Source organism: Bos javanicus, chromosome 18 (genome assembly GCF_032452875.1).
Source record: "Bos javanicus breed banteng chromosome 18, ARS-OSU_banteng_1.0, whole genome shotgun sequence".
Lineage (NCBI taxonomy): Eukaryota > Metazoa > Chordata > Mammalia > Artiodactyla > Bovidae > Bos > Bos javanicus.
Window position 1 is genome coordinate 46,680,507 of NC_083885.1, and position 135,697 is coordinate 46,816,203.

General features: G+C 50.6%; 8 protein-coding genes and 1 non-coding gene across 17 annotated transcripts; 5 read left to right on the top strand and 4 right to left on the bottom strand.

Moving 5' to 3' along the window:
* Nucleotides 1-858: 858 nt before the first annotated feature.
* On the bottom strand, nt 859-23,666 carry NPHS1 (NPHS1 adhesion molecule, nephrin). Its single transcript, XM_061388075.1, has 29 exons — nt 19,948-23,666; nt 19,625-19,840; nt 19,426-19,548; nt 19,128-19,256; nt 18,549-18,630; nt 18,065-18,168; nt 17,761-17,888; nt 17,502-17,673; nt 17,157-17,314; nt 16,764-16,908; nt 16,539-16,663; nt 14,831-15,017; nt 14,504-14,633; nt 14,180-14,352; nt 13,589-13,729; nt 13,351-13,491; nt 12,738-12,859; nt 11,596-11,767; nt 11,344-11,500; nt 11,097-11,248; nt 9,477-9,588; nt 9,212-9,393; nt 7,399-7,455; nt 5,056-5,175; nt 4,893-4,917; nt 4,709-4,784; nt 4,459-4,552; nt 4,240-4,355; nt 859-1,484 (listed from the first exon to the last, which is right to left on the bottom strand). Exons 1-29 carry the CDS (start codon nt 20,003-20,005, stop codon nt 1,353-1,355), a joined length of 3,729 nt encoding a protein of 1,242 aa, XP_061244059.1. The 5' UTR covers nt 20,006-23,666; the 3' UTR covers nt 859-1,352.
* LOC133231226 (U6 spliceosomal RNA) lies at nt 1,823-1,925 on the bottom strand. The gene has a single exon (XR_009731101.1). It is a non-coding gene; the product is annotated as a U6 spliceosomal RNA (small nuclear RNA).
* Nucleotides 23,667-23,836: 170 nt separating the features above from the next.
* On the top strand, nt 23,837-34,126 carry KIRREL2 (kirre like nephrin family adhesion molecule 2). The gene is made up of 15 exons (XM_061388078.1): nt 23,837-24,179; nt 24,405-24,554; nt 25,142-25,291; nt 25,462-25,622; nt 26,525-26,675; nt 26,946-27,051; nt 27,172-27,320; nt 27,638-27,765; nt 27,858-27,990; nt 28,281-28,381; nt 28,540-28,759; nt 29,235-29,339; nt 29,659-29,759; nt 30,097-30,162; nt 32,112-34,126. Exons 1-15 carry the CDS (start codon nt 24,128-24,130, stop codon nt 32,445-32,447), a joined length of 2,109 nt encoding a protein of 702 aa, XP_061244062.1. The 5' UTR covers nt 23,837-24,127; the 3' UTR covers nt 32,448-34,126.
* Nucleotides 34,127-34,226: 100 nt separating this feature from the next.
* APLP1 (amyloid beta precursor like protein 1) lies at nt 34,227-44,023 on the top strand. Of its 2 annotated transcripts, none has more exons than XM_061388076.1 (17): nt 34,227-34,502; nt 35,359-35,502; nt 36,317-36,449; nt 36,681-36,793; nt 37,027-37,160; nt 37,273-37,454; nt 37,913-38,043; nt 38,419-38,493; nt 39,372-39,530; nt 39,614-39,742; nt 41,231-41,330; nt 42,250-42,357; nt 42,614-42,640; nt 42,839-42,900; nt 43,132-43,194; nt 43,327-43,470; nt 43,572-44,023. In XM_061388076.1, exons 1-17 carry the CDS (start codon nt 34,374-34,376, stop codon nt 43,668-43,670), a joined length of 1,932 nt encoding a protein of 643 aa, XP_061244060.1. In that variant the 5' UTR covers nt 34,227-34,373; the 3' UTR covers nt 43,671-44,023. The 2 variants fall into 2 exon arrangements, with proteins under 2 accessions (XP_061244060.1, XP_061244061.1); XM_061388077.1 differs by having other exon boundaries at nt 34,237-34,502; nt 42,617-42,640.
* A 3,548-nt stretch (nt 44,024-47,571) lies between these two features.
* NFKBID (NFKB inhibitor delta) lies at nt 47,572-55,766 on the bottom strand. Of its 4 annotated transcripts, none has more exons than XM_061388080.1 (10): nt 54,274-55,766; nt 54,034-54,094; nt 53,003-53,193; nt 52,816-52,921; nt 52,551-52,697; nt 52,385-52,436; nt 52,144-52,292; nt 49,394-49,510; nt 48,937-49,101; nt 47,572-48,225 (listed from the first exon to the last, which is right to left on the bottom strand). In XM_061388080.1, exons 2-10 carry the CDS (start codon nt 54,046-54,048, stop codon nt 48,172-48,174), a joined length of 996 nt encoding a protein of 331 aa, XP_061244064.1. In that variant the 5' UTR covers nt 54,049-54,094; nt 54,274-55,766; the 3' UTR covers nt 47,572-48,171. The 4 variants fall into 4 exon arrangements, with proteins under 4 accessions (XP_061244064.1, XP_061244067.1, XP_061244066.1 ...); XM_061388083.1 differs by lacking the exon at nt 54,034-54,094 and adding an exon at nt 53,448-53,665 and having other exon boundaries at nt 54,274-54,357; XM_061388082.1 differs by lacking the exon at nt 54,274-55,766 and adding an exon at nt 53,448-53,665 and having other exon boundaries at nt 54,034-54,115.
* Nucleotides 55,767-55,934: 168 nt separating this feature from the next.
* On the top strand, nt 55,935-58,667 carry HCST (hematopoietic cell signal transducer). Its single transcript, XM_061388086.1, has 4 exons — nt 55,935-57,330; nt 57,721-57,744; nt 58,159-58,290; nt 58,518-58,667. The coding sequence occupies exons 1-4, from the start codon at nt 57,288-57,290 to the stop codon at nt 58,556-58,558; spliced, it is 240 nt and encodes a 79-aa protein (XP_061244070.1). The 5' UTR covers nt 55,935-57,287; the 3' UTR covers nt 58,559-58,667.
* A 118-nt stretch (nt 58,668-58,785) lies between these two features.
* TYROBP (transmembrane immune signaling adaptor TYROBP) lies at nt 58,786-61,769 on the bottom strand. Of its 2 annotated transcripts, none has more exons than XM_061388085.1 (5): nt 61,553-61,769; nt 61,147-61,173; nt 60,850-60,984; nt 60,649-60,692; nt 58,786-59,021 (listed from the first exon to the last, which is right to left on the bottom strand). In XM_061388085.1, exons 1-5 carry the CDS (start codon nt 61,752-61,754, stop codon nt 58,956-58,958), a joined length of 474 nt encoding a protein of 157 aa, XP_061244069.1. In that variant the 5' UTR covers nt 61,755-61,769; the 3' UTR covers nt 58,786-58,955. The 2 variants fall into 2 exon arrangements, with proteins under 2 accessions (XP_061244069.1, XP_061244068.1); XM_061388084.1 differs by having other exon boundaries at nt 60,649-60,695.
* Nucleotides 61,770-62,884: 1,115 nt separating this feature from the next.
* Nucleotides 62,885-80,151, top strand: LOC133229425 (ubiquinol-cytochrome c reductase complex assembly factor 2-like). The gene is made up of 2 exons (XM_061385798.1): nt 62,885-62,906; nt 79,674-80,151. The coding sequence occupies exons 1-2, from the start codon at nt 62,885-62,887 to the stop codon at nt 80,027-80,029; spliced, it is 378 nt and encodes a 125-aa protein (XP_061241782.1). The 3' UTR covers nt 80,030-80,151.
* Nucleotides 80,152-96,999: 16,848 nt separating this feature from the next.
* Nucleotides 97,000-104,585, top strand: LRFN3 (leucine rich repeat and fibronectin type III domain containing 3). 4 transcript variants are annotated; one of them, XM_061388087.1, is made up of 4 exons: nt 97,000-98,122; nt 98,234-98,335; nt 99,591-101,030; nt 103,952-104,585. In XM_061388087.1, exons 2-4 carry the CDS (start codon nt 98,241-98,243, stop codon nt 104,415-104,417), a joined length of 2,001 nt encoding a protein of 666 aa, XP_061244071.1. In that variant the 5' UTR covers nt 97,000-98,122; nt 98,234-98,240; the 3' UTR covers nt 104,418-104,585. The 4 variants fall into 4 exon arrangements, with proteins under 4 accessions (XP_061244071.1, XP_061244073.1, XP_061244075.1 ...); XM_061388089.1 differs by having other exon boundaries at nt 99,594-101,030; XM_061388091.1 differs by lacking the exon at nt 98,234-98,335 and having other exon boundaries at nt 97,001-98,122; nt 99,594-101,030.
* Nucleotides 104,586-135,697: the final 31,112 nt, after the last annotated feature.

Below are 135,697 nucleotides of genomic sequence, written 5' to 3' on the forward strand. Positions count from 1 at the left end.
AAGTAAATAACAGGGAGGGAACACAGCTCCACCCATCAATAGAAAATTGGATTAAAGATTTACTGAACATAGTCCCACCCATCAGAACAAGGCCCAGTTTCCCCCTCAGTCAGTCTCTCCCATCAGAAAGCTTCCACAAGCCTCTTATCCTTCTCCATCAGAGGGCAGACTGAAAACCACAATCACAGAAAACTAACCAGACCAGTCTAATCACAGGGACCACACCCTTGTCTAACTCAATGAAACTACGAGCCATGCCGTGTAGGGCCACCCAAGACAGACGGGTCATGGTGGAGACTTCTGACAAATTTGGTCCACTGGAGAAGGGAATGGTAAACCACTTCAGTATTCCTGCCTTGAGAACCCCATGAACAGTATGAACAGTATGAAAAGGCTTTATTATAGTGCCTTTTAAAAAGTATTTATTTATTGACTGCACCAGGTCTGGGACATAGAATTTTCGATCTTCACTGCAGCATATGGGATCTTTAACTGTGGCCTTGTGGAGTCTTGTTCCATGACCAGGGATTGAACCCAGGCCCCCTGCATTGGGAGCACGGAGTCTTAGCCACTGAACCACCAGGAAAGACCCTATGGTGCCTGTTTTTAAGGTCACTTTTGTTTAGGTAAATTTATGTACCATAAAATGCACCCATCTTAAGCATAGAGTTCAGTGAGTTTTGACCACCACAGTCATCACATAGAAAATTATTATCACCCTCTTAGAAGTTTTCTCATATGTTTTGTAGTCAGTTCCTTCTCATGGCCCCAGGCAACCACTAATTGCTCTGTCCCTGTAGATTAGCTTTGCCGGTTCTAGAATTTCTACAGTACAGTGTTCATTCTTTTGAGTACAGCTTTTTCAATAAAGTCTGTTTATTTTCTATAGAGTCTATTTATGTATACATATGTGTCATAGTTTATACATTGTGTTGTAGATAACTGTGGAAAAGCATAAAACAAGTAGGATATAACAATGGCTCATAAATTCCACTTATTAGCTATTTCAGATTTAGTTGAACTCGAACTGAGTTTTTAGTATGTTTTTTCCCCACTTCTAAAATTTTTACTTTAAAAAGCATAAAGACACTTTTCTTTATTGAGATGTCTTTTACAATCCACTGTGTCCCTACAGAGAACTCTAAAACCAAGCCTCGGAGGAGCCTTGTTGATACTTGGACCAGCTTGAACCATCTGTCACTTACACACACCCCTCCACTTCTCCTCCTGAAAAAGCCCCGTCTCTTTGTGTCCAATGGAGCTCACTTAACAGGCTCAGCCTAGCTCAGAATAAAAAGGACAGTGGGCATGTTGTGTCTTGCAGGTGTAGGAAAAGGGTGTTGAGGAGGTTCTCACACCAGATGTCCCCTCAGCTCAAAGGGTATAGCATCGGGTTCCACAGGGTCCAGATCTCCCGCCACCTGATCATAAATTCCTCTTGCATCCTCATATCTGTCTCCAGGCCAGCGGAAATCACAGGAGTCCTGACAAGCAAAGGTGGAGTTAGAACCATAGAGAGATGCTATGGGTGAGTCATGTTTGCAGCTCTGGGGGATACACCTTCCTGCTCTACTTCACAGGAAAGAAAAATGTTTTAACTTCTAATTATAAAGGCAATTCCAACATATACAAAGAGGATAGTGATTATAATAAACCCCTGTGAACCTATCACCTAATTTCAACCTTTGGTCAATCTTGATTTATCTTTATCTCTATCATCCCTTGCTGCCACTAACTGGAATTCTTTTAAAGCAAATCCAAGATAACTCATAATTTCATGTCAAAAAGCAATTTAAATGTCATACATGTGAAACTTTTCTTTTTGAATATGGAACACATCACAAATTTGCATGTCATCCTCACACAGGGGCCATGCTAATCTTCTCTATATCATTCCAGTTTTAGTATACGTGCTGCTGAAGCAGGTATGTGAAACTTTTAATTAGCCCACGATATCATCCTAAAGGAAATCAACACTAAATATTCACTGGAAGGACTGATGCTGGGGCTGAAGCTCCAATACACTGGCCACCTGATGTGAAGAGCCAACTCATTGGAAAAGACCCTGATGCTGGGAAATATTGAAAGCAAGAGGAGAAGACAGAGAGGATGAGATGGTTGAATGGCATCATCAACTCAATGGACATGAGTTTGAGCAAACTCTGGGAGATGGTGAAGGACAGGGAAGCCCAATGTGCTGCAGTCCATGGGGTCTCAAAGAGTCAGACACAACTTAGCAACAGAACAACAACATCAGTTAGGGAATTGTGGCATGTGAGTCTTGATTCTGTTGGTTTTATGAATGTCCAAAACACTACCTCATCAAAATAGAAGAGATTAAAGGCCATATAGGGTGGTCGTTGGAGAAGGCAATGGCACCCCACTCCAGTACTTTTGTCTGGAAAATCCCATGGACAGAGGAACCTGGTAGGCTGCAGTCCATGGGATCGCTAGAGTCGGAGACGACTGAGCGACTTCACTTTCCCTTTTCACTTTCATGCATTGGAGAAGGAAATGACAACCCACTCCAGTGTTCTTGCGCACTGGTCGTTGGAGAAGGCAATGGCACCCCACTCCAGTACTTTTGCCTGGAGAATCCCAGGGACGGCAGAGCCTGGTGGGCTGCCGTCTCTGGGGTCGCACAGAGTCGGACACGACTGAAGCAATGCAGCAAGCAGCAGCAGCAGCAGCAGGGTGGTCCTTACCGAGGATGTGCTTTGCCTTAGATTTTGGGAGAAAATGGTTGTTTTTGATCAGCAAACTTTAGAGCAAGCAGCCAAATATGGCTCGTTGCATGTTTTTGTATTGCCCAAGAATATTTTTTATATTTTTTAATTGCTGAGAAATATTTGTTAAAAAACAGTGATACTCGTGACATGTGAGAACTATATGAAGTTCAAGTTTCAGTGTCCAAAAATAAAAGTTTTATTGGAAGTTAGTCATAATTATTTATGTATTCTCTATGGCTATTTTTATGGCAGAGTTGAGTAGTTTTTAGGAAGACACTATATCCTGCAAAGCCCAAAATATTTACTGTCTAGCCCTTTACAGGAAAAGTGTGCAGGCTCTATCTGTGCTTTTAGAGGGCATGTGTGTTCAGCACCATGGACAGCATCGCGTTCTTTCCACAGTGGTGGGGAGACCGGTGCCCCATTGGGAACAAAGTTACAGAGGGAAGTCTTTGGCCCACAGGTGCCAGAGCATTAGTCAAGGCCACACAGAAAGTCAGGGGTTCTGCCCCATCTCTTTCTGTGAGCCAGTAGGTGGGGCTTAGTTGGTGGTCAAGGTGCTTGTTTGTGGTTTGTGCCTGCCCAACCACCATCTTCACTTCCCTCTGGGTTCTGCATCTCTCTCCCACTCTCAGTTCAGTGGATTGAGTGGGGCTGGCCTCTAATCCCAGATGCCATGTGTGGACACTGCCCCAGATTTGTCCAACTAGTATATATTCTATCTCCTGCCTCAGTGAACCAGCAACATTCAGCAACAACTATGGGAACCCAGCTAAACCACTAAGAGTCCGAGTTGGGGCTTTGGAGCGATTGGATAAGAGGCATTCTCTTTCTCTCAAGGTTTATAATCTAATAGGATAGAAACCTGGATTTGCTAGGGATTGTCTTTAGAGAGAAAATTCTGGGTAGGCCTGAAGACAATTCTGTCTCTTGACTTTTCCATTGAGTGGGTCCAAAAAGTATTTCTATCTCTCTGCTGTAACCAGTATAGTGGAGATGGCTAGTTATCCAACCAAATACACACCTTCCTTCTTCCACAGTAACAGAATCCTAGTAGGGCACAGAGCTGCCAAGTAGACTGCATTTCTCAGCCTCCTTTGCAGTTAAGGTGTGGCCATGTCCATATTCTCACCAGTGGAATAAGAGCAGTGTGTACATTTCTGGGCCTGGACCATAAGTCAGGGTCGTGCCTCTATCATGCTCTCTTTTTCCCTTTCCCACAAGCTGAAACCCCCAGTGAACTGGCCCATCCATGTAAACTTGTTCAACTCACTAGGGGATGGCAGAGGAACACAATGGAAAGAGCATGGGTTGCAGAATAACCATGTGCAGCACAGCCACTCCCCTCTGACTGCTACTCGAGAAAGAAATAGGCTGTCTTGTTTAGGCCACTGGATTATGGCCAGGCTTCTTTGCTACAGCAGCTAGCTTACCTGAACTAATACAGGCAGTAGGAGGGGGATCTCCGGCACTAACTAGGAAATATTTCTGTGGATATAAATCTCCTCACCATTTGTACTTCATCGTAGAGGGGTCCCCAGGCCCGAGATGGAGCATACACTCTTTCCACCTCATCATACAGGTGCCCAGGAAAGGCCATATTCTCCTCCTCAAGAGCCCTGAGACCTGGAATTGGAGTGGGGAGGGGGAGTGATGATCAGACAGCTAGGTCTAGATGTCAGGAGTATCAAAGGTGGGGAGAGGATGTTCCACTGTGCACACCACTCACCTAGGGGATAAGACACCTCCTCCATCGTGGGGGGAAGCTGGGGGCTGAAGTCCCTCATGGAGTGGTAATATGGCTCTACATCTGTTGTGCTAACCTGTCCACAACCCCCCCACCAATAAAAAAAATAAGTGTTTTCCATCCTCTGACTCCATCATTCCTGGAAAGGACAATGATTAACCTAAAGCTAATGGTGGGATTTTAGTCACAGTCAATTCCCTGTCAGTGGGGTGTCAGGACCACCCCCACTTACCGTGGAGCTTCGAGTGTCCCGATCTCCAGTCCACTGGCTCTCCTCATATTCATTCCTGACTCGGTCTTCCTCCGACCTTCCAGGATGGAGGCATGGGGAGGCAGTTGGGCACTGACCCTTTGACAGCTGTCACCCTCAAATCTCCTCCCCAGAGTCTTCCTTACAGACAGATATCCCCACTTACCCTGTCTCTGTCTTCTCGGAAATGCCTGAGGGAAGTAGGGGAAAAGGGGTCAGAGATACACCCCTTGAGCCCACTTGGCCCTGGGAGACCTTCAGTATGCAGCAAACCCAGAGTTCCCATCACCCTTGGACTCTGTCCCAGCAGGAGAAGGGTCTCTTCTCACCCTCAGCAAGACGCTTCAGTCTCCGCTGCCAGAGGAATCCCCCAACACAGGAGGCATTCGAAAGCAGCAAAAGACCTCCAACAGCAAGCAGCACAGGCAGCAAGGGCATCTCCGAGGGTCCTGTGGGGTGGAAGTCACCCCTCGATGAGCCCAAACAATTGGTTTCAGACTTCAATTGAGGTTCTCTGAAAAAGCCTGTCCCTGACCAAGCAAAGCCCTCCTCCTAGGTCAGGGAAGCAGATGGGCAGGGGTTTCTATGTCCACTCCTGTTTTTAAAAATGTCTTGGCTGCACCACAGGGAATGTGGGATCATAGTTCCCTGACCAGGGATTGAACCCACACCCCTTGCATTGGAAGCACAGTCTTAACCACTGGGCCACCATGAAGACCCCATGTTCACTCCTCTTGCCACCCGAGAGCAGGTGGCTCCTTTCTCAAATCAAGGCATTAGCAGTGCTACTGCTAATGCTACCTTTGTCCAAGCCCCATGTATGGACTCAAGGAGGAACTTCAGGTCCTTAGCTGGGCATTCAAGATCTTCTATGATCGGGCCTCTTCCCACATCTTCACTCTTGCCCACCAATTATTGACCCTCCAGCCGCACAAAACTAACCGCTGACTGTTTCCAGAATCATTGAGGCAAACCCACACATCTAAGCCTTTAAATAGTAGAGTGTCTGTCTTTAAATGTCCTTTCATCTCAAGCAAGCTTCTATTCTTTCAAACTTCATCTCAAATGACTTCCTCTTTGCACAAACTTCCATCTCAGACAACATCAGAATCCTCTGCTATATCCCCGAGGATAAGACTGAGTCCCTCTCAGCAGCCATCTGCTCAGCACCCATTTCCCCACCTCCTGCTAACAGGACTCATTTTCCTTTGCCAGTAATTACTCCCTGCTCTCAGTCTGGTTGGCTCCATAGGACTCCATGGAAGACACATGGCCTGACTTGGCCGTTAAGAGTTCCCATCCCCATTCCCACAGTGATCAGTTCAGAGACTGGCATCTGACCCAAGGTAGATTTTTGGCAGAACACCTAGGACACGCTTCGGCTAGTTGCTAAGAAGTGAAATAAAAGTTGAAGGTGTGGGAGGACTTCTCTGCCTTCTTAAGAGAAAAATCTGAGAAAGAAGTCATCAGAGTTGAAGGCAAAGTTGAGAGAGTGGGAAACTGATTCTTGGTGAACATTTTGAGTACCTGAATCCAGCCACAATTGGAGTTTCAATTTCATGAGCCAAGCCATTCTTTGTATTGTCAACAACAACTGAATTTCTGTCATTTACAACCTTCTCAGACTCTAAAGGGGACTGATTATTTGCAAAATGGTCATGATTGTCTCACTATATGCATAGTCTGAGAGCTTTCCTGGTGGGTCAGGTGATAAAGAATCTGCCTGCAAAAAAAGAGACCTGGGTTCAATCTCTGGGTGAGGAAGATCCCCTGGAGAAGGCAATGGTTACCTACCCCAATATTCTTGCCTGGAGAATCCCATGGACAAAGGAGCCTGACGATGTACTGTCCATGGGGGTCACAAATAGTTGGACATAACTGAGCAACTAACATGCATACTCTTAAGACTTCCCCCTACACTAACTCTGAGTTGAGCCATGCCACTTGCTTCAGCCAGTAAGATACAATGAGAAGCTCAAAGGGAAATCCCTCATGGTCCAGTGGTTAAGACTCCACACTTGAAATGCAGAGGATGTGGGTTCAATCCCTGACTGAGGAGCTAAGATCTCACATGCCTCACGTCCTGGCCCAAAATTTTTTAAATAATTAATATTTAACAATTAAAATAAAAAATAATCCGAAGCTTGAAAAGTGCCTGTAAATTGGAACTTGCGCTCTCGTTGCTTTTAGGACTCTAGTGACCACCTCCATGTGAACGAGCCAAGGAGACACTTGTGACCTGGTGATCTCCAATGTCCCAATTACAAGTCAGATTGCCAGACGAGTGAGGAGAGGCTATCCTAGATCAACAGGTCCCAGCAGAGCTGCCAGCTGACCATAACCCAGAGCACAACTGTTCAGCCACTCACAGAATCATGAGAAATCATGTTTGTTGCTATAAGTGCCCATGTTTGGGATAGTTCGTTATGCAGCAAAAGCCAACTGACACAGGCTCTGCACAGGGAAGAGAGAAATTTTATCACATGCAGGTAAATTAGGAAAAAAGAAAATTTATCACACTCAAGTAAGAGGAAGAGCTAAGGATATGAGTGAGGGCCTGTGGGTCTGACTTAAGTCTTAAGGGATGATAGTCATAAGGCAGAGGGGGTGGGATTAGAGACCAGAAAGTTGTTTTCAAGAGGCAGAGGGCTATTTGGGGATTGAAGACTTACCTGCAGGCTGCTCTGTGGGTAGCTGGTAGTCGGGTTCTCGAGAAGGTTGGTCTAGACCTGGGAGGTGGAGATAGAGAATGAAAATTAACATCAACAAACTGAGATAAACCTTAAATATTTCTATGTCTCCTATTAAGCTTTGCAACCCAGTTTTGAGACTTATAGGAATTAATTTCTGACTTTAGGAATATTTCAAAGAGAACTGGAAATTGCTGATGATAATGATGATACTATTAATAGCCATTCTAAACCTAATGCTAATAATAAAATAATATATTGTTGATGAGTGCTTTATGGTGTAGAAGGCTCCTTTAACCTTAATTGTCAATTTGGGGGATTAATTTTTAAAAATTCAGGGTTCTCTGGATGCCTTAATATAGGTATAAGTTTTAGAGCAAGGGAGGTGAATATAGTACTACTTTATGCTTTAGTGCTTAAAGGGAAAACTGGAACAGGGAAAGAGGAGGCAACATTGTAGGGATGGGAAAGAGTCCTTACTTCCATGAGGAAAAAGTCTGCCCTATCAGAAAGGAAAAGGGGGAAAAAAGCAGGAGGAAAAGGGGACAACAGAGGTTGAGATGGTTGGATGGCATCACTGACTCGATGGACATGAGTTTGAGCAAGCTCCAGGAGTTGGTGATGGACAGGGATGCCTGGTGTGCTGCAGTCCATGGGGTTGCAAAGAGTTGGACACGACTAAGCGACTGAACTAAACTGATCAGAAAGGAAAAGATAGAAAAAGGGAACTTTCATGGGGCAAAGTAAACAAAAAGTGAGTGGGGGCATTTCTTTAAATTAGCATCTACATAGCGCTAGCTTTGTACAGGGCCCTGTTCTAAGAGCTTTAGATATATTAATTTATATATTTCTTACAGTTGTCTAAGATAGACCTTACTTTCAGAAACTGAGGTACAGAGACTGGAGACACACTTTATCTTTACAGACTGAGGCTCAAAGGTTATACTGAGTCTTCAGTACTTGCCTAAGGTCTCACACCTAGGAAGTTGCAGGCCTGGGACTTGAAACCAGGTTTGTTGGAACCAGGCTCTGTGTGATTGGCCACTGCGCTGTAGTAGTCTACCAGAGTCCACATGTTCTCGTTCGTATTCAAGGAATTAATCTGTGTCATCAAAGTTGCTGAATTTATTGACATAAAGTTGTTTGTAATACCTCCTAATTTCCCCTTAATGTCTGTAGGATCAGTAGTAATGTTCCCTTTTTCATCCCTTATATTGGTTAAGAGTGGTGTCTTCTTTCTTTTTTCATCTTGATTAGCTCTATAAACATTGCTCTTTTCAAAGAATCAGCTTTTGATTTCATTATTTTCTTTTATTGTTTTTCAATTTCCTAATTCATTAATTTCTGTTCTTTATTATTTCCTTCCTCTTGTCTACTTTGGGTTTAATTTGCCCTTCTTTTCCTAGTCTTTTTAGGATGGAAACTTAGTCAATTTGAAGACTTAAAAAAATCTGAGAACTTAATGCTATAAATTTCTTGCTAAGCACTGCTTTAGCTGCCCCTCACAATTTTAATTTGTTTTCATTTTCATTCAATTCAAATTCTCTTTGAATTTCCCTTGTGTCACTAATCACATTCAGACAGTATAGTCTAGTGGCAAAAACTAGTCTCTGGAGTTCATCTGCCTGAGTTTAAATTTCATCTGTAGCTCCTTCTACCTGTGTGAGTTTTGACAAGTTGATTAACCTCTCTGGACCTCAGTTTCTCCAGCAGCAAAAAGGGAATAATAGTATCGACTCCACCCTATAAGTCCTCTGAGTAATTCTGCAAATTGTGCAAGAATGTCCCTTCCCACCTGGGGTGGTGATCGAGATCTGGGACGCTTTGTCAGCTAGTCCGCTGTCACCCAGGGCATTGCTGGCCAGCAACCAGACCCTGTATCGTGTAGAAGGCTGCAGCCCGGTCAGTGTGAAGGTGGTGGCCTGGGGTGGTAGGACATCCATGTAGAGGAACCCTGGAGTCTCCAGAGCCTCATACCTGCATAAAAGGGAGGGCAGTCAATCAGGAAGGTACCGCAGCCCTATTGGCTACAACCCTTTCCTTTCATGATAGAGACCTACCTGATTTGGAACCTCTGTGGCAAGCCCCCATCAAAGCCAGGCTTCCACTCCAGGCCCACTGAATATGGGGTCATGCTCACAGCCTTCAGTCCCAATGGCGGATCAGGGCGGCCTTTGAGGTGAGGGATGGGGGACATAGAGGATTCAGAAGGATTCTGGAAGATTCCTTCCAGATTCTTGCTAAGAATGATTTAAAATATGTAGTTGAGTCTCATTATTCATGGTGGTTATGTTCTCTAAAGTCAATGGGAACATTCAATTAGCAAATACCAAGCCATTGCTTCCAAGGGAAATGCAGGCTTAGACTCCCACGAGCCTCCAGTCACAACATTTTCATCAACCAATTAATGCATGATATTGTATTATGCATGTTTCTGCTTAAAGATATCTTATTTAATATACCTGTTGATTCATTAACATTGAATGAATTGCTGGAACTCAAACCTGTTCAAAGCTTACCAAACACACGTATTTTCTCCAAATGGCGCATCTCAGCCTTCCTGAGCTTAGGAACACCAGACAGCACTTTAGTGCTGTGCTTGAGGGCCATTTTATGTAGCAAAACGATTAACAAAAAGCACAAAGGTGCAAAAAGCGAGAGCTGTAAGAAGGCAGAGTGTCGTCTTGTTCCACCTCTGCTGAGAGTGTACTCATTGCGTGACTCAAATTTTTCATCCCCTCTTTACAGTCCCCTGAATGTCTGGGAAAGCAGAATGAGTATTGATTTGGGATTTATGAATAAGTTCTAACAAGTAGGCAAAACTGTAAATACAGACTCTGCCAATGATGAAGATTGACTGTATGACACGTTTCTTGTAGTGGACTTTTGTGTCTATCTCATATCCATTCCCCTCATTTCTTCTGGTTACAGAACACTGAATACCCATTGGAGAGTCACTCGCCCACATTCTCAGGCCACGTGCATCTGATGGAAGTGACTCCCCTCCTTGTAGGATGGACACATGACTGGGTCTGGCCAACAAGAACAACAATCAGGTTGTCTTCCTTTCACCACCTGATTGGTCAGGAATGGGCTGGGAGTCAAGGGGAGCCAGTGGATCTTAATTGTAGTACTTTCATGCCACTGTTAGGAAGCCTTACAAGATAGCCAACACAGAGAAAAGTAGTCCAGAGAGATGGAGAGTTCTTGATGACAGCTGAACCTAGATCCAGCGACTCCTGAAAATCTACTTTTCAGTTGCATTGCATTCAGTCACTCAGTCATGACTCTTTGTGACCCCGTGGACTGTAGCATGACAGGCTCTTCTGTCCATGGGGTTCTCCAGGCAAGAAAACTGGAGTGGGTTGTCATTTCCTTCTCCAGGGGATCTTCCCAGAACAGGGATCGAACCTGTGTCTCCTGCACTGGCAGGTGGGTTCTTTCCACTGAGCCACCAGGCTTGGGGCAATAAGAAACCCCTTCCATTTTTTCCTTTGTTGTCAGTTTCCGTAAAAAAATCCAGTCTCTAATGGGACTTTTGGAGCAGGCAAAAACTCCATCCTCATTCATAAACACTTCTCAGGTTTCAGGAACACTGTCATTCTGGGACCAACCAGAGACCGGGGGATTGACTTAGGGGATTACCCTCCCAGCAGCCTCCCAGCCCTCTCCCACCATACTGATGCTGACGAGTTGAATGTTGGTGTGGTCCGAGCCGAGGGGGTTGGTGGCTATGCATGTGAAGAGGGCATAGTCCTGGGCTGCAGACACGTTGGCAATGGTCAGAAGGCTACTGTGGACGCCACCCTGGTGGTATGTGTGCTCTGTGTACCTGGAGCGGAGATGCAGCAGGGACTCAGGGAGGGTGACTGGGGCTGGGGGATCGAAGTTAGGGCTGGAGTGCTACCTGGTTCGGCCTGGACTCACCTTGGATCCTGGAGATCCAGAGGGACCCCGTTTTTGGTCCAAGTGAAGACGATGTTGGGGACGCCTCGGGCACGACAGTGAAGGGTGGCAGAACTAGTGCTGTCCCCAGCTGCAGCCACTTTCGTTAGGGGAGCGGGATGCTCCACATGGGGGGCAACTGGAGGGGTTGGAGCTCAACATGAGGTGTATGGAAGGACATGATATGTGAATTTAGTGGCAGGCCTTGAAGTTAGGGCTTTGGTTGTTACTCACATCTGACAACAAGACGGACCAGCCCTCGGGCTGGAGGTGCCACCCCATTGTCCACAATGCATTGGTAAGCACCAGCCTGGGTCAGCTTGGCATGGTGAATACGAAGACGCCCTGTGGATCCCTTTGACATCTTCTCCATGTCATCCAGATTCTGGTCCTCCCCTTCTTCTCCCTAGAGGTCCAAGACTTGGGAGATTGTCCCCAGGTCCAGCCCCAGCTCCATTAGCCCTCAAACTGAGTCCCCATCTGCAGCCTCTATCTCCCAGCCACAATCACTCTTCCTAGCAAAGAAAAAAATTTCCCTGTCATTCCACCCAATCATTCATTTATTTATCCAACCATTCATGCATGGATCCATCCGTTCAGCCACCAATCCAGTCAACTACTCATCCATCCATTTACTCAACCATTCTTGCTTGGAACCTTCTATTCACCCATCCATCAATGTATTTAACCATCCACCTATATGTCAATTCATTCATTTATCCATACATCCATCAATCTTCCCTTCCATTCATTCATCCATTCACCCATCATTCATCTAACCATTTGGTTCCTTCTACCCATCCATTCACCCTTCTATCTACTTATCCACTCCATCTATTCACTCAAACACATGCACATCAATACATCCATGCATCTGTTCATCAATTTATCTAGCTGCCTATTTATCCATCTCTCCATTGGCCTGTGCACCCACCCATCTATCCATCCATTTATCCATTTTCCTTCCATAGACATCTTTTCCACCGATGGTGTATCTACCCATCCATCTACTCTCTAGTCTAATCAATCTTCTCATTTCTCTCATTCAATCATCTAATTGCCTAATTTATTGATCCATTTATCCACTCACTCACTTGCTTATTTGTCTATCTGTTCTTCCATCCACTCATTCATCTATCTACTAACTCATCCACCCACCACGTATCCATCCATATATCCAACCATGTACCCCCCACCCACCTGATTATCTATTCACTTATGCACTTATCCATCTACCATTCAACAGTTAGTTCTTCGAGCATGTCCTGACAACTACAGTTATATAGGGTCATAAAGCCCCTCCTCTCGAGGAGCTTACAGTCAAGAAATCACATCTCCCAGCCCACACCTCTATTTACCAAAGGTTAGATCCTCACCAGCCTCTCCCAGTTGAACATCTCAGGAAGGATGGGATTGGCATCCACAGTGCAGACTATGTCCACAGAATCCCCAACATTCACCTCAGTGGGGTCTTGGAGAGCTCGGATGGTGGGAGCATCTAGGGAAGGCAGGAGCTTGGGGAAGGCATTTGGGCCCAGACAGGCCATGGTGGAAGAGGGCTCCAAGGTGGGAGGGGTGTCTTAGAGGTGCCCAGGAAAGTTACGAGTGTGATCAAGTCTGCCTTTAGAATAAAGTTCTCCGTGTTAGTGAGGTTGTCCCCACCGTCTACTATGCTACTGTAGTGACAAGAGTAGGTCCGATGGACTTCCAGAATTGCGTGGATTGGCTTGGCTTCCTGACCGGAGTAGATGGGCAGAGATTCTACAAAGGGTCTCTCTAATGGGCACGTTTCCCAAAGTGGGCGTGGCTCCGTCACAGTAGGGTCTCCCAGAATGGGGAGGTTTCCAGGATGGGTATATCCCTTGGGTGGGCGGAGTTTCCATAAAGAGGAAACTCCACAGCGGGCAAGACTCCCTGGGTGGGCGGGGCTTCCGTGATGGGCGGGGCTCCAAGAGCTCCTTAGTTTCCTACGGTGATGAGGGGTCTCACATTGTACATCCAGTCTCACGAGAGCTTCCGCCGTGCCCTCCGAGTTCTGACAGTGCAACTGGTAAAGGCCATCGTCAGCGCGGGTCACATTCCATAGCTGCAGCGCTCCACCAGACAGGATACGATGCCGAGGGCCGCCAGCTGTGGGAAGTAAAGGTGAGGAGCTTGCTAAATCCGCCCTCAACCCCGTCCGGGAGTCCTGGAGACCTGCGCCCCTCTCCATGCCCCCTCCGTGCACCTGGGCTGAGTCGGTAGCCGCGGAAGGTCCAGTTGAAGGCCTCCGGGGCGGGGTTGGCAGACACGGAGACGGGCAGCAGTGCCTCGCCCTGCTCCACCGCGGTCACCACAAGCACCTGCTCCCCCAGGAACTCTGGAGGGTCTGCGAACGAGGAGGCCCCGCGGGGAGTCAAGATTGTTAAGGTTCGGGCCCGGGGATGGATTTGAGATCAGGTGCAGGTATAAAGGGTTAAAGTCGAGGTCTCGCCGAGATTTTAAGCTTGTGGACAAGGGAGCAATTAAGTTCAGAGCTGAGATGGGGGGTTAGGTTCAGAGAGACCAGAGTCAGACTGAAGGATGGAAACAGGGTTCGGGATACGGGTCAAGGTCAGGGGTTAGGATACAGGACAAAAAAGGAAGATGGGGGATGGGCAGGATAGGAATCGGTGCAGGTCGAGTGTCAGGATAAAGAGCAGGAAAGTTTCTGAAGTTAAGAATGAAAGTCAAAGACAGTATCCAAGTATTGTACTATATTGAATTGTATATTGTAACCCAAGTATTGTAGTATAGGGTCAGATAGGTATCAAGAGGGATGCCAGGCCTGCGCACGTACACAGCACGTTGAGGCGGTAGAAGGCGCTCACGGTTTCCCGCAGCTCGGTGCTGTGGGCGCTACAGGTCACGCGGTGGCCGTGGTCACGGGATGAGAGTCTCAGAAGGACGCTCCTAGCGGCGGCGGAACCTTTGAATGGAGCCCGGCGGGGCTGGGCGGCCACACCTTCCAGCCTGCAGACCGGGCCGGGAGCGGGACCAGAGCTAGAGTCTGGGTACTGGGTGCCGGGTACCAGGCAGGACGGCAAGTCGGGCGGGGGCAGGTTTCTGACTGTAAAGGAATGTGATCAGAACCGGGGAGGGACGGGGGTTGTCGCACACTTACCTCTCCCCCTCCTTGTCCCACGACAAGTTGACTGGAGGGTTGCTGCTAACGCTGACGCACGTCAAGTTTAAGGCATCCCCGGGGCGTAGCGTCGACGCGTTGGCCAGGATCGTCACATTTGTCGGGGGGACTTCGGGAACAGGTGGGAGGAGCGAGGCTCAGAGGTGAAGAGGAGAGACTCAGGCCCCGCCCAGCCGCGAGTGCGTCCTGGGCTCTTCAGCATCCACCCCTCCCCCAGCCGCCTCCACTCCCCCACCCCACCAGCCAAGGCTCCCTCTCAGTTCCCCGCCGCAGCAGCCCTCCCAGCCCCGCAGTGCGCCCCCTCACACTGCACCACGAGCTGCGTGGACGCGCTGAGCTGGCCGGCTTTGCACGTGAACTTGGCCTGGTTGTCCGACGGACCCGTGATCAGCACCAGCTCTCGGGAGAAGATGCTCCCCGACTTCTCCACACTTCCCAGCTGCACCCGCCGTGGTTCCTGGGGCGGCCGCGGTTCGGTCACGGTGCGCGAGTCCTAAGGGCCGAGACTGACTGAGGGACCAAGGGGAGCCCTGCCATCCCCGCCTCCCGAGACGTCCCCATTAGGTGGGCTGCCTCCAGCCCAGATAAATAAAGCCGTTGTGTGGTGAGGAAAAGGCGCCCCCTTCGGTGAGCATCGGCTAAGGCAGAGGAATGGGGACTAGAATTGAGCAGACCCCACCCGGCATCTCTCCCGTCTACTGGGTCCCTGGAGCCCCGAGATTTTGCAGTCTGAACCTGCCTCCAGTCCCACGCTTCACCCCCCACTCCCGCCCCGCTCCTCTGCTCTCTGGAGGCCTGCAACTGTCGGTGCCCTCGGCCGACCCTCAGCCCCACTCCTCGAAATTCATTCCAGCTATATTTACCAAACCTCCTACACCGGGAAACTCCCTTGGAATTCCCAAACCTTTCCCAGAATTTCTTCATTTTTGCCTCTCCTTAACTCTTTTTCTTAAAATCCAAAGCTTCCTCAAAGATTTCGTTTGATCTTTCCTTTAATTTCATTCCCTGGTCACAGATTTCTGAATCCACTAATGGCTTCTTATTATCCTAGTCCTTTACTTGAATCCTTTGTGTTGCCCTAATTCTTGGCATTTCCCCATCCAATTAAACGAGAGTCCCTTGGACAGAGATCAAACCAGTCAATCCTAAAGGAAATCAACCTTGAATGTTCAGTGGAAGGACTGATGCTGAAGCTCCATATTTTGGCCACCTGATGCAAACAGCCAGCTCATTGGAAAAGACCCTGATAATGGGAAAGATTAGGGCAGGAGGAGAAGGGGGTGACAAAGGATGAGGTGGTTGGACAGCATCACCGATTCAATGGACATGAGTTTTTGCAAACTCTGGGAGATAATGAAGGACAGGGAAGCCTGGTGTGCTGCCGTCCGTGGAGTTGCAAAGAGTCGGACACAGCTGAGCAACTGAACAACAACAAAATGAAATTTAATTTAATTCCTAGAATTCCTAGTCTTTCCCCCAGAATTTCCACTAGATTCCTAGTTTCCCAAGATTCTCCAAGAATTTAGTCAGAATTCTTAAATTTTAATGAAATTTCATTTTCTTACTCCCAATCCCAAGAATTCGACTTAATATTAAAATTAGTGATTTTTCAAATGTTCTATAGAATTACTAGTCTTTCCCCCTTATCCACCTTTGTCTTTGTTTCTGGAATTCTTACTCTTTCCCTAAAATTCTAGCCATTTTACCTGTATTCCAAGGTTTCATCAGAATCTCCTTTAGTTGTAATGAAATTTATTCCCTTTTCTCTAGAATTCCCATTCCTGATCCAGAATTCTTTAATTCTAGAATTCTTACTATTTTCCCAGAATTTCCTCAGTTTTCCTAAGATTGGATTTAATTCTCACGGCGTTTGTCTTTTCAGTTCCCTGCTGAAACTCAAAATCTCCGGTATTTTTCAAGAAACTCAGGTTGCCCTAGACTCTGGAGGAGAGAAAGAGCTTCATCTTTCCCCATGTTCCTGGCCACCCCACAACCCTTCTTGCTGGGCACCAACCTTGTACCAGGTGAGGGAAGGGTCTGGGTTGCCTCCAATGGCCAAACACACCAGCCTCACCCGGTTCCCAGCCCGGAGGCGCTGCCCCTCTGGAGGGCCTTCAATCCACAGCTTCTGGGCAGGATCTGTGGGGAAAGCTAGGTAGAGTGACTTCTCTCTGGGCTGGGGCCTGAGGTTGAGGGTCTTGAAGGATTGGGGTACCCCCGGGCAAGGGTGGAGGCTCACATTTCACATTTAGGGTAAGCGACTTCTTGAAGGTTTCTTTGGTGAAAGCCTCGCTAAAGGCCTCACACGTGAGGGTCAGACCGTTGTCCTCCCGTCGCGCCAGGAATGTCAGGTTAGACATGGAGATGTGGCCACCATGCAGGCCCTGGTAGGGATCGGGCTTCAGATTTGGGGACTAGGGAACCCCCATCCATGATACCAGCCCAGGTCACAACAGGGACCCATGAATCATCTCCACTGACTCATTTGTTAGACCCAGGGGGCCCTGGACGCCAGTCCAGGCTCCCCAGGGATCAAGGCTTCCCAGATTCCAGACCCCTCCTCTCCCGGATCCAGGAGATGTGCCCTCAGCTCCCTCCACCCTTGGACCCAGGAGCCTGACCCCCGCCTCACGTCCATGACCGTCTCCTCGCTGGGCTGCAGTTGCCGCCAGCCCAGCCACCATCGCAGGAGGACCCGTGGGCGACTGGACTTGGTGATGCAGGAGAGTGTCACGTTCTTGTTCTCAGACTGGGACGCAGATCCCAAGATAGTAATGGCGCTGGGGGGGACTGCAGGGATGAACGGAGGAGAGACACTAAGCTGGGCTGGAAAGCTCACAGATCAGCCCAGACAGACAGGAGACTGGGGACAGATGATGAGGTCTTTGGCATCCGACCGGCATGGTTTGGGGGCACAAACAGATGGTTCCCTGGGGCATAGACTGACAACAGATGGGCAGCTGGCACCAGGACTCACAGGTGACCTGCAGCGTGACCCCACGTTCCTGGATCCCTGAAGATACACTGTTGTAGGCCTCGCAGCTGAGCCTCGCCCCATGGTCTTCCGGCCTCACGATCATCACTAAGAGGCTGCGCGCCACCGCCTGAGCATGTTCTGTGCCCCATGCTGTGGACACGGGCTGGCCATTCTGGAGACACGGACAGGCCTGGGCCAGCTCGGAGCCAGCACCTGGCCCCCACCCTTCCCCCCACCTCCATGCCGCCTCTGCCCTCACCTTCAGCCACTGCAGTGTGGCTAGCGGATTCCCCCCTCGGGCCGTGCACAACAGCTCCAGGCTCTGCCCTGCCCGCACCTGCCCCTCATCCAGGCCTGGCCATTCTATGACGGGCGGCCCTGGGGGGACTGGGGAGCAACTGTCACTCAGTGGGCCTGGGGAGTCCATCCATTCTTTTCAAGTCCCACAACCTGCTGCTGAACCCCCATGTTTCCCCCTTGAGAACCTGAGCCTTCCATAATCCCTGTGCTCCCCGGGCCCCCCATTTCCTGTTCCCCAACAGCTGACTCAGTTCTCCACTTACACAGAACATTCATGGTGAATGAAGCCTTGATAGGGGTATCCAAAGCTGGGCTGGATCCTTCACAGACCAGTAACTGCCCATTATCCGAGCTCTGGGGTGTCACCCTAGGGTGGGAAATTGGGGTTCTTAAGTCAGTTATCATCTGAAATTTGGGTAGTCAAGGTAGAGAGGTGGGGATCCCAGGTCCCTACACCTAGTTTAAGTCTCTATGGTGATTTCCTTTAGGATCTAGAGCTCCGTGGAAGAGAGCTGAGGGTCAGCAGTGAGAATGGAGGTCCCAGAGGCCCACACCTGGCCAAAACCTTTGTACTTGATACTCTGGAACTAGGGTTCCTACAAAGAAGTTTTAGAGCATCCAGGTGGGGAATTGGGTCCCAGATGTACCTACCTGACCCAAGTTCCCATGCATGAGTCCCTAGGATATGGGGTTTTCATGGAGAAACTTGGAGGATCAGGCTGAGCGGGGGCATCCCAGTTTCCATACCTGGCTGTGGCCTCCGTGGTGAAGAGTTTCTGCTGGGACCCCTCATTCACATTAGCAGAGATACCGGAAATTGTTTGTCCACCTTGGGGTTAACAAGAAGGCTAGACGAGTGGCAGGTTTCCCCCAGGGTAGATCCTGGAGGCCTGGCCTGAAAGCCTTCAGGATGAACATACAGCCCCCTCCCTCCTGGTTCTGGAGGCGAAACACCAGCTTCATTCTCTCTGCACATTCTGGCTTCCTTGAATCCCGGAGGCCCCAGGACTGGGTCCTGGGCCTCTCCTGTCCCCTCCCCTCCTTGCCAGGTTGTATCACCCACCCCTAGCTTCTCGTGTCTGCACCAAAAAGACACACATATCTCTGTTCGGAGCCTCAGCCTCTTCCCTGAGTCCTGGTCCAGCAATTATGAAAATCCTCAGTCCTTTCCCTGGATGTCCTCTCCCACTCACTGGGGCCCACACCACCCTCAGCATCTCCCCATGCCTGCTCTTTCATCCCATCTCAGGAGGGCCCTGATCACAGATACACCCCCTCCCCACTCCAGGGGCTTCACACTGCCCCCACCAGTTCACCCACACTCACTCAAGAGAAAGGTGATGTCAGGTGCTGGCTTGGCGTCCCCAGACACACAGCTGACCGTGTACTCCTGCCCAGCTACCCATGTGACTGTGCTCCCTGCTTCAGGGGTCAGCTGAAGCACCTTGGGGGGCACTGGTGAGAAACGGTCTGGGGTGAGCTGGAACTGCCCAGAGGGATATAAGGGTTTGGGCTTTGAGTCTGAGGAAGCGGGGGCGGGGCTGGAGGCTTGGACTCCCCAACTCTGGAGATGGTGAGGGCGGAAGTCCAGACTCATGGGTCCTGGGGGGTCTCTCATTCATACCCAGGATGGAGAGGATCACTCTGGGAGACACGAGCTCAGGGCCTGTCTCTGAGCGGCCGACCTGGCACTCATACTCTGCATCATCGCTGAGGTCACACGCTTCAATATGCAGGTGGAATTCACCTGCAGGTAGGACCCAAGGTCAGGGCCGAGGTCAGCCTTGGCTGGTGGCTCAGGATCTCAGGGTCTGGCCCCTTACCTTTAGCAGGGTCTCCCTCCAGGCGATACCGCGGGAAGCTGGGGATCCTAGGATCGGGGCCGAGGAGCAGCCCGTCTTTGGCCCATTGCACCGCGCTGCCAGGGGTGCGGACCCCGCACCGCAGTTCAGCAACAGCCCCCTCCACCACTGTCAAGTTTTCGGGCAGAGCCCAGAAGCCTCGGGGGGCTGAGGCCAGGATTGGCACCTGGGTCAGGCCTGGGGACACAGAGGTGTCAGTAGGAGAGGGCAGAGAGTCTGTCTGGAGAAGGGGCCACGGGAATGAGGGCCACCTGGCTCTGGTCACAGCCCAGGCTCCCACTCACCTGTCATCAGAAGCCCCAGGAGCAGTAGTGCAGCCTTGAAGTGGGTGCTCAGGGCCATCCCAGGTCCTCTGTCTTTGGTGTCTGCCGTATCCACGCCCACCTCCTGTGTCTGCCTGCCTTTCTCTGGGTCCCTCTTTATGTCTGCCCCTTACTTTTCTCTTTGTTTCTCTTTTTCTGTCTCCTTCTTTCTTTCTCTATTTCTCTCTTCCTGCCCTTTCTCTATTTCTGCTGTCCCTCCTGTATTCTATCTCATGCTCCTTCCTGCTCTAAGGTTCTCTTTCTCTCTCTCAGTCTCTATCTCCTTTCCCAAAGTCAGTCTCTGTTGCTCTTTTTTCTCTCATGCCGCTCCCACCCCTGGTCTCCACTCACAGCCCCTCAGGGAGGACCCACCGCTGAACCCGGCAGGCCCCGTGAGCCCAGGAGAGCGAAGATGCAGTCAGTGGCAGAACTGGGCCTGTTCTCAGTCGATCTCGTCCTCACACTGCTCATCCTCACCTCCCCCAGGCACCCTCTTGAGTCTCCAGCTTCAGGCCTCTGCCGGAGGGCTCCTCCCAGCACAGCTGGAGCAAGAAATCCCCTGTCAGCACATGCCAGGCACATCCCTCGGTCCCTCCCTAGCCCCCATGACCCCAGGGGCCTGTCTTGCCCAGGGGTAAATGGGAGCAGGTCAGTCCCAGGAGGTCCCAACACAGCATGGGGAGCAGAGAGCTGGGCCTAGCCTGGGGGTAAGACTCCCCCACTTTTCCTACCCTGGTACCTGACCTTCAAGTCCCTTCCTTACTTTTTTTTTATTAAAAACTTTAAAAAAATAATTTTATTTGTATATTTTTTGGCTGTGCTGGGTCTTCGTTACTGGACAGTTTTAGTCTAGTTGCAGACAGTGGGGGTTACTCTGTAGTCATGGTGCACAGGCTTCTCATTATGGTGGCTTCTCGTGTTGCGGGGCACAGGCACTAGGGCATTCGGGCTTCAGTAGTTGTGGCATGCGGGCTCGGTAGTCGCCTCTCCCGGGCTCTAGAGCACAGGCTCAGTAGTTGTGGTGCAGAGGCTTAGTTGCTCCGAAGTATGTGGGATATTCCCGGATCAGGGATCAAAGCTGTGTCTCCTGCATCGGCAGGTGGATTCTTTACCACTGAGTCACCGGGGAAGCCCCTCTTCCTTCCTTGAGTAGACACCTCCCTCTCGATGAGATTATGAATCTCTGCTGAGGAGTGTGCAAGTATGTGTGAGAGACTGGGAGAGTGCATTTAGCTGTGCACACACATGTGAAATGCACATAAGTGAACATGCCTGGGGAAGTTGATAGTGAACTGTGATCTGTGAAAACTTGTGCAGTGTTTGTGTGTGTTTGTAAATGTCTCAGGTGTAAACGTGCTGGGCAATCAGAGTGGGTGGGAATGAAAGGTAGGGTCCGAGGCCACCAGCACTGAGCCCAATGTGCAAACGCTTTGGCACGGGTCTTGTGAGTTCTAGTTCACGTAGCTTCCCTCGGTCTCTTTCTGTCTCTTCTTTCCTTCTGGATGTCTCTGTCTCTCTCCCTCCCTCAGTTCATCTTGATTTATTTTCTTTTCTCCACCACTTTGAGACTGTCTCTCTCTGACCCGGTGTCTTTCTCCCCATCTCTCTCCGTTAGGTGGTTACCTCTCAGTCAGCCTTTAACTCCGTCACTGTCTGTGCCTGTACACGTCTCTGTTTTACTCTTAAATATTAATTTATTTGGCTGTACTGGGTCTTAGCTGTGGTGTACAGGATCTTTAGTTGTGGCATATAAGCTCTAGTTCCCTGACCAGGAATCAAACCCAGGCCCCTGCATTGGGAGCAAAGAGTCTTAGTCGCTGGACCACCAGGGAAGTCCCATTGTTTTTCTCTTTCTGTTCTCATCTCTACCTCTTTCCCACCCGACGCTCTGTCTCTTACACACACCAGGAGCTCAATAAATATTTGTTCTCAGTCAGCCTTGGACTACGCCTCTTTCTTTTATTCGTTTCTCTGTCTTTGAGTCTTCCTGTCACATATTTGAATTTTATAACCATATGCTGGTTGGCCTGCCCTCCCCACCCCAGTGTGCGCCTATACACCCACACGGGATAAGCTTCTTCTGCCTGCTGATCTCCTGCAGGAATTGGAACTGCTCGCTTTCTCTCTCTCTCCCCTCCATGACCCCCATCTGGTCCTTCTCCCTACACAAGATGAGGCATCTAGGCTGAGCCCCCACAGCTCCATCCTTGACTCTAGTCTAGTCTGTCTTCTTCCCTCCCATTATTAACTCCTTGCCCTCCTCCCACGTTTCCTCTCCCAACTGGCCTCATGCCTCCTGGGGAATGGGCTGGGTGCACAGCTGGAGGTTCTGTCACCAGATGGTGTCCCTCAGGGCCCGGGCATAGGGCTGTCCATTGCTGGGACCTTTAATTAGCACGAACCTTCCACCCTCCACCTTGGATATTTTCCTTCTCTAGATGCTCCTGGGACCTCAAACTCTCCATCTTTCCATGCCTGTGGCCCCCAGAGAGCCAGGAGGGGGAAGTGATGTCAGGTGCCTGGAAAAACAGCCTTTCTACCTGACTTCCACCCCCATGACTCAGGAGCCCTGGCCACAAGCCCAGCCTATTTCAAAATCCAAGGGCTGAATCCCCAAAACAGAAGCCACTCAGACTCCAGAGTCCAGGTCACTCCTTCCCAAGGACCTGGGGGTTCAGGCCTGCAGTCCTTCCCCCCTAACCCCATACACACACACACACACACACACACACACACACACACACACAGGACTTAGGGCAGATGTTCACTGTCGGCTGATTTTCAAATCCTTCTGGGCCTGTGAGGGGGTGGGAGAGAGATTGGTGGTTAAATCCACTGACTCTAAGACTTAAGAGCAGATTTTCTGACCTCAGGTCATCCTTTCCCACTGCACTCTGCTTCAGGCAGGGGCCCTAGTTGAGTCCCCAACGCCTCAGAAACTCGGGGTTCAGGCCATTAACTTCTCGCTCATGAGAGGTCTGAATCCCTAGTCTTAGCATCCTGAGTGGGGGTGGTGTCCATGTCCCTGCTATTTAGAGACACAAGAATCTGAGCTCAGAACAACGGAGTGTAGATCCCCAATCCCTACAGGTTTAAGAATGTCATACCCAGAGTCCCAGGCCCCTAGTTCCCCTTCTGTCGGCTTCGGGTTCCACCCACCTGCCCCGCCAGCTGCGCAGCGCACCGCCGGCCTGCAGCGTGGGAACGCCCCAGCTGGGCGACATGCAGCCGTCAGGACAAGCTGCGCGGTTCCCAGCCTCCCTGCCTGACTCAGCCCGGGCACCGCCGCCTCCCAGCCGTCGCCCGGCAACCACTGCTGAGTGGGGCGAGGGGGTGGTCCAGAACTGCAGGGTCCTGGGAAAGGAGGGGCGGGGGTTGGGGGCCTGGATTCCTGGATCTTAGGACGAGCTGTGATTTGCAGCGGTAAAAAGGCAGGCATTGAAGGCCTTTTGAGGTGGGGAGAATTGAACCCTCTCTTCTCGGGGGTCCCAGCAGCCCCCCAGGCAAACATGGTGCCCTCTTCTTGACCCACAGGCCCAGAGGAGCCCCGGGCCCCGCCTCCCCAGGGCGCGGAAACTAGCGAGTCCCCAAGGGTTCCCATTTATAGCTGCGTTTCCACTCAGCGCGGTCCCTCCAGTACCCGGGTTGAGCAAGTTTCTTCCACTCCCTCCCCTCCCTCCTCCTCACCCCCAGCCATCCCCCAACCCCGGCAAGATGCAGGTGTCCAAACCAGACGGTACCCCCGCCTTCGACCCAGGTGTTCCAGCTCCCAGACCTTAAGGGGGCTGGAGTGTCCACCCGCTGGGGGGGACGCCGCTCTGAGTGCCCCCATTCATCCGCGTCGGGCCGCGGGAGTTTCTCAATGGGAAGAGGGCGGGTCTCCCAGGGGGCGGGCCGGGGCGGGGCGAGTGGAAACCAGCCCTCCAGGGTCTCTCCGAGACCTGGCGCGCCGAACTGGCAGGCGTTTCAGAGCGGCGGAGCCTGCGGCGGAGCAGACGAGGGGGCCTCCAGGTCAGAGAGAGGGGAGCTTCTAGCCTGGGGCGAAGAGTCAAGAGCGGAGGGGACTCCAGGCCAGAGTGGTGGGAAGTGTGCTCCGAGGAAGGAACTGGCAGGGAAGCCAGTGCAACAGCAAGTCTGCTGGATCTTGGGGGACACACTTAGGATGCTCGTGCCCGTACTCCTCGTCCTCTCCTTCTGCCTCAGGGGGCGTGCAGGTACCGCGAGGGCCCGGCGCAGATACATACAGGAGAGGGTCGTTTGCCAGCTGTCGCTTTGCTGGGATAGATGGGGCTGAGGGTCCAGACTCCTGGGTCTGACGGAAGAGAACTCTGGGAGCCTGGGCTTCTGGGTCTGAGGGCAGAGCGGATTGGGGACTGGATTCCATTGGGAGCGCCTGAATATGCTAAGCTCAGCTCTGCTCCCTCGCCCCACTCTCCTAGGCCTGGCACCCCACTTTCTGCAACAGCCAGAGGACCAGGTAGTTCTGTTGGGAGACGAGGCCCGGCTGCCCTGTGCCCTGGGCGACTACCGGGGACTGGTTCAGTGGACTAAGGACGGGCTGGCTCTAGGGGGCGAAAGGGACCTTCCAGGTGAGGCTTTACTATCTCTTCAGGGAGGGGCTGGCTCCAGGGTGAGGATGCTGGGCTTGAGCTACAACTGAAATTTCTAGTTTGACATTTTCAAGTTTAGGAAATTAATGGGCTCCGGGAAACATTTGGGTGTCTTGAATTTTCAGGATCTTCTTTGGAGCTGACCCATGGGGTTTGGAAATTTTTATTTTGATTGTAAAATAATGCGTCAGTGCCAAATAGCACATAAAACATAAGTGGAAGATTTGTCAAATAATTCTAAAATAGATATCCGTGTAACGACTACCCAGCCCCGTTGCTAGCTCCCCAGAAGCCCTCCTTATTCCCTTCTCTCGTAGCTCACTCCCTCCCTACTACCTACAGGTAGTATCTACTCTGATTTTTATGGCAATTGTTCTCTTGCTTTTTCTCCCCCTGAATTTATCAACCCCTTAAGTTTGTAGCGACACTGGACTGGAAAGGATTAGTGTCTCTCTGGTCCAGCCCCCACTTTTGGTAGTGTCTTTCCGGTGTGAGATGCCTGGGGATGGAGGCCTGGGACCAGGAACTCAGAACCACAGTGTGACTGTCTCTGTCCCTGACTCCAGGCTGGTCCCGGTACTGGATATCAGGGAATGCAGCAAGTGGCCAGCATGACCTCCACATTAGACCCGTGGAGCTAGAGGATCAAGCATCGTATGAATGTCAAGCGACACAAGCCGGCCTCCGCTCTCGACCAGCCCAACTGCATGTGCTGGGTGAGGACTCAGCCCACTTATCCCTGGGGAGCCCCAGGGAGGGAAGGTCACCACCCTGGGGAGCCAGGAATATCAGAGTCTGGGGAGAATGAAGGAGAGGGCAATTAGAGCTGGGAAGATCAGGGTCTTTAGGACCCGGATCCAGCTCTGACCCCAGCTCCACTCTACAGTGCCTCCAGACCCCCCCCAGGTGCTGGGCGGCCCCTCTGTGTCTCTGGTTGCTGGGGTTCCTGCGAATCTGACCTGTCGGAGCCGTGGTGATGCCCACCCTACCCCTGAGCTGCTGTGGTTTCGAGATGGGGTCCGGCTGGATGGGGCCATCTTCCGCCAGGTTAGGTCCAAGTCTCTGTGCCAGCCCTTCCTTGCTCATTCAGGGAAATTCAGGGGTCCACTCAGACCACAGGCTCATGCAGAGGAGAAGGGCATGAGAAGGCAGAGATTCAAGGCTTGGGATCCTTGGTATGTACATAAGCATAGGGACTCTAAGGCTAGACTGTGCGTGCAAGCTAAGTCACTTCAGTCATTTCCGACTCTTTGTGACCCCGTGGTCTGCCAGGTTCCTCTGTCCATGGGATTCTCCAGGCAAGAATACTGGAGTGGGTTGCTATGCCCTCCTCCAGCGGATCTTTCTGACCCAGAAATTGAATCTGCATCTCTTATGTCTCTTGCATTGGCAGGCAGGTTCTTTACCACCAGTGCCACCTGGGAAGCCCCCATAGGGCTAGACTACCTGGGTTAAAATCCTGGCTCAGTCACTTGTTAGTTGATTGATCTTAACCTCTCTGCCCCTCAGTTTACTTATGTATACAGTGGAGTTAATAGTAGTATGCACGTCTAGGATTACTGGAAGATTAAATAAAGGAATAATTATAAATGCCTGGAAGAGTGACTGACATTAAGTACTACCTAAAGGTAGATGATGGAGAAGGCAATGGCACCCCACTCCAGTACTCTTGCCTGGAAAATCCCATGGACGGAGGAGTCTGGTAGGCTGCAGTCCCTGGGGTCGCTAAGAGTCGGACACGACTGAGCGACTTCACTTTCACTTTCCACTTTCATACACTGGAGAAGGAAATGGCAACCCACTCCAGTGTTCTTGCCTGGAGAATCCCAGGGATGGGGGAGCCTGGCTGGCTGCCGTCTATGGGGTTGCAAAGAGTCGGATACGACTGAAGCGACTTAGCAGCAGCAGCAAAAGTAGATGAAATCATCATTATTATTCACAACCTACAGACTCCTTTGAAGGAAGGAACCATCGGGTCAGTGGAGAGCATCTTGTCTTTGACCCCTTCCAGCCATGATGATGGAGCCACCTTGGTTTGCCGGGCCCGGAGCCAGGCCCTGCCTGCAGGGAAGGACACAGCTGTAACACTAAGCCTGCAGTGTGAGTGCACTCAGACACTGGGCTTTGAGCTTGAGGTCCTTGGAGAAAGAAGAACCTGGGATCTGGATTTCAGGGCATGAGAAAGGAGGGGGCTGTGTACCTCGGTTCCCTGGGGGGATTGGGAACTGGAAGCGTAGACTGCTAGCTGAAAGGGAGGAGGGACTGGGGATCAGACTCCTGGGGTGGAGGAGCTGAGAACTGGACTCCTAGGTCATCAGTGGAGGTGTTCCATGTCCTTGCCCACTACTGCCCATTGACTTACCTCTACAGACCCCCCAGTGGTGACTCTGTCTGCAGAACCACAGACAGTGCAGGAGGGAGAGAAGGTCACTTTCCTATGCCAGGCCACAGCCCAGCCTCCTGTCACCGGCTATAGGTGAGGACCCAGGTCATTTCTCCCCAGCCTGGAGGACCAGCTTGGGGAGGACTGGGGCTAGGACCTGAGTAGGTGTGCCTGAAGAGCCAGGACAACACTAACACCCCCCCATCTTCGCAGATGGGCAAAGGGGGGCTCCCCGGTGCTCGGGGCCCGTGGGCCAATGCTGGAGATAGTGGCTGACGCTTCATTCCTGACTGCGCCGGTGTCCTGCGAGGTCAGCAATGCAGTGGGTAGCGCCAACCGCAGCACAGCGCTGGACGTGCAGTGTGAGCCGGGGCGGGGCCGTGGGTGTGGCCAAAGTGGGGTGAGCAGAATGGGACAGGGGCTACAATGAGGCGTGGCTACGCTGGGGATGGTGGGCCAGATGTAGGATTTAGGCAGGATTTGGCTGTGCTGGATCAGTGCCAAAGTGGAGCAGGGGCGGGGCGAGAGTGGGGCTGAGGCTTGTGGGCCGGACTTGCGCGCCGAGTTAACTGGGGGCTTCAACCCAATGCGCCCTGTGGGTGTCGTTTCTGAGTGTCTGCTCTGGAGTCAAAAGTTGCATCCCTCCCTGGTCATGTGGCCCCTCTTCGGTCTCCTCCAGTTGGGCCGATTCTGCAGGCAAAGCCGAAACCCTTGTCGGTGGACGTAGGAGAAGACGCCTCCTTCAGCTGTGTCTGGCGCGGGAATCCGCTCCCACGGGTAACCTGGACCCGCCGCGGGGACGCACAGGTGAGGCCAGATCTGGGGCTTGTGGCCGAGGCTGGCGTAGGGGAGGGACTTCCTCCCAAGATCGTGCCCTTGACGCCCCTTCCCTTTCTCAGGTGCTGGCCTCCGGGCCCACGCTGCGTCTTCCCGCTGTGGGGCCCGAGGATGCAGGCGACTACGTGTGCAGGGCCGAGCCGGGGCTCTCAGGCCGGGGCGGTGGCTCTGCGGAAGCTAGGCTGACTGTGAACGGTGAGAAAGAGGTGCTCCCTAGTGGACCCGGTGGGTTCTGGGATAAGAAGTGGGCAGAGGGGATGAGGTCTAATGGGAGTGGGAGTGGCCATGAGAAGGGGTTGGGGGTGCCTGGGGATTGCAGCTGGACCTACAAACAGCTAGCCTCAGTAGGGTTCACGTTTGTTGAGAGGAGTGGGATGGTAGGTTGAGGTTAATGGGAAGAGCTGAGGCCTGACCCCACCAGCTTGAGAATGGGCTTTGGGGAGGGCGAGGCCTTTCCTCTGACTGGCCCGCAATCTCCAAACCAGCTCCCCCAGTAGTGACCGCTCTGCACTCTGCGCCTGCCTTCCTGAGGGGCCCCGCCCGCCTCCAGTGTCTAGTCTTCGCTTCCCCCACCCCAGAAGCAGTGGTAAGGAAAGTCCCCGTTCTCATGACCCATCCGGCCACCCGGACCTCCTAGACAGACTCCCCAAACCGCTGTGGTTACCTCTGACTTTTCCCAGACCCTGCCCACACCTTCCGGCCCTCCTGAGTCTCCTCAGGGACCTTCCTCTTTTGTGCTCCCAGGTCTGGTCTTGGGATGAGGGCTTCCTGACGGCGGGGTCACGGGGTCGGTTCCTGGTGGAGACCTTCCCAGCCCCAGAGGGCCTCAAGGGACAGGGTCCAGGCTTGATCTCCGTGCTACACATTTCGGGGACCCAGGAGTCCGACTTTCACCGGGGCTTCAACTGCACTGCCCGGAACCGATTGGGTGAGGGAGGCACCCAGGTCAGCCTGGGCCGTAGAGGTGAGATTCTGGGCCTGAAGACCCCAAATCTGAGGTTTTCAAACCCTCAAAATGCCACAGTTTCCAAATGGAAGACCCTCAAAGGCAGAGCCTTCAAACCTTGGGAGCCTCAAAACTAGGAGTCCCTTGAATCCTGAGATCTGCCCCCCTCAACAATAATTTAAATACAGAATCCTAAACTGAAAGACCTCTCACACTTAGGGGCTCCAAAGAAGGCAACCTCCAAATATAGAGAATTGCAAAGTAAAATACCTTCAAACTTTATGGCTTATTAAAGTCAAGGAATCTAAACTTATGAAACCCCAAGTTCATGTGCTCTTAAACCCAGAGACGCCAAGCTAGGGGACTACTAAACTTGGGAATCCCCAAACTTGCTGACCTTTGACCAGAGGTTCCCTTCTCAAGCCCTGTTCCCCAGTTCCTGCTTAGTCATCTGCTCAGCCTCCTCAGGAACCCCCTCCCCTTCTTCCCACAGATTTGCTGCCCACTGTGCGGATTGTGGCCGGAGTGGCCGCCATGGCCATGACTCTCCTTATGATCATCACTGGGGTGGCCCTCTGCTGCTGGCGCCATGGCAGGGGTCAGTGTCTGAGCCCCACCCCAGACCCCCACCCAGGCCCTGTACACTGGCTGCTCTAGCCTTGGGGCTTGTCCCAGTCCTGCCTCTCCAGACCCATTTTGGGCTTGGCTCGCATTCAAAGCCTGGTTCCCAGCTCAAGCTCTAACTCCATCTCCTCAGGGTCACACCCCTTACCCTCCTCGGTCAGTGGTCTCTTTGATTCCCAGCCTTCCAGCCTGATTTGCCCCAGTCCTCTCTCCTCCTGCTCACTGGTCTCCACAAACCGTGACCCAGCCCCATCACTTACCTTTGCCACCGCCTCCAATGTCCCTGGCCTCAGCCTCTTTCTCCAAGCAAAAGAACCTGGTGCGAATCCCAGGGAGCAGTGATGGCTCCAGTTCCAGGGGCCCCGAGGAGGAGACAGGCATCAGCAAAGACCAGGTAGGATGTGAGGGTCCCCAGACCTGAAGGTACCTCAAAACCCAAATAATAACCCAGTCCCAGTTGTGATCCCCATCCCAATCAGGCCCCCAAAACTCAGAGCCCTAGTCCCAACAGTGACCCCTAGATCCAAATGTCCCCCAAATCCAAGAATGCCCCATCCCAGTTATTCCCTAGCCCTGTCCCTAGGGCTCCTTGTTGTCCTATGTCCAGACCCCAGCTCCCAGGTGCCCTTCGCCCTTCCTCCCTGGCCTCAGATGTTCAACCGAGGGTCTCTGGGGTCTGGCATCCCCTGCAGTGTAGTCTACACTCCCTCTCACTAAGCACTATATCCTAGGGCCCCATCGTGCACACGGACCACAGTGACCTGGTTCTGGATGAGGAGGGGGCTCTGGAGACCAAGGTGAGTGCTGGGAAAACAGGGGCTCCCTTCACTGTGTCTCCAGCTCTCTCTCCACTTCTGTTCCCTCCTTTTTCATTCTGGCCCCTAGGTCCCTCTATCCACTTCTTATTTTTTTAATATTATCTATTTATTTGGTTGTGTTGGGTCTTAGTTGTGGCACGCAGGATCTTCGATCTTTGCTGCCTTATGCAGGATGTTTTTTTAGTTGCGACATGTGAAATCTAGTTCCCTGATCAGGGATCTAACTCTGAACTGAAACTCTGCCTTGGCCTTCTGCATCGGGAACAGGGAATCTTAGCCCCTGGACCAGCAGGGAAGTCCCCCTCCACCCATTTCTTGCTGCCTCCTGGGCTGTCTCACCCACCTCCACAGTCTCAGTTGGTTTGTCTGCTGACTATGCCCACATATCTGCCCCGGCTTGGCCTGCATCTTGAGCCCCAGGTCAAGGATATACCCTGCCTGTGCTTTCCCCCTCAGAGGCCCACATCCCACGTGTGGCCTCCTAGATGCCTCTCCCTGGTTGCTTCACCCAGGCCCCTTCTGCCTACCAGGTTCCACACTAGCTTTACATTTCCCCAAACTTGTCCCTCCTTTGGGGCCCCATTTTTGGGGGGCCCCAGTGACCCCAGTTCCCAGCACAGAGCCCTTCTCTCTCTCTCTACCTAGCAGATGCTAGTCTCTTGGCCTGAAACACTCCTGTCTTCAGGTGTGCACGTGTGCTAAGTCTTTTCAGTCCTGTCTGACTCCTTGCGACCCTATGGACTGCAGCCTGCCAGGCTGCTCTGTCCATGGGATTCTCCAGGCAAGAATACTGAAATGGATTGCCATGCCTTCCTCCAAGGGATCTTCCTGACCCGGGGATCAAACCCACATCTCTTATGTCTCCTGCATTGGCAGGCAGGTTCTTTACCTCTAGCGCCACTTGGGAAGCCCCCTTTCTTCACATACCTACCTAATTCTCTCCATTATTCCTCTGGTGTCAGTTCAAACATTTCTTCTTCTTCGTTGGTTTTTAAGATTTATTTATTTATTTATTGGCTGTGGTGGGCCTTTTGTTGCTTCCTGCAGGCTTTTCTCTAGTTGCAGAGAGCGGAGGCTACTCTCTAGTTGCGGTGTGTGGGCTTCCCATCTTGGTGGCTTCTTATATTGCAAAGTTCGAGCTCTAGGGCACGTTGCAACACATGTGTCCAGTAGTTGTGAAGCATAGGCTTGGTTGCTTCATGACACATGGGATCTTCCTGGACCAGGGATCAAACCAGTGTCCCTTGCACTGACTGGTGGACTCTTAACCACTGGACCACCAGGAAAGCCCTCAAACATTTTTTGTGCTGGAAAACTTTTGCTTCTCTCCTCCTATCCCAATCATTCTGTTTCACCTGTCACAGCCATGACCACCATGGTCTAGGCTCCCCCACCACAATCTGAAGGTTCTCCCATCACTGTTCCAGTCACTCTGCCTGAATTTCCTCCATTGCATCCCTGACCCTTCCTGGTTCTGTCTGGTGACTCATCATTTCTCCTTTGACCTGCGATCTCCATGAAGATGGGACCAGGTCTATCCTAGAGACAGATGTTCCCCAGCAGCAGCACAGGGCATGACACAGAATCAGAGCCTCGGGGCTGTTGGGCAAATGCATGAATGGATGTCTTGATCTCCATTTCTCTCTCTTATTCCCTCTGCATCTCCTTCCATACCACCATCCCTTGGCAGACCTCTGTCTCTGCCTTTCTCTGTCCATCTCTTTCTGTTCTTTCATCTCTTGTTACTGTTTTTCTGTCTCACTTTGCCCTTCTACCAGTCTATATGTCTCTGGATTCTCTGCCTGCTCCTCCTTCCATCTTTTTGTCTCTCCCTAGGTCTGGTTCTATCTCAGTGTCTCTCTCTATTCACTTACCCTCACCCCTGTATACCCTCACATACCTTACCAAGTCCCATTTTGTCCCCTCAGGACCCAACCAATGGTTACTACAAGGTCCGAGGAGTCAGTGTGAGCCTGAGCCTTGGAGAAGCCCCCGGAGGAGGTCTCTTCCTACCACCCTCCTCCCCTCTTGGACCTCCAGGAACCCCTACCTTCTATGACTTCAATCCACATCTTGGCATGGTCCCCTCCTGCAGACTATATAGATCCCGGGCAGGCTATCTCACCACACCCCATCCTCGAGCTTTTACCAGCTACATCAAACCCACATCCTTTGGACCCCCAGATCTGGCCCCCAGCACTCCCCCCTTCCCATATGCTGCCTTCCCCACACCCAGCCACCCACGTCTCCAGACTCATGTGTGACATCTCTCCAGCTGAAGAGTCCTGGGATCTTCAACTTGCACAATGGATTGTCCTGATTTCTGAGTAACCAGAACAAACTGGCAACCCTACCCTTCCAAAATTGAACCTTGAGGGGAGGGAAAGATCATTGCAGTTGCCCGGGTCATTGCGAGAAAGCCACTGGGCTTGCCTCTTCCTCTGTATAAAAGAGATTCAAGAGGGCAGATGGGCCCTTTGCAGAGGGATGGGGACAGGGGTTATGGGAGTTAGGGACAGAGAAGGAAATTGCTTCCAAACATTGAAAGAAGAGATTTCAAGATGGCCACCCACATTAAGAAGAAAGGCAACATAAAGCAGATCAAGATACAGGACCTGTCCTTGCTATCCCTGAGGGGTACTTTGTTTCACCCATGGAATTGCTGCCAAAATGGCCATTCATTCTCTGGGAATCCAAGATGGCCACCATCTTGATTCATTCTACCTTCCTTAAAGGCCCTGGAAGAACCGGACCCAAGGAGTAAGGACAGGGTGAGAGCTGTTGTGGTGGTGGGAAGGGGGGAAGGAGTGGTGTTGGAATCTGGGAATGAGAATATTTATGTTCAATTAAAAAAAAAAAAGTTGCAAAGTGAATATCTTAGAAATACCCTGGCATTATTACTGTCTATCAAGGAAGGGGTCCATCAAACCTGCCCCAAGGCCCTTCCTCTTACCCTAGACTACAAAGTGGCTGTAGAAAAAAAACATGAGCCACCCCGCAGCCCTTTACTATCCACTGAGCACTGCAGTCCAGCACGTAAAGAGTCGGACACGACTGAGTGACTGAACTGAACTGAACTGATCTGAGCACTCTAAACTCTTCTAAGATACATCTAGACAAACAAACATATGCAGATGCACACACATGACAGGACTGCCCCGGTCTGCTTGGGGAAGACAATTCTACACTGTATTTTGAGAAGAGAAGGAAGTGAACCCTGAAGGGGAGGCAGCAAAGGAGAGGCTAGGGGTGGGAAAAGAGAACTATCCTGATCCTCAGAGCAAGAATGGGGATTGACCCTCATCTTGAGGTGATGGGTACCTGACTCAGCTCATCCTTAAAGAAAGGGTCTGGGGGCTTTGGTTCATGCATCCTTGATCTAGGAATTAAAGGTCTATGTGACTAGGGCTCCTGGAAAGCAGAGCAGAGAAGACTCGTTGATCTTAGGGAGAAAGGGTCGAGGGCTTGGTCTCTGGTTCAGAGAGAGAAGGTACCTGGGACCCAGGCTCTTGGATCTGAGGGAGAAGAGGACTGGGTGTCAACTGCTGTGGGGTTTTGTTTGATTGTTTTTTTTTTTTTAATCAAGCCATTTTATTGAAGGGTTTTGGAGGAGGGTCGAAAGGCTGGGAGAACAATGAGATCTGATCTTTTCCTGGCCAGAATCTCCCCAGCTTCACAGTCGTTTAAAGTTCAATTGCTGTGTTCTTGATTGAGGAAATTTTGGAGGCCTATGACCTCAAGAGGGGACCTCAAGAGGATTTGGGGGTGGGGTCGGGGCTCCTGTGCTGGCGTCCCTGGAAGAGAAGGAAGACGTTTAGTGAGGGTCTGGGTCCGTGGGAGGAGAAAACTGGAGGTGACGGTCTTGGGGAACTCAAAATCCACAACTACGAAGCCTGTGACCCAGACTCCCCGGTAGGCCCTTCCATAGGCGGGACGCCTGGAGTCTCAAGGGGGCGGGGGCCTGGCGCAGGCTCCCACCCGGGGGTTCCAGGCTGCTCAGCTGTGCGCAAAGCTGCCATGCTATTGTCCTGGCCGGGAAGGCGGGGCCGGCGCGGGGCGGGGCTGGCGGCGCCGGCGCAGCTCGGGGGCGTCGGCGGAGGAGGCGGCGGCCGTGGCGCTGGGAGCTCCTGTCACCGCTGGGGCCCGGCCGGGCGGGAGTGCTGGAGACGTGAGGGCTCGAGGGCCCGGACATGGGGCCCGCCAGCCCCGCCACTCGTGGTCTGGGCCCGCTGCTGCGGTTGCTGCCACTGTTAATGCTGCTTCTTCGCATGCAGCTCGCCGAAGGGAACCTGGCCGGTGGGAGCCCCAGCGCGGCCGAGGTGAGGCCCGGCCGGGCCCTAGGGGGTGGGGGAAGGGGCGGGACCGGGCCTCTGGACCCCTGGGCGGGTAGGTCCGGAGCAGAAAGCGCAGTCTTTTCAGCCAGGTGGCCACCCCCCAGGCGCCCCTAATAGCACTAGGCATTCAGAAACCCGTAAGTCCAGGCCCCAGCGTCGTCCCGAAGTCTAGCCCCTTCAGACCCTCTCGACCTAGGTGACTCAGCCCCAGCCCCTGCCCATCTGAATAGGACCCGCCGGGCAGCAAGGCACCTAGAGCCAAGAATCTGGGCCCTTTTTATCCTCGGGACCCATATGAAGGCTCCCGCAAGGCTCCCAGAACCCAGGAGGCTAGACCCCCAGTCACCGCCCCCGCCCCAACCCAAGATGTAGCTCTGCATCCCCCAAGGACTTAGTGTCCAGGCCTGCAGGGCCCTGAAGCCAGGCCTTGTGGTCTTTCCACTCGAGAATGCGAGCGTAAGCTAGGGGCGGAGGGAGGAGGGGCCAGAACCCAGAACGCCTGGGTTCTGGCCCCTTCTCCCCCGCCATTCAAGTTTAACCCCTTCGAGCTCCAGTGCGGCTGCGCTGGGATGAGGGCGGGGCTTGTCTCCGCGGCAACAAGGCCGTGAGAATCCCGGGAGACCCCGAGTTGCCATAGCAACGGCAGAGCTGGGGCGGCCCCCGGCCCAGTGGGAGCTGTTTCCCAGGGAACCGAACCTCCACAGAGGCGGGGGCGCGGTGCTTGATGGAGGGGGCTGGTGCTGGGGGTGTGACCATCTGGGTCCTAGGGAGCAAAGGACCGGGGGGACTCACATGTCAGCGTCCCCCGTTCCCTCGCTGATCCCTCCGCCTCCACCCCCAGGCCCCAGGGTCTGCCCAGGTGGCTGGACTATGCGGGCGCCCAACCCTTCACCGGGACCTGCGCACCGGCCGCTGGGAACCAGACCCACAGCTCTCACGACGGTGTCTCCGGGACCCGCAGCGCGTGCTGGAGTACTGCAGACAGGTAGGCGGGACCGACTGAGAGGGGCGTGGCCAGCAAAAAAAAAAACGGGTCCAAGTTGGGACCAGGTTGCCCTTAAGAAGCTAGCCGTGCAAAGGCAAGGTCCGAGGAAATGAGGGGTTCAAGAAGGCATGGGAAACTAGGGGACATGGCCAACAAAGAGGCAAAGTAAGGATAGGACAGGACCTGTTTTTGAGAAACTAGGTCAAGAAAAGAGAAGAACTGTGCAAACACGGCCAGCTGAGGACAGTGTCCAGTGATGAGATGGAATTTAACAATGTGGTAGACACTTTAAAGAGCAGGTGTAGGTGGGCATGGCAAATAAGAGGCGGGGCTAAGACATAAAGACTTCGTGGACTCGAGTGGGAAAGGGGTGGAACCCAATGGGAGAGTGGAAAGCTAGGAGGTGTGGCTATGAAAAAGCAGGTCTGACGCAAAGAGAAAAGATCCTGAGAGACCAGAGGCGAGGCTTAAAGAAGGGTGGAATCTATGGGGAGATGAACTTGATTGGAGGAAGGGGCAGAAGCGACTAGAAAAGAGGTGGGCTTAGAAGGACAGCTTTGGGGTAATGGAGGGACCTTCATAAAGAAACCCGACAGGCAAAGGGGCGGAGCCTAAGGATGGAAGGGAGAGGTACTTAGGGGCGTGGCCAATGGTTTGTAGGACTTCGATATCCAAGTCCTGTTCTACAGAGAAGCAGGGCCTAGGGAAGAGTGGATCTTTCGAATACTAGAGCCTTTAAAGGGACACGCCAGCGCAGGGGCGCACGTGGTAGGGGCGGGACAGAGGGCTAATCGCCCCTACTCGGTGCCCCTAGATGTACCCGGAGCTGCAGATTGCCCGTGTGGAGCAGGCGACGCAGGCCATCCCCATGGAACAATGGTGCGGGGGTACCCGGGGTGGCCACTGTGCCCACCCCCACCACCAAGTTGTGCCTTTCCACTGCCTGCGTGAGTCACAGGCTGAGGGGTTGGAGAACGGAAGGTGGGGGGTTGGGTGGTAGTCTCCAAGGGGTGAGAGTCTGGCCCTGGTCTCAGGCTCACATTAGGGAGCTAGGTGCCTGAGTCCACAGTGGGACAGAAGCCTCTGAGGATAAAAGATCTGGATTATGGGGTGGGGGGGTGGGGGGTAGGGCTAGTGGCTGTGGGAGTGTTTCACACCGATGCCGCCCCATTTTCCAGCCGGCGAATTCGTGAGCGAGGCCCTGCTGGTGCCTGAAGGCTGCAGGTTCTTGCACCAGGAACGCATGGACCAGTGCGAGAGTTCAGCCCGGAGGCAACAGGAAGCGCAGGAAGTAAGGACCCAGCCCCTCATCCTCCCACCCCTCCCTGAGAACCCAGGATTCCAATCCCCTAACACCCTCCTCCTCCACAACCCGAGTCTGAGCCTCAGCCTCCTCTTCCCAGTGGGACAGAACCAGGAATCCAGGCTCCAAGCCCCATCAGCTCCTAAGACTCAGGCATCCAGGCTCCCCCTCCACCCTTCCTTACCCCCCAGTCCTGGTATCTATGCCCACTCTTCTCACAGGCCTGCAGCTCCCAGGGCCTCATCCTGCATGGCTCAGGCATGCTTTTGCCCTGTGGCGCGGATCGGTTCCGAGGTGTGGAATATGTGTGCTGCCCACCTCCAGCGACCCCCAACCCATCTGGGACAGCAGTCGGGTGAGTGAGAGGGCACCCTCCAGGCCCAACCCTCCAGGCTCCTGAGGCAGGAGATGGAAGCCTGGGGACCTGGGCCCAGGTGCTTATGTCCTTGGGTCTTCTGCTCCCTCAGTGACCCCTCCACCCGGTCCTGGCCCCCGGGAGGCAGAGTTGAGAGGGGTGATGATGAGGAAGAGGAGGAATCCTTCCTGCAGCCAGTAGATGATTACTTTGTGGAGCCCCCACGAGCTGACGAGGAGGAGGAGGACAGAGTCCCACCCTCAAGCTCCCAGACCCCTGCAGGGGTCAGCAAAGGTGAAGCCATCTCTAAACCCCATCCTCTCCACCCTAGAAGGAGGATGATTTAAGAGAGCTTTGGTGTAGGGGCATTTGAGAAGGGACCTGCTGGGGAAAAGCCCTGTGGGGGGAAATGGGAGGGATGGGAATGGCTTTGGATAAAGTAGAGGTGGAAGGGCCACCCTGTGAGGAATGCAAAGGGTAAGGGTGGTTTGGGAGTACCCAGAAGTGGAGGAGCCATTTGGTATGTCTGAAGGATTATTTGGAGGAGAGCTTGGAGGATAGTGTGATAGATTCCTAAACTTTGCAAGAACGGGTCCAATTCAGAACCACATCTCCTGTGATGCCAGGCAGCAGCTATGGTTGAAGTGAACACACGGGGGTCTCCACTGCGCTCTAGGAAATGCAGTTCTCTGGGAAGGGAAGCTGACCTGGAGCTGGGCTTCAGGCTGACTCCTGGATTCCCGGCCTTGCAGTGACTCCCACCCCAAGACCCACAGATGGCGTGGACGTGTACTTTGGCATGCCTGGAGAAATCAGTGAGCATGAAGGCTTCCTGAGGGCCAAGATGGACCTGGAGGAGCGCAGGATGCGCCAGATTAATGAGGTGATGGTACTGCGGGCCCCAGGATCCCCCATAACACAGAGCTCCCTAATTACCAGGAAATTGCTCAGGGACATGTTGAGACTACCTCTCAAGGTTCCCCCAGCCTCTATCATCCCCCAGCCCTCCACCCACTCCTAAGATGACCAAGGATCCCCAAGCCACCTAGAGTCCCATTGAGACATTACCAGATTCCATGGAAACTCTGATGCATGGTACTCTTCCACTTTAAATTCCTTTTGAATCCTCTCTCTCTTGGTGATCCAAGAGGCCGTGGGACTTAAGGGATCTGGAGACTCTGAAGAAGGATGGGATGTGGGGACTTAACTGGGTACGGCAGAGTGGCTTCTAGGATCCTGAAGCTCCCCTTGTCCCCAGGTGATGCGTGAGTGGGCCATGGCTGACAACCAGTCCAAGAACCTGCCTAAAGCCGACAGACAGGCCCTGAATGAGGTAGGACAGCCTCCAGAGTGTCCTACTTGGGTACTTGGGCCTGTCCACTACCTGGGGCATAATGAGCTTCAGCCTGGCTCAGGCTTTTTCTGGCCTCATCCAGCTTCACCCCTTCCTACTGATATGGGCTTCTCCTGGCCCCACCCCTACACTTGACTCCGCCCCTCTCAGCCTACATCCAATCTGACTTTGCTTTCCTCTTCCTCCTCCCACTGGCCATATCTTACCCTGTCTTAACTTGATCCTAACCTCTGAGGGCTGGCTCTGGAGACCTCTCCCAAGCTGGGGCCCTGCAGACACAGCCAAGTCCTTTTCAGCCTCTCTTTGATGCTCAGCCCTGCCCCCCTACCCCGACTCTGGTCCTGCCCCTCTCATTTCTCTTTTACCCAATCCCTCCTCAGTAGACCCAGCCTCCTCACTCTCCCACCCACCTCTCTCAGCCTCACCTTGGCACAGCCCTACCCTGTGTAGACCCGGCTCAGCTTAGCCCCATTCCCTGACTCCTGCTCCTGCTCCACTCAGGCTTATTTAGTTACAGCCTGTCTCCAGGGGGCCCTGCCCAGGCCTAAGCCCCACCTTTCCTGCAATACTTGGTCCCTTTCAGCTTCACACAGGCCAGCTCTCTTCCTACACTCTTCCTACCCATACAGGGGGCTTCACTCGGGCTCCCAGTAGAGCTGGTTCTGCCCCTACTCTACCTGGTGCCTCCAGCCAGTCTCCTGTCTTCCAGTCCCACCCCAGGTCGACTCTGCCCAGGCCTGGATCCACGGCACGCCACCCCACTTATGGTCCAATAGCCCTCCCTTTCCAGACTCCCTTTGACCTGGGTTTCATCCAGCTGTGCCTCTCACCTGACCCTGTGCCCACCCCATCACCAGCACTTCCAGTCCATCCTGCAGACCCTGGAGGAACAGGTATCCGGTGAGCGACAGCGCCTGGTGGAGACCCATGCCACCCGAGTCATTGCCCTGATCAATGACCAGCGCCGGGCCGCCTTGGAAGGTTTCCTGGCGGCGCTGCAGGGGGATCCGCCTCAGGTATGGGAGCCGTGGGGGGTGGGCGGAGGGTAGAGGGTGGAGAGGGCTGGGACGGGCCTGGGCAGCCTCCATCCCTTCCACAGCCAGAGCGGGTCCTGCTGGCCCTGCGGCGCTACCTGAGAGCTGAGCAGAAGGAGCAGAGGCACACGCTGAGGCACTACCAGCACGTGGCTGCCGTGGACCCCGAGAAGGCCCAGCAGATGCGCTTCCAGGTGCTCAGCTCTTCCAGCTCCCAACTCTGCCATCCCTCGGACTTTGGTGTCTTGGACCCCATCCCTCAGACGCTTCCCTTGCCCCTCAGATCCTCTTTCTTTTTTAGCAGTTCATTTATTTATCTATTTCTTTGGGGCTGAGCTGGGTCTTTGTTGCTGTGCAAGGGCTTTCTCTAGTTGTGGCAAGTGGGGGCTACTCTTCCTTGTGGTGCTCGGGCGTCTCACGGCAGCGGTTTCTCTTGTTGTGGAGCACAGGTTCTAGGCGTGCGGGCTTCAGTAATTATAGCCTGGGGGTTCAGTAGTTGTGGTGCACCAGCCCAGTTGCCTCATGGCATGTGGGATCTTCCCGGACCAGGGATCGAACCTGCGTCCCCTGCGTGGGCAGGTGGATTCTTAACCACTGGACTACCAGGAAGTCCCTCAGACCCTCTATCTGCCCCTTGGACCTCCTTCCTCTCCCTGGATCCCCGCCTTCTGTGCCTGGGACCCATTCTAATCCCTCAGATCCCTACTTCCTGACCCTGAAACACTGCCTCCACCACCCCCTGTGCCTCTGACCCTTTTCTTGTTTTTGAATTCCCACTTCCTGTCCTTTAGATTCTTGTTTCCTGTCCTAGAATCCGCCTCCTGTACCTAGAACCCTGTTCCTGTCCCTCAACGCTCCTTCTTCCCTAACTCTGCTTGTTTCTCCCTAAAACCCTTGTTCAGTGCCTTTAGATCCTAATTCTTATTTTTTGGATACTCTCTTCCTGTCCAAGAATACTGATTCCATGCTCTTGAGCTCCAAGCCTTGCCCTTGAACCATATCATCTCTAAATTTTTAACAAATTATATTTATTTTTAATTATAACATTATAATTTATTTTTAAATTTTATGTATTTACTTTAATTATAGCAAATTATAATTTGTTTAAATATAAACAAATTATATTTATTTAATTTTTGGCCACACCCTGTAGTACATGGGGTCTTAGTTTCCTAACCAAGGATAGAATCTACATCTCCTGCATTGGAAGACACAGTTTAACCACTGGACCACCAGGGAAGTGCCCACATGACTCTCCAATTCTACTTCCTTCTCCAGAACCCCCTCGAACCTTGCTTCCTACTCCCCAGACCCTACTTTCTACCTCTCCCCCAACTCATCTCCACTTCCTGTTTTCTATATCATAGTTGTACCCTAGACTTACTGCCTCCTGTGCCCAACTTTTCCTAGCAGCTACTCCTTTTCCTTCTTCCTTACTTTCCTTCCCAAGACTCTCACATCCTATCTCCCGTACATCTTTTCCTTTTCATTGTATTTTGCTTCTCCCCATCCAGTTTCCTGCCCTCCATGGCCCAATTCCTGGCCTCTGTACCCTCCTTCCTGTCCACTGTTAGGTGCTACTATTCCTGGGACCCTCCTGACCTTCCTCCTTCACCCTGCCTCAGTCTCCCCTTCTGTAGCCCACACGGCTCAGTTCATCCCTCACACTCACTCCCCAACAGGTGCAGGCCCACCTTCAAGTAATTGAGGAAAGGATGAATCAGAGCCTGGGGCTGCTTGACCAGAACCCCCGCCTGGCTCAGGAGTTGCGGCCCCAGATCCGTGAGTGCCTGACCATGACCCCCCAACCTTTGACTCCCCTGCCATTTCAGTTATCTGTTTCTATGTAACAACCCCCCCCCCCAACCCCGACACACACATACAAACTTAGTGGCTTGAATCAGTCATTTTCGCTGCTCATGATTCTGCCATCTGGGTTGTGCTGGGTGCTGCTTCCGTGGGTCTTGTCGGTAGATAAGCATGTCGCTGGCTTGGGCTAGCAGGTCAGCTAGGAGCTAGGACTCTGGCATGAATGAGCATCTCTCTCTCAAGAGAGGCCTCTCTTCTCCATGGAACCCCTTCATGTGGTCTCTCCAGCAAGGCACGTGGACTTCCGAGGTGGTTCAAGCTCCCCAAAGCACCGAAGTAGAAACTGTCAGGTCTTCTTAAGACCTGGGCCCACTTGGTTAAAGCAAGTCACAAACCCAACCCAGGTTTACACTGTGGGATCTATTCAAAAGCATGAATACCAGGAAGTGCAACCCCCCAGAGCCCCTAGATCTATTGTAACTTCCTCCTGGATGTCCCTAATTCTCCTGCTCTGTAAGGAGGCCATTCTCTGTTTACTTGGCTACACCCTGTCTTTGTTGTGGCATGCAGGATCTTTAGTTACGGCATGTGGGCTCTTAGTTGCAGCATGTGGATTCTAGTTCTCTGACCAGGGATTGAAACTGGGCCCCTACACTGGGAGTGTAGAGTCTTAGCCACCGAACCACCAGGGAAGTCCTGAGGAGGCCGTTCTCTTGAACTTCAACCTCGCTTCTCCAACATTCAGCTCCCTACTTTCCCACATCTCATGTATGGCTCCCCCCAATCATGCTGTTGTTAGGGTGCCATTCATTCACCCTAACAGGCAAAACAGATCCTGTTTTGTGGATCCCCGTGTTCATGAAATCACCCCCTCTCTGCATGTTCCACTCAGAGGAACTCCTCCACTCTGAACACCTGGGCCCCAATGAGCTGGAAGCCCCTGCCCCAGGGGGCAGCAGTGAGGACAAGAGTGGGCTACAGCCCCTGGATCCCAAGGGTGGTGAGTTAACCCAAATGCACATAACCCCAGACTTTGGGGGACAGGCCCTCAACCTCAGTTCTCATCCCCTAAAGTCTGGAGGTGTCTTAGCCACCGGGTGAGCAGTAGAGGGTGGAAAGGAATGTCTGGGGTTGTGGAGGCCTCTGGAAGGTCCTAGATCCTTCTTCCTCGGCCCCCGGGGAGTGTCCCCACACTTTCTTCAGTGATGCTCTCCTCTCTTCACGGTTCCACCTGTCTTGTCTCCTCTGGCTGCCAGCAGATACCCCCATGGCCCTTCCCAAAGGTGAGTAGCTCACAGAGTAGCCCCTGGTCACCACATCCCTCTGAGTCCTGGAGCCCAAAGTGGAAAAGGGCCCACATACTGGCAACCCCAGGCCTCCTGGGGTGGGGTCTGGTGCCCCTCCAACCCCTTCCTCAGGCAGGGGTATCACCATTCTGGACTCTCAGGAATGAGATAGGATTTGGGGGTTAGGGTCCACAGAACAAGATGCCACGTCCTCTGGGAAAGACAAGATGACTCCCCTGGAGCAGTACGAACGGAAGGTAAGCCAGACAGACCTGTGGGCACCTGAGGCAGGGCGGGAGAGGGGCCTGGATTCTTAGGTCTTCAGTAGGAGTGCGCGGGGGGCTTGAATTCCTTGGCATTGGAGGGAGGAAGGGACTGAGGACATGGACTTCAGGGTCCTAGGGGAGAAGAGGGCGGGGGGATGCCCTCCTGGGCCCAGGGGAGGAGGGGGCTGGAGCCCAGACTCCTGACACCTCCTAATCCCCCAGGTGAATATGTCCATTCCAAGGGGCTTTCCTTTCCACTCATCGGAGATTCAGAGGGACGAGCTGGTAAGAGGAGGAAATATTCAGGGTACTTGGGGGGAGAGGTCAAGAGTCAGTGGCTAGACTGTGACTCCCAAAGCCACACAGGGCCCTGGTCAGCCTCAAAGATGACCCCGGTGCCCTCTCCTCCCACTGCAGGCCCCAGCTGGCACAGGCGTGTCCCGAGAGGCCGTGTCTGGTCTGCTGATCATGGGAGCTGGCGGGGGCTCCCTCATCGTCCTCTCCCTGCTGCTCTTGCGCCGGAAGAAGCCCTACGGGGCCATCAGCCATGGAGTGGTGGAGGTAAGGGGCACAAAGACCTGGAGTGGGGAGGAGCCCCAGAGCCCGGGAGATCTGTGGTTGGGTCCCTACAACCCACTCTCCCACCCCTGCCCCCACTGCAGGTGGACCCCATGCTGACCCTGGAGGAGCAGCAGCTCCGTGAACTGCAGCGTCATGGCTATGAGAACCCCACCTACCGCTTCCTGGAGGAACGACCCTGAACCAACCCCCCTTCACCCCTTCAGATGAGCCCAGACCTTCCCTCTTCCTGGAACCCCTGAACCCTCCCAGCCTGGGGGAGAGGGTGAAAAAGTTCATTTCAGACCCTTTGTGAGGGGGCTGGAAATTCTTATTTCCCCTTTCCAATTCCAAATTCCATCCCTAAGAAATCCCTGGGTATTCCCAGCTGCCCTCCCCACCTCCTTGAGACCTCCTCACTTTAATTTATTTTGTATGTTAATTTATTGTCCTTAAGGTGACCAGCAGCTTGGTCCCAGTGTCTGTTGTTCCCTGGAACTCATCCTCCCATGTGTCCTCCACTAATATCCCAATAAAGTCCTCTTCCCTACCAGGCCATCCTTTGTCTGTCTGGGGGAATCAGGGTGTAATCAGTCCTGGACATTGGTGTGCAACCCCGCCCAGACCTTCACATTTTTAAACTGTGTGTGCTCAGTCGCTCAGTTGTGTTGGACTCTTTGCAACCCCATGGACTGTAGCCTGCCAGGCTCCTGTATCCATGGATTTTTTAGTCAAGAATAGTGGAGTGGGTAGCTATTTCCTCCTCCAGAGGATCTTCCCAACCCAGGCATGGAACCTGCCTCTCCTGCGTCTCCTGCATTGGCAGGCAGATTCATTACCAACCGGGTAGATCTTTAAATTTGGGCGGGACCTTGGAAGGGGGCGGGGTCCAGAATCTAGGATAGGCTCTCCCGCCCACCCAGGAGCTTTCCGTGGTACTGAACGGACTGCCCCTTCTAGGCCAGTATCAGCTAGGTTTCAGGCTGGACTCCAAGGAGACTTTGCAAATTTCACCTGCCTTCTACTCATACACAGTCACATACAACATCCATCCCTGACCTGTGAGCTCAGTGAGGGACAGGGAATCTTGAACTGTACTTCCCATTCCTGAGTCTTCATCCCTTCTTGGGGAGGCGATAGGAATCCCCCTGGAGTGTGGAAATTCAACCACGTGTCCCAGTAAGACTCATGCGTTGTCTGCGAGTGCATCCCATTTTGTGACATGCCAGAGCTATCCCTCTATACATTACTTGTTTCAAGAGGGTTGTTATGAGGATTAAAAGGAGTAATGTTTGTTGAGACACTGGAATTGTGCCTAGCATTTTGTAAGTTATTTGTTGAATAAATTCTAAAATGACATGGGAGCACACTCATAGCACCCTGTGGCAGGCACGGATCCAAGGGCTTCACATGCACTGGCACACTTAATCACCGCATGAAGTAGGCACTAGAGCTATCCTCATTAATAGATTAGGAAATGGAGGCAAAGAGACATTTCATCACATTTTCAAGGTCGCCATCTAGGAAGCGCTGGAGCTAGAAATTCAAGCCAGAAACCTGGCTCCAGTGCCCACACTCTTGGCCATTGTGCTAACCTCCTGGCTAACAATCCATGTATGTCCCGTATGGTGTTCAGGTTGCTCACTGCAAAATTTCAAGCGGTACCATTCATCTCCTAGACATTGCAGATCGCATTTTTACCACAGCTTCCCAGCAGATGGCAGTAATATGTTGTGTCCCAACATCAGGATAGCACAGTTTTCTGACAGACCTAAGGGAGGGAACAGTATTTCTATTTTTCCCAAAGGACCAATGAGCTCACGGTGGTGAGCTCTACATAATATATACATATAAATATAGGTCATGTATATTAAATATAGACGTGAAAAGTATTGGGAGAAAGATGTCTACATGATGCAAGCTGGACACAATGTTACAGTTTATTAAGAAGCAGTTTCTGGGGCTTCCCTGGCGGCCCAGTAGTTAAGACACTGTGCTTCCACTTCAACAGGCACGGGTTCAATCCCCGGTTGAAGAACTAAGATCCCACATTCCTCATAGTGCGGTCAAAAAAAAAAAAAAAAAAGAACCCAGTTGGAAACATCATTCTGATCTGGTTTTAACATCAGGTCAGAAATCTATAACTAGCGCTACAATCAGGGGAAAACCTGCCTTTCTGTTTTCACAGCCAACAGTGATTAACAGGCTAACAATGGGTAAGGAGCTCTGAGCAGGTGGCATAGAAAATCAAAGGCCATTTTGCTCAATATGCTCAGTGCATAATTCCTTAAGAATATTTGCATTTTAATGGATATACTTAAGAGTAATTAGTTTAAACAGTTTTATTGAAATTCCAGCAGGAAAAATAACTTTACTATTGCTGATTTGTTGCTCTTGTATCCCTAAGCCACTCTTATTTTCCCATTTAAAGCAATTTAATTCTTCTTCTAGTGAAGCAGTTTTCTTAGAGATATGTTGGGCTTCCCAGGTGGCTCAGTGGTAAAGAATCTGCCTGCCAATGCAGGAGACTCAAGAGGTGGGTTCAATCCTTGGGTCAGAAAGATTCTCTAGAGAAGAAAATGGCAACCCACTCCATATCCTTGCCTAGAAAATTCCACGGATGGAGGAACCTGGTGGGCCAGAGTCCATAGGTTCGCAGAGTCAGACACAACAGAGCACACACAAACACATACAAACATGTTATCGTTAGTGGTGTCTGTGTGTGTGAATGTGTGTTTTGAAACATGTTGGGATACATATATGTCAACAGAATCTAAGATACTATCAAAAATAATACCATTATTTTGTGTACCACAAAGGAAAAATATGCTGACATTAAACTAGGTCACATAATTGACTGTAAGATGAATTCCTATTAAGTTCTCCCTAGAACTGATGAAATGTGACATATTTCTATGAATTTTTCACAGGTCAGCTGCGAGTATGTGAGTACACACAGAGGCGCACACGTGCTGGTCCAAAGCAGCTCATGTGGGAGACTTGCGCTGGCACCGCCAATGACCCCACCTCCCAGTCTTCTTGTCTGTGGGTAGTACCCTCCTCCCCACAGATTCTGGGCTTGGCCACATGACGGACTTTGAGCAGTGTGGTGTCAGCAAGCATGATGTGAGCAGAGGCTTGTTCTCTTGGAGCTATCATGTGAAGGGATCCTGCTACCCTCCTGGAGGGACCAGAGAGAGATGCTCGGTTCACTCTCAGGGGTTTCAGCCATCTTGATCGAACTCTCAGACATGTGAGTGCCACTGTCCAGTCCAAGCAGGCCTCCAGCTGACTGCAGCCACATGAGTGACCAAAGCAAGACAGCAGAACTGCCCAGCCCAGCCCAGCCCAGACTGCAAAATCATGGCCATAAAAAGCGGTGGCTGTTTTAAGCCTTAGGTCTTAGGGTAGAGACACTGGGCCACACCCTCGAGTGTGCTTGGTTTGCTGTCCGAGAGAGGCTCCAAGCAGTGGGGGCTAACGTGGGTCAGAGGGCTCTCTGAAGGGATGAGATTGGAATGGAGGCCAGAGCAGAGGCTGTGGGGCAGATATGAGAAGAGGGCATTGTGGAGGCCTTCTGTCTTTAGTTAAGGTTTCTCCAGAAGCAGAGGCTGAGGTAAGGATTTGAGGACATGATTACCTGGAAGGGGTGAAAAACACTGGTGGGGGAAGGAGGAAGTGACACAGAAAAGGAAAAAGCTGCCACGAAAGGGCATGTTAGCAAGCCAGAACCACTGGGTAGAGAACTGGAGGTTCATCCCGTCAGGGAACTTTGAGAGCCCGTGTAGAACACACACAGTCATCCCCACTGATGCAGTGGGCCTGGAGCATTTACATACCATCTCCCTTCAGTCAGTCACTGGTTGAGGGCTACTGGAGTGGGAAGAGGCAAAGTGGGCACCAGTGGTCTGAGAAGGCCCACAGGCAAAGACTCGAGTGCTGGCCCTGGCGGTCAGACCACCAGGCGTTGAGCGGGGAGGGCGACAGGACGTGGACTTGGCCCCCCCACGGTGTTTGCTACAACACCCCACCCAGACACACTCACCCAAACACAGCTCCTCAGTCACTTCCCTGCACCCATGATGAGCGATTAGACAGTAACGGTTCCAATCCAGGTTGAGTTTAATCGGGAGCTTCAGAGAGGGGAGGGGATTCACTGGAAATACCGACATCTGAGACAGGGGCCTGGTTGAGTTCCGACTTTAAAAGACCTAGGGGAACCTAACTTAGGAGAGTCCTTCCTATGTCAGGGACCTGAAGGGGCTGGGTCCCGGGGAGTTCACTGGGTCATCTTGGAGCTCTACTGGGATGGTACCAGAAGCTATTTTGGGGGATACTCCAAGTAACATGTAAGGGAGTTATATCTGGGGTTCCAGATGTAAAGAGCTGAGTTAGCAGAGGGGACCCCAAAAGATCCTGCTGGGGAAAGGGGGGGGTCTAGGGTGTTTCACAGAAACAATCAAGGGGCCTCGATTTCACAGAAATCATCAAGCGGGCTCCTTGTGGGTGGGAGAGGGGTATCATATACTGCCCCAAATATTGGGGACTGTTTACCCCTAGCAGCCATTTTGGGGTTTTAATGTAAGACCCCAAAGACTGGACATTGTCTACATACATTATCACGGATTTGCAACATTAGCATACGCTGGTTGTCCCACAGGACGGTGGGGACTGGAAAATCAGTCCAGGTTCTAGGTTTGCGTCCTAAGAGGACAGGCCTGGGGGTGCCACTCGGCTCCTCTTCAATAGCTGCCGGAGCTGTGGACAAAACAAGATGGGGAAGAAGTTTGAGAGGCTGCGGGAGAGATGGGGCAGGCGCACCCTGTGAAGTTGGAGGTTAGAGAGAAGTGAGTCGAGTCAGATGGGTTTGAAGGTCAAATGTGTGGGAATGGGGGTGAAGCCTCGTGCACACAATGAATCAAGGCTCCTGAGCAAAGGTGTTGCTGGCTGGGAGTTCCCACCTTGTGATTAGCATTGAGGACTGGGAGTCCAAGGGGAGAAGCTAGGAGTCAGAGTCACATTTGAGGGTCAGAAGTCCCACTCTGAAGTCAGGACTAAAAGTCAGGGGGCTAGAGGTTATCCTGGGGATCAAAGGTCACGCTTTAAGGTCAGGATTCAGGGTTAAAAGTAGAGGTCATACTCTGAGGTCAGGGTTTAAATAGATATCAGGAGGGGTCACCTTATCAGGCAAGGGAGCAGACACTGAGGTCCAAGATCACTTTTGTTTTGGCTGTGCTGCATGGCATGTGGGACCTTAGTTCCCAGACCAGGAATCAAACCCAATCCCCTTGCAGTAGTAGTGGGAAGTCTTAACCACTGGACTGCCAGGGAAGTCCCTCAAGGTCACATTTTGAAGTCGGGGTCGGAGAAGGGTCAAGGTCACCTTCTGAGACCACAAATCACCCTCTAAAGGCAGAAATGGATGGGGTCAGAGGTTCACCCTGCAGTAGGGGCTGGCTCAGTGCTCACCCCCTCGGGGCCCGGCCCAGGCCGTAGCAGGTGGACAGGCTGCTCATTCTCCAGGTTGCGCAGTGTTGGATCCGCTCCAGCTGCCAGCAGGCACCGCACAATGGCCTCCTGGGCCGGCCCAGGGGGCAGGGCGGCTGCCATGTGGAGGGCGGTGTTCCCATGGGCCTGGAGACAGTGAGGGGAGGACTGCTAAGGATGCACTCAGCTGGCTTGGGCTCTCGACCTAACACTCTCTATATTGCCACGTTCACGTCCCACATGTCCCCTCTCACGTCCCAGAGCCCTGCTCCACACCACATTCCACACAGCCCTCTGTCTATGTCCAACGTGTGCCTCTGGTCTAGGTCCACATGCTATACATCGTCCCCTCCACAGCCACAGCCCACAGGACCCCCAGCATCCAGCTGCCCGTCTCTCACATCTCACCCAGTCTGCACATTCCAGCCCAGGCCCCTACCTTCATGTTGACAAAGGCCCTCGGGTCTCCCCGTGGCAGTGCCAGTAGCAGCTGAACCAGGGTCGGGTTGGCAGCCTGCACAGCCAAGTGCAGAACAGTCTTGTTGCTCTTGATTTCCTGTGGGGAGGGAAATGGCAGAGGTCAGGCCAGTCCTCATACCCAGGCCTCCAGCCATGGAACCCAAGAGCCTTTAGAGACTCTGTTCCTCTTTTGCAAGCACCCATATGTACATCGGAGAAGGCAATGGCACCCCACTCCAGTACTCTGGAAAATCCCACAGACAGAGGAGCCTGGTAGGCTGCAGTCCACAGGGTCACTAAGAGTCGGACACGACTGAACAACTTCACTTTCACTTTTCACTTTCATGCATTGGAGAAGGAAATGGCAACCCACTCTAATGTTCTTGTCTGGAGAATCCCAGGGACAGCGGAGCCTGGTGGGCTGCCGTCTATGGGGTCACACAGAGTGGGATACGACTGAAGCGACTCAGCAGCAGCAGCATATGTGCATTATACAGTTGTATGCACTGTGCGCTCTACAAGAATACCAGATTTAAGGGGGTGCCACTCAGATCATGGAGCAGTGGTAAAGACTTTGCCTGCCAATGCAGGAGACACAAGAGACATGGTTTTGATCCCTGGGTTGGGAAGATCCCCTGGAGGGGGAAATCGCAACCCACTCCAGTATTCTTGCCGGGAAAATCCCACGGACAGAGGAGCCTTGTGGGCTACAGTCCATGGGCTTGTAAAGAGTTGGACACAACTGAGCAATTGAGCGAACACAAGCACACATTCAGATCATAAGCACCACTGAACTGTATATTCATTAAGACAGTTTTCCAGCTCAGGTATCATTGAGAAAAAGACTCCTTTTCTAGTCCTCCAAAGGAGCTCTCTGGATCTCTGGACTAGCAGCTGCCCTGGCCAGCCCACATTCTACTGAACACCATAAAATGCACCCACATCCCACATGGACTATTTTATCTACAAGGATGACAGCTGAGAAGCATTTATCAGTGGACTATCTAAGCCTATATCTACTTCCATATTGAGTAGCTCTCTTCATATTTTGAAGCAAATAAAGACATTTTCCACAATGAAACTTTATTATGTGCCTTCAAAGAATCCCTAATGATAATAAACATGAAAAACTATGTGTTTAGACATAGAAAACATACTTACTAAAGGGAAACAGGGTGGGGGAGGATAAATTAGGAGTACTCTTGCCTGCAAAATCCCATGGATGGAGGAGCCTGGTGGGCTGCGGTCCATGGGGTTGCTAAGGGTCGGACATGACTGAGCAACTTCACTTTCATGCATTGGAGAAGGAAATGGCAACCCACTCCAGTGTTCTTGCCTGGAGAATCCCAGGGACGGGGCACCCTGGTGGGCTGCCGTCTATGGGGTCGCAGAGTCGGACACGACTGAAGCGACTTAGCAGCAGCAGCAGAAACAAACTACTACATATAAAATAGACAAACAAGGTCCTACTGTGTAGCACAGGGAACTAGACTTAACATCGTGTAATAGACCATAATGGAAAAGAATATGAAATAGAATATGCATATATTATACAAATAAATCACTTTGCTGTATACCTGAAACTAACACAACATTGTAAATCAACTATACTTCAATAAAAATTTTTTTAAAAAGGAAAAAAAAAAGACATATCATTGCAATGTGTGGGCTTTATTTGGATCATAGTTTTTTTGGTTTTTTAATGAAAAAAATAAATGTATGTTACTGTGCTTGCATGCTCAGTCACTAAGTTGTGTCAGAATCTTTGTGATCCCATGGACTACAGCCTGCCAGGCTCCTTTGTCCATGGGATTTTCCAGGCAAGAATACTGGAGTGGGTTGCTATTTCCTTCTTGAGGGGATCTTTCCAACCCAGGGATCGAACCCTCGTCTCCTGCTTGGCAGGCGGATTCTCTACTGCTATGCCACCTGAGAAGCCCATATGTTACTTTAGAGCCGAACAAAAATTTGAACACAAGATATTTGATATTATGAGACTGTTAATTTTTTTAAGGTGGAATAATGGTACTGAGGTTAAAAAAAATCCTTATCTTTTAAGACAAATATTTATGGGTATAATTTTACCCATAAAACTATAAGCTTGGATTTACTTAAAAATAATACAGGGAAGTGGAGAAGTGAATGGAATAGGACTAGCTTTGAGTTGCTGGTTATTTATGTTGGGTAGGTGGAGTTTATTATATCAATATAATTTTCTGTACTTTATCTGTGTTCAAAGTTCTTTAAAACAAAAAAAATCCAAAATAACGAGTGGATGTGTAATTCTTTCAGCCAGCCTTTGAAGGAGCTACTGTCAGGAAGGAGGAGAATATATGTAGTAAGAGCTGGATTATAGGGTCAGGCCACCTGGGCTTGGATTCCCTCTCTGACACTTACAAGGTACAAGATTTTTGAGTCCTTGAGCCTCAGTTTCATTATCATTAAAATGGACAAGGCAATAATAGCACACACATCAAAGCATGTTTGTGAGGATTCAATTAGCTAATCGGTGAAACTCAGTGTTTAATAATTGTTAAGTGCTTGATAAATATAAGCTAAAATCATTAATATTATTCCCAGTTGACAACTGGGACACAGAGAAGTGAAGTAACATGTTTAAGTTCACGCCACTGACAAGGGGCAAGTCAGCATTTATTTAGCTTTCTTGGACATTCAAGAGCTCCCATCTCACATGCCCTCTGGGGGCTAGCTGTCCACTGCCCAGCTCACCTGGCTGGTGTGATCCGCACCCATGTGCAGCAACATCTTGACGCAAGCCAGCCTGTCCTGGGCCTGGGTACTCAGTACTGGGGGATATAGGTCAGGTGGGTGCATAGCCACGTTGAGGGCCAGGATGGCTGTGTGGAGTGGGGTGAGGCCTGCAGAGCAGAGACAGTGAGGACTCTATATCTGGAGCACTCCCCTGACCCAGCCCCACCTGCCACAACACCCTGCCCACCATTCAACTTACCCTCAAAGTCTCTGGCTTCTATGTCAACTCGAACCCCTGAGTTAATTACAGCCTGGAGGAGAAGGCAGAGAGCTGGCTTAGAGTCTCTCCAGGCCATGTAGCCCTGAAACTCAGGATCTAGGCAATCTAGCCCATCCCATTCATCCCATCTGCCAAACAGACATACCGAGAGGACTCTTGGGAGCCCATACGTAGCGGCCACGTGTAAGACAGAACGTCCTTGATGGTCAGTGGCGTTGGGTTCCGCTCCCAGGTTCAGTAGATCCTCCACAATCAGGGGTTGGTTGGCAGCAGCAGCCACCAGAAGAGGGGTCTGCAGGTGTCAGGAAAGGTCAGTCTGGGCCCCCCATCCTCTACCCTCTGGAAACCAGGGACCCAGGCCCTCAGCCCTTTTGTCCTCAGATCCAGGAGACCACGCCTCCAGCCCTCACCTTGCCCTTATGCTCACGAATGTCTAGATGTCTGTATGCTTGGAGCATCTCAGCTGCGGCGTATGCTGCCCAGCGCAACCCCCGCGCAGCAAACAGGTGCAGGAGCCTAGGGACAGGTGGGGGGCAGCAATGAGCACAGCACCCCAACTAAGCAGGGAGCCCGCAGACTCCACTCCCCTGTACTCACGTGTCTCCCTCCTCATCCTGCGCCAGCAGCTTTTGGGGCCCTAGAGCCAGCATGTGAGCACGGGCGGTGTCCAGGGATGGTCCAGTGACCACAGGAGGCAACTGTGGAGGTCCTGAGGGGAGCCCAGAAGCCCTCCAGGATCCTGCCTGTGGCAGGGAAGGGTCTGCATAGAGCCGAGTGTCCAGGGGGTCCTGAAGGGTACAGAGGGTGGGGAGAGCCAGTCAGCTGAGAATTCCCTCTTTCCACCACACACATATACATACAGAGTGCTAGGCAGAGTGGCTGGATGTTCCATCTGCGGCCAGTAACCCTGGACCTTTGGGCCTCGGTTTTGCCCATCTGAGGAATGGGCTCCTGACCCAGACATCTCAGAATGCTGTGCTGCATAAGGGCAACTGGGCATCTCAGGGACCCTTCAGCATCCAGTTCCCATTGTCAGTCTCACCTCCATCCCTAGGGGAAATGAACACGGCCGCCCTGGGTCCGAGGGTGAGTAGAAGTCAGGAGTCAGAAAACTTTCAGCAGCAGAAGCAGGATAAGAGTAGAGGCTGTCCGTGTAGGCAGCATGCTTGTTGGGGTCCCAGTCTACAAAGCCAGTGGGGGGTGCCAGGCTGCCAAGTCCAGAACCCACAGTCTCCTGGTGTGCTGGGAAGTGAGTATGGCCTGTGTGTGAGAGGAGGAGGAGAGGCAGGCCTGGTTACCAGAGCCAGGGAAGTAGCAGCCCAGACAGGAGCTGTATGGGGGCCCAGCGTCCCCAGGATACAGAAAGCTAGTACTTCTGGGGCACCAAAGGGCTGGAGGTTTGGACTGTGGGAGCCTAAATGCCTGAACACTGAATGAGGGCCTAGACTCCAGGCTGGGAGCCTGGACTCCAGGACTACGTGCATAAACTACTGAGCTCCAGAGAATCTGGGAGATGAAACTTCTACCAGGTCTCAGCAAGAATGAGGGCCTAACACCTAAGTTCTGGAAAGTTCTAAGAGCAGGGATGTTTGAGTCCCTGGGGGAACCAAGTGAGTTTCCAGACTTACCAGCTTCACCCTCATTCACAGATGAAGTCAGGGGCTGGGCCAAGGGAGGTGGGAACTGTCCCTGCAGAGGCCGAAACGAAAAGAAACAAGGGGGAATTTATCCAGCAGACTTTTCGGTACCCATTCCCCACCTACAAGGCATCTAAGTCAGGACTACATCTCTCGTCAGCCCTGAGGGCCCTTGCCCACCAGGACATGACCTCATGGGAGTTGTAGTTTATAGGGCGTCCTGGGGCTCACCGGTAGCGCACAGGCGTCTGGCTGCTGCTGGCGGCGCCTCTGTTCTTCTAGCAGCTTCTTCACCGTCTGTGACGGGCAATGGCTGCGCTCATTCCGGCTCACTGAGGGGTGAGGAGGGAGGGAAGTTATCAGGGGTCTTTAAGTCACCCAAGGGCGCGGGGGAGTGGATCTGAACATCCTCCTCGCCCTCCCGCGCGGAAAAAACTGGCACACTGCTGTCGCCTGAGAACTCCAAAGCCAATCTAAGATTTCGGGTGCAGCGCCGCAGCCGCCTCCGCCGTTTCCTTCCTTTTGCTCCGCACTTTCCCCTCTGACCCAACTTTCCACCAGCGTCGTGGAAACTAAGGAAGGGGGTGGAGGGCGCCCTCTGCAGCCCCCCTCCCTCTGACCGCCACTTCCGTGAAAAATCCCACCGCACCCCACCCCCAGATCTCTCAGTCCTGAGGAATTCGGGGGGATGCCGGGCTTCCCTTCACAGAGACGCACATGCAGGTTCCCAAATCTCTCTGCCCTAGAAGCTGCCCTGATACTTTTCCTCGGGAAACCAGATATCCGAGTCCCCAGCCTCTCTCCCTGAGGAACCACGAAGTCGACAGCCCCTTGGCTCTTCAGGGATCCAAAAGTTGGGACCTTGCCCCCTTCTTCAGACGCAGGTGTCTAAACCCCACCCCACAGGAGTCTGGGAGACTCTCAACTGCTACCCCAGGACCCACGAGTCCGGGCCTCAGCCTACTCCCCTCTAGGACCTGGGAGTCCCAGTTTCCAGACTCCTTGTTCACGCGACCCCAGAAGCCTGGGCCCTCGGCCCTCACCCGGCTCGGGCGGAAAAAGGGTTAAGCGCGGGAGGGCGGACTCGGAAACAGCCCAGACGCGACGCGCTGACGTCACGGCGCACACGCAAGGGAATCTTCCACCTCCCGCTTCCTCTCTACCCCATACACCAGGTGTCCGGCTCCGAAACGCAATGCGTGGCCAAGCGTGGCGCTCGTAGAATCCCCGCACATGGGGAATTCCTGCTCAGCCCAGGGACCCGGGCCGGGTGGCGATTCGGGAAATCCCAGGGTGGGAGCAGGGTCACGGGCCGAGAGCATCCCTGCAGCCAAGCCTCGGACCTTGCCTATCCAGACCTTGGCCAATTTCAAACGCCCCCAAGGACTCAATCCAGCCTCTTCTAGAGTATGGCGGCTGGGTCGCCAGCCCCTCCTTCTAGGACCCAGGCAGGGCTCGGGGTTCCCAGCACTTTCACTCCCAGAACCTAAGATTCCGGATCCCCAGTCCTTTAGCTCTCCAGACACGGAACCCAGAATCCCAGCCGCTCCGGCATCACGACCCAGGACTCTGCACCCTCTGCCCCCTGCACACGTTGGGTTCTCACTCTCAGCTTGATGCTAGACCCTTCACTCTTGATGTCCATCTCCGTCCCTCAGAACCTCAGGAGTCCGTTCCCCAGCCCCTCTCTTAGGGGCCGAGCGTACTTCACCTCCCCGCCCCCCAGTTACCTCGGGGATTCCGTGGTGCTGATTGCGGGCCCCCAGGGCCCCGGCCTCGGCGCTGCGCCAGCCTCGCTGCTTCCCCGCGGAGCCGCCGCCGGGTCCCCGATCTTGGGCCGGGTCCCCCCGCGAGTTTTTAAACGGAGGTTCTGGCCCCGCCCAGTCCTGGGCAGGGCCCCTCCCACAAGGCCGGGAGTCCCCGCGGTGCGCTCGAGCGAATCTGGTGTCTGAATGGGCGGGCTCATTTGAAGGCCCGACTCCGAAGTCAACTGGGAAAGAGGAATTGGGAACCCTATCTTTGGTCTGAGGGAGAAGGTTCCTGGGGTGGCGGACTCCTGAAGGAGGAGGGAACTGGGGACCCGAATTCCTGGATCTTTGTCCAAGTGGATGTTGGAGGCCTTGACTTCAAGGCCCTGGGCTGGTGGAGGGTTGGAGGACGCTGCCAGTAATACCAGGTCCAGGGAGAAGGGGGCTGGGGTTCTGGACTCCTTGGTCTCAAGGGAGGAAAGGTCTATAGGTAGAGTGATATAGGTGGACTCAAATTTCCCCTCTTCCCCACATCACCTTCTTTTTCAGAGGCCAGTTCTCATTTGTTCATTCGTCGTTAAAAAGAATTTTTTTGTGCAAGGGAGGCACTTTGCTGGGTGCTGTGGTGTAGCTGTGAACCAAGCAGGCAGGAATTCCCAGCCCTAGAGCAGACTGTCATTCCAGTGGGAGGCTCGTTTCTCAGTTCCCATCTTGGTGACCATGTAAATCACATTTCTCCCCTGCGTTCAAGACTGTGCTCTCCTAATTCTCCTCCCTCACTTGCTGCTCCTTCCGTTTTCCTGCCTGTTTACTCCTCTTCACCCTTTCTTGGTGCTGGGGGAGGTAGTGTTGCTCCTCTGTCTCTACTCACTTCCTTGATGATCTCATCCAGTCTTATGGCTTTAAATACCATCCATGAGCCATCAGTCCCCAAATTTACATCTCCAGACCAGACATCCGTGAACTCAAAAGAGGCCGCTGTGGTCATTCAGCTTCTCCACAGGGAGCTCTATCAGGCATTTCCAACTCAGTTTGCCAAACCTGGGCACTTTTTCATCTAAACCTGCTTCCCCTCCTTCTCCATCCTGTCAAAGGATTCTCTGTCCTTCTTAGTTGCTCAGACCAGAATCTTCGGTCATCCTGGATCCCTCTCTCTCATACACACTCATATCCACTCCATCAGCAAGTTTTGTCGTCTCTACTTTAAAAATCTTGCCAGAATCTCCCCAGTGCCCACACCCTGGTCTACCTGTCACGTCTCACCTGGACAATCATAGCAGCCTCACTGGTCTCTCTGACCCTCCCCCTGGTTTGTCCCTGAAGGCAGTCAGAGGGATCCATCACCTCTCCCCCTCCCACACAGACACACAGGAAGCAGGTGGCCTTGTCACCAGCAGGGTGACATCCGCTATTGCTGCCTCTCCACTCCCCCATTGTTCCTCAGGACTTCTCTGGACCTAAGCCCTTTGAGAGGTCCCTTCCAGCCCCCAGCCCACCATGGTCCCGCCAGGCAACATCCTGTTCCTGCTTTTGCTCCCAGGTGATGCCAGTGGTTACGGGGGCTGGAGGAGGTGGTGTTAGAGTTTTGTGAACAGGACAGTTTGGGGTGGCATCTGAAGGGAGGGGTGCTGAGGGCGGGTCCTTCTCTCAGTGCCCTGTCCTTTCCAGAAATAAACTTCTGGGCCGCTTCTTTGGGAAGGGAAGCTGAATTTGGATGGCTGCCTGTCCACCCCCTTCTATTGCTGGGTCTCTGCCTCTACTTCTGATTTCCTGTCTCTCTCTGGGTCTCTGGGCGCTCCCCTCCCACTTGGCCCCTCTTCTCATTTGATCTCTCTGGAGTGGAGGTGATTTCTCAGGGCATCTCCTTTCCCTGCACCCTGTTTTGAGAACCACCTCTGCCCACTGATGTGCCTTCCCTCTCCTTTCACAGTGGCTACAGCTCAGATGACCCCAGGTGAGAAATCAATACCCCCTCCCCTTCACGGCATCACTTCAGGTCCTCCTTCCATTCCTAAAGTGTGGCCTGTGAGTCCGGAATCTCACTTCTCATCCTCTAGTTGGAGCCGCCAGAGGATCTGCAGCCCTCTCTGGGTCCCCACTTCACCATCCTCATTACCAAACTGAAGGCCCAACAATGAGCCAACCCCCCGACCTGTCTTCAGGGGTACTCACTGTGCCCAAAGCACAGTCCTGGGAGCCCTAGGACATCCCCAGCTTCTCTCTGAATCTCCATTGCCCCTCTCCTTCCCCAGGAATTCTGGGACATCCACCCCCAAAGGGATTTCCTTTGTATCGTATGCCTGAAGCCCAGCCTTGAGTGTCTGGAACCCCCCTCAGCCGCCTTCTTGTCTTGGTCCCCACCCTTCAGGTTCCTGTTCCGGATGTGGGCCCCTCTCTCTGCCACTCCTGGCAGGCCTTGTGGCTGCGGATGCTGTTGTGTCACTGCTAATTGTGGTGGTGGTGTTTGTGTGTGCGCGCCTACGCAGCAGGCCCACCCAAGGTGAGAGTAGGGACAGGGCTGGGCCTAAAGGGACAAGATGTCCCCAGGGAGGGGGTCCCCAGGGTGGGGCCCCCCTTGGGCAAGCCCTCGAGGTTCCGGGGAAACCCTGGGGGCGGTGCTTGGGGGAACTCCTGAGAAAACCCCTGAGGCTGGGGGTCCCCAAGGGGGTGGAAGTGTGGGTGGGAGGTGGGTGGTCAGGCCTCGTGTTTGCTCTCCCCCACCCCCAGAAGATGACAAAATCTACATCAACATGCCTGGCAGGGGTTGACTTCCCTGTAACTGCGAGTTTTGACTTCTGACCCTCTCATCCTGCATGTGGGTGGCAGCACAAGAAAATCCACCCTGCTTTGGGGCTGGAATAAAGCCATTGAAATACGTCTTGTTCTAATTCTTTCTCAAAGGCTCCTTCTCATTTACCTGTTTTCTGGGTCCTTGATCCCCCAGGACTCCATATATCCCTATCCCATCAGCCCAGGGATCTGGAATAACTCAGCATTGTTTGTGTCCTCCAGTGTTTATTTGGGGGCAGTAGTGGGGAGAGGTCTGACATCTCATGGAGGCCACTCTGTGGATCTGTGTCTTGATGGGATTAGGAGTAGAGTGCTGCGCATGCATCAGGAATGACTGGATCCAGGCCTCAGGTCGTTGACTGCCCTGCTTTGGACTCATTTGTAATACGCCCTCTGTGTGTTGAGGTCGCTGTAGACATCTGTCCTCTGGCCTTGGAGCTCCTAAGGGATGGACAGGGTGTGGACCATCAGTGAAAGGGCCACCAGGGTATGGACCAAATAAACTGAAAATCTAGCTTTCTTCCAGGGGCTGGCAAGGCCCTGGCAGCTTTTTCAACTTTGTAGCCATGAAAGAGATCTGGGATTTTATTCAAGGGCATTCAGTGTTCCCCTCTTCCCTGTGCCTCACCATTACGCCCCAGGCAAGGGGCCTTTGGGTGTGCTCTTCTCTCTGCCTGGAACACCAGTTCCCCAGATATTCCCATGGGAGGTTCCTTCTCCCCCCTTCTAGTCTCAGCTCATGGAATTTTCTCAGAGAGGCATTTCTTTTTTCCTTTGACCACATGGCATGTGGAACAGAGATCAAACCTGGGCCCCCTGCATTGGAAGCACAGAGTCTTAACCACTGGACCACCAGGGAATTCCCTGAGAGGCATTTCTTGGTTTCCTCGTCTCTAGTTTCTCCTCCTCACACCCCAGTCATTGTCACATCAATCTGCTTTATTTTCTTCACACTGCCTCCCCAAGTGATCTTGTTAGTTTGCTTCAAGACTGTCTCTCCAGCTAGGATGTAAGCTCGCCAGCATCTAGCCTAAACAAGCCCTCAACAAATTTCACCAAAGAAATAATAAATTGGGGCTTTGCCCTAAAATGTCACTGCCTCCCAGTAACTGGGAATTCCCTTGAGTCTTCTGGTCCTCATGGAGCCAAACTTGAGATTCTTATACTTTACAGAGAGACTTTCAAGCCACAAGTGGGACAAACCAGAGCTGGTTGCAGACAAGTAAAACAGACTTCACAGAGCAGGGTTCACAGTGGGGGTGAGGTAAGGGTCTGTGGCCCCAAGATGCCGGCCTCAGATAGAATCCCTAAAATCACATACAAATGCCTGGTCTGGGAGTTCATCTTTCTGGAGAGGGTCTGTTTGTCTTCCATTAGATTCTCAGAGGAACTCATGACCCCGTAAAGGGTTAAGAATAACACTGACACGGTGTGGGAGATGGAAAGATGACATTTGCATCATGGTTCTTATTTGCGGCCTGTGGGATCTAGTTCCCTAACCAGGGATTGAACCTGAGCTCCCTGCCTTGGGAGCGCGGAGTCTTAGCCATTGGACCACCAGGGAAGTCCCTGTATCACAGCTCTTAAGGAGGGTTTCAGGGATACTTGCACTGCCCATAGATTATATACACAGTTTTACATTTTTAGTATGGATTTTTCAAAGGATTTTCTCTGGCTTTTGTCAGTTTCTCAAAAGGAGACAAGATCTGCTCCCTGCCCCCCACTATTAATTCTAAAACTCCTCATTTTAAAGTTACCAAATTGGGTTGAATTGTATCCTCTGCTCTTCGGAGGACTTCTCTGAGAAATCAGCATGTCTTGGCTGGGCTTTTCCTGCCTTCTGGCTGAGGCAAACCATCCCTGAATTTCCCCTCTGTACATTTTAAACTGAGCCTAAGGTCATGACTGATCACTGAAAGCAGTTTTGGACGCTTCATCTTCAATGTTTGAGGAGCTCCTGAGAAAGTGGCTTCAGGGTCTGGGTTCTGCGGGGACTGCGGGAGGGCCATTTCGGACAGACAACCACAGGGCTGGAGTGAGAGATGAAGCAAGAACTTGGTTTCCTTACCTGATAAGGCGACTCTGTCTCCGGGATGTGCTGTTTCCGGGTCACTGCTTGGGGGTGGGGTGAGAATTGGGACTATTTTCTTGTTCCAAAGTCAGTCCCTCCATCACCTCTCTTTGGGTGGTTGTGACTTGGGAGCTTACCCTTCCCTTGCCAGGCAAGTCCTCAGAGGGTCCCAGGCCATCCCCAGCCAGCCCCACTCACCCTCCGTAGCCCCTCGCCCCCGAGGGACCAGCCGACCCAGGTAGTACACAGCCAGAGCGATGAGGAGGGTCAGCATCAGGTCCCCCAACACGATCCCTGCCAGCACGCCCGGGCTCACCGAGGAGCAGTTGCATTCTGGGAATGGATGTGGTACAGGAGTCAGGGGAGACCACTGGGAGTGGGAATTGGGAGGAGGTGTCAGTCATCGGAGGGGGATGTGTGGAGAGACTGGGGAAGGGTCCAGAGGTGGAGTGATCTTTGGGAGGTAGGGCGGGGGATTGCAGGGTCTAGACCTACCACTCTGGGCCTGGACGAGGCTGAGACCTGAGGAGAGGAAACGAAGGTAAACTGAGACACGAGGCTGTGACTGCGGAGTAGGCATAGAAGCTGGGGAGGGTGTCTCCTGATCCCCGGTGGGCACGAGAGGGACCTGGGGGCTGTCCTCAAGGCCTCTGGACTGTGTTCCTTCTACATCGACTTGTCCTTTCGCAACACTCTTAGAGTCCCCTCCCTCTGCTTCTCCCCGAGGCTAAATCTTGGGGTGGGTAGGGGCGCAGGCTCTGGGAGAGACTCATAGGGTTTGGGGGGCTGGGGATCTGCTGCAGTTCCAACACTCCCCCGCCCCACTTCGATTCTCTCTTTCCGCCCAGCTCCATGCCCTGCCCTGTGCTGAGCCCAGAAGCTGCAGAAGCCCCCAACTCACCACCCACAGTCAGAAGGAGAGATAGGAGCCTGTCGGAGGGTCTAAGGCCCTCCATGATGCAGGCAACGCTGCTGGACACCACAGTCCAAGGCGGGTGGGATGTGGCGTAGTGTCCAACCCAGTAAAGGAGGAAGTCTGAGGTGGGTGGTGGCAGGAGGGAGGAGGGGACAATGGGGGCGGAGGAACAGAGACAGGCAGACATCACCAAAGAGAATCAGGCCCAGACACCCCAGGCTGCAGCCTCCAGTGGTTAGAATGAAGGGCAATGGGCGCATGTGTCCATTCAACCTTCACCCCCAGACAGAGGTCTGCCATCGTTGTCACAGGAGGGGCTCTGGCTGACCGTGATTGGAGCTAATCTCTGCCTCTTCCTGGCTGGACAACCTTGAGCAAGTCACTCAACCTCTCTGGGCCTCAGTTTCCTCACCTGTAAAACAAGGAGTAAAATAGTACCTACTTTGAAGGGTGTTGTGGGGTCTAATGAATTTGTATCTCTAGAACAGGGTCTGACCCGTGTCAGCTTTTTATAAGCACCAGTTATATTTATGTGACAATCAGAACCTTGTAATGTTCATAGGATATTAAAAGAGACCACCAGGATATGGGTTTTAGTAACGCACAGGCACCCTGTCCAAGTGTTAATGCATTTAAACCCAAGCACACCATTCTAAGGTGGCTTCCCTGGTAGCTCAGTTGGTAAAGAATCCACCTGTAATTCAGGAGACCCTGGTTTGATTCCTGGGCTAGAAGATCACCTGGAGAAGGGATAGGCTACCCACTCTAGTATTCTTGGGTTTCCCTGGTGGCTCAGATGGTAAAGAATCCACCTGGAATGTGGGAGACCTGGGTTCTATCCCTGGGTTGGGAAGATCCCCTGGAGGAGGGATAGGCTACCCACTCCAGTATTCTTGCCTGGAGAATCCCCATGGACAGAGGTGCCTGGTGGGCTACAGTCCATGGGGTCCCGAAGAGTCGGACATGACTAAACAATGAAACACAGCACACCCTTCTGAGGAGGTAGATGCTTTTATTCCATTTTAGAGAAGGATAAAGACACTCACCCAAAGTGACACAGCAAATAAAGGTGGACATAGAACCCAGGACCCAAAGACAGATATCTGGCCCTTAAAGAAAAAGAGAAAAGAGCCAAGATGGAGGCGAGGGAAGGAGAAAGTGCTGACCAGGCGGAGAAAGTGCTGACCAGGCAGAGAAAGAGGGAGAAGACTAGGCAGTCACACAGATCCACACAGCACAGACACAGGCCTAGGGCTTTGGGGTGAGGCAGGTGGGGGCAAGGGGTGACACTCAGCCAGGCTGGGCTGCCCCCGCCAAATGAGGAAGTGGCTGGAAGCCCGTACTGAGGGAGGCCACCCAGGAGATGACAAGGACTTTTAGCCCCAACAGGAGAGGAGCCACAGCTAGGGAAGGAGGAACCTGAGGTTAGGGGCTATAGGGGGATGGGCCAGCAGCAGGAAGCCCCGTCCAGGCAGCACACCCACAGCTCCCCGGGCCTGGGCTCAGGAGAGAAAAAGGGGAAACTGAATGCCAGTCATGGGACAGAGTCTGAGTGACCTGTTGGAGTCGGGGGTGAGTATTTGGAGTCCGGAAGAGGGTCACAGCCGAGCCCCAGGCGGCACTGGCTATTAAACACTGCCACTGCCCAGGCCTGGCCGAGTCCTGTCACAGAAGAATCAACACGCCACTACCACCACCAGGTCTGGAGTGAGCAGAGCCTGCCTGCTCAGGCGTCTCAACGTGGCTGAAGCGCAGTGAGCCAGGGGCAATCAGGGACCAGAGGAAGTTCTGAGCCAGGAGGGCCCTGATCTGACTCAGGAGTCAACAGTCTTCCTCTGGCTGGGCGTGGGGACCTGACTATTGGGGGCAGGGGTGGGAGCAGGGGGCCAGGATGTGGCAGCAGTGGTCCAGTTTCTTGTGAGGATTTTGTGAGGTCCGTGAGAATCAGGCCTGCCTAGCACACAGTAAATGCTCAGTGAATGTTAATCATTATCAATATCATTGTTGTTATTGTTACTAGCAATTCAAGGCTTCCCAGGTGACTCAGTGGTAAAGCATCTGCAGACATGGGTTCAATCCTTGGGACAGGAAGATCTCCTGGAGAAGCAAATGGCAACCCACTCCAATATTCTTGCCTAGAGAACCCCAAGGACAGAGGAGACTGGCGGGCTATAGTCCATGGAGTCACAAAAGAGTCGGACACACCATAGTGACTAAACAATTCATGTCTCCAGTTCTGGGCTCCCCTTCAGAAAAAAATCCTCCTTCTACCTCTCAGTCTCAGCCTCCTGATCTGATTCTTCCAATTCCAGCCAGGCCCAGGCTGTCCCCAGTCTAACAGCCCCACAACCCAGGCACCATCCAATCAGATGTGGCTGCAGGGCTGGGTCGGAGTCTTGGGGTCCCCCTTTGGCTGCTGATATGTGGGGAAGTCCGAGGTGTTCCAAGGGAATGGGCTGAGGTGGTGGCAGTGTGAAGCATTCCAATATTTTAACCACAGGTACAGCTGTACTCCCCAGAAATGGAAATGGCAGCCCACTCCAGTGTTCTTGCCTGGAGAATTCCATGAACGGAAGAGCCTGGTGGGCTGCAGTCCATACAGCCCATGGGGTCGCAAAGAGTTGGACACAACTGAGTGACTAAGCACAAACATAGCTGTACTGGAATAGACCCTAATATGCCAGTTGGTCTCCAGCCCAGGGTCTCCATCCCACTGGGGAAAGGAAGAGACAGAGATGGAGGGCAGACCCCTCCCCACAGTGCCCAACTCCAGGAAGCAGGGCTGCCCTGAACCCCACGAGATCTGTAAAGTGTCTCAGACTCTCTTGGCAGCAGCCCAAGTGTTGGGGTTGTTGACTTTCCCAGAAAACAAGCCATGGGTTGAGTCTGTGACAAGCTCGCCTCTGTGGAAGCTACAGTCCCTTCCCCGACTCCCTGCTTCCATTCTCCCCACCCCCACCAGCGTCCACCCTCCCCCCAGCAGCCAAGGGAAGCTTTCTGAAAAGTGAGGCAAATCACTTACTTTTTTAAATGGCTGAAGGATTTGAACAGACACGTCACCAAAGAAGAGATGTGACTAGCCGAATAACACGTGAAAAAGCGTTCAACATCATTAGTCATGAGGGAAATACAAGCTAAAACCACAGTGAAACACCACTACACGCCCACTAGAGTGACGAAAATTAAAAAGACAGACCCTGTCAAGTGTCAGCAGACATGAGGAGCAGTTGGAAATGTGGAATAGAACCACCACCTTGGAAAAGAGCTTGGTAGTTTCTTATAAATTTAAATAGTCACAGGGACTTCTATGGAGGTCCGGTGGTTACGAATCTGCCCTGCAGTGCAAGGGGCATGTGTTCAATCCCTGATTGGGGACCTAGAATTCCACATGCCTTGCATGCCTAAGCTGCTGCAACACCACAATGGAATATCCTGAGTGTTGTAACTAAGACCTGACACTGCCCCCAAAATAAATACATATATTTAAAAATTTTAAATAGTCACCTACACATCAGATCAGATCAGATCAGATCAGTCGCTCAGTCGTGTCCGACTCTTTGCGACCCCATGAATCGCAGCACACCATCCAGCAATTCCACAAAGGAAGGCGTTTACTGCAGAGAACTGCAAACACATATTCAGGGACTTGCCTGGTGGTCCAGCAGATAGCACTCAGCACTCTCAGTGCAACCAGGCTGGTAGGGATGGGGCACCCGCGTTCAATCCCTGGTCCGGGAACCCACAACTAAGCCTACAAGCGTCAACTAAAGAACCCTGCACGCCCCAACTAAGGGCCCACGTGCCTCGGTGAGCACCCAGTGCAGCCAAAATAAATAATTAAATTTTTTTAATTAAAAAAAGAAAACATAAGTTTATATAAAGACCTGTCCATCTCTCTGTCCTCCCCTCTTTCCTCTCTTCCCCTTACTTCCCCTACTGGAGCTACACTGGCCTTCTTGCTGTTTCTCCAGTAAGTCAAGCTCATTCTCACCTCAGGGCCTTTATACCTGCTGTCCCCCATGCAGAATTTTCCTCTGGGCCTCTGGCCACTAGACTAAAGACTGTATCTCCTGGCTTCATTTGCATTTAAAAGGCCATATGACTTCACTCTGGCTGATGGGCCATGTTGGAAGTGAATGAGCAATGTATAGGCCATGGCTTTCATGGAAGGGTAGACTCCATCCTTCTTCAACTTTCTCATTTGCTGGAATTTCAATGAGGGAGTGATCACATTAAAACAAGTGGACAAGGGCAACATAATAAGGACAAAAGAGCAACAGGATAGAAGGAACCTCTGTACCCATCACATTGGAGGAGCCCTGGACTCATGAGAGGGAGAAACTTCTACCTCATTTAAGCCACCCATGGTAGGTAGTCTCCAAAAACAGTCACCAAGATTTTCTTCATCTCAATATGCACATACTATCCCTCTCATCAAGAATTACAGAGGGCAAACTTCTCTGGTGGTCCAGTGGTTGGGACTCCACACACTTCCATTGCAGGGATAGTGAGGGGCACAGGTTTGATCCCTGGTCAGGGAACTAAGATCTCACATGCCATGTGGCATGGCCAAAAACAAATACATTTTTTTTTTAAATTTCAATAAAACTTTATTTTAAAAAAATAGGATCACAAAACGGTCCATCCTGCCAAGTGGCAAAGGCTAGGGCTTACATAAGGGTTTGGACTTAAGTATCTAAATGCACACACTGGTCTAGACCCCACAGTGACATGTTTCGTAGACAAAGAAGATTGTGTGAAGCCCTGAGCTGTGAAACATGAACTCTGGGGAACCCCAGTGTGAATGAATGATCTTGCAGCCACATCTTTATGATTATAAGGAAGATTTATAGATGTTAAGCAGCATAGGTCACCCAGTACACAGTCTCCTACATCTCAGACATGTGCATATGTAACTTAATAACTCTCATCATAAGACCTGATACTGGGTTGCTCACAGCTCGTTTCAGTTCACTTTAGTTGCTCAGTCATGTCTGACTCTCTGGTACCCCAAGGACTGCAGAACACCAGGCTTCCTTGTCCATAATCAATTCCCCAAGCCTGCTCAAACTCATGGCCATCGACTGGTGATGCCATTCAACCATCTCATCCTTTATTGAACCCTTCTCCTCCCACCTTCAATCTTTCCCAGAATCAGGGTCTTTTCAAATAAGTCAGTTCTTCGCATTAGATGGCCAAAGTATTGGAGTTTCAGCTTCAGCATCAGTCCTTCCAATGAATATTTAGGACCAATTTCCTTTAGGATGGCCTGGTTGGATGTCCTTGCAGTCCAAGGAACTCTCAAGAGTCTTCTTCAACACCACAGTTCAAAATCATCAATTCTTTGGCAGTCAGCTTTCTTTACAGTCCAATCCTCACATCCATACATGACTAATGATTCTTGTCTTGAAATTCAACAATACTGACGCAGGGACTGTCTTGGTGGTCCAGCGGTTAAGACTCCACCTTCTAAATCACAGGATGTTGGGTTCCTTGCACGGTCGGAGAACCAAGATCATGGGTGGCCTGGAGCAACTAAGAGCTCCTCAGCTGCAAGCCTCGGGGAGGAAACTGAGGTGTCCTGGTCACAGGGAAATCCCAGAGGACACAGCGTGTCCAGTGAGCAATCCCGGGAGGGCCGAGGTGCAGAGCTGCAAACTGAGCAAAGGTCTCCGCTCTAGCCATCTCAACAAATACATTTTTAAAAACTTCCCTGGTGGCGAACTCAAACCAGGGTTCTGTGACAATCTAGAAGGGTGGGATGGGGAGGGAGGCAGCAGGAAGTTTCAAGAGAGAGGGGATATATATACACCTATGGCTGATTCATGTTGATGTATGGCAGAAATCAACATAATATTGTAAGGCAATTATTATTCAATTAAAAATAAATAAATTAAAAAAAAACCCTACCATGGTGGTCTAGTGACTAAGTCTCCATGCTCCCAACACAGGGGGCCCAGGTTTGATCACTGGCCAGGGAACTACATCCCACATGACACAGCTGAAAGATCCTTTGGGCCACAACTAAGACAAACATATATATATATTTAAGTTACAGAGCCCATTTCCCTTCCCCTTGAATCTGAGCCAAATTCATGACTTGCTTGGATTTAGATCACAGTGAAAGTGCTGCTGTGCCAGTTCTGAGCCTGGGCTGTAGGAAACCTTACCGCTTTTGCTCTTACTCTCCTGGAATCCAGCTGCCATGCTGTAAGGAAGTCCAAGCTCCCTTCCTGGAGAGTGAAGTCATACAAAGAGGCCCTAGAGGATGAGATATTCTGAGGAGAGAAAGGCCACAAGGATAAGACCCAAGGCACCCGGCAGACAGGAAGTGCCCAGGGCTCCAAAAGATGCAGTCATCTTGGATCTTCTGTGCCCTTCCAGCCACCAGCTAAATGCAGAGCCCCTTGAGTGACCCCCAGGCAATACCACATGAAGCAGAAGAATCATCCCATCAGCTCACAGTATAGAATCATGAGAAACAATGTTGTTTTAAGCCACTACATGTTGGGATGGTCTGTTACAAAGCAGACAATGGAAACAGCCCTGGTACTTTGGGGGACCTTGTGCGTGTGTGTGCATTAAGTCCCTTCACTTGTGTCCGATTCTGTGACCCCACAGACTGTAGCCTGCCAGGCTCCCCGGTCCATGGGATTCTCCAGGTGAGAATACTGGAGTGGGTTGCCATGCCCTCCTCCAGGGAATCTTCCCTACCCAGGAATCAAACCAGCGTCTCTTATGTCTCTGGCATTGGCAGGAGAGTTCTTTACCACAAGAGCCACCTAGGAAGCCCTAGAGGGCAGGGAACCTTGCAACTACAACCAACTCTGTAGTTTCAAATGCCCTGCTTGAACTAGCTGAGTTTACAGGGTGAAGTTTGTGAAGATTTGGAGATTAGTGCACACGTGATCAAAGAGGAAAGCCGAGCACCCAAATATCAGAGGGAAGGAAATGATGGAATTTTGGATGAATCTGAATGGACACACACCCGTACCACAGCTGCAAGGAAAAGTGGGAAAATGGATTTCTGAGGAGGTTGAATTCATAAGGTAAGAAATTCCTAAAAAGTAGAAGACAGCCAAAAAAAAAAAAAAAAAAACCTGAGATGATGTTCAGAGGGCTCTGGACGTCTGGGATAGAAGGCATGAGAATTGTCCAAAATACCAGGGGAACCAATCCATCCAGCCTGCCTTATCCTTCCTAGGTAGGATAATAGTTTGATTCTTTGGTTAAAACAAAAAGAAAAACCACAGTGAGATACCACTCCACATCTATTAGAATGGCAAACAACAGCAATAAATGGACAATATCTAGAGCTGCCAAGGATGTGAACAGTTGGAACTCTCATGCATTGTTGACAGGAGTGCAAAATAGTACAGATACTTTAGATAACAGTTCAGTTGTTTCTTATAAAGTTAAACATATTCTTACTGTATGATCCAACAATACCATTCCTAGGTATTTACCGAAGAGAAATGAAAACTTAAATTCACATAAAAAGCAGTTTGCCATATGAATAGTGGCTTTAGTCATAATGTCCAAACTAGAAACAACCCAAGTGTTCTTCAGCAGATGAATGGACAACCTGTGGTATATCCATACAATGGAATCCTGTTTGGGATGCATGTTAAATTGCTTCAGTGGTGTCTGACTCTCTGTGAGTTGGACACAACTTAGCAACTGAAAAGTAACAGTGTATTTGTCAAACCCATAGAACAGTACACTAAAAAGGATGAATTTTACCCTATATTAGTTCTATGTGCATTCATGCTTGGTTGCTCAGTTGTGTCTGACTCTTTGAGACCCCTTGGACTGTAGCCCCACCAGGCTCTGCTGTCCATGGGATTTCCCAGGCAAGAATACTGGAATGAGTTACCATTCCCTCCTCCAGGGGATCTTCCCGACCAGGGATCGAATTTGAGTCTCCTGCATCGGCAGGCGGATTCTTTACTACTGAGCCACCAGGGAAGCAAGGTTGAATGCCTCATCAGCAGATATTGTTCTTTTCCCCTTCTACTGGAATAGCATTTGGAATCAGACATCTGGTCCCCTGGCCAAGACTATGTTTCTCAGTCTCTTTGGAGCCAGGTGAGGCCTCATAACTGTCTTCTGGAGGATAGAATGAGGCAAGAAACAAAGCAGGCAACGTCAGGTTGTGTTTCTAAAGGCAAAAGTGGGACTCTCCCTGTCTCTGCCCTTCCTCTTGGCTGGAGTGTGGCCCTGACGCTGGCAGTAGGCATGCATCTTAGACCACAGTGGCTGAGTTTTCATTCATAAAATGAAGGTCTTTTAAATATAATTAAGGTAATGCTTGATGGATTTACCAATTGTGGTTCACCCATATCATCAATGCAGTCATTACGAATGAATTAGAACTCTACAAGCTGATTTGAAGGGATTTTAACTGAGAAAAGCTAGATGCAGAGAAGTGATTCTATTGGTGGTACGAGTGCAGTGATTAAAATGAATCCCTTATAAATATATATGTATATATATGTTTGCATATTTGAGTGACAGTGGGGAAAACTACCTTAGGATACACTCAGGCTGTTAACGTTGGCAACACTGGTGACCTCGGTCAGGATAGGAGATGGGGAAGGGTAAACACAAAATAGGGTTGAATGTAAAGGAACTACGTGAAAACAACAGTGTGTATAACATGATGCCGTTTATATAAAATGATGTATGTAAAACTGTGCATATCTGAATAGAAAGAAGTATGAATGTGTAGTCAAGTAAATGTCAACAGTGGTATCTCTGGGCAATGGGATTTAGATCATTTAGATTTTCTTATTTTTAAAAACTTGGTTGTCTTTTTTTTTTACAGGGGATTTTTTAGTACATATAATTGGGGGGAAAGATATTTTAATTTCAGAAAGCATAACAAATTCAATTTTGCAGAAGAAAAAATAATAGGACTTTTTCTGCCAGGAATGGTGTTCTAAATAAACCAAAAACCATCTCCATTGGAGAACAGACAAAAATGCAGGATGAAATCTATGGGGGAAAAAATTATTAAAAGCAGCAAAACACTAGTTAGAGGGAGGGCTTCCCAGGAGGTGCAGTGGTAAAGAATCCATCTGCCAATACAGGAGACTCGAGAGATGCGGGTTTGACACTTATGTTGGGAAGACCCCCTGGAGAAGGAGATGGCAACTCACTCCAGTATTCTTGCCTGCGAAATCCCATGGACAGAGGAGCCTGGCGGGTTACAGTCCATGGGGTCTCAAAGAGTTGGACATGACTGAGCACACACACCAATAAGAGGGTAAGGAAATAGTATTGAAAACTCTGAATAAAACAAGAGTGGAGTTCAAAACTCAAATGCCTTTGGGACAAATGCCTTCTTCCATGCAAAAGATGGTTTGAGCAAAAGTAAAGGCCCAGATCCACCCAGACTGGACAGTCTGAACCTCAGCTCTTCCTTTTAAGCTGAGACCTGAGGTCATCAAGGTAAGAATGAACCAGGAGGGACTTCCCTGGTGGTCCAGTGGCTAAGACTCTGCACTCCCAATGCCCAGGGCCTGGATTCAATTCCTGGTCAGGAAACTAGATCCTACGTGCCACAACTAAGAGTTCGTATGCTGCAGCTAAAGATCCTACATGACAAAACCAAGGCAGATGAGCCCAAGTGTCACAACCAAGACCAGGTGCAGCCAAATAAATATTTCAAAAAACCTTCTGATGAAGAGCACTACCAAAAACCTACAGCAAGCATCATTTATGGTTAAGTATTAAAATATTGGGGCTTACCAGGTAGCACCAGTGGTAAAGAACCTGCCTGCCAATGCAAGAGACTTAAGAGACGCAGGTTTGAGATGTGGGTTTGATCCCTGGGTTGGGAAGATCCTCTGGCTGAGGGCATGGTAACCCACTCCAGTATTCTTGCCTGGAGAATCCCATGGACAGAGGAGCATGGCGGGCTATAGTCCGTAGGGTCACAAAGAGTCAGACATGACTGAAGTGACTTAGCACACATGCATTTAAATATTTAATGGTTAAATATTAAAAGTTTTCCTTCTAAGTGTGGAATAAGACAAAGAAAGATGTCTGTTGTTATTGCTTCTTTTCAACTTTGTCCTGGAAACCTTAACTCTGAAGTAAAGCAGGAAAATAAATAAAAAGTTATTGGCATCATTATTAATAGATTATGTGATTCTGGCTAAAGAATGTTCAGAAGACTCTACAGACTAATTTATTAAAATTCATAACAGAACTTAGCTAGGTAACTGGATATAAAATCAATGTATAAAAATCAATTTTATTGCCACATACCAGTCATAAACCAAACAAAGGTGGAGAAAAGTAGCCATCTATATTAGCGTAAATGATCAAGTGACTGGTAATAAATCCAACAAACTGTATGAAAAGCCTCTATAAGGGAACTTTGTAAAAGACTTTTTAAAAAATCTAGATAATGGTTTGATATACCATGTTATTGGATTTGGATAGCAGTTTCCCTTGAATTTACCTATATGTTCTATCCATTCATAATCTAGATTTTAAAAGCTTTTTTCTGTGCATCTTGCAGGTGGATTCTAAATTTTATACTAAAATCAAAGAGCCAATTATAACAAAGATACTCTTAGTGAAAAAACAAGGAGATAGTTTCCACCCTAGCTGATATCAAAACTTTTTATAAAGCCAGACTTCTCTGGTGGTCCAGTGGCTAAGACTCCATGCTCCCAATGCAGGGGCTAGGGTTTGATCCTTGGCCAGGGAACAAGATCCCAAATGCTACAACTAAAGATGCCACTGCTGCAACTGAGACTCAGTGCAATCAAATGAATAAATAAAAATAAATATTTTTAAAAAGACTTGTAAAGCAATGGAAATTAATTCAATGATTGGTGAACTAGAGTAGAGATTCTAGAAGTATACCTATGTACATATGGCCCCCTGACTTGTGATAGAGGTTTTTACTGCAAAAAAAGAGAAAAAGATGATCTTTTCAATAAATATACTGAGTTTGCTATCTAATTGGATGAAAATTACATTAGACTCCTACCTCATACTAAGCACAATAATCAACTTTAGGTAGATCACAGACCCAAATTGAAAAATAAAATGAAAAAGTTTTAAAAGATAATGTAGCATAACTGCAAGGAAGAGAAAAGATTTCTCCTTTTTTAATTTTTAAAAATTGAAGTATAGTTGTTTTAAAATGTGTTAATTTCTGCTGCACAGTTAAGTGATTCAGTTATACATAGACATATTATATACATACTTTTAAAATCTTCTTTTCCATTGTGGTTTAACACAAGATATTAAATACAGTTCCCCATGCTATACAGTAGGACCTTGTTGTTTATCCATTCCATATATAATAGCTAACATCTGCTAAGATTTCTTTTTTTTTTTAATTTTTTTAAAATTTTATTTTATTTTTAAACTTTACATAATTGTGCTAAGATTTCTTAACCAAGACTCAAAAAGCACTAACTACAAAAGACAAGATTGTTACATTTGGCTAATCAATGTTAATAATTTGTATTCATCAAAAGATGTCTTAGAGTGATATGGTTATATATTTATATTTTAAAAGGTCTTTATTGCTTAGAGATACTTACTAAATTTTCTTTGATAAAATAATAAGACTTTTAGAATTTGCATAAAATAACCCAAGGGGGAAGAAGTGTAGGTAGAGAGGAAATGAGATTGGCTATATACTGACAGGCTTCTCTGGTGGCTCAGTTGGAAAGAATCTGCCTGCCAATACAGAGGCGTAAGTTCGATCCCTGGATCGGAAAGATCCTGGGAGAAGGAAATGGCAACTCACTCCAGCATTCTTGTCTGGGTAATCCCATGGACAGAGGAGCCTGGCAGGCTACAGTTCATGGGGTCACAGAAAAGTCAGACATCACTCAGCGACTAAACAACAAATACACTGACAATTGTTGAAGCTGCTAATAAGCCTATGGGAATTCATTACACTGTTCTCTCCACTTTGGTGTATGTTTTGAGATTTTCCATTAAAAAGATACCATTACCAAATGGTCAGAGTGGGAGAAGATATTTCCAACATATGATGTAGACTAAGGATTTGAGTAGGGGATATAAAAGTAACTCCTTCAAAAACAAACAGCCAACCCCAAAAGAAAAGTGAGCAGAACTCTTAAGCAGACCATTTACATAGGAGGAAATCCATATTGCAGTAAAGGTATCAATAGGTTCTGAAGTTCAGTGGGGAATGTGAATTAAAACACCTACCCCTCAGAACTTTCTGATTGGTCCGGAGGTTAAGACTCCACGCTTTCAAGGCAGGGGACAAAGGTTTGATCCCTGGCGGGGGAGCTAAGATCCCACATACCATGCAGTGAGGCCAAAAAAGGACACCTTCCCCTCTATACCTGGAAATGACAAAAATGGCAAAATCTGACAATACCACGTGTGGGTGCTAAAAGATAGGGAGCAACCAAAACTCCCACGCACTGCAGAAGGAGTGAGTGGCAGTGGTTTAACCACTTTGGGAACAATTTGGCATTGTTATTCCCAGTGACTCAGAACTTCTGCCTCTCTATCTATATCCTAAAGAGACTGGTGGATGGACACCAGGAAGCCTGTGCAAAGCTCTTCATAGCTGTCCTACTTGCAAAGCCCTTCAAGGGAATCAACACAAATGTTCATCAGAGGAAGATGGATACGTACTTTGTAGTAGATTCACACCATGGGACATTATGTGATAACGAGAATAAATATCTTGACTGCGTAGAATAAACACAGTAGAGGTACTAGTACTTGTCACAACATGGATTTATCTCACAAACAGAATGTTGAGTGAAAGGAAAAAGCATATATGAAAGAGTATATGCAATATGGTTCCCATTTACATAGAGTTTTAAAAGAGTCCAGATTAGACTATAGTGTTTAAGAAGCACACATAGGTGGCAAGACTACTAAGAAAACCAAAGAAAGGATTCCATCAAGTCTAAATGGTGGTAACCTGTCAGAAAGGAGGAAGTTTTATGAATAAAATAGGACAAAACATTTTCTAGAATGCATCAATGACATCTTTTTTTTTCCCCACTGTGGATGTGTATGCATGAGTGTTCACTCAATGATTCATTATCCTGTGCTTTTGCTTTTCGTTTGGGGGGTTTTGTGGGCTTTTTTTTTGATAGGTGTTTGATATGTCACAATAAATAAAATTTAGAAGATCTTAATGCTTGCTCATTATGAAACTTTTGAAAAATACAGCAAGATACAATAATAAAAATGAAAAAAAAACACTTCACCTATATCTGAGAGACAATCTCATTACGGTATTTTGTTGTATTTCCTTCCTGTCATTTTACTGAATATATTTTTATATATTTCTGACCATATCATATGTGCAAATCTGCATGCTGCCCATCTTTGCAAACAGCTTGTATTTACCTGATCAGATCAGATCAAATCAGTCGCTCAGTCGTGTCCGACTCTTTGCGACCCCATGAATCACAGCATGCCAGGCCTCCCTATCCATCACCAACTCCTGGAGTTCATTCAGACTCACGTCCATCGAGTCAGTGATGCCATCCAGCCATCTCATCCTCTGTCGTCCCATTCTCCTCCTGCCCCCAATCCCTCCCAACAAGGAGCTATATTCTCTTGACTGGTCATTCGGGACCTGACCTCACTGTACACATCTGCTCTTTGCCCTGGGAAAAGAGCAAAGAGATGACCTTCAGAATAAAGTAGACACCAAAGCTAAGATTTTATTTCTCAATTCATCTATGCTCAAGAAGAACCATAGGATGAGTCTCCATTTTCCTTTTCCCCTTCCCACATGAAGAACATAGAATATGGATGTGGTGGGAGCAACCTAGGACCACTCAGGCCAGGGCACTCCCCTAGGAACAGGAGAGCCATTGGTCAAAGCAGCTTGGCTCTCTGATGCCATGAAGCCTCCATACTGACACCATGAAGCCTTGGACTGTTTATGCTTGGTCTGTTGGTTCAGTTCAGTTCCATTCAGTCGCTCAGTCGTGTCCAACTCTTTGCAACCCCGTGGACCACAGCACGGCAGGCCTCCCTGTCCATCACCAACTTCCAAAGTTTACCCAAACTCTTGTCCATCGAGTTGGTGATGCCATCCAACCATCTCATCCTCTGTTGTCCCCTTCTCCTCCTTCCTTCAATCTTTCCCAGCATCAGGGTCTTTTCAAGTGAGTCAGCTCTTCACATCAGGTGGCCAAAGTATTGGAGTTTCAGGTTCAACATCAGTCCTTCCAATGAACACTCAGGACTGATCTCCTTTAGAATGGACTGGTTGGACCTCCTTGCAGTCCAAGGGACTCTCAAGAGTCTTCTCCAACACCACAGTTCAAAAGTATCAATTCTTCAGCGCTCAGCTTTCTTTATAGTCCAACTCTCACACCCAAACTTTACTACTGGAAAAACCATAGCTTTGACTAGACGGACCTTTGTTGGCAAAGTAATGTCTCTGCTTTTTAATATGCTTTCTAGGTTGGTCATAACTTTTCTTCCAAGGAGTATGCATCTTTTGATTTCATGGCTGCAGTCACCATCTCCAGTGATTTTGGAGCTGGAAAAAATAAAGTCAGCCACTGTTTCCCCATCTATTTGCCATGAAGAGATGGGACCGGATGCCATGATCTTAGTTTTCTGAATATTGAGCTTTAAGCCAACTTTTTCACTCTCCTCTTTCACTTTCATCAAGAGGCTCTTTAGTTCTTCACTTTCTGCCATAAGGGTGGTGTCATCTGCATATCTGAGGTTACTGATACTTCTATTGGTTAGAGAGAAATAAAGTTCTCCTTTGTTTAAGCTACTGTTTTATTGTATTCTGTTATGGATTCGTATCGTACCTAACCTGAAAGTGAAAGTGTGAGTCCCTCAGTCATGTCAGACTCTTTGCAACCCCCTGGACTGTAGCCCTCCAGGATCCTCTGTCCATGGAATTCTTCAAGCAAACCTACTGGAATGGGTTGCCATTTCCTCCTCCAGGGGATCTGTGGTACCTAACCTAGACCCTACCTAAATGTTCACATGTAAACAATTTTTCGTGTTTCCGGAATCTTAGACACATCAGTTTTAATTGGTTCATAATATTGTATCCTGTGAAAGTGTTGAATTTTTCATTCACTCATCCACTCATTCATTTATTCCACATATATTTGTTGAGTGCTTACTGGGCCCCTAGTTGGTGAAATGGTGGACAAAACTGCCTTCCTGGAGCTTACAACCTAGAGAAGGAAGACAAGTGATATACAAGAAAACAAATAAATCAACACAATAACCCTTCTCTACTTTCAGATACAGCATGTTCCCAAACATGTTGTAGAGACTAATTGCTCACTAACACCACTCTCCGTTGCCCCTTTGGGACTGGACTACATCCTCCCTTGCAATTGGTTATGTGAACCAAAGAGCTAGTGTGCAGATGTGTGTCCGACCTCCAGGTGTGATCCCCAAGACCTCCCACGTATGCCCCTCCTCTCTTTCAACATTCACTGATGGAGAGGATGAGGGGTGGGAGCAAGGGAGCTAAAGGAGCCCAGAGCTGCCAGATGGGGTAGCTCTACCCCACTGACTGCATCATGCTATCCTGTGGGGGGAAAAAAAAAAAAAGGTTGTATCAAGCCACTGAGACTTGGGGAAGAAGACTTACTTCTTCAAGTAACAACTGCTATTAATTTGGGACTTCCCTGGTGGTCCAGTGGCTAAGACTCTGGGCTCCCAATGCAAGCAGCCCAGGTTTGATTCCTGGTCAGGGAACCATATTCCACATGCCGAAACTAAGACCTGGTACACTCAAATAAATAAGTAAATAAATTTTTTAACTGCTAGTAATTTACCTTTCCTCATACACATGAAGAAAGGGCTCTGGTAGACTGCAAAAATGGCTCCAGTTTTTCACCCCTTCCTGTCTCCTTGCCCTTTGCCATCTGATTTCACAGCCACTTCCATCAAAGGGAGGAATCTATTTCCCCACCCCTTGATCTGAGTAAGTCTTGGGCCATGAGGTGGCCAATAGAATGAGGTGGAAGAAATGACTTGATAGTTGACAACAGTTGCTGAAAAACTGAAAATAGAGGGATACATAAATTTGTTTAGCAAAAAATACCTAGGAGGGCCCTTCTTATTACAGTTATCATGGACACTAGCATGTTAATTAAAGCTCCTGCATCTCACTTAGCTTCATTCAAGTCAGCATTTCCCACATTCATTTTATTAAGGAGGCTTTTATTCTCAAATACCAATTAATATCCCATGGACCTTTGTCAAATGCTAGTAGGTCATAGTTAAATTATTTCCAATTTGGTTTTGTTTGTTTTGCTTTATTAAAAAATGGTGCCATAGAGACTTCCCTGGTGGTCCAGTGGTTAAGAATCCACCTTGCAACACAGCGAATGCAGGTTCAGTTTCTGGTCTGGGAACTAAGATCCCACATGCCACAGGGGAACTGAGCCCCCTGCACCACAATGACTCAAGCCCATGCACCCTAGAACCCATGTTCCGCAACAAGAGAAGCCACCGCAAGAAGTCAAAGATCAAGCACAGCCAAAAATAAATATATAAATAAATTTAAAAAAAATTTTTAATGATGCCATAAAAATCCTTGGGGTGAAATCCTTTTCCACTTGCCAGATTCTTTCCAGTAGTGTAAATGATGAATTAACAGATATGAGCATTTTCATTTTTTTTTTTTAGATATGAGCATTTTCAAGTTTTAGACTTGGGGCCCAATCCTTCTCTATAAAAATCACTCCCCTTCACACCCCGATTGTGGTGAATGTGAACAGGGTCTCCCATTTCCCTGAACTCTCCTCACCAAAGGGAACCACATTTCAAACATCATTGCTGATTTGACAGGCAAAGGGCTGCCTCTCAGTATTTCAAAGGGCAAATTATTTGAATATTACCAGGGATAAACTTGGCTTTTATCTTTTTTGGCTCTTTATGTTTCTTCTTTGAATTGTCCTTTCATATTAATTGCCCATCTTTCTTTTGGGTACTGGCTTTTCCTGTTAATTCCACGTTAATTTATTAATATGTTTATCACTTTTCTATTATACCTGTTGCAAATATTTTTCTCTATTAGTTCACTTCAATTTTAGTCATGCCTTTTTTAAAATAATAATTTTTGTTTGTTTGTAGTCGGTATGTGGGGTCTTAGTTCCCCAACCAGGGATTGAACCAGCACCCACTGCATTAGGGAGCAAGGAGCCTTTAACTTTGGAATGCCAGGGAAGTCCCTAGTCATGCCCTTTTCAAACATATGGGATACTCAACTTTGTACACAGTCAAATCTGTCAATCTTTTCCTTTATGATTTATTCTCTCTCTTTTTTAAACAGGATTTTTTCTCAGCCACACCCAGTGGTAGGCATGCGGGATCTCCAGGGATCAAACTCACGCCTCCTGCAGTAGGAGCATGGAGTCTTAACCACAGGACCGCCAGGGAAGTCCCTGTGATTTGCTCTCTTAAAGTTCAGAAAGTCTTCCCCAACCCAGAGGTTATTAAATATTTATTTCATCTTCAAGATTTTTATTGTGTAATTTTCTTCCCACATTTTACTCTAGTCCATCTGGAATTTATTTTCATTTATCATGCAAGATGAGGCTCCAAATTGATATTTTCCCCCAAATGGCTGAGACATAAACCCAACTGGTGTGACATTATGCTTCTGTTCAATAATAGTCTTGCTTTCTTTACTGTCTTTAGCCAGTCATTCTGGTATATTACCCAGGATGATTGCTCTTACACTGACATCACAGTTCATATTATATGAGTTCCATGATTTTGTCTATCTTGTCACCAGTGTATCCACAGTACCTTGGCATATGGCAGGATCTCCATAAATATCTAGTGAAAGAATAAATGAGTGAATGAATGAATGAGTGCGTGAGCAAATAAATGAATGTATACAATACGCTAGTCCTGATCTGGGCACTGAGTGTGTTTATGTTGGTGATAACATTCTGCCCGTTCCTCTGTGAGGCCCAAGGAGGAGTAGGAAACAGTTTAATCAGCTTATATCAGGTAGCCACTGCTGCATAATGAAATTCCTCACAACTAATGCCTTAAAACCACAACGGAGGGCCAACTCTTCCCTCAGGGGCAGAGTCAGGCGGGCCTAAATCGGCAGCCAGCCACTAAGGGCGCTTTCTTAAGCTCTGTGAGGAATGGCTGGGACGAGACCAAACAGACAGGAAGTTGGGCACTTACTTGTGGCAGTGCATAGCACAAGCCTTTCAGGAGGGAGAGAACACCCAGACTGCAGAGCCTGAGGCCTGCAGTCAGGTGTACAAGAGCTTAGCCTGGCTCCATTCAAACTACTGCAAACACAAGTACCCTCACCTCAGACACACAAGCTTCAGTGGCCTGTCCTTGGAAGAGTACAAACTGATCCTGTCCACAGATATGTTGGACGAGTTTAAGGAGATGAATAAAGGCATGTGGAAGAAACGGCAGAAGTTTGTCCCCAAGAAGCCCAATGAGAAGCACAAAGCCTAGGCTCAGGCCTTATAGCCCTGCCTACCTAACCATGAAGTCATGTATGTTACCATTATCAATAAAACACCCTGATTTTCCCATTAAAAAAAAGAACAGCAACTTTATTTGCTCACTGTCCTGCGTTTCAAGAATTCGAAAAGGACGCAGCAGAGATAGTTGTCTCTGCTCCACAGGATGTCAGCTCTGGCTAGGACACCCAAGGGAAAAGAATCCAAGGGGCTTCTTCGCTTGTGAGCCTGGTGCTTTGGGAAAAGCTCAAATGGCTAAGGGATAACTCGAACAACTGCACTGGGGTCATACATCAGGGGCATCTATTCTCACTCTCACCTGGCTTCCTTAGGTCTCCACGTGGCCTTTCCATGTGGTCTCCCCAGTGTGGAGCTCAGAGCTCCTGAGCACACAAAAGCAGAAGCTCCCAATCTTAAGGTTTAGGCCAGAACTGGCTGCGGGGGGCGGTGACTTCTAGCGAGGCACACATCCAAGGCAGATTCGAGGAGAGAGGATTACATGAGTATGAATAGGGAGGTATAGCTCTTTGGGAACCTTAGTATAAAACTGCCTTCCACTATTCAGTAAATGGCTCCTTATTGACCATTCACAAGGGCCAGGCTGGAAGCAGGTGCTGTTGGCAGGCCTCACAGACACAGGCTCCTGAAATGCAGTGAATGTGGGGGCCCAGGCCATTACTGGGCCCTGAGGCGGGTACCTCTCCCAGTCGGAGAGAGGGAGTGGGCTCCATTGGACATAACCCCAGGGATGTGCCTTAAAAGTGAGGAGACCTGGGGTACACAGGGGATGAACCACTTAGAGACTGTCTTGGTGAATCCCTAAAGTCTAAAGGCAGAGAGATGAGGCTGGGGCCAAATCAGAACCTATATAACGGGAGATGATGGAGGCCCTGGGTATCACTGTAAGAAATCTAACATTCATCTCTGTAAATATTTATTTGTTTATTATATATTTGGCTGCATCAGGTCTTAGTTGCCCTGTGACATGTGCGATCTTAGTTCCCTGACCAGGAATCAAAACTGCATCCCCTGATTCTTAACCACTGGACCACCAGGGAAGTTTTTAGCACTCATCTTGAAGAATAGTGATTCCCAACCAGCAACTGGGTATCCGAATTACCTGCGTTTAGCTATTTTGAGGTATTTAAACAATACCTCCACGTATCTCTTGACTTCCTACTTTTGCATTCCAGTCCCCTATAATGAAAAGGACATCTTTTCTGGGTGTTAGTTCTAGAAGGTCTTGTAGGTTTTCATAGAACCATTTAACTTCAGCTTCTTCAGCATTGCTGGTTGGGGCATAAACTTGGATTGCTGTGATATTGAATGGTTTGCCTTGGAAAAGAAGAGATCATTCTGTCGTTTTTGAGATTGCATCCAAGTGCTCCTTTTTGGACTCTTGTTTACTATGATTGCTACTCCATTTCTTCTAAGAGATTCTTGCCCACAATAGTAGTTATAATGGTCACCTGAGTTAAACTAACCCATTCCAGTCCATTTTAGTTCGCTGATTCCTAAAATGTCAATGTTCAATCTAGCCATTTCCTGTTTGACTATTTCCAATTTGCCTTGATTCGTGGACCTAACATTTCAGGTTCCTATGCAATATTGCTGTTTACAGCATCGGACTTGACTTCCATCACCAGTCACATCCACAGCTGGGCATTGTTTTTGCTTTGGCTCCGTCTCTTCAATCTTTCTGGAGTTAGTTCTCCACTGATCTCCAGTAGCATATTGGGCACCTACGAATCTGGGGAGTTCATCTTTCAGTGTCCTATCTTTTTGCCTTTTCATACTGCTCATGCAGTACTCAAGGCAAGAATGCTAAAGTGGTTTGCCATTCCCTTCTCCAGTGCACCACGTTTTGTTAGAACTCTCCACCATGACCTGTCAATCTTGCAAAAGTAGGAAGTCAAGAGATACCTGGAGTAACAGGCAAATTTGGCCTTGAAGTACAGAATAAAGCAGGGCAAAGGCTAATACAGTTTTGCCAAAAGAATGCACTGGTCATAGCAAACACCCTCTTCCAACAACACAAGAGAAGACTCTACACATGGACATCACCAGATGGTCAATACGAAAATCAGATTGACTATATCCTTTGCAGCCAAAGATGGAGAAGCTCTATACAGTCAGCAAAAACAAGACCGGGAGCTGACTGTGGTTCAGATCATGAACTCCTTATTGCCAAATTCAAACTGAAATTGAAGAAAGTAGGGAAAACCACTAGGCCATTCAGGTATGACCTAAATCAAATCCCTTATGATTGTAGAGTAGAAATGACAAATAGATTCAAGGGATTAGATCTGATAGACAGAGTGCCTAAAGAACTATGGACGGAGGTTTGTGACATTGTACAGGAGGCAGGGATCAAGAAAAAGAAATGCAAAACGCAAAATAGTTGTTCGAGGAGGCCTTACAAATAGCTGAGAAAAGAAAAGACGTGAAAGGCAAAGGAGAAAAGGAAAGATATACCCATTTGAAAGCAGAATTCCAAAGAATAGCAAGGAGAGATAAGAAAGCCTTCCTCAGTGATCAGTGCAAAGAAATAGAGGAAAACAATGGGATGGGAAAGGCTAGAGATCTCATCAAGAAAATGAGAAATACCAAGAGAACATTTCATGCAAAGATAAGCACAATAAAGGACAGAAATGGTATGGACCTAACAGAAGCAGAAGATATTAAGAAGAGATGGCAAGAATACACAGAAGAACTATACAAAAAAGATCTTCATGAGCCAGATAACCACAATGGTGTGATCACTCACCTAGAGCCAGACATCCTGGAATGTGAAGTCAAGTGGGCCTTAGGAAACATCGCTACGAACAAAGCTAGTGGAGGTGATGGAATTCCAGTTGAGCTATTTCAAATCCTAAAAGACAATGCTGTGAAAGTGCTGCACTCAATATGCCAGCAAATATGGAAAACTCGGCAGTGGCCACAGGACTGGAAAAGGTCAGTTTTCATTCCAATCCCAAAGGAAGGCAATGCCAAAGAATGCTCAAACTACCACACAATTGCACTCATCTCACACGCTAGTAAAGTAATGCTCAAAATTCTCCAAGTCAGGCTTCAACAATACATGAACTGTGAACTTCCAGATGTTCAAGCTGGATTTAGAAAAGGCAGAAGAACCAGAGATCAAATTGCCAACATCTGCTGGATCATAAAAATAGCAAGAGAGTTCCAGAAAAACATCTACTTCTGCTTTATTGACTATGCCAAAACCTTTGACTGTGTGGATCATACCAAACTGTGGAAAACTCTTCAAGAGATGGGAATACCAGACCACCTGATCTGCCTCCTGAGAAATCTATATGCAGGTCAAGAACCAACAGTTGGAACTGGACATGGAACAATAGACTGGTTCCAAATCAGGAAAGGAGTACGTCAAGGCTGTATATTGTCACCCTGCTTATTTAACTTATATGCAGAGTACATCATGAGAAATTCTGGGCTGGATGAAGCACAAGCTGGAATCAAGATTGCCGGGAGAAATATCAATAACCTCAGATATGCAGATGACACCACCCTTATGGCAGAAAGCAAAGAAGAACTAAAGGGTCTCTTGATAAAAGTGAAAGAGGAGAGGAAAAAGTTGACTTAAAATTCAATGTTCAGAAAACTAAGATCATGGCATCCGGTCCCATCACTTCATGGCAAATAGATGGGGAAACAATGGAAACAGTGACAGACTATTTTGGGGGGCTCCAAAATCACTGGAGATGGTGACTGCAGCCATGAAATTAAAAGACACTTGCTCCTTGGAAGAAAAGTTATGACCAACCTAGACAGCCTATTAAAAAGCAGAGACATTACTTTGCCAACAAGGGTCCGTCTAGTCAAAGCTATGGTTTTTCCAGTAGTCATGTATGGATGTGAGAGTTGGACTTTAAAGAAAGCTGAGCGCAGAAGAATTGATGCTTTTGAACTGTGGTGTTGGAGAAGATTCTTGAGAGTCCCTCGGACAGTGAGGAGATCCAATGAGTCCATCCTAAAGGAAATCAGTCCTGAATATTCATTGGAAGGACTGATGCTGAAGCTGAAACACCAATACTTTGGCCACCTGATGTGAAGAACTGACTCCTTAGAAAAGACCCTGATGCTGGGAAAGATTGAAGGCTGATGGAGAAGGTGGTGACAGATGATGAGATGATTGTGTGGCATCACCGACTCGATGAACCCAAGTCTGAGTAAGCTCTGGGAGTTGGTGATGGATAGGGAAGCCTGGTGTGCTGTGGTCCATGGGATTGCAAAGAGTTGGACTTGACTGAGTGACTCAACTGAACTGAAACAACAAATGGGAGGAGGAATGTCCAGTTAGGAACCATTCTATGGATCAAGAGATGGGCTGGGCTGCATATAAGGCTTGAAAACATAGCCATGTAGTTAGTCATCAAAGCCCCCAGAATATAACGGAGATGTTCATCTCAGGAGACTGTCTAGAGTCAGGACAGAAAAGAACTCATATCAGTGCCTCAAATAACATTCTTTGGAGCAAGATGTGGCCATTAATTCCTTACATCAAAAGGTGGGATCTATGTAGCTTCATTTTGAATCTGGGTGGGTCTTGACTGCAGAAGTGATGCTGTGTGATTTTTTTATGCCAAGTCATTAAAAAAAAATACAGTTTCTGCCTGGGTCTTTTGGAACACACACTCTGGAAGAAGCCTGTCCCCAAGTAAGATCATGATGCTGGAGTGGCGTGTGCAGCCTCTCTGAACAACAGTCCACTGAGTTCTCAAGTGACAATCAGCAACATTGTTAGTGAGCCACCTTGGACAGTTGAGTTTTCAAATGACCACCCCAGTCAACATGTGACTCCAACCACAGGACGGACACCATATGAAAACAACCCCACTGAAACCTTTGTGACTTTCTGGTCCTTAAAGTTAAAGGAAAAAGAAAATGGTTGTCTTTAGCTGCTTAATTTAGGGATAATTTGTAATGCAGCAATAGATATCTGAAACATTGAGGTTGCAAACTCAACCCAAACCCTAGGGACTTCCCTGGTGGTCCAGTAGCTAAGAGTCCATGCTCCCCGTGCAGGGGGCCAGGGTTCAACCCCTGGTCAGGGCACTAGGCCTCACATGCTGCAATTAAGACCTGGCAGAGTCAAATACATAAACATTAAAAAAAAAATCCTAATCCTACAGCAGCCAGACACATGATGTAATTCATTAAGCTGCGAAGAGCCAGCTCATTGGAAAAGACCTTGATGCTGGGAAAGATCAAGGGCAGGAGGAGAAGGGGGTGACAGAGGAGGAGATGGTTGGATGGCATCACCGACTCAATGGACATGAGTTTGAGCAAACTTCAGGAGACAGTGAAGGACCAGGAAGCCTGACATGCTGCAGTCCATGGGGTTGCAAAGAGTCGGATATGACTTAGCGACTGAACACAACAATGCGAGGCCTAGTGTGGGATGACCAGCTGGGCTTTTTGGTGCACAGAGGAAACCATGCTGTGCTGCTTTGGGCTGTATTTGCCCCGATCTGTTCCTCGCCCTGTTGCTGCATCCCAGGCCACAGTTCATCTCCCCTTCAACTGGATTTACCTTGGGTTCCACCAAGGAACCTGGTGGTTCCTTGTGGCAGGAGCCTGGAAGAGAGGAGGAAGAGGCCAGGGCAATCCTCCCCCTGCCTGGTAAGCCCGCCTCTCTCCCTGTGGCTCTGCCCCCTCCACCACTCCAGCTAGCTAGACAATCCCACTGGGTTTCCAACTTCCATCAGGTGACTTTGTCTCCAGGCCCTGGTGACCCCACCTCCTCGCTTTATTCCTCCAGCCTGGAGCAGTGGTGGCTTCCCACTGCTGTTAATTTCCACTGGCTTCACTGGCTCTTGTTGGCTCCTCAGCTCCTCTATCCACTGCATAACCACCCCGATGTGTTAACATCCCTCTGTTCTAACATTGGAGTGGTTTCTGTATTCTCATCAAGCCCTCACAGGCATAGCGGCTCCAACCTGCCGATCCCAAATCAGAAAGTGGGTTCTGTGTTGTCAGATATCCCCGTGTGGCAGAAGCCAGAAATGAGGAGGTCATGGGGAAGGTTCCGAGAGTTCAAACACCATGGATGACAATGGTCCTCTGACTTCAGAGCGGATGGAGGCAGCGAGAGAGACTGAAGAGGAGCAGCTGCAGCAGTTCACATGCTGGGTCAATGAACAGACTTTTTAAAAGCACCTATTGTGTGCAGGCTCTGTGGGAGGAGCTGGGGTCAAAGTGGTGAGCTAGAGAGATGAGTTCCTGCCCTTGTAGGCATACCTGATAGTGGGAGAGACAGACAAATGACAAGAACAGTGTGTGTTATGTATCTACCATGCAGAGAATGAAAGGTGGGTGACATTGTGTGATTATGGATATAGGCTTGGTTTTAGTGACAACTGAAGTGGGGGCATCTAAGCTGAAGCCCAAAGGAAAAGAGCGAGCCAGTCCTACAAAGAACCACATTCTTAGAAGGGGGAATGGCTGTCACAAATTCCCTGAGGCAGGGAGGAGCTGGGAGTGTGTGAGCAATAGCAAGAAGGATGGCAAGGCTGGGGCAGAAAGAGGGAAGGTGGAGTCGGGGGACTATATGAAGATGGGGAGGCTGCAGGAGCCACAGGAAGGGGTTTGGATTTTACTGTAAAGTGCAATACAAAGCCATTGGAAGTTTTTAAGAAAGGAAGTAATGTGATCTGATTTATGTTTTTGAGGAGGCCCAAAACGGAGTGTGAGGGCTACAAGTAGGGCACAAGATTAGATGCTGGGAAACCAATTTGCAAGCGACTGGAGAAGGCAATGGCATCCCACTCCAGTACTCTTGCCTGGAAAATCCCATGGACAGAGGAGCCTGGTGGGCTGCAGTCCATGGGGTTGCTGAGAGTCGGGCACGATTTCACTTTCACTTTCACTTTTCACTTTCATGCATTGGAGAAGGAAATGGCAACCCACTCCAGTGTTCTTGCCTGGAGAATCCCAGGGATGGGGGAGCCTGGTGGGCTGCCGTCTATGGGGTCACACAGAGTCGGACACTAGTGAAGTGACTTAGCAGCAGCAACAGGGGTCCAGGTAGGACCAAGAGATGCTCAGACCAAGGTGTTAACAGTGAAGGGGTGAGAAGTAGGTGGGCTTGGGAGAGTTCTGTGTCACACAAACCGGGAGGGGAGTTTTCAGACAGGAATGATCTGGAGGACTTAATCAAATGCAGACTGCTGGGCCCCAGTCCCCGGAGACTTGGGTTCAGTAACCCCAGAGCAACATAGAATTTGCATTTCTAACATGTTGTCATATGATGTTGATGCTGACGCTGCTGGTCCAGAGATCACACGTTGAAAACCACTGTTCTGGAACAACACCTTCTGCTAGAAATATAACTCATAGCCACATATGTGATTTTAACATTTCTAGTAGCCACATTTAAAAGATAAAAAGCAACAGGTGAAAGTAATTTTAATAAGGTAGCTCACACATGTATTTTATTGTTACTATATACCAAAGACTATCATTTCAATATTATCCATATTTTTTAAAGTCTTGAGATATTTTACATTCTTTTTTAAAAAAATTATTTACTTATTTATTTTGGTTGCACCAGGTCTTCAGTGCTGCACATAGGCTTTCTCTACTTGTTGTGAGCAGGGCCTACTCTGTTGCAGAGGATGGGTTTCTCATCATTAAATTCTTTGTTTTTTTTTTTTTTGGTACTCTTTGAAATCCCAGTGTGTAATTTATACTTACAGCACACATCTCAATTAGGACTAGTTAAGCTCTCAAAAGGGCTTCCCAGGTGGCTCTAGCAGTAAAGAACCTGCATCAGAGATGCATAAGAGACATGGGTTCGAGCCCTAGGTCAGAAAGAGCCCCTGGAGGAGAGTATGGTAACCCACCCCAATATTCTAGCCTGGAGAATCCCATGGGCAGAGGAACCTGGCGGGTCACAAAGAGTTGAACACAACTATAGTGACTTATTGTGTGTCCCGCATGCTCGCAGGCACAAGCTCTCAATAGCCACTTGTGTGGCCAGTGGCTACCCTATTGAGCAGCACAGGACAGGCCTGTTATTACAGGACCAGCGAGTTGAGGATAGAGGATTGCTTCCTGAGTTTAGCAACAAGAAAGAGCTTTAGCAATAGACCACATTTGTGAAACAGCCGGAGAGAGCTGGAAGGGAGAGCATGGACACACTTCCTTCCTGACGTTTGGCTGTGCTTTTATAATGGATGGATTAGGGTGCCAACACTCAGCCCAACAGTGAGTATTAACATCACACACAAAAAAGAAGCAACTGGGCATTATCACATGCTAACTGATGGAAGAAGGGGACATCATCCATGAAGTGGAGTTGAGCTTGGTGGCTCAGTTGTGTCGGACTCTTTGCAACCTGGTGGACTGTAGCCTGCCAGGTTCTTCTGTCCATAAAATTATCTGGGCAAGAATACTGGAGCGGGTTGCCATTTCCTTCTCCATGGGATCTTCCCAACCCAGGGATCGAACCCAGGTTTCCTGCATTGCAGGTGGATTCTTTACCATCTGAGCCACCAGGGAAGCCATGACGTACAGTTCAGTTCAGTTCAGTTCAGTCACTCAGTCGTGTCCGACTCTTTGCGACCCCATGAATCGCAGCATGCCAGGCCTCCCTGTCCATCACCAACTCCTGGAGTTCACTCAGACTCACGTCCATCGAGTCAGTGATGCCATCCAGCCATCTCATCCTCTGTCGTCCCCTTCTCCTCCTGCCCCCAATCCCTCCCAGCATCAGAGTCTTTTCCAATGAGTCAACTCTTCCCATGAGGTAGCCAAAGTACTGGAGTTTCAGCTTCAGCATCATTCCCTCCAAAGAAATCCCAGGGCTGATCTCCTTCAGAATGGACTGGTTGGATCTCCTTGCAGTCCAAGGGACTCTCAAGAGTCTTCTCCAACACCACAGTTTAAAAGCATCAATTCTTCGGCGCTCAGCTTTCTTCACAGTCCAACTCTCACATCCATACATGACCACAGGAAAAACCATAGCCTTGACTAGACGGACCTGTGTTGGCAAAGTAATGTCTCTGCTTTTTAATATGCTGTCTAGGTTGATCATAACTTTCCTTCCAGGAGTAAGCGTCTTTTAATTTCATGGCTGCAGTCACCATCTGCAGTGATTTTGGAGCCCCCAAAAATTAAGTCTGACACTGTTTCCACTGTTTCCCCATCTATTTCCCATGAGGTGATGGGACCAGATGCCATGATCTTCGTTTTCTGAATGTTGAGCTTTAAGCCAACTTTTTCACTCTCCACTTTCACTTTCATCAAGAGGCTTTTTAGTTCCTCTTCACTTTCTGCCATAAGGGTGGTGTCATCTTCATATCTGAGGTTATTGATATTTCTCCCAGCAATCTACTTACTCCTAAATTGAATCTGAATCTGACCCAGCCTCTAGATTTACCAGTTTACATGGCATACGTGGGACAGAACATATTAAAGGACACCAAGAAGCGCAACCTGCCAGATCAGACTGTGAAACAGATGAGAATAAGCCTTAAAAGAGGTGTCAACAAAATGGAATACACTACCTTGTTTGGAGTCTGATTTGAACAAGCCAACAGTTAGAAGACATAAGATGATCAGGAAAATTTGAGGATGGGTTGGATATTAGATAATATTATGGAATTACTATTCATTTTTAGGTGTTATAAAAGTATTATGTTTTTAAAGAACCTTCTATTTTAGAGATGCATACAGGAGTGTTTATGGATGAAATCATATGTCTGGGATTTGCTTTAAATGAATTCGCCTGGGGAGGGAAGCGGAAAAAATAAAATAAGATCATACGTTGATAATTATTGAAGAAAGGTGATGGGTAGCTGGAGGATCATTATTCTATTCTATTTTTGTGCTTGGTTGAACATTACAAGGGGTTTGTGTGTTTTAAGGGGATGTGTGCCTGTGAAGAAAAGATAAAAGAAGGGAAAGGATTTTATTTTTTCCTCTTAAGACTGGAGCGCCAAGAAAATACTAGGGACAGTGGAAATGCAGGAGAGTACGAAGGCGGGTGAGCAGGCTACAGGGCACACAACGGGGTGAGGGTGGGGGTGGAGGCGGGTGGTATTAAGTTCTTCCACGAGTCAGGGACTACGTAGGAAGCCTGGCGTGCTGCAGTCCATGGGGTCGCAAAGAGTCGGACACGACTTAGCGACTGAACAACAAGCCTCCACAGCTGCTTCAACTTCAGCTCCGGCGTCTGTGGCTATAGGGTCACCCGCTTCCTAATGCCCCCAGTAGGAGACGAAGGCTGCCCGCGCCTGCGCAGCAATCCCTCCACTAGGCTCCGGCTGTCCCTACACCCCATGATTCCCCCGCGCCGCTCTAGAGGCTCGCTCTCTGAGGAGGGCGAGATCTCCGCCTACAGGTTTAAGCAAGGGGAGGCATAGTGTGTCGCATCGCCTTCCGGGAAATGCAGTTCGCATGCAAGGCCCAAGCTACCGCTTAATCAGCCCAAAGACTACGCGCCTCACAATGCACCGCGCGCAGCGGCTGAACGGTGTGTTGCTGCCCTCAAGTGGCGATTGAGCGGTGACGTCCAGACCTAGGAAGGGTGCTGAAAGGGATAGGGGCGGGGGCGGGACTGGGGACTCCCAGGTCCCTGGGAAGCCTTTCCAGAGGGTGAGGCCCTCAGACATGGGCTTAGGAAGATGGTGAAGAGATTGGAGGTGAGGCCTGCTATGAAGAATTAAATGAAATCAGAGTAACTGTTGCCTGTATATTATTATTGTTATAGCTAGTACTTACAAGAGTAAGCACTTAGGTGCCAGGCATTGCTCCCAGTGCTTTACTTGTATTAACTCGTTTAATCCTCCCAAAAGACATTTGGTGTTCTATCAGCCCCCTCTTTACAGGAATGGAATTGGAACCCAGACTGTCAGGCTTCAGAGTCTGTGCTCTTCTTCGCTATGAATTTGACACCCTCCGATCATTCTATTAAACTATCCCAAGATTGTAATTAGCACACGAATTAACTCTAGATGGCCATTAGCAACGCAGATCTCTTTGAGCTGATGATTGTCAGCAGGAGTTCTTGCCCGTTTGTGATTTAGATCCTGCTCCAGGACAGAGTTTACAAATCAGCTTAGATTTATAATTAGCACATGAATCAGCACAGGTTTGCTTTCACAGGGATAAGATTTCTGATTAGCACTTGAATCAGCAATGGTTTGTGTTAGAAGCTGGAATTACAGGTCTCTGATTAGCCCACGAGTCTGCACACAGAGATTCTATTCACACCTAGAAAGCCCTCCCCACACCTTTTGATCCAGGTGACCTCCCGCCTCAAATGTTGCCCCCATCCTTTCCCTGAACGCCACCCCCTCTATCACCAACAGGCAGACAGACTTGATGATTTCCTTGCCCCTCCCCTCTCTCCCATGTTGTTCATAGTGAAATATCACAGTGACAAGCACAGGTTCAGAAATCATCTGTTCTCTTTCTGCCTGAGAAAGAGGAGATGCAATTCCAAAGCCTTAACTGTGTCTCATTCATGGGCATGTTTCCAGCATCGTGCCTGGCACACAGTAACAGCTCAATAAATGCTTAGAGAAAGAGCGTCAGATTCTCACCATTATCCTTCTGCAGTGATCTAAACATTTATCAAATCAAGCCAGATTCTCTTCACTCTTAAAAGAGTCAAATTTGTGGTCACCCACCCCAAAGGCAGAGGACCAGGGTAGGTGGGTGGGAGGGTAGTCAGGGTGGGGCTGGGAACATCCTCTGGAGCAGGATTCATTGTAGTGGATGGAAGAAGATTCCACAGCCCCCCGAAGTTGTGGATCTGGCTGTGGTTGATGTTGGGTCTATTAAATCCATACTCTTTGTATAACTGTGACTGGGTGGGGGAGGAGCTATCCAGCCTGGAAATATGTTCCCGGCTCCACTTGCATCTCTCCAATAAAATATGGGCAAGAGGGAAGTTCGTAGAAGGTCATTTCTGGACCAAGGTTTTTAAAGAAACTTAAAGAAACCACCTTCTCCACACTGTCTCCTCCCATTCATCAGGTGTGTGCATGCATGCTCAGTCACTTCAGTGCTGTCCGACTCTTTGAGACCCCATGGACTATAGCCACCAGGCTCCTCTGTCCATGGGATTCTCCAGGCAAAAATACTAGAATAGGTTGCCATTTCCTTCTCCAGAGGATCTTCCTGACCCAGGGATGGAACCCACGTCTTCTGCATTGGCACGCGGGTTCTTTACCACTAGTACCACCTGGTGAAAGCAGATAATTCTGAGCCCCAGGAAATAACAGAGGTGCAAGATAAACAACTGGTTTGTTTATCAACAGATGAAGGCTGGAGGAGAAGGGGACGAGAGAGGATGAGGTAGTTGGATGGCATCACTGATTCAATGGACAAGAGTCTGAGTAAACTCCGGGAGTTGGTGATGGACAGGGTGGCCATGCAGGCTGTGCTGCAGTCCATGGGGTCACAAACAGCTGGACACGACTGAGCAACTGAACTGACTGACTGACTGGAGGATAGCTGGCTAGACACCTCTGGCAAGAAATAAACTATCGTATGAAGTCACTGAAATTCAGGGGGTTATTTGTTACAGCAGTTGGCATTACATTCACTAATACACTGCTCCTTCCTTTCTGGTCCCCAGATATCAGTAAAGCTTGAGCCCTCCTGTCATTCTGTAAAGTGAGTCTCAAATCCCTAACTGTGGTTTTCAGGATTTCACAGAACAGATCTCTACAATGGCCCTGAGTCTCTACGTTTGCTGGTTAAAAGTTTTCAACATATTTCCCTCAATTCTTTGCACAAATGTAAACTTTCCCCCATGTTTTTACAGAAGTCTTTTTCATGTTGATAGCTGGAAGTCATTAAAACAGTCCCTGAAAGTTGTATTCTGTCTTCTACCATAGTTCAGCAGAACCTCAATACAGGGTCTCATGGTTACCATGTAGAAGTCAGTGCTTGCCTGGAACCCATCAGTCTGATTTAGGGTGGTTAGTGTGTATGTACAGGAGGTGGGTGGAGAAGATGTACTCATCTCCTGGCCCCTCTCCATTTGGGGGTGCACATTCAGACATGATCTTTTTAAAGTGAGCCCCTAGTCCTCAGCGCTGATTCATGTGCTAATTACAAAGCTGAGCTAATTTCAATGAATCCCCATTGGTTGGACTTGGGTTGTATGAGGAGTTGGTAGGTACTAGTTGAGGATAAGGAGATATACCACCTCCATCCCTTCTTGCTCTAACAAGCCCCTGACTTGGAAGGGGTCTGGGTTTATTTAAAAAGCCACCCTTTTTTTGCAGACAGACTGCATCTGTTGATTGAATGTACATGTATGTGCGCGTCTTGTGTCCATCCTGTGTAGATGTCTGATGTGACTCTCAGAATATTCCTTGTGTCTATGTGTGGGAATGTGGCTCACACACCTGTACAAGAGAGAATCTGTGTGCCAAGTGTGTTTTTGCACATGTGACTTCTCACATGTCTGAATGTGAGTCTGCATGTGTGTTTTGGAAGTGTGTCTAAGTATGTATTTGTGTGCCCCCCCCACCCCCCTGCATACATGCGTCCCCATTCGTGTCCGACTCTTTGTGACTCCAAGGATTGTAGCCTGCCAGGCTCCTCTGTCCATGGAATTTTCCAGGCAAGAATACTGGAGCAGGTTGCCACTTCCTTCTCCAGGGGATCTTCCCAACCCAGTGATCAAACCCGTGGCTCTTGTGTCTCCTGCATTGGCAAATGGGATTTTTTTTTTTGGTCTGTTTTTTTTTTTTTTAACCAGCTGAGCCACTGGAGAAGCCCAACTTGTATAAGTCTCTCTATTTGGACGTGATGTGTGTTCCGTGTGCCTTCTGTATCCGTGTGTGTTCTGGTGAGCCTCTGAGGATGTGATGTGCATTGTGAATATGGATGTGTATTTTTGGATAGACTGTGTGTGTGGATATGAGCAGTTCCCTTCCTCCCAAGGCTCCCTCAGCTCTCAGGCAGTTTAACCTCATTCTTCCTGCTGTGGCTGTTTCCGATGCTTCGGTCCCCTTCTCCAGATGTTGCAATTAAGTAAATGCAACAATTAAGCGGAGTCCCCCAAACAACCATCCCACCAGGATCTCCTTCCAGGAGCTAATGAGGGATTACGGCACATGCAGACATACGCATGGAACTATTCAGAAACTAACTCCCCCCAGCCTGCACATGCTATGGCATAAGGGCATACAAACAGCATAGGGGTCCCTTTGCCCACCTGCTTCATTTGTTACTTATCCTTCAATTGCAGTATAAAGGTCTCCTCCTCCAGGAAGTCCTCCTGACTCCTGGAGGGTGGGAAGGTGGAGGAAAAGGCTGGACTCTGCCTCTGAGGTGCACACCCTCTGTTTCCTCCATCAGAACCCTCCATCAGAATCCTCCATCTGGCCCTGTACTTTGTCATCAAAACCCTTATTATTTTTCCCTGTGCTTCTATCATATTCTGACCGCTCTGTCTAGTTCCAATCTTTCTAGCCCAAGCCTCTCCTATGCCAGCCCCGACCACCCCAGGCTGTCTTTCTCGCTTTTAGAATGTTAGCTCAGTGAAGCAGGACCTGACACTGTCTTGGTAACACTTTTACTGCAGTGTCATCTAGTGCACAACCATGCCCAGAAATCCAAAGTAAATGTTGAACCAGCACCTTTGCCTCTGTCTTTCTCTGTTGCCAGGTCTCTCTTTATGTCTCTAAACATGTTAGCTTCTTTGGCACTATGTTCCCCAACATATGGCACTGCTATGTCCCACTGTGTTTTGGCACAGTGTGATGGCCAGGACCACACACATTGCAGATGTTCCTGGTTTAGCCCAGTGGTTCTCTGAGTGTGGTCCCTGAGCCAGAAGCATTACCATTAGCCTAGAAGGTAGAAACGCAAATCAGAAACTCTGCAACTGGGACCTGAAGATCTCTGGTTAACACATCCTCTAGGTGATTCTGATAAGGCTGAAGTATGAGGACCTTGGATCTAGATCATGCAAGGCAGCCCCCTCTGATCTCAGATGGCTCTCAATACCATCCCCTCTTACCAAGGAACGAACAGTCATCGCCAAAGAAGGCAAGACTGTGGATAAATGCCCCAGGCTCTCTGAACTCTGCATCAGGGAAGGAAGGGAAGGAACAACACTTCTGATGTGTCTAAAAGATTCCTTAATGTTCCCCAGCAGAATCAAGCCCCAGTTGCCCAAAAGGGTAACCTACTCCTCATCCGCACCTTCTATTAACTTGGTCCCTCCTCTGCCTCACTCTTTCCCTCCCCACTTGCACATTTCCTGGGGCCACACCCAAAATCAGCCAGTTGCACTGAATTCTAATCCCAGTCTGTTTGGGATTGTCTCCAGGTATTTTCAGGCTTCCCTTATGGCTCAGTTGGTACAGAATCCGCCTGCAATGGAAGGGACCTTGGTTTGATCCCTGGGTCAGGAAGATCAGTTTCACTTTCCAGGTATTTTCCTCTGTCTCCCCCACCTCTGCCACTGCTGTAGCATCTCTGAAACTTCTCATCCTTTTCCTGAGTGTCTGAGAAACCAGTATCTGTTGTACTGGGCCAGGAGCACTGATGAACTTTGCTAATGATCGGGAAAGGCGGGCCCTAGAGCTGAGTTAATTTTAGCTGCAATTTTTCAATACACACAAGTGGAAGGAGCCAAAAGTCTGTTCTGAAACCTTCAGCAGAGCTAGTGATGCCAGGGTGGATGTGCATTCATGCCCCCGCCCCCAACAGGGTTACTTTACTCCTCCACTCAGATGGGGGATTCTGGGGTAGGGGAAAGGTTTGTGATCAGGTTCCCCCAGGGTAGGGTGATGACCATGAGCCAAGGGTGTGTCCTCCTTGGACCAGGGCTCCCAAAAGATTAGGTCCCCCAGGTTGCTATAACCAAGTTCCGAGGCCAGGCTTGTAGACCACGGCCCACATCCCTCTTCCCGCAACACCATCTGCCAGGAAACACGTGGGATCCCCCCACCCTCATCCTCTCCTCCACTATCCTCCGCGAGCATCAGCACAGGCAGACACCACTCCTGGTGAGTCATGTGTTAGTACGATTCTAGTAGGATATTCTGTGGGGCAGTGGACCTGAGTTGAGGAGGGGGAGGCAGTGGATATACTTTTCTGGGTCAACCCGGCCAGCCCCCTGCCTCTGTTCCAATTCCTATCTTCTCCTTCCTCCATGGGATATCTGGCCAGTGTGACTTGACATCTAGCTCTATTTCCAGAGACAAGTTTTCCCCTTGCAGCCAATGCAAAGAGCCTCGGGACAGAGCAGAGTCTCCACACTGGCCTGAAAGATCAGGCTTGATACAGGCAGGGCCCAAGCAAGGAAATTCCACCTAAAGGACATCCCAGAGAGGTGATGCTGAGACAGGAAGGCAGAAGGGGACAGGCTTGGGGGGCAGAGGTCTCTGGGATAGAGAATCACATTCAAGGCTGCGAGTGAGAGCTGGACACACACAGATACACACACACACACACACACACACACACACACACATCCTCACAGCTGAGTTGCCCAGCTCAGTCTGCCACTGTCTCTCCTTCAGTCTCTGCCTCTTTGACTATCTCTATGTCTCTTTGTCTATCTCTAACTTGTACTGTCTCTCGTCTCTTTTTTCTCTTTCTGGGTCTCTGTATCTCCATCTCTCCTTGAATATGTGTGTCTTTTCCCATCTCTCTGTCTCTGCCTTTCTGATTCTGCTCCTCTCTGTCCCTCAGTCTAAGCCTGCCTATCTTTCTGTCTCTGTCTTTCTCTATCTCTGTATGTCTCTCGGTTTCAGTCTCTGTGTCCCTCTCTGTCTTCCTGACTCTTTATCCAAGGATTCTCTCTCCCAAGGAAAGCCAGGACGACTCCATGAAAGGTGGGGCTAGGGGCGCGCCTTTGAGAGAGGGGACCTGCCTACACCTTTAAGCGCGGGCGCGCGCGGGGACTGCGCCTTTAAGCGCGGGCGCGCGCACGGCCCTGGGTTCCCGGCGAGGAGGCCGCGGGAGCGCCCGGACCCGGCCCGCCTGCCCGGCCCCCCCCCCGCCCCCGCCCCGGCCCCGGCGGGGGAGGGGTCTCTGAGCGCGGCCCCTCCCCCCTGCGTCCCGGCCTTTGCTGCGGTGCCCCCACCCCGTGTGTCCCTGTCTGTCCGTCTGTCCGCGCCCAGGCCTCGCCCCACCCCGGCCCCCGGGGCTGCCTGGCCGCTCCCCCCCCCACCGCAGCCGCCCCCCCTCCCTCTGGACCAGCCCCCGCTGCATCCCGCGAAGCGAGTGGAGACGCCGCCGCCCCACAACCAGGACCCGCGCCCCGAAATTGGGGAGCCTGCACCCCGAGATTGGATCCAGAAATCTGGAAACCTGAGCCCTGGAGCCTGATTTGGGGCTGGGACCCCAAGACCTGGAGCCTGAACAGCAGTATTTGGGGCTGAAATCGCAACATCAGTCCCTGGGACCCCAAGATTTGGAGCTGGAACCCCAAGAATTGGAATATGTACCCCAATATTTGGAGCCTGAACCTCGAGATTTGGCATCTGAATCCCCAAATTTGGAGCTGAGCTCTGAGTTCTATGCCTGGGACATTCAAATCTGGGACTGGATTCTCATTTCTACACCCTGGAGCCTACTATTTGAGACTCGAACCCTGAAATTTAGGCCTCAGAGTCCAAGATCTGAACCTTGGCATTGCAAAGGGCCTACCTGAGTTTGGGCCTGAAATCCTTGCTGCTAAGCTGAATGCTGAAATTTGGGGTGAATCTTGACTCAGCACCCCAATATCTAAACCCAGAACTCTAGCATCAAATCCCAAGATTGGGCTTGGGACTCAGATCTTAGACTATCCATCTGTCTGTTTAGCATCTCAAGACTGGAGCTGGGAGACGGTGACTCCGGGCAACCCAAATTGGGGCCTGGGTCCCTAAAATTGAGCCCTTAAGAGGCCCAATATTTGGAGATCTAAGACCCTAAGTATCAAGGTCTGGAGATTCTTTGGCCATAAATCTGAGCAGAGACACAACAGACAGAGGCTTTGGGAGCAGGGAAGGCATGACCAGGCACCCCCTCCAGAGCCCTGACCCCTGACCCCTCGGAGCTTGAGGATTCTTGCTCCCTGGGGCGGCTTCCAGCTCAGGTAAGGCTACTGGGAGACCCTGTGGTGGGGAGGGACTTGGGAGGAACTTCATCGCTGGGGGTGGAGGTAAGGAGGACCATGTCCCCCTGGGCACCCTTGGAATTTCCCCAGGGAACAGATGTCCCTTCACAAGAGTCTACCTCGAACACTGTGGACATTTGGCCAGCCCTGCCCCTCTCTGACCTCCTCATCCCCAGCTGATGGCATCTCCAGGTCTGTGACTGCCCCCCTCCCCACACCCCGCTCAGGCTCTCCAGCTTCTTCTACCATCTGTCTTATTTGATCATCTCCAGCTGCCTCTTGTGTCCACCACTCCGCTCTCCAGTCTCCTTTCTCCATCTCTTCCTCTCACTGATTATCTCTATTCACCTCTTCTCTCTCTGATCATCTTTGACACTTAAGTCCTCTGGCTCTTCTCCCTGGCTACCTCCTGGCCCCCACTCCTCTCTGACCATCTCTGTCTGCCACTGCTGTCTTTGATCATTGCCTTTAACACCCCTGTCCACAGCATCTCTCTCCAGCCACCTCTGTCTACTGTTTCACTCAATGACCACCCTTGACATCTCTGTCTGTAGTACCTCTCTCTAATCATCTTTCAGCAGCTCTCTTACCTGTGTTTACCCCTGACTCTAAGCCTTGACCCATGACTGTCTCTGACCGTCTTTCACCATCTCTCTCTATCTTCTGTCTCTCCTCTCTGACTTCCTCTATCCACCTTTTCCTCTGTCTAACCATCTTTTACTGTCTCTCTTGTCCTCTACCCACTCCTGACTCCAACTGCCAGTCTCCAACCATCCTGGCCGTCACTGACCACCTCTCTTCTCTCAATCTCTCTTGCTCATTGATGCTCTCTGATCATTTCTAACATCTCTGACTGCCTTTCCTGTCTCTGGTGCCCTCTCCCCACACCCATCAATCTCACCAGCTGTCCCGTCTCCAGCTGTCTCTGACATGTCTGTCCCCTCCTCCTCTCTGACCGCCTCTCTGCCTTTTGACCCTTTCAGACCATCTTTGACTATCTCTCCTGGATCTGGCCATCCCTGTAACTTCCCCTCTTTTTGGCCACTCCTCATCTTCATGACCATCTCTAACAACCTCTCTTGTCTGGTCCTGTCTGGCTACTCCTAATCATTCCCACTGCCTTGACCACCTCTTCTCTCTTTGGCCACGTCTCGCCACCCTGATCACTGCTCCTGTTCTCTGCCTGTCTCATTTCTAATCACCTCTCTTCCCTCTGACTTTCTTTGTTCATTTCTTTTCCCTCTCTTCCCTCGTGACACACCTCTCTGAGTCTTTAACCATCTTCTCTGGCTTCTGGTCTGTCTGACCACTCCTCTGTGACCATCGTTGATCAAGTTCTCTGCTCTCAGCCCACTATGACCCTCTCTTCTGGTCCCAGACCACCCCGACCCCCTCCAGCACCCCACTTCTGGCCTCAGCCTGCCCTAACGCCCCCTCCTCTTCCCAGCAGGCCGCCCCTGCCCGCGATGGCCGTCCTCCCGCTGCTCCTCTGCCTGCTGCCGCTGGCCCCTGCCTCATCTCCACCCCAGCCAGCCTCACCCAGCCCGTGTCCCCGGCGCTGCCGCTGCCAGACACAGTCCCTGCCCCTAAGCGTGCTGTGCCCGGGGGCAGGCCTCCTTTTCGTGCCACCCTCGCTGGACCGTCGGGCGGCCGAGCTGCGCCTGGCGGACAACTTCATCGCGACTGTGCGGCGCCGGGACCTGGCCAACATGACAGGCCTGCTGCACCTGAGCTTGTCCCGCAACACCATCCGCCACGTGGCCGCCGGCGCCTTCTCAGACCTGCGTGCCCTGCGCGCGCTGCACCTGGATGGCAACCGGCTGACCTCGCTGGGCGAGGGGCAGCTGCGCGGCCTGGTCAACCTGCGCCACCTCATCCTGAGCAACAACCAGCTGGCGGCCCTGGCGGCCGGGGCCCTGGACGACTGCGCCGAGACACTGGAGGACCTCGACCTCTCCTACAACAACCTGGAGCAGCTGCCCTGGGAGGCGCTGGGCCGCCTGGGCAACGTCAATACGCTGGGCCTCGACCACAACCTGCTGGCTTCCGTGCCCGCCGGCGCCTTTTCCCGCCTGCACAAGCTGGCACGGCTGGACATGACCTCCAACCGCCTGACCACCATCCCGCCGGACCCGCTCTTCTCCCGCCTGCCGCTGCTGGCCCGGCCCCGCGGCTCACCTGCTTCCGCCTTGGTGCTGGCCTTCGGCGGCAACCCCCTGCACTGCAACTGTGAGCTGGTGTGGCTGCGGCGGCTGGCGCGGGAGGATGACCTGGAGGCCTGCGCCTCCCCGCCAGCCCTGGGTGGCCGCTACTTCTGGGCAGTGGGCGAGGAGGAGTTTGTGTGCGAGCCCCCCGTGGTGACCCACCGCTCACCGCCCCTGGCTGTGCCTGCTGGTCGGCCAGCCGCCCTGCGCTGCCGGGCGGTGGGGGACCCCGAGCCCCGCGTGCGGTGGGTGTCACCCCAGGGCCGGCTGCTGGGCAACTCCAGCCGAGCGCGCGCCTTCCCCAACGGGACACTGGAGCTGCTGGTCACCGAGCCGGGAGATGGCGGCATCTTCACGTGCATCGCAGCCAACGCAGCTGGCGAGGCCACAGCTGCTGTTGAGCTGACCGTGGGTCCCCCACCGCCCCCTCAGCTAGCCAACAGCACCAGCTGTGACCCCCCGCGGGACGGGGAGCCTGATGCCCTCACCCCGCCCTCTGCTGCTTCTGCCTCTGCCTCTGCCAAGGCGGCTGAGGCTGGGCCCCCTACTGACCGTGGTGTCCAGGTGACGGAGCATGGTGCCACAGCGGCTCTCATCCAGTGGCCAGATCAGCGGCCTATCCCGGGCATCCGCATGTACCAGATCCAGTACAACAGCTCAGCCGACGACATCCTCGTGTACAGGTGCAGGGTCCAGGCGGCGGGCAGTTCAGGTGGGGGAGCGAGGTGGAGGGAGGGCTGGAGGAACACCTACTGATACCCCAGGCTGCAGCACTGGAAGTGAAGCTGCAGGGTTACAAAGGAAATCAGGCAGAGAAGGCAAAAGGAATGTGACAGCAGTGGTAAAAAAGAAGATAGCAAAAGTAAACAGTAACACACAGAAAAAGGAAATCCAGCAGCAAGAATAAAACATAATCAGGACTTCCCTGGTTGCCCAGTGGTTAGGATGCTGTGCTTCCACTGCATGGAGCATGGGTTCGATCCCTGGTTGGGGAACTAAGATAGATCCTGCATGCTGCAAGGCGTGGCCAGAAAAAAAAAAAAAAATAGAAGTTTAACTGGGCAGCCGGGGAGGCAAGATTGAAGGGATACGAGCAGATTTAAGTTGTAAAGAGAACTAAGTATTTCCAGATGACAGCTAGATTCAAGTCAGGCTGCAGGAAGAAAAAGAGATCAAGCAGGAGGGCCCAGGGATCGTGGAGAAAATGGAGTGAGGCAGCCCAGCTGCAAAGGAACTCAGTGCATGCTCAATCACTTCAGTCTCTGACTCTTTGCAACCCTATGGACTGTAGCCCGCCAGGCTCCTCTGCCCATGGGATTTTCCAGGAAAGAATACTGGAATAGATTTCCATGCCCTCCTGCAAGGGATCTTCTCGACCCAGGGATCGAACCCACATCTCCTTGCAGGTGGATTCTTTACCCACTGCACCACCTGGAAAGCCTGCAAAGGAACTCAGACCAGAGGTTAAAAGGAAAATGGGGGAGGAGGTTATAGAGAGATTAGGCTTTGAGTTTGTACAATGTGCCCTGCTCCATGTGTTTGGAGTTCTAACATGGTGACATCTCAGCTTTTAGGTTTTTTTTTTCCGAATCATATTCAAGCTAGCTCAAGCTCCGCCACTGCTAGGTGAACAGGACTGCTCAGTCTGCCATTGCTAGGGACTCCCTACTCCCTTCTCCCTTCTCTTGCTGCAAACAAAACCTGGGCTTACACACTGCAAGAGTGGGTTACCATGACAGTCATCCAGGCAAGGTTGGAACATCCACTGTGGCCACATGTGGTCACTGATGGTGGCTGTAACCCAGGTGCAACTGACACGTCTCACCCAAGTCCAGCTTTGCATGGATGGCTGGGGATGGCTCCCTCTCCTCACTATCAGGCTGGCCCAGGGGTACTGCCCCTGACACCCGGCTGCGGAGGAATGGGCCTCCCAAGGTCTGGGGTCCATGCCTTGTAAACCCAGTATCTGGGTTCCCTTTGCCTCCCCACAAGCCAAAACCTCCAAAGGTAATCACTTGATTTCTTTCTCAGTCAGTCCTGGAAATCCAACAAGCTTTTCTCCATTCCATTTCAAAGACAGCCATCCTCAGTCGATTCCACAGAGGGCCCACACCTGAAAATCACACAAGTCCCATCCACCTTGCTGGGCGAGGTGAGGAGGATGGGACAAATGCTCTCCCAGATCGTCACCCTCCTAGAGACAGAGTTCCCTCATTAAAGCCACTGAAGAGTAAAACAGGGATTATAAAACAAGTTAAATCTCCAACAGTGCACCCTGCTACAAAAGGAAATATAGTGAAATTGGGTACTAAAGATAAAAGGAAATGGAAAAGATAAGGATAAATTGAAACCAGGCCAGAGAGATAAAAGAGAATCAGGAGACAGAACTGGAACGAAATAAGGCAACAGGGAGGAAAAGAACTCAGCAGCGATGACTGAGGCGCATCAGTTTAATGAAAACAGAGTCAGATGACAGGGCTCTCTGGCAAGCAGGCTACGGCTACAGCAGTAATAGTACGGCAGTGAGGCCCAGGGGACCTTCATTGGCAGGTTAGAAGGAAATCGGGCATCAACACAATGGGGGATTCAGGCGGTTAGATTAGAGAGAATTCTAGCTTTCCACTAGAGGAAAGTCAGGCAGTTGGGAAAGTGCAACCAAGCCCCACATGGAGGAAAGTCAGAGGGACAGAGAGAAATGAGGTGAGGGCCTAGAGGGAGATGTGGAGGTGGGATTAGAGGGAAATTGGATGGGGCAGGGGGATGGTAGAAGGAAATGGGCATCAGGTTAGAGGAATACCAGGCAGCCTCTTCCCTGGCAGTCCAGTGGTTAAGACTTCACCTTCCCAAGCAAGGGGTGCAAGTTAGATTCCTGGTCTGTGATCTGAGATCCCACATGCCTCCGGGCCAAAAAAAACAAAACAAAGAAACAGTATTGTAACGAATTCAGTAAAGACTTTTAAAATGATCCACATAAAAATTAAAAAAAAAAAAAGAACAAAACTGGGAACAGAGTTGAAGAGATGTCTGGCTGGAGGGAACTCGGTGCTGGGCTGGCCGGAAATAGGGTGAGAGATCTTGGGGAATTCAGGCAATGAGCTGGGTGGGGGGGACCAGAGTGAAGTCAGGCAGGGGAGTGGAACAAAACTGGGCAGTAAGCCTAGAGGGAACTTGGGCTGCAGGCTTGGAAAAAATGCTGGAAGGGTGGCAGTGCAGGAGGGGAACCAGGATATAAAATGAAACCACACTCGGGAGGCAGTGGGGCTCACGGCAAACTGGGCAGCAGAGTGGAGGGGAAGCAGGCACTGGTGAGAATGTAGGCACTGAGGCCAGAGGGAGATCAAAGGGACATTTGAGCAGCAGGAAAATGAGAAGGTCCACTGGGGTAAAACTGGCTTAACAGAATGGAGGGATGTCAGGTGGCTGAAGGGTATCAAACCAGAGGGAATTCAGGCAGTGGTTACAGGGACCTCGGGGCCTAGGATGAAATGAGGCAGTGGCCTCGGGTAGCGAGTGGAGGGGATCTTCCAGACTGGAGGGTTGGGGCAGGGTGCACGGTGGGTGCTAGGCAGCCATTGACCTGACCCCCACCTGCCTGTCCCTCCAGAATGATCCCGGCCGAGAGCAGCTCCTTCCTGTTGACGGACCTGGCGTCAGGCCGCACCTACGATCTGTGCGTGCTCGCCGTGTACGAGGACAGCGCCACGGGGCTGACCGCCACACGGCCGGTGGGCTGCAACCGTTTCTCCACCGAGCCGGCGCTGCGGCCCTGCGGGGCCCCACATGCGCCCTTCCTGGGCGGCACCATGATCATCGCGCTGGGGGGTGTCATCGTGGCCTCTGTCCTGGTCTTCATCTTCGTGCTGCTCATGCGCTACAAGGTGCACGGCGGCCAACCCCCCGGCAAGACCAAGGCTTCCGCGCCTGTCAGCAGCGTGTGCTCCCAAACCAACGGCGCCCTGGGCCCCATGCCGGCCCCGCCGGCCCCTGAGCCCACTGCACCCAGGGCCCACACCGTGGTCCAGCTGGACTGTGAGCCGTGGGGGCCCAGCCACGAACCCATGGGACCCTAGCTTCGCGCCCACCTCTACGGCCCAGAAGGGCCCCCCCGCCGGGGTGGCAGGACCCAGACACCCCGTGGGACCTGGCCTCGGACTCACCAAATTGCTCACGGTTTTTAAAACTCTGACGGGGAGGGTGTCGGGGGCACCGGGCACAACAAGAAAGTCCTATTTTTCTAAGCTTGGGCCTGGGCCCTTGCCCTTGTCTCTCTGTTGGGGTGGGGGTTCATTCAGGGGTCTGGAATGGGACGCCTCCACTGGGGAGAGAACCGCCCTCTCCCGGCCCCTTTCTGTCTGAGGTCCCTGGATGAGCCTGAAGACAGGTCATCCCTTCACTCTGCAGACATTCCCTGAATGTCCTCTCTGGGTCTGCCCTGTGCTGGGTGACGCCATGGTGACCCAGGCAGCCCCCAGCCCTGTCCCTCAGACAGTGATAGCTCATAGCGATGAGAGACGTGGTGAGGAGGGAAGCCTAGGAGATAGCAGGAACCCCAAAAAAGTGTCTGACTCAGCCTAGGGTGTGGTCAGGGAGGGCCTCATGAAGGAGACGTGAGCTGAGAATGACATCTGAAGGAGATAATCGGGCAAAGAGCAGAAGGAAAGGTATTCTGGGCAGAGGGCCAACACAAGCAAGGGCTTAGAACGTGCAGGGCACTGGGGGCACTGCAGTAGAAGTGAGGCAGGAGGCGTGGGCAGGGTTCAGGACCCCCAGGCTGAGGAGCTCAGACTCTGGCCTGATAGTATTGGGGGGTCATGGAGGAGTCTATGCAAGGGAGGGAGAGGGTCAGGTTTGGGTTTTAGGAAGATCCTTCTAGCTGTCAGGACGGTGGATCAGAAATGAAGACTGAGGCTGGGAGCCTGGGGAAAACCAGGGCAGGAACCTGGGTGGGTGAGGACAAAGCTGGACTGGGGCAACCTGGGGGAAAGCAGCAGAGCATGGGTGAGAACAACAGGAAGCTGAGTAGATCGGTTATGGAGCTGAAGGGCTGTGGGGGACAGAAGTGTCCAGGAGAAGGCCCAGGGCTCTGACCGGGGGAGGGACAGTGGATTGCCCTGATACAGGACCAGGGAGGAGGGGCAGGTTTGAGGAAGATACTGAGGCCAGTGTGGGACTTGGTGGACATGGAAGGCAGCCACGCTCACCACTATCCCACCGATGCCACTGGGACTTGTTAAATATGGGGGTGGGGGGCCCAGGATGTGGGCATGCCATCAAGGGGTGGCAGCCAGGAGGCTGCCAGACCCCTAGTCTGAGACCAGAGCTAGGGACAGAAATGGGGGCTCTGTCAGCGGGGATGGGTCATCAGACTCTGAGGTCATCAGACTCTCCATATTTAAGGGACAGGAAAATAAATACCTGGACTGAAAAACAAAGCCTGAACAGCAGTAGGTGGAGGGACAGACTGAAGCAAACCAGCCAAATCAGAGCCAAGGACTCTTGTGTTTAATTATCTCAAGGCTGTGGTGACCTCGGCGAGAGCCGTGTTCGGGGACTCGCTGGGCAGCTGCCAAAGCCAGCTGATTTGACAGTAGGAGGTAAGAAACTACAGACAGGGAGTGTAGACCCTGTGATCCCATGGGCCTTGAGCCCAGTTCAGGTTGACCGGGGCCTTTCTGCCCCTATGTCTCTCCAGGGTTTGTCCTCATTCAGTCTAGATCTGCCCTAGGCCTCCCTTTGGATACCAGGCCTGGAGGTTTGCAGGACCAAACCCTGGGTCTTGGAAGTGTCTCTGGAGACCCAGGAATGAATCAGCAGTAGGAGGACCAGCTCTCCCCGACCTCAGATCACCGCTGGTACCATCTCCTGAGGCAAGATATGGAGGGAACTCGGGTCCTGTCTTTCTTCCCTGCTGTGTGAGGGATTTGATGAAGAGAGCCCAAGACTGGATTGGCCATGCTCATGACCTGGTGCACATGACTTGTCCTCATGGAATAACATCCTAGATCTTGGCATACCTTTCTTGGTTGGGTGTAGGCCTTGGAAATGATCCTCCATTGACCAAGGGAACAGCCTGAGTCCCAAGGACCTGACCTGATCCCCCAAGTCCTCCAGCACCATCACGAGGTCCTTCCTCTTGTTGTTTGTTACCCTCAGTGGCTGAGGTCAGGTGAAGCCATCAGGGAGAGTGAGGTGTTTGGGGAAAGGGACCTAGAGAGTGGGAGGATGGGACGGATACCTAGTGCCTGCTACAGAATACCACTCGCTGCCATAAGGGGGAGCCAGAGTGTGCCCTCCTGCAACCTTCCTTTTAAAATTGAACAATTAATGCGTGCCCCCTGAATGCAAAGTACTAGGGCTTCCCTGGTGGCTCAGCGGTAAAGAATCCCCCTGCCAATGCAGGAGACACAGGTTCGATACTTAGGTCCAGAAGATCCTCTAGAGGAGGAAATGGCAACCCACTCCAATAGTCTTGCCTGGAGAACCCATGGACAGAGGAGCCTGGTAGGGCTACAGTCCATGGGGTCACAAAGAGTCAGGCATGACTTAGCAACTAAACAACAGCAACAAAAAGGGATTCGATACTGAACAAATATAGGCCCGTCCTGCCCTCCTATATCTCACCATTTGGTGAGGGAAACAAGCATCAAATAAGCAAGTGGAGAGCGTGTCTGGTGACAAGGTGGGTCACACAGGAGAGACCCTTGGAACTATGAGAGCCTATAACCAGGGGACTTGACCCAGGAAGAGAGTTTAGGGAGGCTTCCTGGAGGAAGTAACACCTGCTGAGATGCTCAAGCTAACTACCCAGTGGGTGGAAAGGGTATTCCATACAGATGAAACAGCGCTGCGGGAGGCTGCAGGGCTGGCGTGGGTTGGAGAGGAGGAAAAAGAAAGTGATCCTGTGTTTAGGCTGAAGAGCCAAAAGGGGGCAGATGACGAAGGACCCTGTGGGCAACTGGGAGGATCCTGGATTTTATTCTCAGTGGCATGAGAAGTCATTGGAGGGTTTTGAGCCGTGAGAAGAGTCCTCCCTGATGTCTAGGAAGCTCCAGTGGGGATTCTGTTTGCATGTTCACGACAAAGGTGACTCGGAGACTAAGGAGGAGGCTACCGCAATGGTGCAGGCAGAAAAAGTGGCCGGACGAGGTTGGGAGCTGAAATGAGTGGATTGAGAGATCTGAAATACCTCACCCAAGGCCTCCATCCCCTACACAGAAGGGGACAGTGGGGACCACTGTCCAGCTGCCCCGTTCTCAGGCAAGATTGCAGTGACTGGGGAAGGAGAGTTGTGGGGCCTCGGTCTCTGATACCTGGGATCCATCCCTTAGATGAGGAAGATGACTTCTCTACAGGAATTAAGGACCTCTTCGAGGTTCAAGTGCTAAGACTGAGGCTGTGGCTTGTGGGGCAGGGGAGAGGGGGACGTGGACCCAGGAAATTCAGTCCCAGAGACAGATGCACACCCACAGAGGCAGAAGTAGAGAGGTGGGAGGAGGCACACGGGGGCAGGCTGGTTCCTCTAGCGTGGTCACCTCCTGCCTCCCCAACAAGATACGTGGACCATCCCCCAACCCCATGCAGAAACAATCCAACTCTGGACAAATGCTCATATGTGTCTGTAGCTGAAAGTTAAAATTTAGCTTGTCCAACTTGCCTAGCTGAGTCCACCAGTTTCCTGAGCTCAGGAAGTGCTACTCTTTCCACTGTCCATCCCCCATCTGGCTTGGAGGATCCCCTGCACATTTTTGAGACCAGCTTTCCTGGCACCAATCTCCAGGCTTCTGGAGGATTTTCCTGAAGACACTGTAGTTCTGATACCAGGATTCTGTCCCCTGTCTGCCTCCTGCCAGATCCTGGGTGTAGCTAACCCAGGATTCCTGAGTGTCTGGAATAATTGTGATCCCATGAGAGGCTTCAGCTAATGCCAAGACTTCACAACACTATCTGGACACATATGTGGGAGAATCGGATGAAGGGTCCTCCAAAAGGGGATGTTTCTTTCCTAGACTGAACTTGGGCATGGTTCCTCCCTGATCACACCTCACAAAAGCAAGGATAGGTATCAATGCTCAGTGTTGCTCTGACCTGTGCAGAATGATAAGGGCCTCCCTGGTGGCTCAGATGGTAAAGAATCTGCCTGCAGTGCAGGAGACCCAGGTTCAATCCCTGGGTCAGGAAGATTTCCCCTGGATTAGGGAATGGCTACCCACTCCAGTATTCTTGCCTGGAAAATTCTATGGACAGAGGAGCCTGGCAGGCTACAGTCCATGGTGTGACAAAGAGTCAGACATGACTGGGCGACTAACACTTTCATTTTTTCATGCACAGTGATACTGGGAACAGAGTGGTAACCAACAGCCCCAGACCCTTCCCTCATAGAGTTCAAGTCCAGTGGAGCAAATAAATACTCACCAAACAATGGGAGTCAAGGCTGGGATGGGAGAAGCACAGGCAAGAATGATTAGGACCTGTTTAAGCCAAAGGGACTCTGGGAGCCCAGAAGGGGCTCCTAACTGAGCCTGGGATGGGAAGTGGGAGATTCCAAGATTCCCCAAAGGCAGAGCCAGCTTCATGGCAGTGTGATCTGCATGGATGCCCAGTGCCCCTTGTTTAAAAGAACCCCATGCTGGCTGATGCCCCACTGTCACAATCGTGAAATTCTTAATGACTTTTGAACAAAGGATTCCACATTTTCGTTTTGCACTGGGACCCCACCCCCACCCCCACACACTTGAAGGCTATACAGAGAAAGCTGGGAGAAGAGAGGTCTCCCAAGAAGGAAGAACACTGTATGCAAAAGAGAAGCAGGAAAGAAAGAGGATGGGCACTTGGAAAGCTGGCCAAAGTTCCCTGTAGCTGGAGCACAAAGTGGGAGAAGGGGGAGGGTGATAGGGAAACTTAAGAAGTGGGTGGATGCCTGCTGCCAGGCTGAGGGAGTCTGACTGCACACCAGAGGCACTGGAGCCATGGGAGGGGCAGGGCTGGTATGGACTTTAGAAAGATCCATGGTAAGGAGGGTGGCTGGGGGGACAGAGCAAAGAACAAGGTCAAGATCGGGAGCTCATTTGCCTTAGGAGGGCTTGGGACTGTCTGACCGCTGTGGGCAGGCTTATGAAGAGCCTTGAATGCATGGGTGACTGACACTCCAGTGTACTGGGAGACTGATCAGGGAGATTCCACAGCTGAACCCAGAGAAGCTGAACCCATTTTCACTGTTGAGGGTGGGAGGGGAGTACACAAGGGTAGGTTCAAGGGTGTTCCTGGTAAGTATTTGAAAATCTTTTTATATGAGAACTCACATGGGTAGACTGATGGAGGTGAATGCAAAATTGACGGATTTTAGAGTATAAAACGTGACACTTCAGAGGACTTTATTCTGGGTATATTCTGGCTTCAACTCCCTATAGAATCCCTGGGGTACACTTGACTCTGGATAAAACATCAGTTCTTTGGGAACTTCCTCTTCATCCACAGCCCTGAATGCTGTGGTTCTCACCACCCTCCTGCTTCTCCACTCACCTCTTTCTGGGGCATCACCCCCAGCACACCCCAAAGCTTCCGTTTTCCTTCTCCGCTGAGGACCTCCACACCTCTGTCCCGGCCCTGGTCCCTCCCCTGAACCCTGGGCCTGGCTTTCCTTGGCTTCCTGAACATCGCCCCGGGGCCCCTCACACCCACTGGGTCCCACCCTGGCCTCAGCTTCTTCCCAAAGCTGCCCCTCTTCCTGAGTCCTGTCTCAGGGCAACCCCCCCACGCAGCCTCCTCAGCCGCGCCCCCCGCCTTCCTCCGTTCTCTGGCCCCATTCTCTTCTAACTCTGGCCTCACCCACGTGGGTCCCTGCACCTCCTCCCCCTGGGCTTCTGGCCTCAGTCTCACCCTCTGCTCCAGGGAATCTTCCTAAAGCCAAACCCGACCCTCCTCTGGGCTTCCCAAGTGGCTCAGTGGTAAAGAATCCACCTGCCAATGTAGGAGACACTGGTTCGATCCCTGGATAAGGAAGATTCCCCTGGAGGAGGAAATGGCAACCCACTCCAGTCCCTCTCCAGTATTCTGGCCTGGAGAATCCCCACGGACAGAGGAGCCTGGTGGGCTACAGTCCATGTGGTCCCAAAGAGTCAGACACGACTGAGCGACTGAGCACCCATGCACCCTCCTCTGCATAGAACCTTCCATGGCTCTCCAGGGGCCCCAGGACAGAGTCCCAGTTCCACAGCCTGGCAACACAGGCCTTGCCCCCTCCCCTGTTCCCAGGTCCAGCTCCATCTCTAGCATGTACGTTCCCCACCTCAGTCTGGAAGGAAGTCACTGCTCCCTGGAAGACTCTCACCTTTACACTCCCACACCTCTCCTCCTCACTGTTCCCTGGGCCCTTGGTGGAGCCCCCCTCACCTCCTCTGCTTGTGATGAAGAGGATCTTAAGCAGGTGAGAAATGAAGCTACTGAAAGTCGGTTCCTTCTTGAATTCTCCTCCTCCTCCTCCCACCCAAAGCAAGGGTTCTGGGCGGAAAGAGGCTAGGGGTGCACATTCCTGGGACCTGGGAGAACAGAGGGGCTGGAAACTATATCCAACGTCCCTTGCTTCTCTCTGTCTAGAGCCCCAGCCTTGTACTTCCTCCCAGACCCTCCATGGATGGTGATGCTCCACTATTCTCTGGTTCAGGACGTTCTAGGAGGATGGGAGCGACTGGAAGCCATTGTCTTCCCTTGGGCCCTCCACCGTCAGATCCTGCAGACCTCTCCATGGGGCATGTGTTGCCCTCTCCCCCCTGTTCCAGTCACTTCCACGACCTGGAGCCCAGCCTCCACCTTCCCCAGGGGTTCAGGTCCCCGGTCCTCCTCCCTCAGACTCAGGAAATCCAGTCTCCATGCCCCTTCTTCTGCAGAATCCAGGTGTCCAGCGCCCTCCTTCCAGGATCCCAAAAGTTCAAGCCTGAAGCCTCTCCTTCCTCATTCCTCAGCAGGCTCAGGAGACCTGACCCTGTTTTCTTAGGAACCATGATATTCTCTCTCTCTCTCTTTTTCTTTTGGCCACACTGCATGCTAGTTCCATGACCAGGGGTTGAACCCACGCCCCCTGCAGTGTAAGCACAGAGTCTTAACCACTGGACCACCAAGGAAGTCCCAACCATGGTATTCCAGTCTTACCCACTTCGATCCCCTGATTTCTAATTTTCTGTCTTAAACTTGGAGCCTTCACCCCTCCAAACACTTGAGGGCCCTCTGAAGGAATATCTTTCTTGCCTCTCTTTGGGTCTTCATATCTCTCCACCACTCAGCTCTCTCTACCTCTCTGACTCTGCTTGTCTCTCTCCCCACACCCATGTCTCCATCTCACTGCAATTTTCTTGCATGTTTTCCTCTCCCTCTTTCAGTGTCTCTGCTCAGCTCTGTCTCCCCCCTCTCCCCTCCCTGTCCTTTCCCCTCCCCTCTCTCCATCTGCCCCTTTTCCTTGACCCTGCCCACATAATGAGGCCTCATTACTATCAATGGCAACAGGTCAGGCTGGAGCCAGTGCTAATGGGGACCTCAGTGTGCTGACCCAGGGAGAGTGCTGAGGGCCAGGCCCAAGCATGTGTGTGTTAGTTGCTCGGTCGTGTCTGACTCTTTGAGACCCCATGGACCATAGCCCACAAGTTCCTCTGTCCATGGAATTCTCCAGGCAAGAATACTGGAGCAGGTTGCCATTTCCTCCTCCAGGGGATCTTCCCGACCCAGGGATTGAATCTGAGTCTCCCGCACTGCAGGCAGATTCTTTACCATCTGAGTCACCAGGGAAGCCCAGGCATTTGGAACCATAAATGCCCCCACAATGTGCCTGGCCTCATTCCAGCTCCTTGCAGGTAAGCCCCCATCTTACCTTATTCCCTGGGTTCTGAGGCCTGCGTTCTTCTCTAGGATCCCTCTTGCGTCCCCTCTGCTCCTGCAATAGGAGGCCTGGAGGGCAGACTGGCAGAGAGACTGCACTGACTAACTGAGATCCACCCACTCCCTATCCAGCCACGGGCACCCTCTCACCTGCCCCACTGTGCTGTGGCGCCCTGAGCTTCCTGTGGGGTGAGTGACCCATAGGAGACACAGAAGGCGGGTGAGTTAGTCTGGATCAGCAGGAGGAGACTGGCAGTGCCAGCTCCTGGGCTGCCTGGCAAGTTCTGTGACAGAGGATTGGCCACAGTGGAGTTTCTTGGGGCAGGGCTGTGGCCAACTGGGGCGAAGGACTATTTGGGCAGGGTTTGTAGCAAGGGATTTGGCCAAACTGCTTGTGAGAAGGGGACCAGTCGGGCCTTTCTGGGATGACTGCCCAGTGGAAGCAACTTTATTCTAAATTAATGTTTATGTACCAGACATTGTTCTGTGCCCTTTACTTACATTATCTCATGTAATCTTCCCTACCCCTGGGCTTACACTGTCTCTTACATATGAGGCAGCTGAGACCCAAAGAAGTGAAATACCTTGCCCACCCTCACATGGCCAGGGATTAGATGGCGACAGGATTAGAACATTATGTACTTGGCCTCGAAATCCACCAGATTATACCGACTCCTTCCTGTCCCCTCCCAGATCCCTCCGGCCCTGTGACTGCATGTGTGGGTTTCCGGGGATGTAACTATATCAGGATTTCTTGGAGGACTGTTGCTGAGAAGTCCAATTTCCGGCTGTACCTGTCGCCACCAGCCAAGGGGCCCCTGACCACAGTGCTGGTGAGGGCGCACGGGGTGGACACTGTGGGCGCCCCTGTGCTGCGCTGTGTAGCTGCGGGGCCCTCGGAGGGCAGTGGGTGGCCAGGTTCACCTAGAGCCGTCCAGGCCAATGGGAATGACAGTGGTGACCCCGGGTGGGCACGCCTCCCTGGACCCGGCGCTGGCTCCATTGCGCCACCTGCTGGGTCCTTGCTCCGTGGTGGTGACGCCGTCGCCGCAGCCGTACGACCCGCACAAGGAGTTTGCCTCGGTGGCCCGAGCCTCAAGCCTCCGGGGCCGGTACTGCTGGACGGCGTCGAGCACGCGGCCCGCCGGCCTCTCCTTGCACACCTTGAGCCTTTCCAGATATTGCAGGTGCAGGGCTCAGGAGACCTGTTGGGCACCGGCGTGGTGGCCACTCATCCCTTCCTGCATGCGGGAGACAAGGCCTGCGACCACGTGTCCAAAACGCTGTCCCAGGGTCTCTGAGGACCTGTCTATGCCGTGCCTCCGTTCGTGCTGCCGGAACCCTGGCACCGAGACCTCGTGTACTTGGCGGCAGGCAGCACCCGCGGCCTACGCTTGTAGGAGAGGCGGCGCCGAAGGGGTACGCAGGCTGTGCGCCCGGGCGCCTGGCTGCGCTTCAGCGTGGACCTGGGGCGCCCGCTTGTGCTGCGCTCTGCCCTCCTGCACGTGCTTTTTCTGGTGGGGCCGCGGCCCGGAGGGTCGGGGGGTGGGCGTCGTCTATGATCCTGTCTTTTCTCTCGTGCTGCCAGTGGGTGCATTCAGCCTCGCTTAGCGCCCGTGGAGCTGCCAGGCTTTTCCAACCCGCGGCCGCTCCTCAACTTGCACTGGAGCCTCAGCCCCTCCGCTCCTGGGCCGCATCGCTAGCAGCATTCTGACCAAAACCAAGCCCCTGCCCAGGGCTTCACCTGGACGGAGCTGGCCTGTGGACCCCGGCGTGGTGCAGTCCACAGTCTGGAGATGCGCCACGCCTCCTGGACCCGAGCACAATCCCTGGATTGGGAAGACCCTCTGGAGAAGGGAATGGCAACTCACTCCAGTATTCTTGCCTGGAGAATTCCACAGACAGAGGAGCCTGGCGGGCTACATACAGTCCATAGGGTCACAAAGAGTCAAACACAACTGAGTGACTAACTTTTGTTTAAAAAATGTAATCCTCATAGCCACTGTGGAGGCAGATCTTTTTATTATCCCTATTTTATAAAGCAAGCAGTTGAAGGTTGAAGTCAAGAAATCACCACCCTGATCTGCATATGGAGCAGATGGCAGCTGTGACCCTAAAATCTGCTCAGGCCACTAGGGAAGAGGCCTGTTGCCACCAACAGTGAGGCCCTCTGCGCAGACTCAGTGTAAACTGGACGCTGACCATAGTCCTAAATTTTGTTATGGGACTGATTTCCCAGAACCTTGGAATAAGGGGCACTCATTCAGTATCTGTGCTTCCCTGGGGGCTCAGTGGTAAAGAATCTGCCGGCGAAGCAGTATACCCAGGTTTGATCCCTGGGTCAGGAAGATCCCCGGGAGAAGGAAATGGCAACCTAGTCCAGTATTCTTGCCTGGAAAATCCCATGGACAGAGGACCCTGAAGGACTGCAGTCCACGGGGTCGCAAAGAGTTGGACGCAACTGAAGCAACTGAGCATGCACGTATGCAATATGCTGTTTTTAGATGAAGCTTGTGTTCACCAGCTCACCAAAGTCCTATTCTACACCCAGGCTGTGCTGATCATTTCTGTATTGTCCCTCAGCCCCACCATTCTCTTCCTGCTGATATGGGCCCCAATTCATTTTATTTTTTTCCTGAATTTTTTTTTTTTTTTTGGCTGCACTGGGTCTTTGTTGCTGCAAGAGGGCTTTCTCTAGTTGCAGCAGTCAGGGGCTACTCTAGTTACAACGCGTGGACTTCTCATTGTGGCACTCAAACTCTAGGCATACAGGCTTCAGTAGTTGTGGCACACAGGTTTAGCTGCTCTGTGGTATGTGGAATCTTCCCGGACCAAGGACTGAACCCATGTCCTCTCCATTGGCAGGCAGATTCTTAACCAGTGGACCACCAGGGAAGTCCTCCAATTCATTTTATATTGGGAACCATGTTAGCTTCTGAATGCTGACTCTTCAATACCAGAGACCCTGGGTGTCTAGGGTGTGGAGGGATGAGATTAATGCCAGGATTCAGTTCTGATGCATTGTCTCCTCATCTCATCTCCAGATGTTCTGACTGAGGAAGCTGTCGACCCTCCCATGGAATCTCATTCCCTCCTAGCATCTTCCTTGATGATTCCACTCCAGTTCCCAGTCTCCTGTAATGACGACACTTCCTTTAACAGGACCACATGTCACCTTTGTGAAGTGCAAGATTGTGTGTGCCCAGCATGCAAGCCACATTTGAGTCCAGGACCATGTCCGGTTCCAAAATGGTACCTCTGAGGGACTCCAGAGCAGTGTCCAGCTCTCAAACTATGGTAACGGCCAATCCAGGATCAGAAAGCTCACCTGAAACTGAACCGAGGCTTTTGCCTGTGGCCACAGCTTAGCTGGGGCTTGCCAAGGGGCTGTGAAGGGACCCTGGCCTGAATCTGTACCTGTGGTTGAATCGGCACATGCACCTGTCTCCTTGCTGATGCTCATAGCTGACCCAGAGTCCAGATCCAATGACAGTGTCATGGTCTGGGTCAGCAACTGTCTTAGGGGCCAAGCCAGGGTCCCAGGTGGTTGACAGTACTGAACCCAGCTTAGAGGCTGTGACTGGGAAAACCAGAACTTGAAACACTGTCTGAGTCCAAAATGATGTCTGTGACCAAATCAGAGATAGAAGCTCTCTCTGGTAATGGGCAGGGGGCCAGCACAGAGGGTACTGCTGTGCCTCTGGGTTACCACACATCTATACTTTTTGGCCACACCATGCAGCACGTAGGATCCTAGCTCCCCAACCAGGGATCGAACCCATGCCCCCTACAATGGAAGATGAGTTTTAACCACTAGACTGCCATGGAAGTTCCTATACATTTGATGGTTATGCTTTCCCCACGCCTGGGAGCTACCATCTAAATGCTGAGTCTTTGCCCTCAGACTCTACACAGAGGCCTCCCTTCCTTTCAACTGTGGGTCACCTGCTCTGGAGGGAGACAGTCTATGCTTGTCACGATGCACATCTTTGGCATCAGCATCACTGCTGTCAAACATGAGTTCAGCTTTGTTCAGGTGAGAATCACACTGTATGGAATACTGGGGAACTCCATCCTTCCCCATCCCTCATTTGTGTCATCTCTAAAATGGAGGCAGTTAGACAGGTCCACAGTCCCTTATCTAAAATGATGGGGGGACTTCCCTGGTGGTCCAGGCGTTAAGATCTCACTTTCCAATGCAGGTGGTGCAGGTTCAATCCTTGCTCGTGGAGCTAAGATCCCACATGCCTCTTGGCCAAAAAAACAAAACATAAAAAATAGAAGTACTATCGTGACAAATTCAATAAAGACTTTAAAAATGATCCAATCAAAAAAATCTTTCAAAAAAAGTAACATTTTAAAGGATATGTTTTTATTTATTTGGCTGTTGGATCTCAGTTGAGGCAGGCAAGATCTTCATTGCGTCATGTGGAATCTTGTGTTGGGGCACACAGACTCTAGTTATGGCACACGGCTCTGTGGCATGTGGGACCACAGTTCCCTGACCAGGGATCGAACCCACGTCTCCTGCCTTGCAAGGCGGATTCTTAACCACTGGACCACCAGGGAAGTCCCAACAGTAACAATTTTTTTAAAATAAATAAATAAATAATAGGGCTTCCCTGGTAGCTCAATGTAAAGAATCCACCTGTCAATGCAGGAGAGTTGGGTTCGATCCCTGATCTGGGAAGACCCCACATACCATGGATCAGCTAAGCCTGTGGATCCCAACTACTAAAGCCCATGTACCCTAGAGCCCGTGCTCCACAACTGTTGAGGCCACTGAAATGAGAAGCCCACGCACAACTAGAGAAAAGCCTGCACAGCAACAAGGACCCAGCACAGACAAAAATAAATAAATAAATAAAATCATTTTTAAATTAATAAATAAGTAAATAAAATGATTATGGCCTAGTGCATTTCAGATTTTAGAATTTCAAGGGTCATCCCATGCAAATGGCACATATCATATAATATTCCTAGTGAGTGTTAGAAAACCATAAATATGAATGTTTCTGCAGTGACATGTCTGAATATGCATATCAATTGGGATAAATTACAACTGTAAGCAGTCACATGTGAGTTCAGGTCAGCTTTTGCTTCTGACTTACTTTTAACACCAAACACAGAACACATCTTTCAGTCTTCAGGCCACTTTTGCATCGGGGAATTGTAGATAAGGGACTGTGGACTTCTAGCAACTACTTCATCAGGCTCTTGTGAAGTGGAAACAAGTTAACGTAGGGAAAGCACTTGGAACCAAGTCCGGCTCATGCTAAGTGTCACTGAGGAATGTTTCAGCTATTTTTATTTTCCCCTAACACTGGCATCTGGAGCCTCCAAATTCTCTGAGCTTTGGCCATATCCCAGGGCCACATGCAGCCACTGGCATATCCCAAATTTTTCCTCAGGGAAGGTTTCCAGACATTTCTCTGGTTGGAAAGTTGTGGGGGCTAGACTATATATTTGCTGCTAAGTCACTTCAGTCGTGTCCGACTCTGTGCGACCCCATAGACAGCAGCCCACCAAGCTCCCCCGTCCCTGGGATTCTCCAGGCAAGAACACTGGAGTGGGTTGCCATTTCCTTCTCCAATGCATGAAAGTGAAAAGTGAAAGTGAAGTCGCTCAGTTGTGTCCAACTCTTCTCGACCCCATGGACTGCAGCCTACCAGGCTCCTCCGTCCATGGGATTTTCCAGGCAAGAGTACTGGAATGGGTTGTCATTGCCTTCTCCAAGACTATATATTTAATCAGGGGCAAACTGATGGATGTTATGGATGTACAAAGCTACCTTTCAGCACTATAGAAAGACAATGGACTCTGGAGCCAAATGATCTGGGTTCAAATCCCAACTTGACCACTCATTATTTATATGACCTTGGGCAAATTATTTAACCTCTCTGGGTCTCTGCTTCTTCATCTGTGAAACTAGGATGATATAAAGATCAAACCAGTCAATCCTAAAGGAAATCAACCCTGAATATTCATTGGAAGGACTGATGTAGAAGCTCCAATGCTTTGGTCACCTGATGCAAAGAGGCAACTCATTGGAAAAGACCCTGATGCTGAGAAAGATTGAGGACACACAGGAGGAGAAGGAGGCGACAGAGGATGAGATGGTTGGAAGGCATCATCGCCTCAATGGACATGAGTCTGAGCAAACTGCAGGTGATAGTGAGGGACAAGGAAGCCTGGTGTTCTGCAGTCCATGAGGTCACAAAGAGTCAGACACAACTTAACAATGACAAGTGATCAACAACAACAACACATAGGGCTGTGCTGCTGCTGCTTAGTCACTTCAGTCATGTCCAACTCTGTGCGACCCCATAGACGGCAGCCCACCAGGCTCCCCCGTCCCTGGGATTCTCCAGGCAAGAGTACTGGAGTGGGGTGCCATTGCCTTCTCCCCATAGGGCTGTAGTGAGGATTAAATGAGACAATATAAGGAAAGCTCAGAAAGTATATGATGCTAAGACCTGATATGTGAACCCATGATGGTCCACACTCCCCTCCACACCATTTGAGAGTTCACCCTGCCACTCAGGAGTCAGGAGTTCCCCAAGTGCCCTCATGGCTCCCCAGCATCTAGCAGTCTCCATTCCAGGTATCCAGCACCCTCAAATTATCAGAGCTCCAGAGGTTTACTCTCACCACTTGGGCCCTCATCTCCCAGGGACCTGACTCCTGAGTTCCTTCTTTGATTAAGGAATGTTTTATTATTAGGTAAAATACCTTGTTCAAGAAACAGGACATCTCAGCAACCAAGACAGAAAAAAACCCTTGTTCCTGGGACTTCCGTGGTGGTCCATTGTCTAAGACTCTGTGCTCCCAATGCAGGGAACCTGGGTTTGATCCCTGGTCAGTGAACCAGATACAGCATACCACAATGAAGAGTTTGCATGCTGCAATGCAGATCAAAGATGCCACAACCACCACCAAGACCAGCACAGCCAAATAAATAATTTTAAAAAAAACCTTGTTCTCATGGTGCCTATATTCTATTGGAGAGATATAAACAGTAACGGTTTAGTTAATCTTAGAGTAAATTAAAAGACGTGCGTGTGTGTGCGTGTGTGTGTGCGCTGTGTGTGTGTTCAGTCGTTCAGTCATGTCTGACTCTTTGCAGCCCCATGGATTGTAGTCTGCCAGGCTCCTCTGTCCACAGAATTTTCCAGGCAAGAATACTGGAGTGGGTTGCCATTCCCTTTTCCAGGGGATCTTCCTGACCCAGGGATCAAACCTTTGTCTCCTGCATCTCCTGCATTGGCAGGCTGATTCTTTACCACTGAGCCACCTGGGAAGCCCATGTTAGGAGATGATACATGTTAAAGAGAAAAAATAGAGCAACGAAAGTGTGATCAGGATTTCTGAGAGTACAGTTTTAAATAGGAGGGATGTAACTTAAGCCAAGTCTCAAAGGAAGTGAGGGAGAGAGCCATGTGGATATCTGAGAAAAGAGCATTCCAGGCAGAGGGAACAGCAAGTGCCTAAAGTGAAAATCTGCCACCCATGTGAGAGGAACAGCAAGAAGTCCAGGCTGAAGTAGAGGGATCGTGATACCCAGTAAAGGAGGAGATTATGGGAGTTGGATTGTGGACGCCCATGTGGGCTCTTGCAGTAACTTCAGCTTTTATACTGTGTAAGGTCGGGGTCAAGGACAGATTTTGTGCAGAGGAGGGTTGAGACATCCCTTGCATGTAAATAGGATCCTTGTGGCGCCATGTAGGGAACAGTCTATGGGGCTGATGGAGGAATTGCTGGGAGAGCAGTGAAGAGGCTGCTGCAGTTGTTCGGGTAGGAGATGATGAGGGCTGGACCAGAAAGGAAGCAGTGAAGGAGAGTACAAGGTGACCTGGGAAGCTTCTGGGGGATGAGGTGGGGAACAAAAAAAAAGAGGGAAATCATAGATTGGGAGAAGGGAGACACTCTGATCTGGAAGGTCTTGGTGGAGGCTCTTGATAATTGGAGGAGAGACATTTAGGTCCTGGCTGAAGGCTCTCCTATAAACTGGAGGAGGTGGGCACTCCTAGCTCTTTAGTGAAACAATTTACCTGGTTTCCTCAGAGGAGGGTTTCTGAGTTTTGCATGAGGACGGAACTGGGTATTGAAAACAAGACTCCTGGTTAATAGATGAGGGTGAGACCTCCCAAAGCCCCAGTACCCCAACATTCAACCCCCCACCAACTTCCATCCCTCACCCTCCTCAGATGCTCAGGAATGCAGCCTTTCTGGTGACCCTATGCTTGGGTCGCCTCGCAGGTGGACCAACAGCAGCTGTGACTGCCTTGACCCTCAGTATCAGGAAGCATGATTGTATTTCCACAGCTCCTGATTAGGGACAGAGGCAGGTCTGGAGCAGGAGCTGCCTGAATTGTGCCTCCTTGCACAATTGGGCCCTGCAGCCACCTGATGCCCTGGGCCAGCCCCCTAGGCTGTGCCCTGAGCCAGGCCTGGGGCCCCACTGGAGCCCCCGGGACCCTGTCCGGCCATTTAGCTGCTGCCACGACCTGATGCCGCCTCGACCCTTGGAGACCAGCGGCAGTGCTTGGATCTGTCTCTTCTCTACCGATTTATGCTTTGCGTGGCCCTCGATGTCTGTGGGCCGGCCTGTCAGCACCTGGGTGTCAGTGTCAACCTGTCGAGATTCCAGGTTGGCTGCAGTGAGAGAACCTTAGGAAGGAAGGGGCTCTGGAATTTAAGGGCAACACTCCTTGATACTAGGGGCTTTCCTGGTGGCTTAGACTGTAAAGAATCTGCCTGCAATGCAGGAGACCTAGGTTCGATCCTTGGGTCAGGAAGATCCCCTGGAGAAGGGAATGGTTAACCACTTCAGTATTCTTACCTGGAGAATTTCATGGACAGAGGAGCCTGGTGGGCTGTAGTCTATGGGGTCACAAAGAGTCGGACACGACTGAGCAACTAACCTTCTCCTTGATACTGGAGTCAGTTGCTGGGGCAAGACTCCAGGGTTCCAGGGGTAGGACAGCCTCTGGGTCCTAGGGGTGGGACTGCTGAGGCTCCGGAGGCTGGGCTCTTTGGGTCTGAGATGGAGACTCCCCCGCACTGGGGGCGCGGGACTTCTGGGTTTTAAGGGTTGAAACACTAGGTCTTGGGTTTGGCATCTGTGGGCTGTGAGGGTGAAGGCTTCTGGTTCCTGGGGTGCAGAACTACTCAGTTCTAAAAGGCAGGACTCCTGGATTTGGTAGATGGAAATGTCCTCTAGGCAGCTGGAGTGAGAGTTCCACATCCCATGGCCTGAATTTTACGTACTTACCCTTTGGTTTCTAAAGATCGAAACTTGACCCTGTGGGGTGGAGATTACCAGAGTTGGGGGCTGGAAAGCCTCCATTCTAGGGGCCATAATGTTACCTGAGGAGGCACTGGCCTGGGCCTTCAGCCTTAGCTTCTGGGTGGGTTCCCTGGCTGGCTGCCTGGATGCTGCTGGCAAGGTGCTGCCTCCATCCTGTCACCCTGTCAACCACCAGCACCCCAGCCCACTTTGCACACACATGTGATGTCCTCTTGACCCCCTGGGGCCCTTCCACCCAGGCCATGATCTTCCTACCCCAAACCCAAGGTTGCACCGTGGACATATGCCTGGGCCCTGGACCCTGCCTGATGCTAAGTGTCTACTGTGAAACCAGCCTGTTACTGGGGGGCCAAGTCTTTCCCTGGCAGGAACTGGGTCTATGCCACAAGGGTCCAAGGCCTCAGCCCAGCCTCTTCATCTTCCCTCTTCGGCAGGGCTTGATCCCATTCCTGACCCTTGCAGGGCAACTTCAGCTCCTTGTTGCCCATCTCAGGATGCCAGCCCCTCCCTGCACAATGTAGTCCCTGAGACCTTGTGCTTCCCACTGCCAGCCTCCAGCCATCCCCTCCTCCCCATCATGATCCAGACCCTCAACCTTGCCCACCCTAAAGTGTCAGCCCAATTCTGATAGAAGTCCAGCGCCCAGCTCTCATCCTTCTCACTTCTCAGCCCTGGTCGTGGTCCAGTTACTCAACTCTTACCTCTTCAGGAACTCAGACCTGGTCATAGTCCAGCCTCCAAGGCCTTTCCCATCCTAAGCTCTTACTGACCAGCTGTGCCTCTGATCCATGGATGGTCCACCTAGCATTTACCTCTTTGAGGGTTTGCTTCAGCTCTGCCCAAGTCAAGTTTTCCAGCCCTTACCTCCACAGGGCCCCTGATACCATATTCCAGCCCCAGAAATTGGGAGTGAGACTCTGGCAACCACTTGCCACCAAGTAACCCTTCATTGCTACTCTTTCCCCAGGCTTGCTGTATCTGCACACTCACACTATTCCTATGTACTCTGGACACTTGTGCGGGGCTGATGCTGTAGCTGCATGGCAGGCCTGTGTCCCTGCCCAGACGCCAGCAGCCACCGAGGACAGGGGTGCAGACATAGCACCTGCAGCCTCCTGTATGATCCCAGAGGCCTGCTGGCACCCTGCCACCCATACTTGCCACCAGAGTTCTTCCTGGCCTGTGTGGCCAACAAGGGTTGTGGCTGACAAGGGTTGTGGCCGACAAGGGTCATGCCTGTGGGAACCACCAAGTGCTCTGTGCCTGCCCACAGGCCTCCACAGCCACTTGCCAAATGATTGGTGTCTGTGTGCGGCCCTGAAGGACACTTGGCTTTTGCTGTGAGCCATCACCAGGGGGGTTGGCGGTGCAAGACCAGGTCTGGTCTTCCATCATCCTGCAGGTGGTAGTGAGAGCCACCGTGTGCCAGGCCCACGGATGAGATACAGTGCCAAACAGGACTGAATTCTGCCCATACTCTCCTTGGGAAAACGGATCTGATTTTCTCTCATGGCTGTATTTACAAAGCACCCATTCTGGTTCTCAAATTATTGTCCCTAGACCAGCAGCAGCAGCAACACAGGGCCTATCTACAATGCAGACTGCCCCAGACTTACTGACTCAGAAATGCTGGGATGGTACCCAGCATCCATTTGTAACAAACCCTTCAGGAGGTCAGAACTTCTGTTTGACCTGTTCCAAATCAGCTCACTGCACCTTTGAACCGCACTAGGAGATAAGGTTAATCGTCATCTCTTTTTTCTGGTGAGGAAACTGAGGCACAGAGAAGCTAAGTGCTTCCCCAGATCTCAGCTGTAAGCAGCAGAACTGGCCTTTCTGCCTGACTCCAGAATCCTCCTGAACCTCTATGCTTTAGTATCTTTCTAACAATAATGTAAAAATAGTTCCAGTAGTAACATCAAAAGGGGGCTAACTTTATAGAGTGCTTGCTCAGTGCTAAGCCTTCTATTGGGCTTCCATGGTGGTTCAGATAGTAAAGAATCCACCTGCCAATGCAGGAGATGCAGGTTCCATCACTGAGTCAGGAAGATCCCCTACATAAGAGAATGGCAACCCACTCCAGTATTATTGTTTGGAGAATCCATGGACAGAGGAGCTTTGAGGGCTAAGGTTCAGGGGTCACAAACAGTCCGGTACGACTAAGCGACTAAAACACACACAAGCCTTCTATTACCTTAATTAATTCTCCCAATAGTCCCATCAGGCAGGTACATGTTATGGATGAGGGAAACCAAGGCATTGATGGTTAAGGAATTTGCCCAGTGTCCTACACCTAGAAAATGACTTAGCTGGGCTTCCCTGGTGGCTCAGTGGTAAAGAATCTGCCTGCCAATGCAGGAGACATGGGTTCAACCCCTGGTCAGGGAAGATTCCACATGCCACAGAGCAACTAAGCCCGTGTACTGCAATTATTGAGACTGTGCTCTATAGCCTGGGAGCTGCAATTACTGAAGCCCTTGTGCTCTAGAGCCGGTGCTCCACAAAAAGAGAAACCCGAGCACTGCTACCAGAGAATAACACAACCACTACTCACCACAACTAGAGAAAAGCCCCAAAGCAGCAAAGGCCCAGGGTGGCCAAAAATAAATAAAAATTTTTTTTTCTGAGAAAATGAATTAGCTGGCATCTGAACATTTGTTCACTTATTGAACAGACTCTCATCAACTTTGAGTCTTTATGTCCACGTTTCTTCTCCACGTTCCTCATGGTCTCTTGGCTCCATCCTGACTTTCTGTGTCTGACCCCTTCCTGCCTCTAGTTCAAATGCACCCTGGGGGGGACTTGTTTGGCTTGCTCTTTAGTTATAGACTGATGACCACCCCTACGTCTGTCGGCCATGGTCGTTTGTCCAGCCTTGGCACAACCAGCTGTGGCAGAGGTGGAGTCATGGGGACATGGTGTGGCCAATATGTCAGGCAGGCCTCTTACTGGCAGTGTCAAAATCCTAAACTGGGGAAATTAAAAAAAAAAAAGGATTTGAAGCACATATAGCTGCAAAGACAGAAGGTATTTCTATCTTCAGGCTTAGCTAGATTAAGAATTTTCAATTGCAGTTAGAAGAAATCTGTTTCTTTCTCTCTCTTCTTTGTCCTGGTTTTCCCTTCGTTCCCCTGTGTGTGTGTGTGTTAGTCACTCAGTTGTGTCTGACTCTTTGCGACCTCATGGACTACAGCCCGCCAGGCTCCTTTGTTCATGGAATTTTCCAGGCAAGGATACTGCAGTGGGTTGTCATTTCCTTCTCCAGGGGATCTTCCCAACCCAAGGATTGAACCTGGGTCTCCTGCATTGCAGGCGGATGCTTTACTGTCTGAGCTACTAGGGGAGCCCTCCTCTCTCTGTGTTAGCTTTATTCCCAAGCAAATTCTTCCCCTGTGGTGGCAGCAAGGCTTCTGCAACAACAGGAGAACAATTCTAACAGCTTTATAGTCCTCTCCCAAAATGTAACACCATTCCCCCACTAGTTGCCAAAGTCCTAGAGTCCCCACGCATAGATTTTGCTATTGGGGCCCAGAGGAGGGAGGAATAGTCTGATCAGCCAGCTCTGATTCCTGTACCCATCTCTGGAGCCTGGATGTGGAGTCATCTCAATCTGCATGTTGGAAATAAGGATGGGTGACTGTTAAAAAGAAGGTAGAGGTATCATTGTCAGAAGGGTGGGAGGGGACTTCCCTGGTGGTCCAGTGGCTAACAATCTGCACTCCCAAGGCAGGGGGCCCAGGCTCGATCCCTGGCCAGGGAACTAGATACCACGTGCTGCAACTAAGAGTTCACATGCTGAAACTAAGGATCCCGCATGAAACAATGAAGATCGAAGATCCTGAATGCTGCGACCAAGACCTGCTCAGCCAAATAAATAGATGCTTTCATTTGGGTTGTTTTTGTATTTTTTTTTAAAGGATGGGAGGACAGAAAAGACAGCCACCACTAGAGTCTATTGCCAGGTTTCCCGCAGGCCCAGACAGGCAGATAAGAGGTAGAATCATTTGATGATTCAAGGGATGGTCACCCCTTTCAGTAGGGGCTGGGATGAGTGGTGGGCCAAAAAAAACCCCAAAGACAAAGAACAGAGAAGCTGCTTCAGTCACATCTAGGACCTGTTAAAGTAGCTAGCACATGGTATGGTATGTAGACACTGCTCATTGTGATTGTTTTTGCTGTTATGATTAATCCAAGGGGAGTTCTCAACAGAACAATACAGCCTCGGGGTGCTGTTGGATGGAGGGTAGGCCTCTGGCTTGTCTGAGCCTGACAAGCATGTCTCTCCAGCCATGCAGCTTCCCCCATCCTCGCCCCACCCTCAAAGAGCCTCTGCATCTTGTGAGGAACCCTTGCTCTGTGGCCTGTCCGAATGTTCAGGGGGATGTGTAACTTCCCACTCCCTGGGATGAGGGCTCTGAGTGTGAGGATGGATTCTTCCAGGTAGGGGGTGACTGCATCCCTGTGTTCTTGCCTCCACAATGGCCAGAACTTCCCTGTGAGCATCCTCTTGGGTCCTTGTTAGAGTTTCACTTGGAGCCTTCCACTTTGCCTCTAATCTCCATGCACTTTCTTGAATGGGTCTCATGTCAGAACCTCTAGGCATACCCTCCCTTTAGTACCACCTCCCCTTTCACTTTCCTCCCTTCCTCCACAGCCTGGCCAGACTGTCCTGTTAAAGAATTGCTCCTCTTAGAGGAATTCCTTGGAGGTCTAGTGGTTAGGACTCCACACTCCCACTGCAAGGGGCATGGGTTCGATCCCTGGTTAGGGAACTTGCATGTGTGGCCAAACAACAACAACAATAACACTATGTTGGAACTGAATTTTGGAACTTCCCTGGTGGTCTAGTGGTTAAGACTTCACCTTCCAATGCAGTGGGTAAGGGTTTGATCCCTAGTCAGGGAGCTGAAATCCCACTTGCCTCCTGGCCAAAAAAACCCCAAAACATCAAACAGAAGCAATATTGTAACAAGTTCAAAGACGATTTTAAAAATGGTCCACATCAAAAAAATCTTTAGGACTTCCCTACCACTCCAGACGGAGAAGGCAATGGCACCCCACTCCATTACTCTTGCCTGGCAAATCCCATGGATGGAGGAGCCTGGAAGGCTGCAGTCCATGGGGTCGCTGAGGGTTGGACATGACTGAGCGACTTCACTTTCACTTTTCACTTTCATGCATTGGGGAAGGAAATGGCAACCCACTCCAGTGTTCTTGCCTGGAGAATCCCAGGGACGGGGGAGCCTGGTGGGCTGCTGTCTATGGGGTCAGTATTCTTGCCTGGAAAATCCCATGGGCAGAGGAGCCTGGTAGGCTGCAGTCCATGGGGTCGCTAAGAGTCAGACATGACTGAGTGACTTCACTTTCACTTTCCACTTTCAAGCATCGGAGAAGGAAATGGCAACCCATTCCAGTGTTCTTGCCTGGAGAATCCCAGGGATGGGGGAGCCTGGTGGGCTGCCGTCTATGGGGTCACACAGAGTCGGACACTCCTGAAGCGACTTAGCAGCAGCAGCAGCAGCAGTGGTACAGAGGATAAGAATCTGCCTGCCAACACAGGAGACACAGGTTCGATCCCTGGTTGGGGAAGATTTCACATGCCTTGGAGAGTTAAGCCTGTGCACCACACTACAACTACTGAGCCGGTGCTCTACAGCTTGTGCTCTGCAACAAGAGAAACCACTGCCATGAGAAGCCTGTGCACCGCAGCTACTGAGTAGTCCCCGCTCGCCGTAACTAGAGAAAGCCTGTGCACAGCAATGAAGACCCAGCGCAGCCAAACATAAATAAATTAAAAAAAATTTTTTTAATTAAAAAATTAAAAAAGAAAGAATTGCTCCTTCTATACCTGCCAACTGGGACCCCTGAAGCTGCCAAAGGAGGTTTGTGGCATCACAGATGGACTCTTCGGCTGTCAATTGCAAGGTGACCAGGGCTGTGGCCTGAGGGGTCAGAGATTATCGCATGACTTGCGGGTGTTGGGAAGGAGCGGACTGTGACTCAGACTCCTGGGACTCATGGGTCCCTAACCTCCACATCTACTTGGCTCCTGCTCTGAGCCCCATGGCCTCACTGCTGATTTCCCCACCATTACTCCCCAGCCCCCCTAACACCACCTTTATGCCATGTGGCACTGTCTAACCAACCATATGCACCAACCCCGCAGCTGCAGAGCACTGGAGCTGCCCCCATGCCCCTGCCAGTGCCCACTTGGTCATCTTCTGCTGGAGGGCTGACGCATGCCCTGTGCTCACTGCTCCTGCTTCCTCCGCCAAGGTTGTGCTTTCTGGACAGACAACTGTATTCAGTGTGGCTACCATCTGGCCACTGGTGCCCTGTGAGCAGCATGCCCCAGTGCTGGCCTGAGAAGTGCTATGATCACTGCAAAGGCTGCCACAGGTGGCTGGTACCACTGCCTGTTAGCCTAGTCCCCACCTGGCCCCACTGTCCTGGAGGAGCCACTGGTCTGTCCTGCCATGGGAGACTTCCACTTCCACATATTTGAGGAGCCCACTGTGAATTCCCTGGCTCCTCTCTCTGCCACCTGGTGTGTCTCTGTGGCACAGTCCATGACAACTTCAGTCTGGGTTTGATGCCATGTGGCTGCACCAAGGGTCTGACCCTCTGAGCCTGTGTTCTGACACCAGACATGAATCTGAAAGATCTCAACCACAGCGGGGTGAGGTTCCAAAGGTCCACACTGACCCCCACCCTCTACTGTCCCCACTACCCCCAAAATCCATAGTGACCCCTGTTTTCCTGCTGTTGTCCCTTTATTGACTCTCCCGCTAGTCTTCAAAGATGTCCACTCAGATTCCCCAGGGGCCCCATTCACCGCCCCCCACCAATGGCTACTGACCCCCCTCCTCACTGACTTGCTTGTGGACCCCTTCCCACTGACTCTCACTTGTCTTTATTTACTCCCCTTGAGACTCCTATCACTCTCTAATTAACTCTCCTTTGAGTCTTTGACTGATCATTTACACCCCTGTGGATCTTCCCATTGATCTGCCTATTGATATTGACTCTTGCACTGAATTCTCACGCCTTTCTGATATCCTAATTGAGCCTCTTTGATGCAGTATCTTATTCACTGAAGGCTTCCCAGTGGTGCTAATGGTAAAGAACATACCTGCCAATTCAAGAGACATAAGAGATGGGGGTTGGATCCCTGGGTTGGGAAGATCCCCTGGAGAAAAGCCTGGCAGCCTGACCCAGTATTCTTGCTTGGAGAATCCCCATGGAAGAGGAGCCTGGTGGGCTCCATTGAGCCTTTCATAGTGCCACATTAATTCATCAGTTTACTTTCTGAATCTACCCCAATGTACCCACGAGCTAAGTCCTCCCATTGCCACCAAAGCCACCTAAGTCTTCTCCTGATCCTCAGTGATGCATGGATCTGGCCTTCCACTGCCTCTATTTGTCCTCTTTGTGACCCTCCCCTTGCTCCCTCACTGACCCCTCCCCACCAACTCCTTAATTATTCTTTTCCCCCCTCATTGGTCTTCCATTGACCCCTCATTAATTCTGACCACTCTACTATTGATTCCCCACTGGATTCTTTATTGACCTTCCATTTCACCTCCAACTGACCTCCCATTGAATTCTCCTTCGATCCCTAATGACTAAACGTCCCTTAACCACCAATGTTCTCCTTGATCCCTCTCTGATCCTTCAGTGACATTTCCAGAAGAGTCTGCTGACCGCCACTACCCCCTTCCCTGGCTGCTCTCCCCTCCCGCATTCCCCCAAAGTTGGCGAAGGGAATTCTGGAATCACTGCCCTTCATTCAGGACTGCAGCCTCCTCACCTACTGCCAGGCTGCCTGCCCTGCATAGACACCCACTTCAGCCTCTCTCTGACCTAAGATTGGACACCCTGGTGCATGTGACACTGCTGAGGCCCTACAGGATCCTACCTATGCTGACCTCATGACGCAGGCAGCCCAAGCAGCCCCTCATTGCCCCTGCGCAACACCTGGAAGTTGGCAGAGATGCCAGGCTGTGGCCTGGTCTGCAGGCTCCTCTGCCCCAGTCTGTGTGGCCACGCACATACAATGGAGAAGTTTAGGCCTTGGTGGGCGGGGCCAGGTGAAGAAGGGTGGGACTTGGAAAAGAGCAATGACTAGATTTGAAGAAGTGGCCAGACCCGGAGGGACAGCAGTTTAACAAGGTCTTTATGGGTGTTTTTGTTATTTTTTTGTTTTTAGTATTTTTTTATTTGGCTGTGCCAGGCCTTAGTTGAGGCAACAAAGTTCCATCTTTGTTGCTGCATGCAAAATCTTTAGTTGGGGCACAGGGGCTGTTAGTTGTGCCATGTGGAATGTAGTTCCCTGACCAAGGGTGGAACCTGGGCCCCCTGTATTGGGAGCACAGAATCTTAGCCACTGGACCCCCAACAAAGTCCCAAGGTCTTTCTTTCTTTTGTGCCTGTCTCTTTCCCTCACCACCTGTCTCCTCTTTACATCCCAGCCTACACTTCAGGGTCATCAGGAGGCTGGGATTCCCATGATGTCCTGGAGGCACCCCCAACTTTGCTGTGAGTGGTCTGGCTGGGTCTGGGATGCATGCTAGGCAAGTTGTGGGCCAGCAGGAAGAGTCTCCTCTCCTGATGGGGATCAGAAAAGACCTGACATTGATGGAACTGGCTGAGGAGAGTGTGTAGGAGGGACATGCAAGGGAAAGGGAACCATAATTGCAAAGTTGTGGAGGTTGGAAAACATCACTAGGAAGCTAGCCTGACTGGGGGTAGGAGGCAGTAGGATTGGAAAAGTAAACTTGGGAGTCCAAGCACTCACCTTTACCATCCACCTGCAGTCCTCACTTGTCCACCTGAAGCCACTGTGCATGGACTGGTCAGGGGTCCATGTCCTGCCTCTCAGCCTGTTACTGAGTCCAAGCTCACTCTGCTTGCTGCACGACAGGCCAATAAATCCGAGACAAGGTGTTGAGGCAAGGAATATGATTTTATTCGAAAAGCCAGCTGACCAAGAAGATGGCAGACTAATGTCTCAGAGTAACCATCTTGTTGGGATCTGGATGCCAGGTTCTTTTACAGAGCCAGAGAGAGGGGCGATGAGGAACGAAAATCAAAAGGCAGAATAGAGAGGGAGAGGCAGTGGGGAAGTAAAGTGAAAGAATCTTTAGTCTTGCAAAACATCTCCAGGAATGGCCAACCTTTGGAAGGGGTGTGTTAATCTCTTCTTTTTATTGTAGATATTCACAGGTGAGTAAGGTCAGATTATCTCTCTATAAGCTGAACAAAAGCACTTTAGTTTACAGTCAGGAAGAGGGGCAGGGTCTTCTGAGGCAGGCTTGTTTTTGTTCAGTGGCTCAGTCATGTCCAACTCTTTGTGACCCCATGGACTGCAGCATGCCAGGCTTCCCTGTCCTTCACTATCTCCCAGAGTTCGCAAAATAACAAAACCAACAAAAAGCAAGTCAAAGAAACAGTTTCCAATATGCAGTCAGAATTGGCTTCTCTGCAACAAGCCCTGCTCACTGTTCTGATGCCATGAGAACTGTGAATGTGACCCTGGCGTCATCTTTGATGGCACAGATTGTGCGTCCCAAGACCACTGGGGCTGCTTCCACAAGGGATGTGACATGCCTGTAAGAGAGGTCCCCAGGCCTGGGTGGGTGGGCACAGAGTCTCCCATATCTTATCAAAATAGTCCTTTCAGGACACCATATCAATAAGACTTTCAGTTGTAACTGACAGAAAATGATGCCGACTATCTTAAATACAACAGGAAATATATCTACTTTTCTTTGGGTAAAGTTGAGGCTTTCAGACAGGGCTGGATTTGGGGACTCAAATGATGTCACTAGGACTCAAGTTTCCATCTTTCATCCCAGCCTTTTCCTTTTTCTGTGTTAGCATAACAGGAGGAAAAAGGGCAGGACAAAACTTTTGAAAGAAAGACATCACCCAAGGACACAACATAAACTGATTAGAATCAAATGGGACCAAGATGGCAGACAAGACTAGACCCTGATCCTCAATCAGCAAGTGAAATGACACACCCAGAGGCACCATGACAGTTCCAAGGCACTTTCAAAAGACCAAGAAATTGGGCCACTGCAAAGAACTGTGCATCAGAACAGTGATCAGTGGAAATCTCCACCTCTTCTCCAAAACAGATGGAATAATCCTCCCACTCATTAGCATATGAAATTACCCAACCTATAAAAACTAATCATGCCACATTTCGCAGGGGCACTCACTGGCCCTGTGTGATGTCCCATACTCTGTGGAGTGTGCTTCTCCCTGAATCTGAATAAATCCACTTCTTACCTATCACTTTGTTTCTCACTGAATTCTTTCTGTGATGAGGCATCAAGAACCTGAGCTTCATTAGGTCCTGGAACCGGGTACCATGGGTTTTGGCCGGATTTGAGTCCCAGCCACATGGGTTAGATTCCCAAGCAGGGTTTTGGCTGGCCTCAAGGCCCAGACACTTGGGTTCAAGTCCCAGCACATGGGATCAAGTGCCAATCTGAGGTAAATGGTTTCATTAGCATCTATATTAATTAGACTTTTGGGGCCAAGAGCTATAACAGAGTCTTAACATTACAGTGACTTAAACTTGATAAAAGCTTATTGCTCTCTCATGAACAGCCCAAGTAAAACCAGCTCATTTCCTCCAACTCAGAAACACAGGCTCCTTCTATCACACAATACAGCAGGAGGCAGCTCTTGGACTGCAGGGTTGAGAAATGAGACAACTGGAGATAGCAAGCATAGACACCTCTCTTGACAAGGTATCCATGCAGAAAGGGGAGAATAAAGATCAGCTAGGGGACTTCCCTCGAGCTCCAGTGGTTAACACTCCACATTCCCAATGCAAGAGGCACAGATGTGATCCTTGTTTGGGCAACGAAGATCCTGCATGCCCCAACGGCATGGAACAAATAATAATAAGATCAGCTAGGACGAGCCAGAAGGCAAGGATATCTTAGAACTAATTTTTATCAGTATTATTTTGAGATGGGAAAAACTCAGGGATGTTTCAGTGCTGATGGGCAGAAGACAGACAAGGAGAGGTTGGAAATCCAGCAGGAAGAGATGCCAGGATAAAGGATGCATTGCTCTCTTGAAAGCAGGAGAGCAACAGCAGAGCTGGGATCTGGGAAGGCAAAATCGATAGTTTTGGGAGTTCTTTTGTTTGTTGTTTCTATTTATTTATTTTTGGCCATACCTCACGGCATGTGGGATCTTAGTTCTTCGACCAGGGTTCAAACCCAAATCCCCTGCATTGGAAGGTGATTCTTAACCACTGGACCACCGGTGAAGTCCCAGAATGCTATTTATTAGTAAGGGGAAAAGAAACCTGAAATCTCATGATGAGAAATAGAATCATCTGTGAGTTCAGGGTTACCTGTAGGGTGTGGGAGGATGGGAGAGAACAGCTTGAACATCAACCACAACTGTCAGGTAAGCTAAGCCAGACAGGTAAGCTTGACCCTTTGGTTCAAGGGTCAAGAGACTCCTGAGTGTCTCCTAAACTTCTAGTGTAGCTTTGGGTAAGTGACTCAGCCTCTCTCTATGCCTGTTTGCTCATCCACAAAAAGTAGTGATAAGAAAAAAAAAAAAAGTAGTGATAAGAACAGTACCCACCATACAGGGTAGCTGTGAAGATATATATAAAGTGCTTGGCATAAGTGCTCAGTAAGTATGAGCTGTGATTGCTCTTGTAACCATTTTTATTTTATCTTTGGAGAGGCAGTATGTATATGCATGATAAGTTGCTTCAGTTGTGTCTGACTTTTTGCAACCCTCTGGACCATAGCCCACCAAGCTCCTCTGTCCATGGGATTCTGCAGGCAAGAATACTGGAGTGGGCTGCCACTCCCTCCTCCATGGGATCCTCCTGACCCAGGGATCGAACCCGTGTCTCCTGTGCCTCTTGCACTGGCAGATGGATTCCTTCCCTCTAGCACCAGCTGGGAAGCCTTCAGTATGTACAGCAAAGTTGTTAAAACTAGAGGTCATGAAATCTGATCCCCGAGGTTCAAAACCTGACTCTGCCACTTACCAGGTATGTGAAGCTGGGCAGGCTATGTTATTTCTCTGGCCTCAGTTTCATAAGAGTCATATGGTACAGACCGTCTCATCAGAGTGTTGATGAGGATTTAATATCACTTAAAACATTAAATGTTTAATAAAATGTTTTAAATATTTACTATTTTCAAATAAATGGATTACATAAAATAATATAAATTAGGTGACAGTATATTAAAATACCAATTGCATCATATTATATTACACATTTTATTAACCTACTGTGTTATACATTTTTATAAATAAAATATTAAAGCACTTGAAAGGGTGCCTGGCACAGAGTATGTGCTTAGTAAAGTTACTAGATTATGAAGACACAGATGAGAGACGTGACAGGTTCCAGAGGCTTTTTTCATTTTTCCTCTCTAAAGTTCCCTTCTGAGACAGTGTTTATTATGAAAAATTTCAAGCATCACAAAAGAATAGTGTTATGAAACCCCATTACAGTTACAAATATTTTGCCATGCTTCCTTTCATCTTTTCCTCCCACTCTTTGTTTTGTTTGTTCTGTAGGATTTTAAAGCAAATCCCAGACCTTATTCCTCTAGCAAAGAACCTGGTATGTGTTTGTGACAGAGAGACACCAGCAGGAATCACAGCGGTTTCAGATCTCCCTATTGACTCCCAGGGCTTGCCTTGTGGCTCAGCTGGTAAAGAATCTGCCTGCAATGCACGAGACCTGGGTTTGATCCCTGGGTTAGGAAGATCCTCTGGAGAAGGGAATGGCAATCCACTCCAGTATTCTGGCCTGGAGAATTGCATGGACTCGGCTCCAAAATCACTGCAAATGGTGACTGCAGCCATGAAATTAAAAGAGAATTGCTCCTTGGGAAAAGCTATGACTAACCTAGACAGCATAGTAAGTAGGGACATTACTTTGCTGACAAAGGTCCATCTAACCAAAGCTATGGTTTTACCATTATGGATGTGAGAGTTGGACTATAACGAAAGCTGAAAAAATAAAATAAAGAAAGCTGAGCGCCAAAGAATTGATGCTTTTGAACTGTGGTGTTGAAGACTCTTGAGAGTCCCTTGGATTGCAAGGAAATCAAACCAGTCAATCCTAAAGGAAATCAGTCCTGAATATTCATTGGAAGGACTGATGCTGAAGCTGAAACTCCAATACTTTGGCCACCTGATGCGAAAAACTGACTCATTAGAAAAGACCCTGATGCTGGGAAAGATTGAAGGCAGGAGACGGGGAGGACAGAGGATGAGATGGTTGGATAGCATCACCTAATCCATGGACATGAGTTTGAGCAAGCTCCGGGAGTTGGTGATGGACAGGGAAGCCTGGCGTGCGGCAGTCCATGGGGTGGCAACGAGTCGGAGACGACTGAGCAACTGAACTGAACTGAACTGACCGACTCCCAGACTCAGGCCCTCTCCCCAGCCCCTGACCAGGCTAGTCTCTTGCGGAAGAACGCATGCCCAGATGCGCGGTGGCGTGGTCGCACGCTGGGCGGAGGGATCCCGGGTTATCGTTTCCCGGTCTCCCACGCTCCGGGTGCTGGCAGGTGCGGGTAGGTGCTGGTAGGGTGTTGAGCGGGTCGTGGCCTTGCGGGCCTCCCAGCGCTACGAGGACGCCTCCGAATAGCCTGCGGGAACTATAACGGAATTGCGCCTGACTTCCTGATACTTCCTGGCGGTCTGCGGAGTGCCAACATAGTCGAAGAGTTCCGTGTGGGCTGGTTTCGGCTTCAACAGCTAGGGAGGCCCCTCCCTCTCCTACCCTCAGATCCGAGGCCCCTCCCTCTCCTACCCTCAGATCTGGCTCTCTTCGGCAGAGAGCGCTACCGGCCCAAACTGGCTGCGTTTGGGGGCTTAGAGCCCACGGCATATTCTCAGCATGTTCTGCCTGCTGTGACCCAGCACTTTACCGCGTATTCCCGTCCCCAGGGGTTGGGGCCCTCTATGTACACTTGCTCTGGGAGTGGGGATGCACGGAGCTTCCCATGGTTGCTTTAATAAATGAGGATAAACCCACGTGTGTGCCCGTCTTCTCTCCCCCAGTGCCCCCAGAGCTCTGGGGAACACAAGGATCCTAACCTCTAGCTCTCTCCACTCGCAGGACCCAAGAGTCAGGTCAGGATCCCCTGGTCTCTTCCGACT

Excerpts from the sequence above, each read along its gene's own strand:
- NPHS1 (XM_061388075.1), bottom strand. The coding sequence starts at position 20,005 with ATGGCCCTGAGCACCCACTTCAAGGCTGCACTACTGCTCCTGGGGCTT. Across the intron at positions 9,394-9,476 it reads CCACAGAGGTTCCAAATCAG|GTATGAGGCTCTGGAGACTC; the intron begins GTAGGTCTCTAT and ends CCTTTTATGCAG. Across the intron at positions 4,918-5,055 it reads ACTGAAGCGTCTTGCTGAGG|GCATTTCCGAGAAGACAGAG; the intron begins GTGAGAAGAGAC and ends TACTTCCCTCAG.
- KIRREL2 (XM_061388078.1), top strand. The coding sequence starts at position 24,128 with ATGCTCGTGCCCGTACTCCTCGTCCTCTCCTTCTGCCTCAGGGGGCGT. Across the intron at positions 24,180-24,404 it reads CTGCCTCAGGGGGCGTGCAG|GCCTGGCACCCCACTTTCTG; the intron begins GTACCGCGAGGG and ends CCACTCTCCTAG. Across the intron at positions 25,292-25,461 it reads AGCCCAACTGCATGTGCTGG|TGCCTCCAGACCCCCCCCAG; the intron begins GTGAGGACTCAG and ends TCCACTCTACAG.
- APLP1 (XM_061388076.1), top strand. The coding sequence starts at position 34,374 with ATGGGGCCCGCCAGCCCCGCCACTCGTGGTCTGGGCCCGCTGCTGCGG. Across the intron at positions 35,503-36,316 it reads TGCTGGAGTACTGCAGACAG|ATGTACCCGGAGCTGCAGAT; the intron begins GTAGGCGGGACC and ends CGGTGCCCCTAG. Across the intron at positions 36,450-36,680 it reads TGTGCCTTTCCACTGCCTGC|CCGGCGAATTCGTGAGCGAG; the intron begins GTGAGTCACAGG and ends CCCATTTTCCAG.
- NFKBID (XM_061388080.1), bottom strand. Across the intron at positions 49,511-52,143 it reads GTGCGGATCACACCAGCCAG|GAAATCAAGAGCAACAAGAC; the intron begins GTGAGCTGGGCA and ends CCCTCCCCACAG. Across the intron at positions 49,102-49,393 it reads GGGCCTTTGTCAACATGAAG|GCCCATGGGAACACCGCCCT; the intron begins GTAGGGGCCTGG and ends CACTGTCTCCAG.
- HCST (XM_061388086.1), top strand. The coding sequence starts at position 57,288 with ATGGTCCCGCCAGGCAACATCCTGTTCCTGCTTTTGCTCCCAG. Across the intron at positions 57,331-57,720 it reads GTTCCTGCTTTTGCTCCCAG|TGGCTACAGCTCAGATGACC; the intron begins GTGATGCCAGTG and ends CTCCTTTCACAG. Across the intron at positions 57,745-58,158 it reads TACAGCTCAGATGACCCCAG|GTTCCTGTTCCGGATGTGGG; the intron begins GTGAGAAATCAA and ends CCCACCCTTCAG.
- TYROBP (XM_061388084.1), bottom strand. The coding sequence starts at position 61,754 with ATGTCTGCCTGTCTCTGTTCCTCCGCCCCCATTGTCCCCTCCTCCCTC. Across the intron at positions 61,174-61,552 it reads TCTCCTTCTGACTGTGGGTG|GTCTCAGCCTCGTCCAGGCC; the intron begins GTGAGTTGGGGG and ends TCCTCTCCTCAG. Across the intron at positions 59,022-60,648 it reads AGACAGAGTCGCCTTATCAG|GAGCTCCAAGGCCAGAGGAC; the intron begins GTAAGGAAACCA and ends TCCATCCCTTAG.
- LOC133229425 (XM_061385798.1), top strand. The coding sequence starts at position 62,885 with ATGAGGAAGTGGCTGGAAGCCC. Across the intron at positions 62,907-79,673 it reads GAGGAAGTGGCTGGAAGCCC|GGCGCTTTCTTAAGCTCTGT; the intron begins GTACTGAGGGAG and ends CCAGCCACTAAG.
- LRFN3 (XM_061388087.1), top strand. The coding sequence starts at position 98,241 with ATGTCCCTTCACAAGAGTCTACCTCGAACACTGTGGACATTTGGCCAG. Across the intron at positions 98,336-99,590 it reads CCAGCTGATGGCATCTCCAG|CAGGCCGCCCCTGCCCGCGA; the intron begins GTCTGTGACTGC and ends TCCTCTTCCCAG. Across the intron at positions 101,031-103,951 it reads GACGACATCCTCGTGTACAG|AATGATCCCGGCCGAGAGCA; the intron begins GTGCAGGGTCCA and ends CTGTCCCTCCAG.